Source organism: Phyllobates terribilis, unplaced genomic scaffold (assembly GCF_046119375.1).
Source record: "Phyllobates terribilis strain yellow unplaced genomic scaffold, ASM4611937v1 Scaffold_247__1_contigs__length_2908721, whole genome shotgun sequence".
NCBI lineage: Eukaryota > Metazoa > Chordata > Amphibia > Anura > Dendrobatidae > Phyllobates > Phyllobates terribilis.
This window is the reverse complement of record NW_027363007.1, coordinates 1327641-1471819: the sequence shown is the minus strand read 5'-3', so window position 1 is coordinate 1471819 and position 144179 is coordinate 1327641. Positions and strand designations below refer to the sequence as shown.

The 144179-nt window shown below is 45.5% G+C and overlaps 1 pseudogene; it reads left to right on the top strand.

Annotated features, from left to right (window-relative positions):
* The first annotated feature begins 25564 nt into the window (after nucleotides 1–25564).
* Nucleotides 25565–100584, top strand: LOC141217719 (translation factor GUF1, mitochondrial-like; annotated as a pseudogene).
* Nucleotides 100585–144179: the final 43595 nt, after the last annotated feature.

The following is a 144179-nucleotide window of genomic DNA, read 5'->3' as shown; positions in this document are numbered from 1 at the left end:
TAACCATGTCCTCAATTTCTTCTCGTGTCTTCTGAGAAAAAAATGTATGTCTCTCTGGAGACATACCTCAAAAGTACAACGTTCTGTTCAGTGCGTGAGACGTCTGAAGTAGCATCACAAATAAAAATAAATAGCTTCTTTCCTATCTGAAAATATGGCATCCAGGACATGTTTTCTATAAATATTTATAAATTTATTTTGCATTGTCCAGGATTTCCAAAGTTCCAAGAAAATTGCCGTTATGTAGATCTCAAATTCTCTGCAATATTCCCCTGAAAGCCATGTTGCATTAACCTAATTGCAGTGTCGCATCCAAAAGTCTTTCTAGAAGAGTCACGAGCTTCTCCGCTTCCTTCGCTAAACTTCATTGCATCTCAAAGTCAACAGCATGGCCATCTAGGGCATTTTGGAGTGTTCTCCAACTCCAGTAGTGCTTCCTGTTCTGTGCAATATGTTCATGCTCTGGTAACTTGAGGTACAGGCGATGCCATTTGAAAACCAAAGGATTAAAACCTTCTTTCCGATAAAGTCTGCTCCCAGTCTTGATTCTCTGATCAACAGAAAATGCCATGCACGCTACACAATACATTGCTTTCTTACTTGGGCTCCATGTTAGCCAATCCAAGAAAAAATGTTCACGCCCATTAGATGACTTGGCATATAGGAGAAAGTCACTAAAAGAACGGTCATCAACATCCTTAGGCAGAGATTGTACTATCTGCTTCAATACTTCGTTATTAGAAAGCCCTGAAAATACAATCTTCTCCCTTTCCTTGTCCATGATGACATCTGGCCACATTGCTGGGTCTTTCCAATTGATTTCTTCTCCTTGTAATGTTACATGAGTGCACTCCTCTGAAGAAAACGACTCTGTGTAGTAGAGGCAAGAGAGCCTTTAAGAGAACTCTTACATGATGCTTCAAAGATGGAGAGAGACTGCCATCTGCTGTCCAGACACAGTCAAGCGGAACCAAGATATACAAGAGAAGTTGAAGAGAGAGCAGATTTAGATGCTGGACCCGGTCAGGTGACTTCCAGGAAGGAGTTCCTGGAGATAAGAGGCCAGCGCGCCAAGCCTGAGGAGTTTTTGGCACCAAACAGCAGAGAGAAGCAGACGTGCTTCCTGCATGCTGAGAAGCCCTGCGTGGCAGGCCTAAGCCGGAGGCCTGTGAGGTGCCATAGCCGGGCAGCGGTGGATGAGCTCCGGATCCCTCACAGATGTGACCCGAGTGCTGTACCTACTGAGGAGAGTCGGAACCTGCTTGCGGTGCTGAGTGAGTTTGCGGAACCCGACGTCACCCGCCGACAGACGAGGTCTGGACCCCCCTATCCCTGGCTTGAGAGACTGCCTCCAACAGCCAGGAAGAGAGGAGTTGAGAGACTGCTGGGCCAGGAAAGTCACGCCAGTGAAAGCAGAAGAGCTGCATACGTGAACAGGGCCGTCACTTCTTCTGTTCACTCACGGTACCGGGGCCAGTTGGGTTTAGGTACTCAGGTTGGGAGGGGAACAGTTGGGGCGGAAGAAGCTAAACTTACTTTAATTGATTTTGTCCGGAAAAGACTTGCGGCCTAGGTGGAATAACCGGTGACCCCACTAGAGTCATATACAGAGATAAAGAACTGACGTGGTGACTCCCCTGACTGGGTGCACCACATTACTTTGAGAGACTTCATATTTTGCTAATATATCAAATTACTGTTCAATACCCTTGTTGTTATCCCCTTGCTCAAAATACCTGTTTTATATATACATAAACTGTTTATAATCATCTCTGACTTTCCCTGCCTTGTGTCTCTGTGCGTTGCATTCCGGCACCTGCATTACATTTGGCGTAGTCGGCAGGATGCAACATTCAGACGCAGAGATGGCAGATCAGTCTGGGGCTGGGGCTGTCCGGAACCATATACCCCTGGGGGCTATGCTCAATCATCTTCCCAAATTCACGGGAGATGGCATGTCACTGTGGGACTGGGTAGAAAGACTGAGAAGTGTGCTACGTATGTATCCCCTTGATCCCCCAGCCCAGGCGGAACTGGCCCTCCTAACCCTTGATGGGGAGGCCCGGCAAACTGCGATGTACCGCCCACCTGGGGACCATGACACCGTGGACAAAGTGATAAAAATCCTAGAGGACATGCACGGTGACACCACAAATCTGGGACACTTGCGCCTACGGTTGTTTCAGCGGGTCCAAGGGGAACATGAGACCATAAATCAATATGTTAATGCATTACAGGAAGTGACGGCCCATATCACTAAGAAGGCTCGAGATGGGAACCAAGGACTGGGACCATTGGATGAAGTGTTGCGTGACCAACTGATTTCTGGCTTGAAAGACCCTTTCCTGAGGCAGATCTTGATGGAGCGGCTGCGTTTGAGCCCTGATCTGGGCTTCCTGGAGGTAGGGGTTGAAGCTAGAGTCCTGGAGAAAGAAGTTCCTGTTCTCAAAGCCACAGTTAGAAGTCATGAAGCAATTACCCCTGGATTCACCAACAAGGAGCCTGACTGGGTACGGGAGATACGTCAGGAAATTCGAGATATTCGGGGTGAGCTGAACACTATTAGAAAGGCCCCTACTGCCTCCTTGCTGATGCATCCTACTGCCCCACATGGGTAGAGACCAGAGCAAGAAAGATGTTCCTACCAGGCCCCAACACATCATGTACCAGACCTATCGGTAGAATGAGGACCAGAGTGTTGGACCTGCAATGGTAGGGGGCATATCTCCAAAGACTGTCCAAACCGAGAAAGGAGGAGGCGGGGGCAGCCGTTAAACTAAGATGCCCCACGGTTGTGGAGCATACTGTGGGGTCTCGAGCTTCAGAAAGTGGAAGAGGGAGCTCTGAAGACATTGTCTCTGAGAGGCCCATTATCTGGGCTGAATTTAATGGGCAGCGGATCCACTGCCTAATGGACACTGGGTCTCAGGTGACCACTATGCCTGAGGCGTATTTCCAAAGCCACTTTCCTGAAGTTGCTTGTTCCTGGCAGGATCCCACTGTCAAGCTGGTGGCTGCTAATCAACTACCTATCCCAGTAGCGGGAGTAGTATGGATGTCTGTCCGAGCATGTGGAAAGGACCTCAGTCGGAAGGGGATAGTACTGACCACAGGGCCCGAAGGCGATGGGCCCATTGTAACTCTGGGCATGAATGTGCTGAAGGAGGTCGGACAGTTCCTGGCCGAGGGCTGTAACAAAAACAACTGGACCGCGCCACTCGTGACCCAGCTAACAAGAGAGTATTCCAGCATCTCGTGTGGGTCAGTCAAATTCAAAAATTGCCCGCTACCTCTCAGTACCTTGGTAAGGTATCGATACCACCTGAAGCCACAATGACACTGCCAGTGGGACAGACTGTACTCACTTTACGGGTGCTGGCACTTGTGTCCTTAGTGTGCGTGGACCTTCAAATTGAACCAGTGGAGGGAGAGGAAGCGCCCTCAGGACTCCAAGTTGCTCGGACCCTGGCCACCGTGCGGCAGGGTCGAGTGCCCGTGCGTTGCATCAATCTAAGTGGCATGAGTTTACAGTTTTTGCCCCGACAAGAGGTGGCGTGAGTCTGTATAATGCCAGAGGCCCTTACCAGAGCTGACACTATAGGGCTGGCACCTGTGGAAGGAGAGCCATGGACCCTGGAGGTGTCCCTCAACAGCCAAGAGAATGGAAGAGAACCGTTGGCTGGGCGCCACCTCTTGGAGAAAATGGAGGCTAATCTTACTGAGTTTTCTGCTGGACAAGTAAGGCAGATCGAACAACTTCTACAGAGATATGATGGAGGGTTTGCACAACATGAAGACGATTTTGGGTGCACTCGGGACATTCAACACGAAATACCCACCGGAAATACTGCTCCCATTCGAGAGAGATATTGGCAGATCCCGCCTCAAATGAACCAGGAGGTGAAAGAGCTGTTGGCCCACATGTTGCAGAACGGCGTAATCCGCGAAAGTCAGAGTCCTTGGGCGGCTCCTATCGTGCTGGTCCAGAAGAAGGATGGTACCCTGAGATTCTGTGTAGACTATCGGAAGCTGAATGCCTGTACAGTATGGGACTCCTATCGACTCCCCCGAATTGAAGAGTCTCTATCTGCGCTAGGATGCCCCAAGTTCTTCTCTTCCCTCGACCTGGCCAGTGGCTATTGGCAGGTCCCAGTAGCTGAGAAGGATCGTCCGAAGACAGCTTTTGTTCTCCCTATGGGCCTGTTTGAGTTCAATCGGATGCCGTTCTGGCTAACAAATGCACCGGGAACCTTCCAAAGACTGATGGAGAGATGCTTGGGGGACCTCAACTTTGAAGCCACTTTAATATATCTGGACGATATCATTATCTATTCCGCTACCGTTTGAAGATCATCTCTGACGACTGGAACAAGTGTTAGAACGGCTTCGGAGGCACGGCCTGAAAATTAAGCCTCGTAAGTGTCGTCTCTTCAAGCAGGAAATTGAATATCTGGGGCACACTGTGTCCAGTGAGGGAGTGCACCCCACTGCGGAGAAAGTAGCTGCCGTGCAGAAGTGGCCCACACCCGCCAATCTAAGAGAACTGAGGGCATTCCTGGGGCTCGCTGGATACTACCGCAGATTCATTAAAGACTTCGCTAAGATTGCGATCCCGCTCAATGAATTGCTGAGAGGAACGGCTGGGGGAACCAAGCGGCAGCCCATTCAGTGGGGCCCACGACAAGAAGAGGCAATCCGAGCATTGAAAATGGCGCTAACGGATGCCCCAATTCTGGCCTATGCTGACTTTTCGCAGCCTTTCGTGTTGTACACTGATGGAAGCTTGCATGGACTGGGAGCAGTGCTGGCTCAAGTGCAAGGAGGAAAAGAGCGGGTGATTGCGTGTGCCAGCAGGTCGCTCCGCGATACGGAGAAGAATCCGGACAACTACAGTTCGTTCAAGCTGGAGCTACTGACACTGGTGTGGGCCATGACCGAGAAATTTGCTGAGTACTTGTGGGGGTCAGAAGTGCAAGTGTGGACAGATAACAACTCTTTGGCCCACTTGGAGAACGCCAAGCTGGGCGCGCTAGAGTAGCGGTGGGTCGCAAGGATGTCCAAATACCAGTATAAGATCGCCTATCGGTCCAAGGCTCTGAACACTCATGCAGATGCCCTGTCCCGGGTTACTTAGACGGGCATGAAGAGGGATAGAGATTCCGGATTTCAGCCAGTTTGCTGCTGCTGTGGTCGACGCCCAGGAGACCAGAGAGGAGCCGAGGCCCACTCAAATCCTGGGCCGCTCAAGAGACGAGTGGATACATCTGCAACAATCCGACCCAGAGCTGGCAAAGCTGAGAGAATGGGTCGCCCTTGGTCAAAGACCCGACCAGGAGGCCAGGGCCGCTTCCCTACCAACTACCCTACAAATCCTAGGCCAGTGGGAGAGGCTCTTCCTGAAGGATGGCTTGCTATGCCGAAGAATCCAGCTACCTCGAGAGTTTGATGTTACCTGGCAGGTAGTAGTTCCAGAGGCGCTGGTAACACAGGTAGCCCAGAAGGCTCATAGAAGAGGTGCTCACTTCTGTGTGGAGAAGACCTTTCAGTGGTTGCAATGGCTGGTGTATTGGCCTCAACTGCAGCAAAAAGTTGAAGGGGTCAGCCGAACATGTTGCCAGTGTGAGTTGAGCAAACCCCTGGAACAAAGGGCTCCCATTCAGGCCATCCGAACTTCTGCACCCTTGGAAGTCCTGATGATTGACTATCTGATGATCGGAACTTCATACAATGGTTACGGACACTGGTAATGACTGATCACTTTACCAAGTTCGCAGTAGTGAAGCCTACCAAAGACCAGACAGCAGAAGCCGCAGCTAAGGCCATCTGTCAGGATTTCATCCGGATTTATGGGTGTACGAAGCGAATACATTCTGACCAAGGGGCCTGCTTCCAAGGACGAGTGATGGATGAACTATACCGTATCTATGGGATCGACCGATCCCGAACGTCTTACCACCCTCAAGGGAACGGCGCATGCGAGCGCTTCAACCGAACCCTGTTGCAAATGTTGCGAACGCTGGAAGCGGACAAAAAGATGAAGTGGCCCGAATTTGTGTCCGAACTGGTGTGGGTGTATAATAATCGAGTTCATGCGACTACTGGCTACACCCCTTACATGTTGCTGTTTGGAAGGAGTGGACGAGAAATTACTGAACTAGAGCTAGACTCAGAAGACTCCAGCACGGGCAGTAGCCCGAGTACCTGGATTCGAGAGCACAAGCGCCGGCTTCATACGGTGAGAAGATTGGTCTCTCAGAAGTTTCAGGAAGTAGAGGATGCAGATCGGCCCCCGACCTCAGGTGGATCACTCCAGCCAGGAGACCGTGTGCTGGTCAGGGCCAAACGATTTGGGAGTAAACTGGACCATCGTTGGGAGGCGATACCATATTGGGTGGTGAAGAAGATTCACCCCGACAACCCAGTCTACGAGGTAAGGCCCGAAGGGGATGACGCTGCGACACCCAGGGTGTTGCACCGTAATATGCTGCGACCTTGCTCTTCTGAAGCAGAGGCCTGTAACGAAGTTGGGCCTTCAAACAAATTGGCTGAGGTTTCGCATACCGGAACCTTGGGGGATGAAGAAGGATGGGCCACAATGAAGTTGGGCCTGTCAGAACCGTCGATGCAAACCCCGAGTAGGACCCTGAATGAATCAAGAAGTGACTTGCAATCCCCAGAGGTTGATTGATCGGATATCCCAGAGTCACCTCCGCAGGAGGAGCCCCGCAGAACTGAGCGGGCTAATGCCGGAATTCCTCCTAATCGGTATGCTCAAGAAGAGTTTATCTGGTCTCAGATCCAACACAAAACGCAGGAGTGTGCCCAACACAAAACGCAGGAGTGTGCCCAACTCCTGTCTGAGCTTGCATTGTCTAGAAAGAGACGTCAATCCTGCAAGAAATCCACTTGCCCGAGGACTGGCGAACAAAAAGGAGGGAGGAATGTAGTAGAGGCAAGAGAGCCTTTAAGAGAACTCTGACATGATGCTTCAAAGATGGAAAGAGACTGCCATCTGCTGGCCAGACACAGTCAAGCGGAGCCAAGATATACAAGGGAAGTAGAAGAGAGAGCAGATTTAGATGCAGGACCCGTCAAGGTGACTTCCAGGAAGGAGTTCCTGGAGATAAGAGCCAAGCGCGCCAAGCCTGAGGAGTTTTTGGCGCCAAGCAGCAGAGAGGAGCAGACGTGCTCCCTGCATGCTGAGAAGCCCCGCGTGGCAGGCCTAAGCCGGAGGCCTGCCAGGTGCCATAGCTGGACGCCGGTGGATGAGCTCCAGATCCCTCACAGATGTGACCTGAGTGCTGTACCTACTGAGGAGAGTCGGAACCTGCTTGTGGTGCTGAGTGAGTTCGCGGAACCCGACGTCGCCCGCCGACAGACAAGGTCTGGACCCCCCTATTCCCGGCTTGAGAGACTGCCTCCAACGGCCAGGAAGAGAGGAGTTGAGAGACTGCTGAGCCACGAAAGTCACGCCAGTGAAAGCAGAAGAGCTGCATACGTGAACAGGGCCGTCATTCTTCTGTTCACTCACGGTACTGGGGCCAGTTGGGTTTAGGTACTCAGGTTGGGAGGGGAATAGTTGGGGCGGAAGAAGCTAAACTTGCTTTAATTGATTTTGTCCGGAAAAGACTTGCGGCCTAGCGGGAATAACCGGTGACCCTCGCTAGAGCCATATATAGAGATAAAGAACTGACGTGGTGACTCCCCTGACTGGGTGCACCACATTACTTTGAGAGACTTCGTATTTTGCTAATATTTCAAATTACCGTTCAATACCCTTGTTGCTATCCCCTTGTTCAAAATACCTGTTTTATATATACATAAACTGTTTATAATCATCTCTGACTGTCCCTGCCTTGTGTCTCTGTGCGTTGCATTCCGGCAACTGCATTACATCTGCACTTTGGCCGCAAGATTGTCCTTCATATACATGTTCTAAAATGGAACATGAACATGAAGGCATTGGCTCTTCTTCCATCTCCATAAAAACAGTGGGAGGGAGCATTTTGTGAGAAGGACTCTTTGGTGACATGGTACTGGACCGTGTTTCCGCAGATTCTTCTGTTACTGCACCAGTTGGCATAGCTGCACCCTCTTTTTACGAGTGGGTGTGCGCGTGCACCTCATCACTTTGAGGCCTTCAACTCCTATTGTGCCGCAAGAACCAGGGTTCGCCGGCAGCTTGGGAACAAAGAGCGGGTCGGCAGTGTCTGATGTCACTGATGTCAGATGAGGCCAGCCCACTCTGCTGCGGCCATACAGTGTAAGTAGCTGCGGCTGTGAGTGACTGGGGCCCAGATCTTAATAAAGCTGACGCGGCTTCAGTCACTGCTCAGTACATAGTAATCGGCTGCTCTAACCGCGCACCGGCACTGACTGACAGTGTAAAATGTTCTGCGTATAGCTATGATTATAATGGAGTGCAGATATTGTGGTGCATATACTTACCGCCAGTTTATGAGTAGATCTGCTGACTCCTTTATCTTCGATGTCTTCCATTGGGATCCGCTGTCAACTTTATGCTCAGCTGCATAAAAAAAAATCCGGCCTCCTCCTCCCCTTAATAGCTGGCCATCGCACGCCATGTTATTTCTTGTTAGCCCAAGACAGCACCGAAAGATGGAGCTGTCATGAGCAAGAGGAAAATCCAATTACCGGTTAGTATACTTACCGCCAGCATATGAGTAGATCTGCTGGCATCTCTTTCTTTCACTGGGATCCACTGTCATCTTTATGCTCACTTGTAAAAAAAAAAAAAAAAAAAAATCCGGCCTCCTTCCTCCCCTTGATAGCCGGCCATCACACACCTTTTCCCAACACCCATGACAGCTTTTTCATGAGAGTGAGGAAATCTTACTACCGGTAATGGTAAAAATGATCATAGACATGTGCAATGATGTTTGTTTAAAAAAAAAATCCGGCCTCCTCCTCCCCTTAATAGCCGGCCATCGCACACCATGTTATTTCTTCTCAGCCCAAGACAGCACCGAAAGTTGGAGCTGTCATGAGCAAGAGGAAATCCAATTACCGGTTATTGTAAAAAGTTCTGCACATGTCAATGATTATAGTGAAGCGCAGGTGTTGTGGCGCTTATACTTACCGCCAGCATATGAGTAGATCTGCTGGCATCTCTTTCTTCCACTGGGATCCACTGTCATCTTTATGCTCACCTGTAAAAAAAAAAAAAAAAAAAAAAAAATCCGGCCTCCTTCCTCCCCTTAATAGCCGGCCATCACACACCTCTTCCCAACACCCATGACAGCTTTTTCATGAGTGTGAGGAAATCTTACTACCGGTAATGGTAAAAATGATCATAGACATGTGCAATGATGTTTGTTTAAAAAAAAAAATCCGGCCTCCTTCCTCCCCTTAATAGCCGGCCATCGCACACCATGTTATTTCTTCTTAGCCCAAGACAGCACCGAAAGATGGAGCTGTCATGAGCAAGAGGAAATCCAATTACCGGTTAGTGTAAAAAGTTCTGCACATGTCTATGATTATAGTGAAGCGCAGGTGTTGTGGCGCTTATACTTACTGCCAGCGTATGATTACAATATCTGGCTTCTCCATCTTTAGAGTCTGTTTTTGGGGTCCCTCAGTGTTGTGTCCATGGTTATCTTCATTCCAGCAGTTTTTCCAGATGATCAGTGATGTTCACTCTTCGGTTCTTCAAGGTCTTCTGGAGGCTGAGGAAGACAGCTCGCTCTGGTGACTATGGAGCTGGTGTCTTGACAAGGGTTTCCATGTTGACAAAAGAAAATCCCTTGAACATGGCCTGGTCCTTTGCTGATAGAGGTGACTTTTTGGCCTCCGCTGCTTCTAATTTCTCCAGATGGTGTGGTCGAGAACGGTGATGAGCTTTAGATGGCTATAAAACAAAAAAAGAATCATAACATTAAGAATATGACTTTTTATCACATTCCTGGTTTTAAACTGCACTAAAATGACCAAAATCTTAATCCTTCTGGAGAAGGATGATGTCCACATTAACTTGAAAGTGAAAAGTGAAATGATCTGAACCATCAGACCAGGACCTGCAGCTCTGGATGATGTTGATTTAACAATGTTAGTGTCAGCGGTAAATAATACTCAACAGAAAGTCAACACCAAAAAATGATAGAAACAACTATCAGCTTTCAATAAGTGTTCTCTACCCATCATTGTTTCCCCTATGCAGAGATGATGGTGCAATGTGATCTGGACATATACTTACTACAGGGATGTGTGGTGGAGGCACTTTCAGGGCTTCCACAGAGACCCAGTCAATACACTGGAAAAACACCTGCTCTCTGATGTTACCATGGACTCCTAAGCGTCTGGCTGGATCTTTCTGTAGGAGCTAAAAACAATAAAGTAAAACCCATGAAGGTAAGTGGTAGAGACAATAAAACATTCTCACAACTTCACCATTTAAATGAATATTGTACAACCCATAGTACTAATAACCTGGAATTATACTGACCTGTTTAATGATGTCATCAATGCCGGAGGATGCCTCATCGAGTGTCAGATGGAACGTACACTCACTGGTAACCATATCTTTTAAGATGACACCAAGAGAATACCAGTCTACTCCGGCGTTATACTCCTCGCCAGCAAAAATCTATCATGGAAGAGAGAACAAAAAGGTCAAAATGTTAACACCCCATGGACTATAATTTTTGTGAAAATGAAATAGGAAAGCACTATTGTCTGCACCTCAGGAGCCATGTAGCCCGGTGTTCCAGCGTATTCGGTGGCTGTTCGGTCTCCATGCATGTTGTCAATTGCGAGACCGAAATCTGTGATCTTAATATGGCCCGTTTCAGCCACCAGGATGTTCTCGGGCTTGAGGTCTCTGTGGATGACGCCCTTGGAGTGGAGGTACTGGATTCCACAGACCAGTTCAGCGGCATAGAATCTGACAGAAAGACATGAATGAGTGTAGCTTCCCGAGGAGAAACAAGAAACACCAAGATCCAGCCAATATTATGTACATGATCGACCAGAACAAGATGACCATATGCAGAACATACAACAAATCCTGCCAGATCCCACTGATGAATAATGGAGCCCCTCAGGTTTCTGTCGCTGCAGTCTACAATATTTTTGATATAAAAAGCACCAGAACCCAAAGGCATATAATACAGCACCAAAGTGAACAGAACCAACCCTAGACATTTATGTACAGTTATGATCAGGATTGTAGGTAATATAAAATGTACCTTGCGCTGGGGATGTCAAGCCGCCCCTTCTCCAGAAGGAAGGTGTTAAAGTCCCCGCAGCTCACGTATTCCAGACCAAGCAGCACATAGCGCTGTAGCACAGAAAAACGTATAAGTATATTTATATGCAGGTAAAGTTGCCAAAAGATTACAATATCTACACACATACTACAGAATAGGTCAGTATGACTATAGGCAACAGGATAAATGGAAGGTTGATAGTATACATTTCCCATTTAAGAGGGATTACATTTCAGATGTCCCAACATTTTTTCAATGTTCTAGCTGACGACCATATGAGGCACCTCTAATGACAAATGACACCTTAGGGATCATAATGATGCTCCTGTGGAGGGTTATTTAAATATGCGGTTATGTATAATGATTTTCTTTAGAGTGGCATACGGAGATTTAAAGGACTGCTGTACATTTTGTTCAATTAATATTCAATGTAATTTTATTTCAGACATTTACAGGGGGTGCCCTGTTATTACTGAGGCTCGGGTCAAGCATGGTGCCAGTCAGAGGTTTACTGCCTCAGAGGGGTTTTACTGCAGGGGGATATTTACTGCCTGGGGGGTGTATTTACTGCTTGTAGGGGGGGTATTTGCTGTGTGTGTGAGGGCATTTACTGTGTGTGTGAGTGCATTTACTGTGTGTGGGGTTGGTGCAGACACAGTATGGTTAGTGGGGGGATGAGTGTGGACATAGTATGAGGAGCAAGGGGAAAATTTATGCGGACACAGTATTGGGAGCGAGTGTCATGGGTGTGTCAGAGGTGACAGACAGTCGCCCTGCAGTTGGTTGCAGGAGATCTCTACATTTGGCATTACAGACATCTTGCTAGAGGCTGGCTGTCTCTAGGACCCAGCGGCTACCTCCCTCTGGCTAATTATCTCCCTCGTCTGGGTGTATAATTAACTGCTGTGTCTGAGAGGGAGGTGCCGATATTCATTACTACTTGTGAGGCTTTAGCAAGAGCAGTACTTCGTCCTCTCTGGAGCTTGAGGCCGTGTGTTCATTTGTCTGGAGTCGTCTAAAGCTAAGAATCTGGGCTCCCTTTCACTTTTCCTTTTGTGTTGCACTAGTCTTTCCCACACCTGGCACGACATTATCACCGGCCGAGCACGTTTTGAAAAGGAAAAAAAAAATCTGCCTTTTTTTTTTCTTTCTCTGTGTGTTTTTTGGCGTGGACCTTTTTTTTCCTTTCTCCCTTCGTACAGGTTCAGTTGCAGAGCTCGCAGAGCAGTTTCACAGTCTGTCACTGGAGGTGAATGACTTCCGCTGTGAGGTTTAGCAGCAGCATCAGCGGTTACAGGTCGCCAATCTGAGGGTCTCTGCAGGTAGGCAGGTCCAGCCTGAACCCAAGGTTGTCCTCCTGGACAGGTTTTCAGGAGGTAGGGATATGTTTTTTAGTATTTAAGGAGGCATGCAAATTATACTTTAAACTTCATCCTTACTCCTCTAGTAATGAGGAGCTACGGATTGGTATTGTGATCTCTCTATTACAGGGAGATCCTCAGTCATGGGCGTTTTCTTTACCGCAGGACTCTGTTTGTCTCCAGTCTGTGGAGTGTTTTTTCGAGGCTCTGGCCCTCATTTATGATGACCTTGACCGAGTCGCCTTGGCTGAGTCTAGGCTACGTCGCCTTAAGCAGGGAAATCGGTCAGTGGAAACATACAGTTCGGAATTCCGCAGATGGGCAACGGATTCCAAATGGAATGACTCAGCCCTTAGAAGTCAATTTTGTAAGGAGCTTACTGAAAGGTTGAAAGATGCCTTGGCAGTATATGAAACCCCTAAGTCCTTGGAGGCTGCCATGTCTTTGGCCATACGTCTTGATAGACGCCTTCGGGATTGACAGGTGAGACCACCTTCTCCGGGGCCTTCTTGTTGGGGTTGTGTATCTCTGCCAGGGGAGCGGTCTGGGGGTGAACCAGTATTGGGGGAGGTGGAAGAACCCATGCAGTAAGGGGGTGTATCTGCATCATACATCTCCCCGGAGATTCACAAGAAAAAAGGCATGCTTTTTTTGTGGGGAAAAAATTTCTGTGTTTGCTGACAGTGGAGCCGGAGTCATCATTTTGGATGCTGAGTTTGTGAAAACTCATGGTCTTGTTTGCTGTACTTTAGATAAACCTATTTCCATTTTCGCCATCAACTCGGCGACCCTTGCAGAGAGAGCATTTACTCAGATTGTACATAATGTAAAAGTGAGGGTGGGGTCAGTTCATTGTGAAATCATCCCTTGCTATGTTCTGGACAATCTTCCCACACTGATTGTCTTGGGTATCCCTTGGCTTGTTAAACATAATCCGTTGGTTGATTGGCAAACTGGGGAGATTATTGAATGGGGAGATTACTGCCATGAGAACTGTCTAGATATTTCCCTTGCTACTGTCTCTACGGAAATATTACCTGCTTTTCTGTCTGGTTTTGAGGATGTTTTTTCTGAGAGGGGATGTCAGGATTTGCCCACTCATCGTGCTTATGACTGTCCTATTAACCTGACCTCCGGAGCTAAACTACTGAAGTCCAGACTGTATAATCTTTCTGGCCCTGAGAGACAAGCCATGAAGGATTTCATTGCGGAAAGTCTGGAGAAGGGACATATCAGACCCTCATCTTAGCCCGTGGCTACAGGTTTCTTTGTGAAGAAAAAAGATGGCGGTCTACGTCCCTGTTTAGATTTCCAGGAATTAAATCAAATTACCATCCATGATCCATACCCTCTTCCTCTGATTCCTGATTTGTTCAGCCAGGTTGTGGGAGCTAAGGTATTCTCCAAGTTGTATTTAAGGGGAGCCTACAACCTGGTTAGAATCAGAGAAGGGGACGAATGGAAAACAACGTTCAATACCCCGGAAGGACATTTCGAGAGTCTAGTTATGCCTTTTGGTTTGGCCAATGCACCTGCGGTATTCCAGAACTTCATAAATGATATTTTCCATCAATTGATAGGGAGGTTTGTGGTGGTCTATCTGGACGATATTTTGCTTTACTCCACTGATTTTGAGACTCATCAGGGGCATGTTAAGCAGGTACTCCAGATATTAAGGGATAGCAAACTTTAAGCCGGACTAGAAAAATGTGTTTTCACTGTTCAGGAGGTGCAGTTTTTGGGGTACTTGTTGTCATCTTCGGGTTTTTGGATGGATCCGGAGAAGATCCGTGCAGTCCTTGACTGGGAATGTCCCGAGAACCTGAAGGCTCTACAACGTTTTCTGGGCTTTACTAATTTTTACCGGAAATTCATCCAGAATCACTCTGTTACTGTGAAACCCCTTACTGACATGACTAAGAAGGGGTCTGATTTTTCCAAATGGTCGGATTCTTCCATCCAGGCTTTTTCTTCCTTAAAGAATCATTTTGCCACTGCACCTATACTCAGTCAACCCGATGTTTCTCAACTCTTTATTGATGTGTCTGATGTCGGGGTTGGGGCTGTGTTGTCTCAGGATTCGTCCCCTGGTAAATGGCGTCCATGCGCCTTCTTTTCTACAAAAAAATGTCTTCGGCTGAGAGAAATTATGACGTGGGTAATAGGGAACTTTTGGTGATCAAGTTGGCATTCTAAGAATAGCGACATTGGATGGAGGGGGCTGTCCATCCTATTACTGTTATTACTGACCATAAGAACGTGTCATATATCCAGTCAGCTAAACGTCTCAACCGTAGGCAAGCCAGATGGTCCATGTTTTTTACTAGGTTCAATTTTGTTGTCACTTTTCATCCAGAGGTCAAAAATGTCAAGGCTGATGCTTTGTCCCAGAGTTTCACTGGTGGTGGTGACCATGAGAACCCTGCTGCGATATTACAGAAAGGTGAATTCATTTCGGCACTTTATCCTGAACTGGAGGGTGAGTTGCTGGAGGCACAGGGGGACGCCCCTGCCTCCTGCCCTTCAGGAAAGTTATTTGTACCATCCAATCTGCGCTGCAAAGTAATTAAGGAACATCATAACTCTGTGCTTTCTGGGCATCTAGGTGGTAAGGCAACGGTAGACCTCCTCGCTAGTCGTTTTTGATGGCCGGGGTTGCATCAGGATGTAATTGAACACGTAGCTGCTTGTAGTATTTGCACGCGTTCTAAGGTTTCGCATACCCATCCGTCTGGTACTCTTCTTCCGCTACCTATCCCTAGTAGGCCATGGACACAATTGTCCATGGATTTTATTACTGACCTACTGGTTTCTGCAGGCAAAACGGTGGATTTGGTGGTAGTAGATAGGTTCAGTAAAATGGTTTATTTTGTCGCATTGCCTGCACTTCCAAATGACAAGACACTTGTTCAGGTGTTCATAAATGAGATTGTGAAGCTTCACGGGGTTTCCTCCCATGTGGTGTCAGATCGGGGGACCCAGTTTGTTTCCATTTTCTGGAGGGCATTCTGTTCTCGACTGGTGGTGCAGCTGTCCTTTTCCTCTGCCTTCCACCCTTAGTCGAATGGACAGACCGAGCGTGTCAATCAGAATTTGGAGACCTACCTCAGGTGTTTCGTTTCTGAAAATCAGGAGGATTGGGCATCCTACCTACCGCTGGCAGAATTTTCCATTAATAATCATCGTCAAGAATCCACTGGCATGTCACTGTTCTTCGGTGCATACGGTTATCACCCACAGTTTGATACCTTTAGTGGGGTAGAAGCTTCAGGAGTTCCTGAGGAGGAACGGTTTGCTTCATCGCTCTCCTCGGTATGGCAGGGTGTGCTGAGTAATTTAAAGATCATGGGAGACAGGTATAAACGTATGGCTAACAGAAAAAGCTTGCAAGGTCCGGACCTGAATGTGAATGACTTTGTGTGGTTGCCTACCAGGAATATAAGATTGAAAGTTCCTTCTTGGAAGCTGGGACCTAGGTTTATTGGTCCCTATAAAATAACCGCCGTCATTAACCTAGCAGCATTTCGTCTTGAACTTCCTCAGGCCCTTAAAGTCCACAACGTGTTTCATAGGTCCTTACTTAAAAAACATGTGGAACTTCTTGAACCCTCGCCTCTACTACCGCCCCCAGTAATGGTTGATGTTAATCTGGAGTTCCGGATTTCGAGGATTGTAGATTCTCGTCTCCAACATCATTCTCTACAATACTTGGTGCACTGGAAAGGCTATGGTCCAGAGGAGAGGATGTGGGTTTCAGCATCAGAGGTGAACGCTCCCAGATTGGTTCGCTCATTTCACACCTCTTTTCCTGAGAAACTCGTTCCTGAGTGTCAGGAGGCCACTCGTAGAGGGGGGGGTACTGTCACGGGTGTGTCAGAGGTGACAGACAGTCACCCTGCAGTTGGTTGCAGGAGATCTCTACGTTTGGCATTACAGACATCTTGTTAGAGGCTGACTGTCTCTAGGACCCAGCGACTACCTCCCTCTGGCTAATTAGCTCCCTGGGCTGGGTGTATAAATACCTGGTGTGTCTGAGAGGGAGGTGCCAGCGATATTCATTACGACTTGTGAGGCTTTAGCAAGAGCAGTACTTCGTCCTCTCTGGAGCTTGAGGCCATGTGTGCATTTGTCTGGAGTCGTCAAAAGCTAAGCAATATCCCCCTGTTTGACTACCCTTGTTGTCTATAGAGTTTAGTGGATATCTACTAGTGCTCATCTCCTCCCGTCCCTAGCCTTAGCCATACGCCAGGGAAAGTCAGGGCGAGGCACCCGTGTAGCAATTGATGAAGAGCCAATATAGGGAGGGTAGTTGAGACAGGGTGACACTAGACGAGACTAGGAGGTCTCCCCTTCCCCCTTTTCCCTAGAGTCTGGACTCCCTTTCCCTTTTCCCTTTGTGTTGCACTAGTCTTTCCCACACCTGGCGTGACAGTGAGGGTGATGGGATGGGTTCAGACACAGTTTGGGGAGTTGAGGAGATGTGTAAGGAGGCAGTATTGTTTAGTGAGAGGGTAAATGTACGAGGAGGAAGCCGGTAATGTGTGAGGAGATATTGAGGGGAATAGTGCGAGGAGACAGTAAGGGGGGGATAAAAGTGTGAGTGGGCACAGAATAGAGACTGAGTAGTGTAGGGGGTACCATAGGGGGACAGTGTAAGAGCACAGCCAGGAGGGGACAGTATACCAAGGAGGGGATGAGCAGTGTGATGAGAAGGCACAGAATAGAGATTGAGTAGTTGGGGGTAAGCATTGGGGAACAGTGTAAGGACATAGCCAGGAAGAGATAGTAAGCCAAGGAGGGGGAGAGTATGGTGCAGGAGCATAGTATAGACACTGGGCCCTATAAGGGGGACACAGTGTGAGAGGACACTGTGAAGAAGGGACCCAGTATGGAAAGGAGAGTGCAGTGTACAGAGCATGTACCATAGGAGGGACAGTGTGGGGGTGATAATTCATGCCGGGAATATAGTGAGGGGCAATTATTTATTCAGGGGTTCAGCATAGGACACATATTTTTATTCAGGAGCATTATAATGCCATTGTTATCTTTAAGGGCATCGTGTGGGATGTGCTGCAGAAGATCAGAGAAGATAGAAGTCTGCAGAGACGAGCTTTGGATGAGAAAACTCATCATGGAGTCTGGACAAGATGAAGAAGAAAAGAAAGAGAACGACTAGAAACAACAACATCTATAAGGTACCTGGATGTAAATGTTATTTGTGATACTAACTCAGTACTGATTCTCATATTTTTATTTATGTTAGAAGCATTAAAAGGATTGTCCAAGTTTGTGGTGAGTCAGCAGTCACTCTATGTGACTGCAGGCTTCTGAATTCTAACAGTGCACTGCACACTGTCAGGATTTTCTTGTGCCGGCGATTTTCATACATGCGGTCACATGCCGACTAGACATGTGTGGCCTAACTCAATGAAAATGAATTGAGTGAGGCTGGATACGTCTAGTCAGAATGTGGCCAGAAGTATACAAATCGCATACTTGTGCAAGGGAGGCTCCTAAAAGTGTGTACTGCATGTGCTGTGACTGCAGACTTTCATCTCAAACCTGAACAAACCCTTTAATTATAAAATGAAGCCCTGTAGCATGCCAATCCAAACAGTGTGTAATATACTCACTGTCAGGATTCAGCTCTGCTTGCAGGTTCCAGCAGTCATCACACAGTCACTTCACTCATATGTGAGCAGGGGAGGGCTGGGTCAGGGGGTAGAGGGGCATATGCCCCCTGGGCCGGTCATTAAGCAGCTGATTAAGGCCACTGGTGGGTTGATGCTGTTGTATACAGTAAGTGCAGGCCGGTCGCATCACAGTGGAGCAAACACGCCCACTGAATGGTGTGTGCGTCGTCCGTCTGCTGAAGTAGAGGGAGCGTGGCTGCATCTTCTTACTGACGCAGAGGAGCATGTGGGCGGGACAGACAGGAGGCATCTGTGAGTAGGAACTTCAGCTCTCTGTGTGGTGAGGAGATGGCAGGACGCTGCTCACCTGCTGATAAATACAGGGACCTGGATTGTGTGGGGTCCTGGATTGTGTCTGTGGCCGCTCTGATGATTTCCCCTGAGATTTATTGCAGGAGTCTGAACCCTCAGAGTCGCTCTGTCAGTGCCAGCTCATCGGCTCCAGCGTCATCAGATCCACAGGAAAGTTCAGTCTGCTGCAATAAATCTCTGTCCCTATACCTCAGAGTGACCAGAGACACAATACAGAATCATGCACTGGACTGATCAACCCTGAGTATGGACACTGGACATCACATGTTATATACAGGTGCTTCTCACAAAATTAAAATATCATCAAAAATGGAATTTATTTCAGTTTTTCAATGCAAAAAGTGAAACTCGTATATTAAATAGAGTCATTACAAACAGAGTGATCTATTTCAAGTGTTTATTTCTGTTAATGTTGATGATTATGGATTACAGCCAATGAAAACACAAAAGTCATTATCTCAGTAAATTAGAATAATTAACGAAAAAACACCTGCAAAGGCTTCCTAAGCCTTTAAAATGATCCCTTAGTCTGTTTCAGTAGGCTCCACAATCATGCGGAAGACTGCAGACTTGACAGATGTCCAGAAGGCAGTCATTGACACACTCCACAAGGAGGGTAAGCCACAAAAGGTCATTGCTAAAGAAGCTGGCTGTTCACAGAGTGCTGTATCCAAGCATATTAATGGAAAGTTGAGTGGAAGGAAAAAGTGTGGTAGAAAAAGGTGCACAAACAACCGGGATAAACACAGCCTTGAAAGGATTGTTAAGAAAAGGCCATTCAAAAATTTGGGTGAGATTCACAAGGAGTGGACTGCTGGAGTCATTGCTTCAAGAGCCACCACACACAGACGTATCCAGGACATGGGCTACAAGTGTCACATTCCTTGTGTCAAGCCAATCATGACCAATAGACAACGCCAGAAGCGTCTTACCTGGGCCAAGGAAAAAAGACCTGGACTGTTGCTCAGTGGTCCAAGGTGTTGTTTTCAGATTAAAGCAAATTTTGCATTTCTTTTGGAAATCAAGGTCCCAGAGTCTGGAGGAAGAGTGGAGAGGCACATAATCCAAGCTGCTTGAGGTCTAGTGTGAAGTTTCCACAATCGGTGATGGTTTGGGGAGCCATGTCATCTTCTGGTGTAGGTCCACTGTGTTTTATCAAGACCAAAGTCAGCACAGCCGTCTACCAGGAAATTTTAGAGCACTTCATGCTTCCCTCTGCTTTTTGGAGATAGAAATGTCATTCTCCAGCAGGACTTGGCCCCTGTCCACACGGCCAAAAGTACCAATACCTGGTTTAAAAACAACAGTATCACTGTGCTTGATTGACCAGCAAACTCGCTTGACCTTAACCCCATAGAGAATCTATTATAGAGAATCTATGGGGCATTGTCAAGAGGAAGATGAGACACCAGACCCAACAATGCAGACGAGCTGAAGGCTGCTATCAGCACAACCTGGGCTTCCATAACACCTCAGCAGTGTCACAGGCTGATCGCCTCCATGCCACATTGCCGCATTGATGCAGTAATTGATGCCAAAGGAGCCTCGACCAAGTATTGAGGGCATTTACTGAACATACATTTCAGTAGACCAATATTTCGGATTTTAAAAACATTAAAAAAAATTTCAAGCTGGTGTTATATAGTATTCTAATTAACTGAGATAATGACTTTTGTGTTTTCATCGGCTGTAAGCCATAATCATCAACATTAACAGAAATAAACACTTGCAATAGATCACTCTGTTTGTAATAACTCTATATAATATAGGAGTTTCACTTTTTGTATTGAAGAGCTGAAATAAATTAAATTTTTGATGATATTCTAATTTTGTGAGAAGCACTTGTACAGTATATCCTGTGCCAGGTGCAGGAATGATCAGTCCAGTGCATAGTTCATTGTATATCTTTGCACATAGTATACCACTATAGTATAAAGAATAATACAGACATCAGCTGTTATACAGTATACACATTGTGATATATCTGTATATACATGCAGCAATGTATATACTGTATAAGTCATATATTATCCTGTGTGTTAGGACCTGTGCACACATTGCAAATTATGACAGATTTTTCTTAACATATTCGTCACAAAACTTGAAGGGCAAAATATCTGCAGCATGTAAATTTTTTAAGTATTTTTGCTGCAGATTTCACCCATACTAATGAGTGGGGAAAAATCTGCAATAAAAACGCAAGTAAAAAAAACACATCAAAAACGTGTCTACTATATGCAGCATTTTTTCTGCCAAGAGATGCAGAAAGGGTACAGAAGTTTCTGCACCAAATACTTAAAGCACCACTCCAGCATTTTTTTATTGCATTGCTGGAGTGGTGCTTTAAATGTAAGTCCCCTGCCCCCTATCTGATACCCACCTGTAGCCTTCATCAGTTTTCGACACCGCGCCCATTTGTTTCCTGTGAAAAGTGACCTGCTTGCAGCTCCTGTATTTCAAGGAGTGCGCTGGAGGTCAAAACTTAATACAAGTCTATGTGAGCCTCGTTCTGGCTCTCATAGACCTGTATTGAGAGCTTGTGACGTAACTTCTGACTTCCGGACACTCAGAAGCTGCACTCACATGATGGTGCCGCTGGACCGGAGCGGTGTTGAAAACCGGGGAAGATGCTGGAGGATGAGTATATGACCAGGGGCAGGGGGCTTACACTTAAAGCGCCACTCCAGTGCTGAGAACAAACAAATGCTGGAGTGGTGCTTAAACGTGTGCACATACCCTTACACTTTGTGTACAGACATGAGATGTTATACAGTACACACACTGTCAGATATATGAATATACATACAACAATGTGTATCCTGTATAACATCTGATGTTTGTATAACAGTACTATATGCAAGTAATATATTATTCTGTATGTGCTAGCCCTCTTTCACACGTCCTGATATTTCCAGTACTGGAAAAACCAGTACCGGAGATGTCCGTGTCTCCCTGTGTGGCATACGTGTGGCAACCATGTGCCGCCCATATGCCACAGCAGGATCACACGTACCGGCGCCTGGGAATCAGCGGTATAGTTAGCGCTGTTCCCAAGCGCTGGGTGATGGAGGCAGCTCTCATCATTGTCCCCTGCTGGCGCTGAGATCAGCGCGAGCAAGGGACAATGTTGAGAGTTGTATTCTGCCCCCGCTGTCTACAACAAGTGTAAAAATAAGAATAAAATTAAAAACACATTATAAGAATCACAGTAAACGATCTATATACACTGCTCAAAAAAAATAAAGCGAACACTCAAATAACACATCCTAGATCGGAATGATTGAAATATTCTCATTGAATACTTTTTTTCTGTACAAAGTTGAATGTGCTGACAACAAAATCACACAAAAATCATCAATGGAAATCAAATGTATTAACCAATGGAGGCCTGGATTTGGAGTCACCCCCAAAATTAAAGTGGAAAAAAACACTACAGGCTGATCCAATTTTGATGTAATGTCCTTTAAACAAGTCAAAATGAGGGTCAGTATTGTGTGTGACCTCTACTTACCTGTATGACCACCCTACAACGCCTGGGCATGCTCCTGATGAGGCTGCGGATGGTCTCCTGTGGGATCTCCTCCCAGACCTGGACTAAAGCATCCGCCTACTCCTGGACAGTGTGTGGTGCAACGTGATGTTGTTGGATGGAGCGAGACATGATGTCCCAGATGTGCTCAATCGTATTCAGGTCTCAGGAACGGGCGGGCCAGTCCATAGCTTCTATGACTTCATCGTGCAGGAACTGCTGACACACTCCAGCCACATGAGGTCTGGCATTGTCTTGCATTTGGAGGAACCCAGGGCCAACTGCACCAGCATATGGTCTCACAAGGGGTCTGAGGATCTCATCTCGGTACCTAATGGCAGTCAGGCTACCTCTGGCGAGCACATGGAGGGCTGTACGGCCCTCCAAAGAAATGCCACAGAACACCTGGATTGGCAAAGTCACCACTGGAGTCCTGTGCTCTTCACAGATGAAAGCAGGTTCACACTGAGCACATGTGACAGACGTGACAGAGTCTGGAGACGCCGTGGAGAGCGATCTGCTGCCTGCAACATCCTTCAGCATGACTGGTTTGGTAGTGGGTCAGTAATGGTGTGAGGTGGCATTTCTTTGGAGGGCCGCACAGCCTTCCATGTGCTCGCCAGAGGTAGCCTGACTGCCATTAGGTACCGAGATGAGATCCTCAGACCCCTTGTGAGACCATATGTTGGTGCAGTTGGCCCTGGGTTCCTCCAAATGCAAGACAATGCCAGACCTCATGTGGCTGGAGTATGTCAGCAGTTCCTGCACGATGAAGTCATTGAAGCTATGGACTGGCCCGCCCTTTCCCGAGACCTGAATACGATTGAGCACATCTGGGACATCATGTCTCGCTTCATTCACCAACGTCACATTGCACCACAGACTGTCCAGGAGTTGGCGGATGCTTTAGTCCAGGTCTGGGAGGTGATCCAGCAGAAGACCATCCGCAAGCTCATCAGGAGCATGCCCAGGCGTTGTAGGGGGGTCATACAGGCACGTGGAGGCCACACACAATACTGAGCCTCATTTTGACTTGTTTTAAGGACATTACATCAAAGTTGGATCAGTCTGTAGTGTGTTTTTCCACTTTAATTTTGGGGGTGACTCCAAATCCAGGCCTCCATTGGTTAATAAATTTGATTTCCATTGATGATATGTGTGTGATTTTGTTGTCAGCACATTCAACTTTGTACAGAACAAATTATTCAATGAGAATGTTTCATTCATTCAGATCTAGGATGTGTTATTTGAGTGTTCCCTTTATATTTTTGAGCAGTGTAGTTACGGTACCAACCAAACTAACAATTCACAGAGCTCGTACCTCTTCAAGACAAATTCTAAAATATAACTTTTAATATCTGTTTTAAAATATTGACAGCCATAAAATAACAAACCACAACATCAGTGCACAATAAGAGGAGGGGAGAGTGCCTCACCCTATTTAGGCCCTATCTCACCCTACCTTGCCGCGGAGGTTGGCACCCTATTTTCCTGTGCAATGGCGCCCCCGCTCAACGATGACTCTCCCTGGGATCCCTATAACACCCTATATTGATGGCCAGTGGGGTACAGGGATTCTTAGTGGAGAACACACAGTTTCTTGTGACAAATAGAAACAATGCAAAAAATACTCAAAAAGTTTTTATATATCTGTAGCCCTGATCAGTACAATTTGACCACAGATACAGAAGGGTGCATGAATATAATCAAAGCGCATAACATGGATCAATTTTTAAAATCTTTTTTGCTTGCTCGAAATCATGCCACATAGAAGGATAAATCTTAAAGTGCACTACTTAATTTCCATGACATGGACAGAGGATCCATCTACTATATAATCGGCTTATCCCGTCTGTCTGTCTGTCTGTCCAGGAAATCCCGCGTCGCTAATTGGTCCGGCCACGGCCAATCAGCGACTCGGGATTTCAGAACAAGATGGCGGCTGTTAGCGGCTCATCTGCCGCATGGAGGTCAGCGGCGATGCAGCCGGGAGATGACCGGCGGTAGCCGGTCATCTCCTGGCTGCTCGCAGCAGAAGTACCCCGACCGGTGGCCAAGGCGGCGCCGCTCCCCGGTCCTCCCTTCACACTTGCCGTCGGGAGATCAGCGGTCCTAGCCGATGATCTCCCTACGGTAGCCGCATGGAGGTCAGCGGCGATGTAGCCGGAAGTACCGGATGTAGCCGGAGGTCAGCTGCTCGCTGCGGAAGTACCCACACAGGCAGCGCCGCTCCCCGGTCCTCACTAGCACAAAATTCATTAGGTGCCCCTGGAGGATGCATTGGGGGATTAATTTAAAGTAGTGCACAACCCATTTAAACACTGCTTCGCTGATTAGTCGCGCCCGGTCGGCCGCATACATGTTCTAAAATACCCGATGCATTAGAATCGGGCCACCATCTAGTTTCAAGATAATACTCAATGCCCGATCAGTTTATATATAGCTCATGATCTCAGTTAATAAATTGTCTTGGACCAGGGATCCATTTAATACAAATAAATATTGCTTAGTAGATGTAACCACAATTAAATGCCCAAATAGCTCAAGGCAATTCATATGTAGCTCATGGCCACTGTTTAACTGTCATGAATCAAAATATATTACCAAATCTATACATATATGACTTAATGCCTGCACAACTAAGATTACATGTCATGAATGAAAATATATCGTGCATATATGACTCAATGCCTGTACAACTCAACGCGTTTCCCCTTTCTATGTGGCATGATTTCGAGCAAACAAGATTTTAAAAATTGATCCATGTTATGCGCTTTGATTATATTCATGCACCCTTCTGTATCTGTGGTCGAATTGTACTGATCAGGGCTACAGATACATAAAAACTTTTTGAGTATTTTTTGCATTGTTTCTATTTGTCACAAGAAACTGTGTGTTCTCCACTAAGAATCCCTGTACCCCACTGGCCGTCAATATAGGGTGTTATAGGGATCCCAGGGAGAGTCATCGTTGAGCGTGGGCGCCATTGCACAGGAAAATAGGGTGCCAACCTCCGCGGCAAGGTAGGGTGAAATAGGGCCTAAATAGGGTGAGGCACCCTCCCCTCCTCTTATTGTGCACTGATGTTGTGGTTTGTTATTTTATGGCTGTCAAAATTTTAATACAGATATTAAAAGTTATATTTTATAATTTGTATGGAAGAGGTACGAGCTCTAAAAACACATTATACTCACTACTCACCTGTCCGAAGTTGAAATAATCCAGTGTCCCACGCTGTAATCCATCTGACCGACATTTCTTCATCAGTGTGATCGGTAGCTTGAGGCGACCGCACGCGCGGAGGAACAGAGGAGAATGACTCTCTGCAGCGAGCGGGCCCCTGAACTGCTCTGAGCTTAGTGAGTGACAGGACACTGGTCAGTGAACTCAGCGCAGTTCAGGGGCCCGCTCGCTGCAGCGAGTCATTCTCCTCTGTTCCTCAGCATGTGTGATCGCCTTAAGCCATTGATCACGCTGATGAACAAATGTCGGTTAGATGGATTACATCGTGGAAGACTGGATTATTTCAACTTCGGACAGGTGAGTATAATGTGTTTTTTATTTTATTCTTATTTTTACACTTGTTGGAGACAGAAGGAGCAGAATACTACTCTTAACATTGTCCCCTGCTGGCTGATCTCAGCGCAAGCAGGGGACAATGATGAGAGATGCCTCCAGCATCCGGCGCTTCGTAACAGCGCTAACTGTACGCTGATTCCCAGGCGCTGGTACGTGTCATACTTATGACACACAGATGTGTGCGCGTGTGTTGGACATCTTCCGACCCATACGGTGTGCAAAAAATTGACATTTCAGCATGTTTTGCCTACGGACACATGGTCCGTGGAAACACACTGACATGTGCACAGGCACATTCATTTAATGGGTCTACATGTGTAAGTGTCTCCAGTTCGTGTGAAAACTATCACCACATGTACCGGACACACTGACGTGTGAATGAGGCCTTATACTTTGCGTACAGACATATGATGTCTGTTCACATTGTATATCACACACCAGTCACATATTCCTCTGTATACTGTATGCAACATACTAAGTGCACAGACATTAGATATTACATATAGATAATATGTGATAGTGTAATATCTGATGTCTGTTGTCATACTATAATATATACCAGACATATATTCTGTATACTGTATGTGCAATACTGATATATACTGGTATATACAGCATAATAAGTTAGTCATATATAATATACTTTTACCCGTTTCATGTTGTTGAGTTCAATTGTGACTTGCTTGAGTGTGTAGATTTGCAAAAAAAACACAAACAAAAAAAAGCGACATTTCTAGGTAACTCTGTAGTACCCCTATACTTGTGTGACCACCATTACTCCTGGCATACGTTTTTCTCAGGGGTGTAGAACAGCACAGCGTACCTTGCTTTACTGCACCTCTAAAAACGTGTGCGCTGCCTAAAGCTAGTCATACATAAGGCTAGGTAACACTGACTAGTACAGTGTATGGCTCTGCAGAGCGCTGCCTCTCAATTCCTTCTGTGGTTTTTCTAATGTGCACTCGTTTAGCTAATGCTTAGATTTTAACAAGAACAACCACCTTAAGGTATGTGCACACGTTGCCTTTGTGCTGCGGTTTCCCCACTTTTTTGCTGCAAAAAACGCAGCAAAGTGATTGAGATATCTGAAATCTCATGCACACGTTGCTTATTTCTTAATTGCAGATTTGAAGTAGTTTCATATCTGCTGCATGTCCATTCTTTCAGTGTTTTCCCCCATTCCAATGAGTGGAGAAAAACGCATAAAAAACTTCAGCAAAAACGTGTGGATTTTATGCAGCGGTTTTCCTGCCAATGGACACATTTTTGGTGCAGAAACATCTGCAGCAAATACTTAACGTGTGCATATAACCTTAAGTTCTGTGCAAACATTCAGGATTTGCAGCAGAAAATTCTGTTGCAAATCCTGATGTCTTGGCAGGGAAAATTCTTCATAAAATACACCTGTTTTTGCCTCGTTTTTTACTTGCATTTTTGTTGTGTATTTTTCCCCACTCATTAGCATGGGTGAAAAAAGCTGCAAGAATTGACATGCTTCAGATTTGAATCTGATGCAAATCTGCTAGGAAAAAAATAAGCGATGTCTGCATTCACTTTGCTGGGACAGAAAAACGTTGCATATTTTCAGTGCCAAATTTGTGCTGAAAAAAATGCATCAAACATGCAACATTTGCACATGACCTTAAACAAAATTTGCACCACATTTTTAAATGTATCTAGGTCTACTACAAAGAAAGGACATAACCAGAGGTGAGCGGATCGATATGTGGGACTCTGGTCCAGCATTCAGTTAATTGATACCTGGCTGCTGAATCTCTTATCTGACATCACTTGTGGGGGCGACACTGGTCTACTTTTTTATTTACAATGTGTAATGACAGTGCACTCTGTTACCGTCTCATTACTTCTGACCAGAGCTGGTGAGAGAGCGCATTGTCACTGTGCACTGAGAAGATGGCTGACTCTAACCGCATGCTAAGTGCATAGTGGGTGTATATAGATTGGACTAGGACTACGTTTCCTAGCATACACTGCATCCTTGAACTTCCTGTTTCCCTAGATGTGGTTTTATGTGGCTGCCGGGAAATACAGTTTCGTACTTGACAGGGAGATGTGGGAGACAGAAGTGTAATATTGTTATTACATAGGGGTGTGGTGAAGATTAGCATTGTGTACGGGGTGGAGAGCGAAGCTACAAGTCCCAGCATGCAGGCAGCTCTGTCATCATGCAAGTACAGTAGGAAGGGGTTAGTATATAGAGAGGGGCTATAATGTGCTGTTATTTACTGGGTAGGATCGGGCACTACAAGTCCCAGCAGCTCTGTCATCAGGCAAATTGAAGTAGGAAAGGGTATGGCACTACAAGTACTATTACTTTTTTGTACTTTTTGTCATCATTAGTATTAACATAGTCTTAGTGAGGAATAAGAATTACAAGTCTCAGCATTTGGGGGCTTGCACAGGGTAGGAGGTCATGTTGGGGGCTTTCAAAGGGAAGGGGGTCATGTTGAGAGACTTGCACAGGGTAGGATGTAATGTTGGGGGCTTGCACAGGAAAAGGGTCATTTGGGGGCTTGCACAGGGATTTCTCTGCCATATCTGTGTGTCACGTATCATGGTATGTGTTAAAGGAGCCCACTGAGACTCTTTGGCCCGGGACCTGCGAAAACCTGGAGCCAGCCCTGGGAATAAGAAATGGTAAATGGGTGTGGCCAGGGGCATGGCCAAATTTGCCGATCTGTACTTCTTTCTCTTCTTCCAAAGTTGGGAGGTATGCCTGTACACACCTGTTTTCTGTTTGGAAGTGACGGTCAGTCTTTTGATATTCATATTTCTATATTGTGCACTGACATTAGATCATATATGCCCTGGACTGATCCTGCACCGACTACAAGACATCACTTTGTAGAGATGGCAGTATAGATATAATCTGTGTTGTCCTGTAGTCGGTGCAGGATCAGTCTGGGGCAGGGGTCTGTATAGTAAGGTCTGCAGTGTCTCTATCTCGGGTCCGATGTGATTTGAACATTCATACAGATCGAGAGCCGATGATCTCACACTGACAGCACGACCCCAACCTGCTTGAAGGGTCCATCTGCTACAATAAATCTTTCTGATCCTCAGCAGAGCGACCATAGATAACATTCAGGATCTGGCCCTGGACTTGTCAGGAGGTGAGCAGCATCCTGCCACTTCCACACTCTACAAAAAGTATAAATCTCCTGTCCTGACCACTATCCGGAGCTCAGACTTATAAGAATCAAAGATGTCTGCTCTCCGGTACTGCTCAGCGGCTGAAGCTTCTCTCCGGCAGGCAGAAGAATGTGAGCAGTGTCTGCTGTGCTGCGCTGCAGACGCCCGGCCGGCACATGTACACATTTACATATACAGGGCCGCCCTGCGTTCTCTAAAGCAGCAGATGGCTGGGCGGCCCTCAACAGCTGCTTGGTGGCCGGCCCAGTGAGCATGTGCCCCTCTGCCCCCTGGCCCAGCCCGCCCCTGCTCAATATAATATCATTTTTTCCATTAGTTGGTTAAGTTAGAAGAAGTTTCACTCAAAGACAGTGGATTTGGTACTTTATTACAGTATATTCATACAAAAAAAAGTGACCCCAAGTACATAACATTGTCCCACCATTAATTAAAAAAACTTTATTAAGATACAGATAATACTTGTATACAAAAATAACACATTTTCAAATTGTATATAAAGTGCACAAAAGTCAATAGCCCTGACATATAGTGTACACAGGGTCCGGTCCCCCCACATGGTATACACAAAATACAATGTCATCCAGGAAATAACAAAAAATAACAAATACATTTAATCTATTCTGAAATCCCATGTCTATACAAGATAATTATATGCAAAATTATAGTGTCAAAGAAATGGCATAGAGTCCAAAAAAAACATATAAACACATTTTACTTTATACAAAAAATTTCCTTCAGAGCAATGTATAAGTCATATCAAGAAGGTGATGACGGCAGGAAGAGGTTCTGCAGCAGCAGGTTGAATATTACAAAGAATATCGAGCCTCTTTTGTAACAGCCCCGATCACAGAGTGGATATAAATGTCCATAGACTACTACATGGCATTGATGCCTACAAACGATAGAGTGCACAGCTAATACTGTAAATGATACAAATATTACCAGTCACCCAATTAGAATCATGAAATCCGGGGGAAGTGAATTTTTACAGGTCATTGACCTCTGTGATAACATCTGATATTTTCAATCATTTATAGAGCGGGGTACATTGGGCCTCATTAATAAATCTGCCTACTAGAAAACTAGTTACCCATACTAACCAATTAGAGATCAGCTAAGATTGTTTTAACTGACCTGGAAAAGTAAAAGCTGTTAATAAATGATTCCCAATGTACCGCGCCCCACAATGAATTATATTAATAACAGTAGGGGCCACAATATCCCATGTGTATAAGTGTCACATTAATCTTATATTCTGTGGTTACCTTGGGACACGCTACATTGAGATGTAAGAAGATGATATCAGTGGGGTCCATGAGGCAGAGCAGTGTGTGGTACGTGTGACATTTCCTAATATCGAGCAATCAATACTGTACCTTGGTCTGGAATGCAAAGTCTGCGTGGACAAGGAAGGGGCTCCCAGATGCCAGCTGTAAAACCCGTCGCTCCACCATCACACGCTCATCACCTTCAGCAAGCAGGGCTCTTTTGCCGATGATCTTAACAGCAAAATGTTTGCGGGTAGATGAATCTTCCGCCAGCAGGACCGTCCCAAAACTTCCCTGGCCAAGCACATGATGGAATAATAATCTCCTCTTGATGGTATCAGTATCAGAGACTGTGCTTTTGGAGCCGGTTGGCCGAACACCGCTGCTTCCTTCAGCTTCTTCAGCCTTCTGCTTTAGATCCATGGGTTTCTGTCCTGATGTAATCCTTCTTCTTTTCTTCTCCTTTTTGTCCCCCGATGAGATGAAGATGGCTCCTCTCTTCTTGGCTCCCATCATCTGACTTTCTACCTTCTCCTTTTCTTCTGCTTCCTCTTTCTTCTGGACTGGTTGTTTGACTGAAGACTTCCTCTCATCATCAGATGTGTCATGGGAAGGTCTTAGTCTCTTCGCTCCTTCTCTCCTCACCACGTTCTCCTCTACTTCTTCTTTCTTGTGGACTGGTTGTTTTGTCCTGTTGACTGAAGACTTCCTCTCATCATCAGATGTGTCATGGGAAGGTTTTCCAGTCTTCACTCCTTCTGTCCTCACCACAATCGCCTCCTCTTTTGCATCCATATTATTGCTCTGCTTTGGGTCAGACGACATCTCCTCCACTGTCGCTGGGCAATTCCAACTGTCACTTCCAACTGTCACTCAGTGCAATCCATATGGAATCATCATGCATGCACCACCGCTGGTCATGTGATCACACACTAATGATACTGATGACACACTGATCACACACTGATGGCACACTGATCACGCACTATGACACACTGATGACATTAATGGCACACTGATCACACACTATGGCACACTGATGACATTAATGGCACACTGATGGCACACTGATCACACACTATGGCACACTGATGACAGTAATGGCACACTGAAAACACACTGATAACATTAATGGCACACTGATTACACACTAATGATACTAATGACACACTGATCACACACTATGGCACACTGATGACATTAATGGCACACTGATCACACTCTAATGATACTGATGACACACTGATCACACACTATGACACACTGATGACATTAATGGCACACTGATCACACACTGATGACACACTGATGGCACACTGATCATACACTATGGCACACTGATGACAGTAATGGCAAACTGATAACACACTGATGACACACTGATGACAGTAATGGCACACTGATAACACACTGATGACACACTGATGACAGTAATGGCACACTGATCGCACACTGATGGCACACTGATGACAGTAATGGCACACTGATCGCACAGTGATGACACACTGATGACATTAATGGCACACTGATTACACACTAATGATACTGATGACACACTGATGGCACACTGATCACACACTGACCACACACTGATGACATTAATGGCACACTGATCACACACTGATCACACACTGGTCGCACACTGATCACACACTGATGACATTAATGGCACACTGATCACACACTGATGGCACACTGATCATACACTATGACACACTAATGACACTGGTGACACACTGATCGCACACTGATGGCACACTAATGACATTAATGGCACACTGATCACACACTGATGGCACACTGATCACACACCAATGACATTAATGGCACACTGATGGCACACTGATCACACTATGGCACACTGATCACACACTGATGACACACTGATCACACACTGATTGCACACTGATGTCATTAATGGCCTAAGTGCAAGAACCCCAACAAGGACCTGTGATTACTTTGATTTGGATGTCAGAATTGATAGAATCCCTTTAATTTAACTTCTAAATTCCAATAATGTTTTGCACGATAATCTCCACCAGCTTTGATCTTACTTTGCCTGTCACTTTACTTGCCAACACATTATACTGTGCCACTTACGGCTGGACTTATATTTTGTGACTTGTAAAGTGTATAATACCTCGGTGATAATTCGGGGGGCCGGCTCCATGCTGTTTTATAAGGACTGTGTGCAATCATTTAACACTATGGCATTGTTGCTATTGACCTGTTGACCCATGTGTGATCGTGACTCATTAGGAAGCATCTGACTTTAATGAACAACTATAACTAGGCATGACCTGTTACGGCCAATGTGGTTATATTGTATGGAGGACTATGTGGGGCCATTTTTCTGTATGGAGGACTATGTGGGACCCATTATTCTGTATGGAGGATTATGTGGGGCCCATTATTCTGTATGGAAAAATATGTGGGGCCAATTATTCTGTATGGAGGACTATGAGGTGGCACATTATTCAATATTGAGGACTATGTGGGGCCTATTTTATTGTAAGAAGGACAATGAGTTGGCCCATTATTCTGTATGGAGGACTATGTGGGGACAATTATACTGTATGGAGGACTATGTGGGGCCCATGATTCTGTATGAATGACTGTGTGAGGCCCATTATACTGTATGGAGGACTATGAGGTGGTACATTATATTGTATGGAGGACTATGTGGGGCCATTATTCTGTATGGAGGACTATGTGGGGCCCATTATATTGTATCGAGGACTATTTGGGGCCATTATTCTGTATGGAGGACTATGAGGGGCCCATTATTCTGGGTGGATGACTATGTGGGGCCCATTATACTGTAAGAAGGACAAAAAGTTGGCCCATTATTCTGTATGGTGGACTATGTGGTGCTCATTATTCTGAACGGAGGACTATGTGGGGCCCATTATTCTGTATGGAAGAAGATGTGGGGCCCATTATTCTGTATGGAGGACTATGTGGGCCCATTATACTGTATGGATGACTATGTGAGGCCCATTATACTGTGTGGAGGACTATGTGTGGCCCATTATACTGTATGGGTGACTATGTGAGGCCCATTATACTGTATGGAGGATTATGAGGGGCCCATTATACTGTATGGAGGATTATGAGGGGCTCATTATACTGTATGGAGCACTATGTGGGACCATTATTCAGTATGGAGGACTATGTGGGGCCTATTATTCTGTATGGAGGACTATGTGGGGCACATTATACTGTATCGAGGAAGATGTGGGACCCATTATTCTGTATGGAGGACTATGTGGGGCCCATTATTCTGTATGGAGGACTATGTGGGGCCCATTATTCTACATGGAGGACTATGTGTGGCCCATTATACTGTATGGGTGACTATGTGAGGCCCATTATACTGTATGGAGGATTATGAGGGGCCCATTATACTGTATGGAGGATTATGAGGGGCTCATTATACTGTATGGAGCACTATGTGGGACCATTATTCAGTATGGAGGACTATGTGGGGCCTATTATTCTGTATGGAGGACTATGTGGGGCACATTATACTGTATCGAGGAAGATGTGGGACCCATTATTCTGTATGGAGGACTATGTGGGGCCCATTATTCTGTATGGAGGACTATGTGGGGCCCATTATTCTACATGGAGGACTATGTGAGGCCAATTATACTGTATGGAGGACTATGAGGTGGCACATTATACTGTATCGAGGAAGATGTGGGACCCATTATTCTGTATGGAGGACTATGTGGGGCCCATTATTCTGTATGGAGGACTATGTGGGGCCCATTATTCTACATGGAGGACTATGTGAGGCCCATTATACTGTATGGAGGACTATGAGGTGGCACATTATATTGTATGGAGGACTATGTGGGGCCATTATTCTGTATGGAGGACTATGTGGGGCCCATTATATTGTATCGAGGACTATTTGGGGCCATAATTCTGTATGGAGGACTATGAGGGGCCCATTATTCTGGGTGGATGACTATGTGGGGCCCATTATACTGTAAGAAGGACAAAAAGTTGGCCCATTATTCTGTATGGTGGACTATGTGGTGCTCATTATTCTGTACGGAGGACTATGTGGGGCCCATTATTCTGTATGGAAGAAGATGTGGGGCCCATTATTCTGTATGGAGGACTATGTGGGCCCATTATACTGTATGGATGACTATGTGAGGCCCATTATACTGTGTGGAGGACTATGTGTGGCCCATTATATTGTATGGGTGACTATGTGAGGCCCATTATACTGTATGGAGGATTATGAGGGGCCCATTATACTGTATGGAGGATTATGAGGGGCTCATTATACTGTATGGAGCACTATGTGGGACCATTATTCAGTATGGAGGACTATGTGGGGCCTATTATTCTGTATGGAGGACTATGTGGGGCCTATTATTCTGTATGGAGGACTATGTGGGGCACATTATACTGTATGGAGGACTATGTGGGACCCATTATTCTGTATGGAGGACTATGTGGGGCCCATTATTCTACATGGAGGACTATGTGAGGCCCATTATACTGTATGGAGGACTATGAGGTGGCACATTATACTGTATCGAGGAAGATGTGGGACCCATTATTCTGTATGGAGGACTATGTGGGGCCCATTATTCTGTATGGAGGACTATGTGGGGCCCATTATTCTACATGGAGGACTATGTGAGGCCCATTATACTGTATGGAGGACTATGAGGTGGCACATTATATTGTATGGAGGACTATGTGGGGCCATTATTCTGTATGGAGGACTATGTGGGGCCCATTATATTGAATCGAGGACTATTTGGGGCCATTATTCTGTATGGAGGACTATGAGGGGCCCATTATTCTGGGTGGATGACTATGTGGGGCCCATTATACCGTATGAAGGACAATAAGTTGTCCCATTATTCTGTATGGTGGACTGCGTGGTGCCCATTATTCTGTACGGAGGACTATGTGAGGCCCATTATACTGTATGGAGGACTATGTGGGGCCCATTATTCTGTATGGATGACTATGTGAGGCCCATTGTACTGTATGGAGGACTATGAGGTGGCACATTATATTGTATGGAGGATTATGAGGGGCCCATTATACTGTATGGAGCACTATGTGGGCCCATTATTCAGTATGGAGGACTATATGGAGCCTATTATTCTGTATCTAGGACTATGTGGGGCCAATTTTACTGTATGGAGGACTATGAGGTGGCACATTATACTGTATGGAACACTACGTGGGCCCATTATTCCGTATGGAGGACTATGTGGTGCCCATTATTCTGTATGGAGGACTATGTGGGGCCCATTATTCTGTATGGATGACTATGAGGCCCATTGTACTGTATGGAGGACTATGAGTTGGCACATTACATTGTACGGATAACTATGTGGGGCCATTATTCTGTATGAAATACGATGTGGGGACATTATTCTGTATGGAGGACTATGTCGGACACATTATTCTGTATGGAGGAGTATGTGGGACCCATTATTCTGTATGGAGGACTATGTGGGGCCATTATTCTGTATGGAGAACTATCTAGGGCCCATTATTTTGTATGGAGGAATATGTGGGGGCCATTATTCTGTAAGGAGGACTATCTAGGGCCCATTATTTTGTATGGAGGAATATGTGGGGGCCATTATTCTGTATGGAGGACAATTAGTTGGCCTATTTTTCTGTATGGAGGACTATGTGGGGCACATTATACTGTATGGAGGACTATGTGGGCCCATTATTGAATATGGAGGACTATGTGGGGCCTATTATTCTGTATGGAGGAGTATGTGGAGCCCATTATACTGTATGGATGACTATGTGAGGCCCATTATGCTGTGTGGAGTACTATGTGGGGCCCATTATACTGTATGGGTGACTATGTGAGACCCCTTATACTGTATGGAGGATTATGAGGGGCCCATTATAAAGTATGGAGGATTATGAGGGGCTCATTATACTGTATGGATTACTATGTGGGGCCATTATTCTGTATGGAGGACTATGTGGGGCCTATTATTCTGTATGGAGGACTATGTGGGGCCCATTATACTGTATGGAGGACTATGAGGTGACACATTAAACTGTATGAAGCACTATGTGGGCCCATTATTCAGTATTGAGGACTATGTGGGACCTATTATTCTGTATGGAGGGCTATGTGAGGCCCATTATTCTGTATGGAGGACTCTATGGGGCCCATTATACTGTATGGAGAGCTTTGTGGGGATCACAGTTGCGGCATCACATTGTGTTGGGGTCACAGTAGGGTCATCATACCGTGTGTGTGGAGGGTTACCATGGAGGAAATCACTGTGATGGTATCATACTGTGTTTGGGAGGCACTTTTTTTGCTTCATACTTTATTATCTGTATTATTTATTAAGTCAAAGTTTTTTATCTTTTGTTATTACATATTTAAATTAGGCCATTGGGCCATTTGCTTTTTACTGCTCTTACATAACATTATATTATTCCAGTATGCCCTTTTTGTGATTGTCTTTTATTTTATTCTAAGATCTATTAATTAAATGTACTTTGTTCGTGGCACAACCCCTTTAAGAAAAGTTTCATCATCATATTTGATAGGGAAAAACGTCTGCAATTCTAGACATTTTTTTAAATATGAACATTAGCCTGCGACTTTGTCTAAGTTTTTAATTTTGGCCATCTGTGTATTTGAGTTTGCCATCCCTGCCATAAATCGTCTGATCGCTGTGTTGTGCGGGTCGTTATAGGTACAGGAACACATATGTCCATGGTATTTGCTGATTTGTGATGTTTATTATCTTAAAAAGCTCAATGAAAATGCCATTATTGTAATTGTTTTTCATTATTTTTTAGTAATGTTATAGGAAAAAAATCTTTTAATTTCCCTCTATAATACAGGGACAAAAAAATACACTGCTATGTATAGATGTATCTCTATGTATCAGTAGCATTTGCCTGTGGGTTCAGATTGTGCAAATATCGAAAATCCTCCGTGATATCAGCAGAGGCTGTTGCTCATAGCTTTAGTTGTTACCGGCAATGATAGCGGTTGTGGGTTTGATTCCCATGGAGACCAGAAAATGGTTTATTTCATTCATGTAAGAACAAAGCAGAGATGCAGACCCCACCCCAAGGAGCATGTGCTGACACCCATTGGACAAAAAGTGTAGTGGGTTTTATTTTAACCCCACCTAGAAGTGAGAATTTCTGATGAGCCCAAAAGGGGGCAGGGTTAGGGACAGAACATAAAAGTCCCCATAAGAAAAAGTGATCCCCAATGATAAGAAGACTGAAAAGCCCTGATCTAAGTGATCAGGAGATTGGATCTTCAAATCCCCTATAGATTAGGAAAAAAAAACATTTTTCTTCGGTCTTGGTGTTGAAGCCATAGCTGTTGCTAGAGACTATAAAGATATCTATCCTTCCCACTTAAAAAAATAAAAATACTTAAAAAATGTATCAATCATTTGTATATATTATAGGTGCTGTTTATGCTGCCAATCAATGGGATATAAAGTCCTGATCCCAGCACCTATTGGTCAAAAGACCACTCTGAAGTGCGCAGCGCCTGCATAAGCTGTGTGGGGGCTCAATGGTAAGTCCTTGTGTCCGTACACCGCTCTCAGAAAAAAATCACATCATGCAGAAATCAATGGGGTCGCTCTGCTCCCATCTGCATCAGTTATTAGACAACCCCTTTCTATTAGGACAGAGCAGATATCCATCACTGCTTACTGTTGGGAAAGAGAGCCTGATGAAGGCATTAACACTGCCCCCTGCTGGATGATGTCTGGGGCGTTTCCTAGAGCAGAGCACATCCATCATGAATAACAAGTTTTACAATAACTGTCGCACTATAAGCTGTTTGTCTGCAGCCCGGGCCTATGGCGGCAGAATGAAGACTACAATGAAGCTCTGTGTGGGCAGGGCTGCACTAACTACTGAGCTACTGTGTCAGCCAATCACTGAGCTCCATCAGTGACATATGCAAATGAGCTTCTGGGAAAAGGGACAGAGGCAACGTGTATTCAGGGTAAATCTCCTAAATTTTCGCCGTAGTTAAGCTTTCTATAGCAGGAGGGTGTTCAGCAGGGGCGGCTCATTATATTAGCAGAAAAAAAAGTTTCTCTCCCTAAAGTCAAAGTTTCTCATTTTACGGACTATAAATACAGTATAGGTCGCAGGAGTATATTGGAGGTGAGGGGTAGTCTGCACTAAAGAAAAAAAAAAAAAAAAAAAGATATACATATCGTATATAAAAAAGTGATGTGACACCTCAGTGTCTGCACTAAAGAAAAAAAAAATTAAAAAAAAAAATAAAAAAAGAGATATACATATCGTATATAAAAAAGTGATGTGACGCCTCAGTGTCTGCACTAAAGAAAAAAAAAATAAAAAAAAAAATAAAAAAAGAGATATACATATCGTATATAAAAAAGTGATGTGACGCCTCAGTGTCTGCACTAAAGAAAAAAAAAATAAAAAAAGAGATATACATATCGTATATAAAAAAGTGATGTGACGCCTCAGTGATCCACCACGTGCATCTGAATGAAGGTTAATGGACTTGTGCCAATTATCCGTCATGAATCAGATATTTTTTTAGAATTTTTAATTTTAATTTATAGAGATACTACCATTAATACTACACAATGTATCAACAGGCCATAACCGCATATCACCAGCACTACAGTACTGACTATATACTGATCATTGACAAAACTGCTGTACAAAAACCAATATTCCCACCATACGGTGAGCATAAAGTAGTAGATACCAGTCCTACAGGTGCGCTATGTAGAGCACACGTGTCACATTCTGGCCCACGGGCCAAGTCTGGCTCTCAGGGTGATTGTGTTTGACCTGCGACGCTGGGGACTATATGGGGCCACTATACTGTCTGGAGGACTATGTGGGGCCATTATACTGTCTGGAGGACTATGTGGGGCCTATTATCCTGTAAGGAGGACTATGTGAGGCCATTATACTGTATGGAGGACTATGTGGGGCCATTATACTGTATGGAGGACTATGTGAGGCCATTATACTATATGAAGGACTATGTGGGGCCAATATTATGTATGGAGGACTATGTGGGGCACATTATTCTGTATGGAGGACTATCTAGGGCCCATTATTCTGTATAGAGGAATATGTGGGGCCCATTATTCTGTATGAAGGACAATAAGATGGCCCATTATTCTGTATGGAGGACTATCTGGGGCACATTATAATGTATGGAGCCTTATGTGGGCCCATTATTCAGAATGGAGGACTATGTGGGGCCTATTATTCTGCATGGAGGAAGATATGGGGCCCAGTATACTGTATGGATGACTATGTGAGGCCCATTATACTGTGTGGAGGACTATGTGGGGCCCATTATACTGTATGGGTGACTATGTGAGGCCCATTATACTGTAAGGAGGATTATGAGGGGCCCATTATACTGTATGGAGTATTATGAGGGGCCCATTATACTGTATTAAGCACTATGTGGGACAATTATTCAGTATGGAGGACTATGTGGGGCCTATTATTCTGTATGGAGGACTATGTGGGGCCCATTATACTGTATGGAGGACTATGAGGTGGCACATTATACTGTATGGAGCACTATGTGGGCCCATTATTCAGTATAGGCGACTATGTGGGGCCTATTATTCGGTATGGAGGACTATGTTGGGCCCATTATTCTTTATGGAGGACTATGTGGGGCCCATTATTCTGTTTGTAGGACTATCTAGGGCCCATTATTCTGTATGGAGGAATATGTGGGGCCCATTATTCTTTATGGATTACAATGAGTTGGCCCATTATTCTGTATGGAGGACTATGTGGGGCACATTTTACTCTATGGTGCACTATGTGGGCCCATTATTCAGTATGGAGGACTATGTGGGGCCTATTATTCTGTATAGAGGAAGATGTGTGGCCCATTATTCTATATGGAGGACTATGTGGGGCCCATTATAATGTATGAAGGACTATGTGGGGCCCATTATTCTGTATGGATGACTATGTGAGGCCCATTATACTGTATGGAGGACTATGTGGGGCCCATTATTCTATATGGAGGACTATGTGGGGCCCATTATAATGTATGGAGGACTATGTGGGGCCTATTATTCTGTATCTAAGACTATGCTGGGCCCATTATACTGTATGGAGGACTATGTGGTGGCACATTATATTGTATGGATAACTATGTGCGGCCATTTTTCTGTATGGAGGACGATGTGGGGCCATTATTCTGTATGGAGGAATATGTGGGGCCCATTATTCTGTATGGAGGACTATCTAGGGCCCATTATTCTGTATGGAGGAATATGTGAGGGCCATTATTCTGTATGGAGGACAATGAGTTGGCCCATTATTCTGTATGGAGGACTATGTGGGGCACATTATACTGTATGGAGCAGTATGTGGGGCCCATTATTCAGTATGGAGTACTATGTGGGGCCTATTATTCTGTATGGAGGAAGATGTGGGGCCCATTATTCTGTATGGAGGACTATGTGGGGCCCATTATACTGAATGGATGATTATGTGAGGCCCATTATACTGTGTGGAGGACCATGTGGAGCCCATTATACTGTATGGGTGACTATATGAGGCCCATTATACTGTATGGAGGATTATGAGAGGCCCATTATACTGTATGGAGGATTATGAGGGGCTCATTATACTGTATGGAGCACTATGTGGGCCCACTATTCAGTATGGAGGACTATGTGGGGCCTATTATTCTGTATGGAGGAAGATGTGGGGCCTATTATTCTGTATGGACTACTATGTGGGGCCCATTATACTGTATGGATGACTATGTGAGGCCCATTATACTCTATGGAGGACTATGAGGTGGCACATTATATTGTATGGAGGACTATGTGGGGCCAATATTCTGTATGGAGGACTATGTGGGGCCCATTATATTGTATTGAGGACTATTTGGGGCCATTATTCTGTATGGAGGACTATGAGGGGCCCATTATTCTGGGTGGATGACTATGTGGGGCCCATTATAATGTATGAAGGACAAGAAGTTGGCCCATTATTCTGTATGGAGGACTATGTGGTGCCGATTAATCTGTATGGAGGACTATGTGAAGCCCATTATACTGTATGGAGGACTATGTGGGGCCCATTATTCTGTATGGATGACTATCTGAGGGCCGTTATACTGTATGGAGGACTATGAGGTGGCACATTATATTGTATGGAGGATTATGAGGGGCCCATTATACTGTATGGAGCACTATTTGGGCCCATTATTCAGTATGGAGGACTATGTGGGGCCCATTATACTGTATGGAGGACTATGAGGTGGCACGTTATTTTGTATGGAGCACTATGTGGGCCTATTATTCTGTATGCAGGAATATGTGGTGCCCATTATTCTGTATGGAGGACTATGTGGGGCCCATTATACTGTATGGATGACTGTGAGGCCAATTATACTGTATGGAGGACTATGAGGTGTCACATTATATTGTATGGAAAACTATGTGGGGCCATTATTGTGTATGGAGGACGATGTGGCACACAATATTCTGCATGGAGGACTATGTGGGGCCATTATTCTGTATGGGGGACTATGTGGGGCCATTATTCTGTATGGAGGACTATGTGAGTCCCATTATACTATGTGGAGGACTTTGTGGGGCTCATTATACTGTATGGATGACTATGTGAGGCCCGTTATACTGTATGGAGGACTATGAGGTGACACATTATTTCATATTGAGGACTATGTGGGGCCTATTTTTTGTAAGAAGGACAATGAGTTGGTCCATTATTCTGTATGGAGAACAATGTGATGCCCATTATTCTGTATGAAGGACTATGTGGGGCCCATTATACTGTAGGAGGACTATGTGGGGCCCATGATTCTGTATGAATGACTGTGTGAGGCCCATTATACTGTATGGAGGACTATGTGGGGCCTATTATCCTGTACGGAGGACTATGTAGGGCCATTATACTGTATGGAGGACTATGTGGGGCCAATATTCTGTATGGAGGACTATGCGGGGCCCATTATTCTGTATGGAGGACTATCTAGGGACTATTATTCTTTATGGAGGACTATGTTTGGCCCATTATTCTGTATGGAGGACAATGAGTTGGCCCATTATTCTGTATGGAGGACTATGTGGGGCCTATTATTCTGTATAGAGGACTATGTGGGGCCCATTATTCTGTATGGAGGACTATGTGGGGCCCATTATATTGTATGGAGCACTATGTTGGCCCATTATTCAGTATGGAGGACTATGTGGGGCTCATTATACTGAATGGGTGACTATGTGAGGCCCATTATACTGTAGGGAGGATTATGAGGGGCCCATTATATTGAATGGAGTACTATGTGGGGCCATTATTCTCTATGGAGGACTATGTGGAGCCCATTATATTTTATCGAGGACTATTTGGGGCCATTATTCTGTATGGAGGACTATGAGGGGCTCATTATTCTGGGTGGATGACTATGTGGGGCCCATTATACTGTATGAAGGACAATAAGTTGGCTTGTTATTCTGTATGGTGGACTATGTGGTGCCCATTATTCTGTACGGAGGACCATGTGGTGCCCATTATTCTGTACGGAGGACTATGTGAGGCCCATTATACTGTATGGAGGACTATATGGGGCCCATTATTCTGTATGGATGACTGTGTGAGGCCCATTATACTGCATGGAGGACTATGAGGTGGCACATTAAATTGTATGGAGGATTATGAGGGGCCCATTATACTGTATGGAGCACTATGTGGGCCCATTATTCAGTATGAAGGACTATGTGGAGACTATTATTCTGTATCTAGGACTATGTGGGGCCCATTATACTGTATGGAGGACTATGAGGTGGCATATTATACTGTATGGAACACTATGTGGGCCCATTATTCTGTATGGAGGACCATGTGGTGCCCATTATTCTGGATGGAGGACTATGTGGGGCCCATTATTCTGTATGGATGACTGTGAGGCCCATTATACTGTATGGAGGACTATGAGGTGGCACATTACTTTGTATGGATAACTATGTGGGGCCATTATTCTGTATGGAGGACGATGTGGGGCCATTATTCTGTATGGAGGACTATGTGGGGCCCATTATTCTGTATGGAGGAGTATGTGGGGCCATTATTCTGTATGGAGGACTATCTAGGGCCCATTATTCTGTATGGAGGAATATGTGGGGCCCATTATTCTGTATGGAGGACTATGTGGGGCCCATTATTCTGTATGGACGACTGTGAGGCCCATTATACTGTATGGATGACTATGAGGTGGCACATTACATTGTATGGATAACTATGTGGGGCCATTATTCTGTATGGCGGACGATGTGGGGCCATTATTCTGTATGGAGGACTATGTGAGACCCATTATTCTGTATGGAGGACTTTGTGGGGCCATTATTCTGTATGGAGGACTATCTAGGGCCCATTATTCTGTATGAAAGAATATGTGGTGCCCATTATTCTGTATGGAGGACTATCTAGGGCCCATTATTCTGTATGGAGGAATATGTGGGGGCCATTATTCTGTATGGAGGACAATGAGTTGGCTCATTATTCTGTATGGAGGGCTATGTGGGGCACATTATACTGTATGTAGCACTATGTGGGCCCATTATTCAGTATGGAGGACTATGTGGGGCCTATTATTCTGTATGGAGGAAAATGTGGGGCCCATTATTTTGTATGGAGGACTATGTGGGGCCCATTATACTGTGTGGATGACTATGTGAGGCCCATTATACTGTGTGGAGGACTATGTGGGGCCCATTATACTGTATGGGTGACTATATGAGGCCCATTATACTGTATGGAGGATTATGAGGGTCCCATTATACTGTATGGAGGATTATGAGGGGCTCATTATACTGTATGGAGCACTATGTGGGCCCATTATTCAGTATGGAGGACTATGTGGGGCCCATTATACTGTATGGAGGACTATGAGGTGGCACATTAAACTGTATGGAGCACTATGTGGGCCCATTATTCAGTATTGAGGACTATGTGAGGCCCATTATTCTGTATGGAGGACTATGAGGTGGCACATTATTCTGTATGGAGGACTCTATGGGGCCCATTATACTGTATGGAGGACTTTGTGCAAATCACAGTTGCGGCATCATATTGTGTTCGCGTCACAGTAGGGTCATCATACCGTGTGTATGGATGATACAGTGGAGGAATTCACTGTGAGGGTATCATACTGTGTTTGGGAGGCACTTTTGTTTGCATCATACTTTATTATCTGTATTATTTATTAAGTCAAAGTTTTTTATCCTTTGTTATTACATATTTAAATTAGGCCATTGGGCCATTTGCTTTTTACTGCTCTTACATAACATTATATTATTCCAGTATGCCCTATTTGTGATTGTGTTTTATTTTATTCTAAGATCTATTAATTAAAATGTACTTTGTTCGTGGCACAACCCCTTTAAGAAAAGTATCATCATTATATTTGATAAGGAAAAACGTCTGCAATTCTAGACATTTTTTTAAATATGAACATTAGCCTGCGACTTTGTCTAAGTTTTTAATTTTGGCCATCTGTGTATTTGAGTTTGACATCCCTGCCATAAATCGTCTGATCGCTGTGTTGTGCGGGTCGTTATAGGTACAGGAACACATATGTCCATGGTATTTGCTGATTTGTGATGTTTATTATCTAAAAAAGCTCAATGAAATGCCATTATTGTAATTGTTTTTCATTATTTTTTAGTAATGTTATAGGAAAAAAATCTTTTAATTTTCCTCTATAATACAGGGACAAAAAATACACTGCTATGTATAGATGTATCTCTATGTATCAGTAGCATTTGCCTGTGGGTTCAGATTGTGCAAATATCGAAAATCCTCCCAGTGATATCAGCAGAGGCTGTTGCTCATAGCTTTAGTTGTTACCGGCAATGATAGCGGTTGTGGGTTTGATTCCCATGGAGACCAGAAAATGGTTTATTTAATTCATTATAGGCATATGGAATTATACTCTATGGTTGGGGCCCAATTATACTTTATCGAGATCTATGGGTTGCATTATATTATATGTACTGTATGTTTGGCTGCATTATACTATAGGGAGGCTGCATTATACTCTATTAAGGACTGAGGAGAAAGCATTATACTATATGAAGAACTATGGGGAGTGCATTATACACTATGAAGGACTATGGAGAGTGCATTATACTATAGGGAGGGCTATGGGGAGTGCATTATACTATAGGGAGGATTATAGGGAGTACATTATACTATATGGAGGACTATGAGGTGCATTCCATTATATGGAGGACTATGGGGAGTATATTATACTATATGGAGGGCTATGGTGAGTGCATTATACTATATGGAGGACAATGAGGTGCATTATACTATATGGAGGGCAATGAGGTGCATTATACTATATGGAGGGCTATGGGGAGTGTATTATACTATATGGAGGGCTATGGGGAGTATATTATACTATATGGTGGGCTATGGGGAGTGTATTATACTATATGGAGGACTATGAGGTGCATTATACTATATGGAGGGCTATGGGGAGTGTTTTATACTATATGGAGGACTATGAGGTGCATTATACTAATATGGAGGGCTATGGGGAGTGCATTACACTATATGGAGGGCTATGAGGTGCATTATACCATATGGAGGGCTATGGGGAGTGTATTATACTATATGGAGGAATATGCGGTGCATTATACTATATGGAGGACTCTGGGTAGTATATTATACTATGTGGAGGGCTATGGGGAGTGTGTTATACTATTTGGAGGAATATGGGCCACATTATACAATATTGAGCGCAGTGGGGCACATTATACAGTATGGAGGACTATGGGGAGTACATTATATTATAGGGAGGGCTATAGGGAGTGCATTATACTATATGGAGGGCTATGGGAAGTGTATTATACTATATGGAGGACTATGGGGAATGTATTATTCTATATTGAGGAATATGGGTCACATTATACCATTTGGAGGGTTGTGGGGCACATTATACTATATGAAGGACTATTGGGAGTGCATTATACTATATGGAAGACTATGGGGAGTATATTATACTATATGGAGGACTTTGGGGAGTGCATTATACTATTTAGAGGGCTATGGGGAGTGTATTATACTATATGGAGGACTATGAAGTGCATTATACTATATGGAGGGCTATGGAGAGTGTATTATACTATATGGAGGGCTATGGGGAGTGTATTATACTATATGGAGGGCTATGGGTAGTGTACTATACTATTTGGAGGACTATGAGGTGCATTATACTATATGGAGGGCTATGGGGAGTGTATTATAGTATATGGAGGACTATGAGGTGCATTATACTAATATGGAGTGCTATGGGGAGTGCATTACACTATATGGAGGGCTATGAGGTGCATTATACTATATGGAGGACTATGGGGAGTGTATTATACTATATGGAGTAATATGAGGTGCATTATACTATATGGAGGACTATGGGTAGTATATTATACTATGTGGAGGGCTATGGGGAGTGTATTATACTATTTGGAGGAATATGGGCCACATTATACAATATTGAGCATTGTGGGGCACATTATACAATATGGAGGACTATGGGGAGTACATTATATTATAGGGAGGGCTATAGGGAGTGCATTATACTATATGGAGGGCTATGGGAAGTGTATTATACTATATGGAGGACTATGGGGAATGTATTATACTATATTGAGGAATATGGGTCACATTATACAATATGGAGGGCTGTGGGGCACATTATACTATATGGAGGGCTATGGGGAGTGCATTATACTATATGGAGGGCTATGGGGAGTGTATTATACTATGTGGAGGGCTACGGGGAGTGTATTATACTATTTGGAGGAATATGGGTCACATTATACAATATGGAGCTCTGTGGGGAACATTATACAATATTGAAGATTTTGGGGAGTGCATTATACTATAGGGAGTGTATTATACTATATGGAGGGCTATGGGGAGTGCATTATACTATATGGAGGGCTATTGGGAGTGTATTATACTATATGGAGGACTATGGGGTGCATTATACTATATGGAGGACTATGAGGAGCTTTATACTATATGGAGAACTATGAGATGCATTATACTATATAGAGAGCTATGGGGAGTGTATTATACTATTTGGAGGAATATGGGCCACATTATACAATATGGAGGGCTGTGGGGCACATTATACAATATGAAAGCCTATGGGGAGTGCATTATACTATATGAAGGACTATGGGGAGTATATTATACTATATGGAGGGCTATGAGGTGACTTATACTATATAGAGGTCTATGAGGTGCATTATACTATATGGAGAACTATGAGGTGCATTATACTATATAGAGAGCTATGGGGAGTGTATTATACTATTTGGAGGAATATGGGCCACATTATACAATATGGAGGGCTGTGGGGCACATTATACAATATGGAGGACTATGGGGAGTATATTATACTATATAGAGGGTTATGGGGAATGCATTATACTATATGGAGGGCTATGAGGTGCGTTATACTATATGGAGGACTATGAGGTGCATTATACTATATGGAGAACTATGAGGTGCATTATACTATATGGAGGGCTATGAGGTGCGTTATACTATATGGAGGACTATGAGGTGCATTATACTATATGGAGGACTATGAGGTGCATTATACTATATGGAGAACTATGAGGTGCATTATACTATATAGAGAGCTATGGGGAGTGCATTATACTATTTGGAGGAATATGGGCCACATTATACAATATGGAGGGCTGTATGGAGGACTATGGGGAGTATATTATACTATATAGAGGGTTATGGGGAGTGCATTATACTATATGGAGGGCTATCGGGAGTGTATTATACTATATGGAGGACTATGGGCCTCATTATACAATATGGGGGGCTGTGGGGCACATTATAAAATATGGAGGACTATGGCATGTATTATACTAAACAAGCAAAATGCTGCCTATTCATCGAGTAATTGGATTGTTTTTACCAGAACAAAAATCCTTGTTCTCAGCAGCACATCGGCCGGTGTAACCTGCAGATGTGCTGCTGATAACATGATGCTGTATGGGGACAGATTGATCTATTAGTGATTGTTCTGTATCCATCATTCTTCCTCAGCTGGTATAAAGAGGTCGGGAAACAAGCGTCGAACGGCTTCAGTATTGTGGATTTCGCTCGTTTAGCGGCCTGATCTCAGCGCATGTACATACAAGCTAAATGTTTGTGTGGTGCTGTATGTCAGCATTTGGGACCCCACCTTAAACTTTTCCCCAGGGCCCCACTTTATCTAAAATCGGCCCTGCACCCATTTAAATGGTTCCCGTCCGCTGCACAGACTGGGAGAGAGAGGGGAGACTATTTGGGGCTTATGTAGTGGCGCTCAGTTTTGTGGACATCGGAGGGAAAGTTTTCTTTTAATTTATGAAATTCAATTCATGTCCTAAATTTACAAAAATATTAGTAACAATTCAACTTTATTTTAATCCTTAGGTTATGGGTGAGGATCTTTTGGCAGAAAGAACAGAGGAAGGACAAATGGACACAAAAACCACTCAGACATTGGCCTCTTACATAATGCCGTCTGACGCCGAGTTCAGAGTCAAATGGTTTCAGAAAGCGACCACTTTCCTAATGAGCAGCGAGTAAAGATGATCAGCTCTCCGCCATCACTGACTGTCTGCCAACTGGAGCTTGTCCATCTCTAATCATTCCTGCTCAATGGGGGCCACAATATTTTGACTTCACAGTAATCACTGACATCTTTTCGGAGTATATTGTATACATAGTGATCTTTATACGGCTGGAGCACTTACAGTAGCCAATCAGATGGCATGCAGGTAGCGTTGTGCGAGATCCAGTATGCCGTCCTGCTTCTATCATTAGAGGGTCCTGCTAGAGAACAGCGGCCACACTATTATACTGTGTCCAGAGTTACAGGAGTCTGTCAGATGTGGACTGCTACGTTGCAAAAAATGCTTAATGAGTTATTTTTTTTCAAACTGGATTGATATGCAAAATATTTTTAATAAAATCATTTTCTTATACTTGCAGGGTTTCTGTTTATTCAGTAATGTTGTAGCTGTTTTCTCTCACGCTGTGGATGATTGTAAATGAATACAGTTTCCTACATAATCATTGCAGCGGATCAGTTAAAAACGGGTGCCGTATGTGTTGTACCCAGGGCCGGCATCACCACCCGGGCAAGTGCCTGGGCCCTGAGCGAGCAGGGGGGCCCACTCACCCTCTGGAACACCAGCGCGCTATGGGGCCCATGAGTCAGCGGGGCCTGATGCCAGCGAAAGGGCACTTGCACTGGGCCTTCCCCAGTGCTTTAAACTGTTTGCAATACTTACCTCTCCCTGTTCCTCTGCTGCTCCTCTGTCTTCTGCGTCTTCTTACTCTGTGACATCTCAGGGCAGAGGGCGCAATGACGTCACTACAGAGCACCCTCTGCTAAGCAGTCCCAGTGCAGAGAGTCGGAAGATCCTGATGAGACAGGCCTGCTTCCAGCAAGGAGCGGTGAGTATTTGATTTTTTTTTTTTAATGTAATGAGTATTATATGGGGCTCATTATCTATTGAACAATATATGGGGCCCATTATGTATGGAATATTATATAGGGCTCATTATCTATTGAACAATATATGGGGCTCATTATGTATGGAGTAATATATGGGGATCATTATCTATTGGACAATATATGGGGCTCATGTATGGAGTATTATATGGGGCTCATTATCTATGGAACATTATATGGGGCTCATTATGTATGGAGTATTATATGGGGCTCATTATCTATTGAACAATATATGGGGCCCATTATGCATGGAGTATTATATGGGGCTTATTATCTATTGAACAATATATGGGGCTCATTATGTATGGAGTATTATATGGGGCTTATTATCTATTGAACAATATATGGGGCTCATTATGTATGGAGTATTATATGGGGCTCATTATCTATTGAACAATATATGGGGCCCATTATGTATGGAGTAATATATGGGGATCATTATGTATGGAGTAATATATGGGGATCATTATCTATTGAACAATATATGGGGCTCATTATGTTTGGAGTATTATATGGGGCTTATTATCTACTGAACAATATATGGGGCTCATTATGTATGGAGTATTATATGGGGCTCATTATCTATTGAACAATATATGGGACTCATTATGTATGGAGTATTATATGGGGCTCATTATCTATTGAACAATATATGGGGCCCATTATGTATGGAGTATTATATAGGGCCCATTATCTATGGAGCATTATATGGGGCCTATTCTTTATGGAGCAATATATTGGGCCCACTATTGTGCTGCCCATAATACTGTATGGAGGACCATGTGGTGTCCATAATACTGTATGGAGGACCATGTGGTGTCCATAATACTGTATGGAGGACCATGTGGTGCCCATAATACTGTATGGAGGACCATGTGGTGTCCATAATACTGTATGGAGGACCATGTGGTGCCCATAATACTGTGTGGAGGACCATGTGGTGCCCATAATACTGTATATGGAGGACCATGTGGTGCCCATAATACTGTATATGGAGGACCACGTCGTGCCCATAATACTGTATATGGAGGACCACGTGGTGCCCATAATACTGTATATGGAGGACCACGTGGTGCCCATAATACTGTATGGAGGCCACGTGGTGCCCATAATACTGTATAGAGGACCATGTGGTGCCCATAATACTGTATGGAGGACCATGTGGTGCCCATAATACTGTATGGAGGACCATGTGGTGCCCATAATACTGTATATGGAGGACCATGTGGTGCCCATAATACTGTATATGGAGGACCACGTGGTGCCCATAATACTGTATATGGAGGACCACGTGGTGCCCATAATACTGTATATGGAGGACTATGTGGGGCCCATAATACTGTATATGGAGGACCACGTGGGGCCCATAATACTGTATATGGAGGACCACATGGGGCCCATAATACTGTATATGGAGGACCACGTGGTGCCCATAATATTGTATATGGAGGACCACGTGGGGCCCATAATACTGTATATGGAGGACTACGTGGTGCCCATAATACTGTGTGGAGGACCATGTGGTGCCCATAATACTGTATATGGAGGACCACGTGGTGCCCATAATACTGTATATGGAGGACTATGTGGGGCCCATAATACTGTATATGGAGGACCACGTGGGGCCCATAATACTGTATATGGAGGACCATGTGGTGCCCATAATACTGTATATGGAGGACCACGTGGGGCCCATAATACTGTTTATGGAGGACTACTTTGGGCCCATAATACTGTATAGAGGACTATATTGTCTGGTCTGAACTGTGCGCTGGAAGGATTCGCCGGTTTCTGAGCTGTTGTAGACTTTACAATAGATATCACTCATGTAATGTGAGAAGTAAGTGAAATCTTTAGCATTGTACTATACCTATATTTCTGTGCATCATGAATCGTGGTAGGTGTGAATGGGGCCCACTGAGACTTTTGCCCGGGGCCCATGAAATCCTGGAGCCGGCCCTGGTTGTGGCATCTATTTCTTTTTGTACTGTATGCATGAGTTTTAATGGCGAATTTCTTTCAAAAAACAGTGGGATAAACAGTCATCTGAACTTGTCCCTTAACTTACATTGGTCTGTGAGGTGATCTGAAAGCAGAAAATCCAATGCTGACTTCTAGAACATTTGGGGTAACTTTCCCGCATTGGTCTCTACATAATCTGTGAATTCAGGGAACTGCTAGATCTGCAGCAGATAAAAGAGGGATTATATCAAAATGCCATCATGCAGACCAGCAAGTGACACATCGCTGGGATAAGGTCCTCTGCCCCGACTTGTTGCTTTTAGATTACATAGCAAAAACCTGATGACAGTTTCCCTGTAATAAAATCCCAGAGCTTCTCCCATGGGAAATCCAGCGGGTGGCAGATACTGGCCTGGAATCCTGCAGATACACAGTACTGCCGTCGCCTATACACTGCATTGTGAAAGGATTTGGCCCCCTTGAACTTTTCTACCTTTCGCCACATTTCTGGCTTCAATCATAAAGATATAAAATTCTATTTTTTGGGGAAAGAATCAACAACAAGTGGGACACAATCGTGAAGTGGAATGAAATTTATTTGCTATTTTAAACTTTTTTAACAAATTAAAAACTGAAAAGTGGGGCGTGCAATATTATTCGGCCCCCTTGAGTTAATACTTTGTAGTGCCACCTTTTGCTGCGATTATAGCTGCAATCGCTTGGGGTATGTCTCTATCAGTTTTGCACATCGAGTGGCTGAAATTCTTGCCCATACTTCCTTGCAAAACAGCTCGAGCTCATTGAGGTTGGATGGAGGGCGTTTGTGAACAGCAGTTTTCAGCTCTTTCCACAGATTCTCGATTGGGTTCAGGTCTGGACTTTGACTTGGCCATTCTAACACCTGGATATGTTTATTTTTGACCCATTCCATTGTAGATTTTGCTTTATGTTTGGGATCATTGTCTTGTTGGAAGATAAATCTCCGTCCCAGTCTCAGGTCTTTTGCAGACTCCAACAAGTTTTCTTCCAGAATGGTCCTGTATTTGGCTCCATCCATCTTCCCATCAATTTTAACCATCTTCTCTGTCCCTGCTGAAGAAAAGCAGGCCCAAACCATGATGCTGCCACCACCATGTTCGACAGTGAGGATGGTGTTTTGAGGGTAATGAGCTGTGTTGCTTTTACGCCAAACATATCGTTTTGCATTGTGGCCAAAAAGTTTGATTTTGGTTTCATCTGACCAGAGCACCTTATTCCACATGTTTGGTGTGTCTCCCAGATGGCTTGTGGCAAACTTCAAACGAGACTTTTTATGGATATCTTTGAGAAATGGCTTTCTTCTTGCCATTCTTCCGTAAAACCCAGATTTGTGCAGTGTATAACTGATTGTTGTCCTATGGACAGACTAACCCACCTCAGCTCTAGATCTCGGCAGTTCATTCAGAGTGATCATGGGCCTTTTAGCTGCATCTCTGATCAGTCTTCTCCTTGTTGGAGATGAAAGTTTAGAGCAGTGTTTCCCATACTCCAGTCCTCACAGACCCCACAGTTCATGTTTTCAGGATTTACATAGTATTGCACAGGTGAGAGAATTCCTGATGCCTTGATGATACTTCCATCACCTATGCAATACTAATGAAATCCTGAAAACACGACCTGTGGGGGTCCGTGAGGACTGGAGTTTGGGAAACACTGGTTTAGAGGGACGGCCGGGTCTTGGTAGATTTGCATTGGTCTGATACTCCTTCCATTTCAATATGATCGCTTGCACAGTGCTCCTTGAGATGTTTAAAACTTGGGAAATCTTTTTGTATCCAAATTCGGCTTTGAATTTCGCCACAACAGTATCTCGGACCTGCCTGGTGTGTTCCTTGGTCTTCATGATGCTCTCTGCACTTGAAACAGAACCCTGAGACTATCACACAGCAGGTGCATTTATACAGAGACTTGATTACACACAGGTGGATTCTAGTTATCGTTACCAGTCATTTAGAACAACATTGGATCAGTGGATTCTATTTATCATTACCAGTCATTTAGGACAACATTGGATCATTCAGAGATCCTCACTGAACTTCTGGAGTGAGTTTGCTGCACTGAAAGTAAAGGGGCCGAATAATATTGCACTTTTCATTTTTTATTTTTTTTTAACAAGTTTAAAATATCCAATAAATTTCATTCCCACTTGTTGATTCTTCCCAAAAATTTGAATTTTATATCTTTATGTTTGAAGCCAGAAATGTGGCAAAAGGTGGAAAAGTTCAAGGGGGCCAAATCCTTTCACAATGCGCTGTATCTACCACTCGCCGACCTCCCTCTGTGAGAAGCTGATGGTTATTAATGATGGAATACAATGTTTTATTATAGCGGTGAGTGCTGCATTCACTTCTTACACTCATTCATGTGGATTTGTCTGATTAGTGACCTGCACCAGCTTATATCATGGGGCTGCTCAAAGTATAAAAATTTACCAAAAAGGTGTGGTCTGTTTATTTTCTTTTGGTTTCCATTTTTTTTTACTTTTTTTTTTTTCTTTACGTGGATCTTTCTGTAAAAGAGAAATAAAAAATAAAATATAGTCAACCTCTGGTATGCTCTACTACCATGAGATCCCCATAATAAAGGCAGAATTTAATAAAGGGTTACACATTTATCCAAGACATTGAAAGTTATGGTTAAAAAGGTAAAAAGACTTTTCTTTTTTTGCAGCAAAATTGGCTACAATTGCCCAGACAGGTTATATTTGCCCACAGCGTGGGACTGGGGAGACTGGGGCCCACCCTACAGCTAGATGCAGATACCTGATAGCCGTTATCCCCGTTATAGTGGGACCTCGACTGTAAAACACAGGCGGCTCCTGCACATCTACTGTGCGCACAGCACAACTGGGATGGACAATTACGGTCGTTTGCATTAAAGGGCTTCTTTGGTGAAAACAAGTTATCACCGATCCCTGGGCTCCTCAGGATTGGTGATAACTTAATGATCGTTTGGGTCCGACCATTGGAAACCGCACTGATCAGAATTGGGAAGTTTTATCCCTGACAGGACACTTTTATCCCCATTTTAAAATGCAGCGGCAGGTGGGATGTCTGACCGCAGATCCATTCATTCTCTTTGGGGCTTCCAGAAAAAAATAAGAGCAGCGCTCACAGCCATTGAGGGAATGAATGGATCAGTGGTGAAGTCGCACATGCTGCTCCAGTCTAGTGGGGATAAAAGCTCCACATTCTACCAATCGGTGCGGGTCCCAGCAGTCAGACCCCCACCAATCAATACCTTATCACTTATCCTTTGGAAAGATGATTACTTGTTTTCACAGTAGAATTCCTGTAAGTGCATCTTTTTCCAAGTATTTAATCACAAATCTAAATATAGATTATTCTCCTAATTAATATCAGAGAGAACAATTCACTGATATACACAACACAATCCACTTTTCAAGACCAATAACACCACATTCAAGGGAGAACTAAGGTGACACTGTGACCAGACCACATATTACCAGCATAAAGCGACCGAATAATCCCACGTAGAAGAGAGAAATACAGCCACACCGTGACCAGACCACATATTACCACCACATAGTGACCGAACAATACCTCAGACTGTAAAAGGGAGAAATATCGCCACACCATGACCAGACTAGATATTACCAACATATAGCGACCAAATAATTGCACATACAAGGGAGAAATACCACCACACCATGTCCACACCACATAGTGACCAAATAATAACACATACAGGGATAAATACCACACCATGCCCGGACCAGATATTACAACATAGTGACCGAATATTACAATACTGATCATTAATGAAATGTCCTCGGATGCACATTCAGTTGAAACCAGTGGGCCCCCTCTACGTCCTGCTCAGGGTCCTGCCAAGGACCCTGGCCCACCGGATAATCGTCCAGTGTCCCGGTGCTCCAGTCAGACCCTGTTTGCCCACCAAACTCATCCATTTAAATGTCTGATTTTAGAGTTTGCATTGTGTTCCTTTTCTTTGCTTATAAAAACATAATAATTATAGTCTATGAACCTTCTCTGATGCTGATGGTTCACAAAAGAAATTTGAGACATGTTTGATTGTAATCTGATTTGCAGATAAAACTGGCCATTCAAATGATTGGATTGCCAAAAAAAGATCCATTTGCATCCTTGTTCTGTATGTTTTTCACTGACTAATGTTAGAAGTTTGTAAATCTTCATCACTTTTTTTCTCTCATCAATAGGTGGCAGAAAATGTCATTTTTCAACATGAGGAGAGAAAACTTCATCCCATCACTTTACCTGATGGGCCCATGTGTCAGATCAGCACAGAAGCAAATAGGCATCAATTGCTCATTTTTAAGTCCTCTTTAGCTCATAATGTGGAGTAACATTGTGTGGATCAGACACACAAAAACTCTGTTCAAAGGTCGGCTTAGGGTTTACTTCATGTACACACAAATTGCCAAAGGAAAATAGAGATCCCTTAATAAAGACCTAAATATAAAACATAACTTTTATTTTGATTATTAGATATAATAACGGAAAAGATAACACACACTTAAAATCACACAGTACTGGATGTTTCTGATAATTCAGCGATGGGTTCTATGAGCCAGAACTATTGAAGTGCTTGTGCTTCTGTTATGGCAGTTGTGTATCGAGGGCTTATCTGTCTAATATATTATTCTTCAGAATAAATCACCACCAATAGTGAGTCCTCAATATAATCCTACTCGGTATACACTACTCACTTTATTATCAGGGCTTATTTATCAGGAAATTGGATAAAAGGGATTATGCTATACGTAGCAAGAGAGCTTATATGTACAACTAAACTGGTCATCAAGGTGTTCAGCCGTCTCTCCAGTTTCTATAGATAGAAAACTATTTGGATCACAATAGATATCTTTTCATATCCAAATGAGCCTTATTCGGCAATATTTGGTTTCATTCATTAGTGGGCAGTGAGGTAAATGCTTCTACTGCCGCCCTTGTATCTCATCTATTAGACTTAGGAGCTGTAGCACTTATTTATCATTGTAGTGCTTTTCAATTGTCATTAGTGTTGAGCATTCCGATACTGAAATATCGGGTATCGGCCGATATTCGCGGTATCGGAATTCCGATACTTAATTCCGATACTTTTGCAATATCGTATACCAGAATCGGAAGTTCCCATAATGCAATGAGCCATTTTCATTTTATTCAGCCAATGAGGATCCTAAGAAGTGTGGGCACATCCTGTTAGGCATGTAGGCATCTTAACTAATGGCAGGGCTGTGATTGGCTGCTGAAATGATGTCATGATGCACTATAAAAGCCGCCGCCGCCATTTTGGCTGCTGTGAATTCAGTTAGGGATAGGACGCTGTTGTTCTGAGGGACAGTTTTAGCTACCTATTTGGTCTATTCTGCTTTACCCAAGCTACTTTATAAATCGCTGTGCCTTGCAGTGCTAGTGCACAGTTCTCTGTGCTGTTCACCGCTTTCTGCAAGGTCTCTGTGTGTGAGTGCAGCTCACCCTGTAGTGTGTGCTTCAGCCACGTCTGGTTATAGTGCACTCAGTGTGTGTCACTGCCTCATACATTGTCCTTTTTTGCCAATTCATAATTTTTCCTGATATCTCCTATTAGTGTGGTGGTTCCATCCGTATTCAGCTAAACTGGTTCCAAACACACTATATAGGAGTAGATAGAGGAGCCTTTCTGCAGCATTGGGCCCTGCAGCCCCAGCCAGATTAGTATTAGCCTATTTTTTGTAGCCTCATCTATTGCATTGTAGGTTACCTTCCTACATTGTAATAGCTACAAAAAGTTTGTGATACTATCGTTATTACATCTTCAGGCACATCCAGTGTCTTTTTGTGACAAAAAAAACCTAAATAAAGTTCACCAAACACTCCACTTTACAGTTGTGTAGGCCACATTAGCTCATATTAAAGTCTAGTCCACACTTTATAAAATTAGTGTTTCTTATACCTGTTAGCAGCTGTTCAGGAATAAGCACACTAAGCCCTTAGTACTTTTCTGCCTATTTTTATCAGTCTACCAAGATGAAGAAGGCAGGGAGTAAGGCATGTGATCGTGGGCGTGGGCGTGGAGTTTCTGCAGGGAGAGGACGTGAGGATTCTGTGCCTGCAGGGAGAGGACGTGGGGATTCTGTGCCTGCAGCGGGCACCAGTGACTCAGCATCCCCCAGTTTTACCAGGGAACAGTCCTTTATGCGCAGCTTTGTAGGAGCTAGCCGTACCCCACTGCTGCGGGAGGACCAAATTGAAGCCGTTGTCGGATGGATGGCAGCTAATGCATCGACTTCAATTAGTTCCAGATCCTCTCAGGTCCTGAGCACTGAAGAGCACCCATCTGTCTCTTCACCACCTGCCAAATTGCCCAGGCAGTCAAAGAGCCCTGGACAGGAGCCATCTCTACTTCTGTTCTCTGAATCTCTTGGCTTGGAAAGAGGGGGCCAGCCAAGCAGAATTCGAGAATTTGAAGAAGAGGTAGTATGCAGTGATGCACAACCGTTTTGTCTCTCTGAATGTGAAGAGGCGGGTGGGCCAGTGCCTATGGTCAGCAGCACACCTCAGTACGCATCTGATGATGAGACTCTTTCTGGTGCGTACTGTGCTGTCGAGACTACCCAGGAGAAGCAGTTGTTTGAAGAGGGTGGTGTAGATGATGAGGTCCTTGACCCATCATGGCGTGAGGGACAGGAAGGTGGTGGGAGCAGCTCTGAGGAAGAGATTCCCCGAACAGCCCAAAAAGGAGGGAGAGGGAGGGGGCAGACTTGGTTGCCTGTAGCCTCCACTTCGGCACCTATTAGGAGCATGGCTCTTCCAAAATCCAAAGCGGGCGCTCCCAAGACTTGCAGTGCCTGGTCCTTTTTTGACACAGTTGCAGATGACATTTGCTTTGTCAAATGCAAGCTGTGTAATCAGAAGGTGAAAAGAGGGAAAAGTGTCAGCAACCTCAATACCACAAATATGTGGAAACATGTGCGGACCAAGCATGTGGTGGAGTTACAAAAACACACTGAAGACCTAGGCCAACCTACAGCGCCACCTACCACCTCTTCAGCTCGTGTTGTAGCCTCTTCCTCCAGCTCACACACAGCTGGTTCGGCTTCCTCACAGGATCGCCATGGAAGAATCTCTGGCACTGTTGTACAGAGACACAGTGTAATTCCACCCACAGCACCACTTTCCCAGTCATCCTCACACTCCCAGGCCAGTCTACAGCCATCGTTAGCACAGGCATGGGAGAAAAGGCGCCCATACTCGGCAAACCACCCCCGAGCACAGGCTCTGAATGCTGGCATTGCTAAACTACTGGCCCTTGAAATGCTATCATTCAGGCTGGTGGAGACTGACACATTCCGTAACTTTATGGCATTGGCAGTCCCACAATACAACGTGCCCAGCCGATTTTATTTCAGCAGGCAAGCCGTCCCTGCCCTGCAACATCATGTGGAGGGAAAAATTAAACATGCGCTACAAAACGCCGTCAGTAGCAAGGTCCACCTGACCACCGATGCGTGGACCAGTAAGCATGGACAGGGACGATACCTTTCCCTCACTGCCCATTGGGTAAATGTTGTGGAGCCGGGTACAGATCTTGAGAGTGGCACTGTACGTGTTCTGCCAACTCCAAGGATTGCAGGAATCCAGTCTGTACACATTGACTCCTCCTCATACTCCAGTTCCTCTGAATCAGCGCTGCAGGAGCCGTCACGGTCTACCTCCACATCGACCCGTGAACGGTTACCTGTTATGGTGACCAATATGAGCACAGCCGTGGCCAAACGTCAACAGGCCGTATTAAAATTAGTTTCTTTGGGAAATCGAAGCCACACAGCGCAGGAGCTCTGGAATGCCATCAAGCAGCAGAGCGACGTGTGGTTTGTGCCAGCGAATCTCCAGCCAGGCATGGTAGTGTGTGACAATGGCCGAAATCTGGTGGCAGCTCTGGGCCTAGGCAACCTCACTCACATCCCATGTCTGGCACATGTGCTCAACTTGGTCGTGCAGAGTTATTTGAGGGACTATCCGGATCTTGATGCACTGCTTCACAAGGTCCGCATAGAGTGCGCTCACTTGCGGCGTTCCAGCAATGCAAGATCACGCATTGCAGCTCTGCAGCGCCGATTACGTCTTCCGGAACATCGCATCATATGTGACCTACCCACCAGGTGGAATTCAACGTTACATATGTTGGAGAGGTTGTGTGAGCAGCAGGCAGCAGTAATGGAGTACCAGCTGCAGCAGGCGCAAACAAGTCGCAGTGACACTTCACCACCACTGAGTGGGCCTCTATGAAGGACATTTGCCACGTTTTGCGTGCCTTCGATTATTCCACGCGGATGGCGAGTGCAGATGATGCACTAGTCAGCATGACTATCCCCCTTATCTGCCTGCTTGAAAAAACACTGCAAGCACTAAGGGACGAGGTTTTGGAAGAGGTGGAGGATGAGGAGTCACAAATGCAATCTGCTTCTCTACAGTCTGCGCAACGTGGTTCCTCACAAAGGCCTAGGCAGGGGACACTTTGTGAGGAGGATGAGGAGGAGTCAATGGATGAGGAAGACATCTGTCCAGAGGAGGGAGGTACACAATGCTCTAGTAGTCAGTATCTAGAGCAGGGGTCTCAAACTCGGCTGGGTATATGGGCCGCACATGGAAAAAATTTGAATTTGAGGGGCCGCATTCTTTGTTCAATGTGACATTTTTAGTGATACCATTTTTTTTTGTATACACCTTTTGAACATTTTTTCCGTGTTTATTTTTTTATGGCTTGGGTCGTTATGGATGTGGCGATAATAAACATGCACTTTTTTGTGTTTACTTTAGTTTACATATAAAACAGCATTTTTAGTGCACAATATTTTTTCATGCTTTATTTTTATTTTTTTGATTTTTACAATTTTGTTTCCCCCAATTGGCCACATTCAGTAATATTGTCTTACAATTAGCATCATATAGTAATAATGGCAAACATCTTGTAGTAATGTTCCCCATCCAAGTCCCCATCTTGTACTAATGTGCCCCATCCAGGTCCCCATCCTGTGGCTATGTGCCCCATCCAGGTCCCCATCTTGTGGCTATGTGCCCCATCCAGGTCCCCATCTTGTGGCTATGTGCCCCATCCAGGTCCCCTCTTGTGGCTATGTGCCCCATCCAGGTCCCCATCCTGTGGCTATGTGCCCCATCCAGGTCCCCTCTTGTGGCTATGTGCCCCATCCAGGTCCCCATCCTGTGGCTATGTGCCCCATCCAGGTCCCCTCTTGTGGCTATGTGCCCCCTGTGCTGTTCTTCACACACATAAAAAAAAAAAAAAGATGATTCTCACCTGTCCTCCGTTCCCTCGGCGGCCTTCCTGCAGATGTGGCCCGCAGGCACCACAGAGTCCGACCCCTTGACGATCCCGACCTGGTCCAGGAGGAGCCGCCGACAGCAGCGCTGCATTGCCGCACAGAGACTGTCTCCCAGCACAGCATTTTCAATGTCAGCCGTCGGCCAATCAGAGGCCAGCAGCTGACATCTGCATATGGCAATGACGTCATACTCGCTGCGCCGACACGCAGATATCAGCTGCTGGCCTCTGATTGGCCGGCGGCTGGCATTGGAAATGCAGTGCTGGGAGACAGTCTCTGTGCGGCAATGCAGCGCTGCTGTCGGCGGCTCCTCCTGGACCTGGTCGGGATCATCAAGGGGTCTGTGCCTGCGGGCTGCATAAAGCAGCCTCAGGGGCCGCATGCGGCCCGCGGGCCGCGTGTTTGAGACCCCTGATCTAGAGCGAGGGTGGGGTGATGCAGAGCAGGCAGAGATCACGCCTCAAGCAGGGGACAGCGTTTCTTGGCCAGTTGCCAGTCTGCAGCACATGGTTGATTTCATGCTGCAGTGCCTGAGAAACGACCGCCGCATCGCCCACATTCTCAACACGGCTGATTATTGGGTGTCCACCCTCCTAGATCCTCGCTACCGGTACAACTTACAAAGCCTCATAACACCGTTGAACCGGGAGCGTAAAATGCTGGAGTACCAAGACGCACTGGTGCATTCCATCATGTTCTCCATTCCAACCGAGAGCAGTGCTGCTAGTGCTTTACAAAGCAGCTCAGTGCGTCGAGGCAGTGGAGGAAGCTCTGCACAAAGAGGGAGCAGAAGCAGCGCCTCAGCACAAGGCAAGACCAGTATGGCCGAAATGTGGCAAAGTTTTGTGTCCCCGCCGCCACAAATGTCTACACCATCACAGACGGCTCCAGTCAGCAGGAGGCAACGTTTCCGTCAGATGGTGACAGACTACATGTCTTGCCCTCTTAGTATACTCCCAGACGGCTCTTCTCCCTTCAAGTTTTGGGTCTGTAAGCTGGATACATGGCCAGAGCTTAGTCAGTATGCATTGGAGGTGCTAGCTTGCCCTGCTGCTAGTGTATTATCGGAACGCGTCTTTAGTGCCGCAGGTGGTGTACTAACAGACCGTCGCATGCGACTATCCTCCGATAACGTTGACCGGCTTACTTTTCTCAAAATGAACAAGGCCTGGATCTCTCATGAATTTGCCAGTCCTCTTCCAGAATAAATAATTGGTTGGCAACAGTATCCAGGTCTCCTGTTGTGTTCATGTTTCTACCACCTGAACTGTAATCCCTGAGCTCCAACACCGCCAGTTGGCGCTTGGAAGTGCCGTCTGCACAGTCAACACTTGCTGCCGTGTTATTGGGGTTCAGTAACGTCAGCTGTTCCCCTGCTGTGCGGACGGCAATTTCTCCTGCTCTGTCCACATTCTCACTACTACAGATTTTAAAGTTGCTCCAATTACACCTCTGACTCCTCTGTTTTCAGTATTATCCCTGAGCTCCAGCACCGCCAGTTGGCGCTCGGAAGTGCCGTCTGCACAGTCAACACTTGCTGCCGTGTTATTGGGGTTCAGTAACGTCAGCTGTTCCCCTGCTGTGAGGACGGCAATTTCTCCTGCTCTGTCCACATTCTCACTACTACTGATTTTAAAGTTGCTCCAATTACACCTCTGGCTCCTCTGTTTTCAGTATTATCCCTGAGCTCCAACACCGCCAGTTGGCGCTCGGAAGTGCCATCTGCACAGTCAACACTTGCTGCCGTGTTATTGGGGTTCAGTAACGTCAGCTGTTCCCCTGCTGTGCGGACGGCAATTTCTCCTGCTCTGTCCACATTCTCACTACTACAGATTTTAAAGTTGCTCCAATTACACCTCTGGCTCCTCTGTTTTCAGTATTATCCCTGAGCTCCAACACCGCCAGTTGGCGCTCGGAAGTGCCGTCTGCACAGTCAACACTTGCTGCCGTGTTATTGGGGTTCAGTAACGTCAGCTGTTCCCCTGCTGTGCGGACGGCAATTTCTCCTGCTCTGTCCAAATTCTCACTACTAGTGATTTTAAAGTTGCTCCAATTACACCTCTGGCTCCTCTGTTTTCAGTATTATCCCTGAGCTCCAACACCGCCAGTTGGCGCTCGGAAGTGCCGTCTGCACAGTCAACACTTGCTGCCGTGTTATTGGGGTTCAGTAACGTCAGCTGTTCCCCTGCTGTGCGGACGGCAATTTCTCCTGCTCTGTCCACATTCTCACTACTACAGATTTTAAAGTTGCTCCAATTACACCTCTGGCTCCTCTGTTTTCAGTATTATCCCTGAGCTCCAACACCACCAGTTGGCGCTCGGAAGTGCCGTCTGCACAGTCAACACTTGCTGCCGTGTTATTGGGGTTCAGTAACGTCAGCTGATCCCCAGCTGTGTGTCCGGCAAATTCTCCTGCTTTGTCCACATCCACTGTACTACGGATTTAAAACCTCCTCCAAATACACCTCTGGCTCCTCTGTTTTTAGTATTTACCCTGGGCTCCAATACCGCTAGTTGCTGCTCAGAAGTGCCGTCTGCACAGTCAACACTTGCTCCAGTGTTATTGGGGTTCAGTAACGTCAGCTGATCCCCAGCTGTGTGTCCGGCAAATTTTCCTGCTTTGTCCACATCCACTGTACTACGGATTTAAAACCTCCTCCAAATACACCTCTGGCTCCTCTGTTTTTAGTATTTACCCTGGGCTCCAATACCGCTAGTTGCTGCTCAGAAGTGCCATCTGCACAGTCAACGCTTGCTCCAGTGTTATTGGGGTTCAGTAACGTCAGCTGATCCCCAGCTGTGTGTCCGGCAAATTCTCCTGCTTTGTCCACATCCACTGTACTACGGATTTAAAACTTGCTCCAATTACACCTCTGGCTCCACTCTGTTTTTAGTATTTACCCTGGGTTCCAGCACCGCCAGCTGGTTCTCGGTAGTTCCATTTGCTCTTGTACCTTCTACTACCCATCCGGGTTCCAGTACCGTCAGCTGGTTCTCGGCAGTGACTTTGGCACGGGTACTACCTCCTGCCCAGCCTGGTTCCAGCACGCCAGCTGTTTCCGGGTAGTGTCAACGTCACTTTGCCTCCAATGCGTTGTCCTGTCGTGTTGCGGTCGGGTTAGCCGACTCTATGGTGCCTGCAGTTTAGGTGACTCCTATGTGGGCTGCGGGATCTGGCAATGAAGGCTGTTTCCATAGTGCCAATAGGACAAGCACCCCCTGTAGGACTGTGGGTTTTGGTAACTGCGGCCGGCTCGCGGCCTTGAACTTTTTTTTACATGGGTACCTTCTGCTACCCATCCGGGTTCCAGTACCGTCAGCTGGTTCTCGGCAGTGCCTTTGGATTAGGTGCCTCCTTCTCGGTATCCAAGTTCCACCAACGTCTGCTGGTCCTTGGTAGTGCTTTCTGGCACAGGTACCTCCTGCTTAGTAACCGAGTTCCAGTACCGTCAGCTGGTCTTCGGCAGTTCCATTGGCTCTTGTACCTTCTGCTACCCATCCGGGTTCCAGTACCGTCAGCTGGTCCTCGGTAGTTCCATTTGCTCTTGTACCTTCTACTACCCATCCGGGTTCCAGTACCGTCAGCTGGTTCTCGGCAGTGACTTTGGCACGGGTACTCCCTCCTGCCCAGCCTGGTTCCAGCACGCCAGCTGTTTCCGAGTAGTGTCAACGTCACTTTGCCTCCAATGCGTTGTCCTGTCGTGTTGCGGTCAGGTTAGCCGACTCTATGGTGCCTGCAGTTTAGGTGACTCCTTTGTGGGCTGCGGGATCTGGCAATGAAGGCTGGTTCCATAGTGCCAATAGGACAAGCACCCCCTGTAGGACTGTGGGTTTTGGTAACTGCGGCCGGCTCGCGGCCTTGAACTTTTTTTACATGGGTACCTTCTGCTACCCATCCGGGTTCCAGTACCGTCAGCTGGTTCTCGGCAGTGCCTTTGGATTAGGTGACTCCTTCTCGGTATCCAAGTTCCACCAACGTCTGCTGGTCCTTGGTAGTGCTTTCTGGCACAGGTACCTCCTGCTTAGTAACCGAGTTCCAGTACCGTCAGCTGGTCTTCGGCAGTTCCATTGGCTCTTGTACCTTCTGCTACCCATCCGGGTTCCAGTACCGTCAGCTGGTCCTCGGTAGTTCCTCAGCTTTCTTGTACCTTCTGCTACATTTCCAAGTTCAAGCTTTTTGAAATGGTTCTTGGTAATCACTCTAGATCTCCCTGACGAGGACCCTGAAGACGAGGACCCTGAAGACGAACCCTAAGAAGACGAGGACCCCGAAGACGACGACCCTGAAGATGAGGACCCTGAAGACCACCCCGAAGAAGACGAGGACCCTGAAGACCACCCCGAAGAAGACGAGGACCCCGAAGACGAGGACCCAGAAGACCAACCCGAAGAAGACGAGGACCCCGAAGACGAGGACCCCCGAAGACGACGACCCTGAAGACCACCCCGAAGAAGACCAAGAAGATGACCCTGAAGAAGTTGACCAAGAGGACAAAGAAGAGAAGACAAGCACCAAGATACAGAAGAACAAGAGACAGAAAACCAAGAAGCAGAAATACAAGAAGCTGCAGAACAAAAAGCGGAAGAACATTAAGCATAAGACTAAAAATCAGAGCAAAAGATAATATCTAAATTATAAGCAGAAGATGACTAAGCAGTGTATGGGGGTGAGTCCGTTCCTCCTCGTGGTGCCCCTGGAAAAGACCTGCTGCTGCAGGCCAAACTGAACGCGGACAAATCCTGTTGTAAATCTTTTGTGACGGGCAGAACGAAAGGTGTAATGTCCAACCTTTTATAGATAACAACTACAGGAATGCCTGCCACAAATAAGAATATGATGAAGAAGAAGAAGATGAAGAAGATGAAGAAGTAGAATATGAAGAATGTAAAAAAAAAGAATAATACGAAGAAGGTGAAGAAGAAGAAAATGAAGAAGGTGAAGAAGAAGTGGATGAAAAAGATGCTGAGGATGATGAAGGAGAAAGTGTGGGAGAAGTAAAAAAGAAGGTGAAGAGCATGGAAGTAGTGAAACATAAATATCTGACAAAATATAAAAATACTTAACATAGTCAATATTTCCGTAACTCAGAACGTCTTAAAAAAAAATATTAATTCCTGCTATTCCATTTGATTGGGCTAAACCTCTATGCCTTTATTGTCTCCCCCACCTCCCCCAATACATTCTACATTATTCTTCGTTGTTTTCCTCCATGTAGAATTAACCTACAAGGAAAGAAAGGGTTTATTTTCATTCCGATATTTCTGTCCCATTGACTTGCATTGGTTTCCGGTATCGGAATCGGCGATATCCGATACTTTTTCGGTATCGGTCCGATCCAATCCGATCCGATATTTCCCGATATCGGAAGGTATCGCTCAACACTAGCTGTGACTGATCCTCACCCATCCAGTTGTAAGAGTTACATTATTGTATTGTTAAGGAAGGGGTGGCGGTAGGGGGGCTGAGCGTCGGGGTTTCGTTGGGGGTCCCCACAGTCTAATTTATTCACCTCGTATCACATCAGGTACATGTCAGGCAGGTCTTACAGATACTCAAAGATAATACATTTCTCTGGTTTGACAAATAATTTATGTTCTCCATCAGGAGGTCCCTTTTTTGGGTTATTTCTTATCATTCACTGTTTTTGCATGGATCTGGCAAAAGTCCGGATGGTACTGGATTGGTATAATATTCAGGACTTAAAGGCGTTACAAAGTTTTTTGGGTTTTGCCAGCTGCTACTGTAAGTTCATCAAAAACTTTTTGGTAGTGGCCAAACCTCTGATGGACGATTTTGCCAAATAATAAACTCTTCATTTTTTTTTTTCTATTTTTCTTTCCATTCTTGTAGCTAAACACAATCCAGCTAAGTTTTAAAATTGAAATGAAGCCCCTGTACCCTCCTCTCTAGGTGCTTCTGTACCAACTCCTCCCTGGTCCAGGACAGTCTCTGTATCACGGCCTCCATCAATAACCTATTGACACATGATTGTGGCAGCCCTCACGTGCTGGTATATCACGCTGCCAATAGAAATGGGAAGCGGCACAGAAATCACAAAATAAAGGCAGTGTTTGTGGTAATGCAAGAATCCAACAAGCAGAGTAGTCCACACGTCGTACAACAGCCCAACATGGATGATGAAAAGCAGTGACCAGCCCAGGGGATGGGGATGACTCGGTACCCGGGCCTTTGCCTGGCCTTGGGGATGTCGCGGTGGTCGGCTCCCAGGCCCGTACCCTGGGGTCACTCTTTAAAAGGGTGGTTGTTTGTTAATTTTATGAACGTTCGTGACGCCACCTGTGGTTTCTGATGATAATCACCAGCGCTGCAGCAGTCCACTGAGGCCGGTGATAAGGTTGCTCGATGGTATAGCTCCCCACAGGCGGAGCTAGGCCTCAGGGCAGCGTATGCAAGGGGAATGCAGGACAGGCGAGACCCAGCCGGGTCAGAGCAAGAACGGGGACGGACACTGTAGTCACTTCAGTACCTTTTACTGATGGAAAGTCAGGCACATCCCGGAGCACTGTAGGGTGAAGGGTGCATATCAGGATCCTCCCCCATGAGCGGGTGTAGGGCTTCCTGTTTCTTGCCTCTGCGTAGTAAGTTTCTGACCTGCCTGGAGCTAGGCCTAACTTTGTCTCTGTCTTGCGCTGGCTGACCTTGTGGTAGGGCCTTTTCTTGGAGTACACGCTCCTCAGCTTGCGGGGCCTATGTGTCTCCCGGCTCTGTTACGTATCAGCACTCTAGCGATCCTGGGACCTGTAGTTCTCCAGGGATTCCGGTTATGCCTTACTAGGTCGTAGAGATCCCGCTAAGCTTCGGACCTGGTGTCCGGTAAATTCTTCGGGGTGAGCTAATTAAGCTCCTCTGCCCCCTATGTACTCACTCTCCACTCACCTTTGGTCCCGCTCGGGCCCTCACTAGGCAACACACACTGCAGCCGGGACACTGCTCTTCTTCGCCGCTCTCAGAGCGTCGGCACACTCCTAGCTCTCTATCCTGAGCTGAGTTCTAGTCTGGAATCACTCTACAGACTGTACTGAACTCTTTCTGCAGGAACTGCTAGGCTCTGGCTCGACTGCACTGAGTCCTTCTGTGTCTGAGCAGGAAACTGCTGAATCACTTTCTGGGCTGCCTGGCTCCACCTTCCCTTTATATATCCCTAGCGGGCTCCCTCTGGTGGTCTGAGGTGGAAGGTGGAGGTGTGTGAATGCTTATGAGGGCGTCTTGTGGAGGAATCCATCAATGCACACTTCTAGGATCTGTGATACCAAGCTCAGCTGGGCGTCACAGCAGCGAACGTCGCGTCTTCAGGCGTCTGTGTAAGAACATCACATTTTTGTTTTCCTCCCTGAATAAGCACCAAATGGAATAGCTGAATGCCAGGATACAGAGACCGGCGGGGGGCAGGGAGGCGCTGTCCGCTGGATTTTGTGCTGGTTTCACAAGCGGTCACCCTGCAGTTTTCTCTGAATTTGCTGTGGAGACTTTTCACAACACATCTAATAATTGTGAACCTTCCACCTCACATGTTTATTATCTTGTCAGCTGGGCGGAATGAAAGCCGGACAAGAATGATCCTTATTACATATAATGGCTGCACTGAGCGATGGGGAAAAGCCGCAGAGGACTGAGAACAGAAGGGCAGAGGGGTTTCCTCTTCCTCATAGGAGAAAGTCCACAGGGACCAGTACAGAAGCCGGTGAGAAAGGGAGACAAGGGCTGAGCCACTTACACAGACAGAAAGCTGAGGAGAGGAGGACATGTTATTACTCCAGGATCTGCTCCATTCCTTCCCTATGTGGCATTCAAGCCCTGAGCTCAGCTTTTCTGGAGCCCCATAGAGAATGAATGGAGCTGCAGTTGATCCCTGACTTTCCACTCCTTCCCGATCAGACAATGGTTCGCAGCGGTCAGACCCCACAATCAGTAAGTGATTACCGAGCCTGTGGATAAGTGATAACTTGTTTTCTTCAGACATCCCCTTTAAGCAATGGAGCATGCCAGCAGAGAAGGTGGGAGAAGGCGCTGGTTACAGGGGAGACTTTACCTCTGGAGGCCGCATATAGGACATGTGAGGGGCGGACACTTCCCGTATTCATCATTACTGAGCCCCCGCTCTGTACGGCTCTTATCTGAGCTGCAGGAGACGCAGCAGTTACTAATCAGCCGCTCTCCATTCACTTGCAGCCGTCCGAGCTCTGCTGTGCCTGTTAGGGGTGAAGTTCGGGTCCTAGGAGGCATCGTCTATGCAGCCTGCACAGCAGATCACAGTCCGGGCACCACATCTCCGGGTTAATCTCCACCTTTTGAGTTACTTCTTGTGCAGCAGCCCCATGCAAGTTGCTCTGCTCTCCTCGGCCAGCTCCTGCTGAAGACTGAGCTCCTCTGCCCAATCTAGGAGCTCAATAATAACCTGCTATCTTATTACGGTATTATTATTCTTTCCTATTGCTACTAATACTACCCTATACCTAGAGTGTTGATCCAAAAGAAGGCAAAAACCTCAGGACACCTTCAGCCAATTTGTGTCACAGCGGAAAAATTCCTTCTTGACCCCGAGAAAAGGCGATCAGTCCTAGAACCCTGGATCACACTGCTATTCTACCTACTACTATTACTACTGTTATTTTATTACTTTCTTACTATTATCACTAGTATTATTACTCAAATTACACTAATACTGATATACTGCCACTATATTACTACTATCCTGCTATTATTACTTTGGTGGATTTATACTTACCAGCCGGTATTGCCGTATGATGTTATCGGCAGAGAGGTCCCAGCAGGATGGTCCACATGATGTTCCTCTTTCCTCTCAAATACCGGTTGATGTAATGGCGGACTTTGTTCTGGTTCTGCTTCTTCCTTTTTGTTGTAGGATCGATTGTTGTCTTTTCTGGCCTTTGGCCATCCCTTTCCCCCTAGGGATCTTAAGGTGCAGTTCTGTCCTCTTCGGTCTCCTCTTCGGTTTCCTCTTCAGTGGGTCTCCTCTTCGGTGGTTCTCCTCTTCGGTGGGTCTCCTCTTTGGTGGGTCTCCTCTTCGGAGGGTCTCCTCTTCGGAGGGTCTCCTCTTCGGTAGGTCTCCTCTTGGGTCTCCTCTTCGGTGGGTCTCCTCTTCGGTGGGGTCTCCTCTTCGGTGGGTCTCCTCTTCGGTGGAGTCTCCTCTTCGGTGGGGTCTCCTCTTCGGTGGGGTCTCCTCTTCGGTGGGGTCTCCTCTTCGGTGGGTCTCCTCTTCGGTGGGTCTCCTCTCGCCCTGTACCTGTATGCCTGCCATGTGTGCTGCACAAAAGTATATAACAAAGTGTGTGTGTACACAGATATCTATCTCCTGAATGGAATTACTGCTAGATCTCCTGTACATAGAAATATGAGGTTCTTAGCGCACATTTTGAGCAAATTGTGCGAGCCCATCTGCCAACGTCAAGGCGACCTCTTCAGATGGGTCCCTACACTAACACTACACTAACTTAGTAACTGGGACTATTTTTTTTTATTATTACCACCATTTTTACTATTTATTATTTTTGCATTAATCCAATTAATTATAACTGTTATAAAACTAATTAAAAAAAATAAATTCTAATTTTTTTATTAATCTTGTGATTCTAATAATGGTATTACTAAAATCCCTATGCCTAAAGCTGTTGATCCAGAAGAAGGCGAAAACCCCAGGACACCTAACGCCAATTTGTGTCACGGGAAAAATTCCTTCTTGACCCCGGGAAAAGGCGATCAGTCCTAGGACCCTGGATCAAACCTAATAATGTTATTACAAGTTAAATATTACACTAATTATTGTATTACTGGAGTTATTTTAATTTGTTTGTATAAATCTAACTATTTGATATGGTTATTATTAACATTGTGCTATCTTATTACGGTATTATTCTTCTTTCCTATTGCTACTAATACTACCCTATACCTAGAGTGTTGATCCAAAAGAAGGCAAAAACCTCAGGACACCTTCAGCCAATTTGTGTCACAGCGGAAAAATTCCTTCTTGACCCCGAGAAAAGGCGATCAGTCCTAGAACCCTGGATCACACTGCTATTCTACCTACTACTATTACTACTGTTATTTTATTACTTTCTTACTATTATCACTAGTATTATTACTCAAATTACACTAATACTGACATACTGCCACTATATTCCTACAATCCTGCTATTATTACTTTGTTGGATTTATACTTACCAGCCGGTATTGCCGTATGATGTTATCGGCAGAGAGGTCCCAGCAGGATGGTCCACATGATGTTCCTCTTTCCTCTCAAATACCGGTTGATGTAATGGCGGACTTTGTTCTGGTTCTGCTTCTTCCTTTTTGTTGTAGGATCGATTGATGTCTTTTCTGGCCTTGGGCCATCCCTTTCCCCCTAGGGATCTTAAGGTGCAGGTCTGTCCTCTTCGGTCTCCTCTTAGGTTTCCTCTTCGGTGGGTCTCCCCTTCGGTCTCCTCTTCGGTGGTTCTCCTCTTCGGTGGTTCTCCTCTTCGGTGGGGCTCCTCTTCGGTGGGGCTCCTCTTGGGTTTCCTCTTCGGTGGGTCTCCTCTTCGGTGGGTCTCCTCTTCGGTAGGTCTCCTCTTCGGTGGGTCACCTCTTCGGTGGGTCTCCTCTTCGGTGGGTCTCCTCTTCGGTGGGTCTCCTCTTCGGTGGGTCTCCTCTTCGGTGGGCCTCCTCTTCGGTCTCCTTCGTGGGTCTCCTCTTCGGTGGGTCTCCTGTTCGGTGGGTCTCCTCTTCGGTGGGGTCTCCTCTTCGGTGGGGTCTCCTCTTCGGTGGGTCTCCTCTTCGGTGGGGTCTCCTCTTCGGTGGGGTCTCCCCTTCGGTGGGTCTCCTCTTGGGTCTCCTCTTCGGTGGGTCTCCTCTTCGGTGGGGTCTCCTCTTCGGTGGGTCTCCTCTTCGGTGGGGTCTCCTCTTCGGTGGGTCTCCTCTTCGGTGGGGTCTCCTCTTCGGTGGGGTCTCCTCTTCGGTGGGTCTCCTCTTGGGTCTCCTCTTCGGTGGGTCTCCTCTTTGGTGGGATCTCCTCTTCGGTGTGGTCTCCTCTTCGGTGGGTCTCCTCTTGGGTCTCCTCTTTGGTGGGTCTCCTCTTTGGTATCCTCTTTGGTGGGTCTCCTCTTGGGTCTCCTCTTCGGTGGGTCTCCTCTTGGGTTTCCTCTTCGGTGGGTCTCCTCTTCGGTGGGTCTCCTCTTCGGTGGGGTCTCCTCTTCGGTGGGTCTCCTCTTGGGTCTCCTCTTCAGTGGGTCTCCTCTTGGGTATCCTCTTTGGTGGGCCTCCTCTTGGGTCTCCACTTCGGTGGGGTCTCCTCTTCGGTGGGGTCTCCCCTTCGGTGGGTCTCCTCTTGGGTCTCCTCTTCGGTGGGGTCTCCTCTTCGGTGGGGTCTCCTCTTTGGTGGGGTCTCCTCTTCGGTGGGTCTCCTCTTCGGTGGGGTCTCCTCTTCGGTGGGTCTCCTCTTGGGTCTCCTCTTCGGTGGGGTCTCCTCTTCGGTGGGTCTCCTCTTGGGTCTCCTCTTCGGTGGGGTCTCCTCTTCGGTGGTGTCTCCTCTTCGGTGGGTCTCCTCTTCGGTGGGGTCTCCTCTTCGGTGGGGTCTCCTCTTCGTTGAGGTCTCCTCTTGGGTCTCCTCTTCGGTGGGGTCTCCTCTTCGGTGGGTCTCCTCTTGGGTCTCCTGTTCGGTGGGTCTCCTCTTCGGTGGGGTCTCCTCTTGGGTCTCCTCTTTGGTGGGGTCTCCTCTTCGGTGGGTCTCCTCTTCGGTGGGGTCTCCTCTTCGGTGGGGTCTCCTCTTGGGTCTCCTCTTCGGTGGGGCTTCCTCTTCGGTGGGTCTCCTCTTCGGTGGGGTCTCCTCTTCGGTGGGTCTCCTCTTCGGTGGGTCTCCTCTTCGGTGGGGTCTCCTTTTGGGTCTCCTCTTCGGTGGGGTCTCCTCTTGGGTCTCCTCTTCGGTGGGGTCTCCTCTTCGGTGGGGTCTCCTCTTTGGGTCTCCTCTTTGGTGGGTCTCCTCTTCGGTGGGGTCTCCTCTTGGGTCTCCTCTTCGGTGGGGTCTCCTCTTCGGTGGGGTCTCCTCTTGGGTCTCCTCTTCGGTGGGGTCTCCTCTTCGGTGGGTCTCCTCTTCGGTGGGGTCTCCTCTTGGGTCTCCTCTTCGGTGGGGTCTCCTCTTGGGTCTCCTCTTCAGTGGGGTCTCCTCTTCGGTGGGTCTCCTCTTCGGTGGGGTCTTCTCTTCGGTGGGGTCTCCTCTTCGGTGGGGTCTCCTCCTGGGTCTCCTCTTCGGTGGGGTCTCCTCTTCGGTGGGGTCTCCTCTTCGGTAGTTCTCCTCTTCGGTGGGGTCTCTTCTTCGGTGGGTCTCCCTCTTCGGTGGGGTCTCCTCTTGGGTCTCCTCTTCGGTGGGTCTCCTCTTCGGTGGGGTCTCCTCTTCGGTGGGGTCTCCTCTTCGGTGGGGTCTCCTCTTCGGTGGGTCTCCTCTTCGGTGGGGTCTCCTCCTGGGTCTCCTCTTCGGTGGGGTCTCCTCTTCGGTGGGGTCTCCTCTTCGGTGGTTCTCCTCTTCGGTGGGGTCTCCTCTTCGGTGGGGTCTCCTCTTGGGTGGGGTCTCCTCTTGGGTGGGTCTCCTCTTGGGTGGGGTCTCCTCTTGGGTGGGGTCTCCTCTTGGGTCTCCTCTTCGGTGGGTCTCCTCTTCGGTGGGGTCTCCTCTTCGGTGGGTCTCCTCTTCGGTGGGGTCTCCTCTTCGTTGAGGTCTCCTCTTGGGTCTCCTCTTCGGTGGGGTTTCCTCTTCGGTGGGTCTCCTCTTGGGTCTCCTGTTCGGTGGGTCTCCTCTTCGGTGGGGTCTCCTCATGGGTCTCCTCTTTGGTGGGGTCTCCTCTTCGGTGGGTCTCCTCTTCGGTGCGGTCTCCTCTTGGGTCTCCTCTTCGGTGGGGCTTCCTCTTCGGTGGGTCTCCTCTTCGGTGGGGTCTCCTCTTCGGTGGGTCTCCTCTTCGGTGGGTCTCCTCTTCGGTGGGGTCTCCTCTTCGGTGGGGTCTCCTCTTCGGTGGGGTCTCCTTTTGGGTCTCCTCTTCGGTGGGGTCTCCTCTTGGGTCTCCTCTTCGGTGGGGTCTCCTCTTCGGTGGGGTCTCCTCTTTGGTGGGTCTCCTCTTTGGTGGGTCTCCTCTTTGGTGGGTCTCCTCTTTGGTGGGCCTCCTCTTTGGTGGGTCTCCTCTTCGGTGGGGTCTCCTCTTGGGTCTCCTCTTCGGTGGGGTCTCCTCTTCAGTGGGGTCTCCTCTTCGGTGGGGTCTCCTCTTGGGTCTCCTCTTCGGTGGGGTCTCCTCTTCGGTGGGTCTCCTCTTCGGTGGGGTCTCCTCTTGGGTCTCCTCTTCGGTGGGGTCTCCTCTTGGGTCTCCTCTTCGGTGGGGTCTCCTCTTCGGTGGATCTCCTCTTCGGTGGGGTCTTCTCTTCGGTGGGGTCTCCTCTTCGGTGGGGTCTCCTCCTGGGTCTCCTCTTCGGTGGGGTCTCCTCTTCGGTGGGGTCTCCTCTTCGGTGGTTCTCCTCTTCGGTGGGGTCTCTTCTTCGGTGGGGTTTCCTCTTCGGTGGGGTCTCCTCTTGGGTCTCCTCTTCGGTGGGTCTCCTCTTCGGTGGGGTCTCCTCTTCGGTGGGGTCTCCTCTTCGGTGGGTCTCCTCTTCGGTGGGGTCTCCTCTTCGGTGGGGTCTCCTCTTCGGTGGGTCTCCTCTTCGGTGGGGTCTCCTCTTCGGTGGGTCTCCTCTTGGGTCTCTTCTTCGGTGGGGTCTCCTCTTCGGTGCGGTCTCCTCTTCGGTGGATCTCCTCTTCGGTGGGGTCTCCTCTTTGGTGGGGTCTCCTCTTGGGTGGGGTCTCCTCTTGGGTGGGTCTCCTCTTGGGTGGGGTCTCCTCTTGGGTGGGGTCTCCTCTTGGGTCTCCTCTTCGGTGGGTCTCCTCTTCGGTGGGTCTCCTCTTCGGTGGGGTCTCCTCTTCGGTGGGGTTTCCTCTTCGGTGGGGTCTCCTCTTCGGTGGGGTCTCCTCTTCGGTGGGTCTCCTCTTCGGTGGGGTCTCCTCTTCGGTGGGGTTTCCTCTTTGGTGGGGTCTCCTCTTCGGTGGGTGTCCTCTTCAGTGGGGTCTCCTCTTCGGTGGGGTCTCCTCTTGGGTCTCCTCTTCGGTGGGTCTCCTCTTCGGTGGGGTCTCCTCTTCGGTTTGGTCTCCTCTTCGGTGGGGTCTCCTCTTCGGTGGGGTCTCCTCTTCGGTGGGGTCTCCTCTTCAGTGGGTCTCCTCTTCGGTGGGGTCTCCTCTTCGGTGGGGTCTCCTCTTCGGTGGGTCTCCTCTTCGGTGGGGTCTCCTCTTCGGTGGGGTCTCCTCTTCGGTGGGTCTCCTCTTCGGTGGGGTCTCCTCTTCGGTGGGGTCTCCTCTTCGGTGGGGTCTCCTCTTGGGTCTCCTCTTCGGTGGGTCTCCTCTTCGGTGGGGTCTCCTCTTCGGTTGGGTCTCCTCTTCGGTGGGGTCTCCTCTTCGGTGGGGTCTCCTCTTCGGTGGGGTCTCCTCTTGGGTGGGTCTCCTCTTGGGTGGGGTCTCCTCTTCTCAGGAAACACAACCAGATATTAGGAGCAATCCTCAACTGACAGAGTGCTACTACTGACCACCGCGCTGCCCTCATCCCTCTAAGAAAGTGTTTTTTCCTGTTTTACACAGAATGCAGACTACTGTGCAGCAACCTATACTCCCGAGGGGCCGCAGGAAACTGGAGTGAATAATGTCCTCCTCTTCCTTTAAATTACGCTTATGCCATGTTCTCACTAGTGCTATCGGCTTCCATTGGCGATTTAAGCTTTTTGGTATTTTTGATGCTGTATAGTTAGTCACAAAATTACCTGAGACGTAATAAATAGCATTAAAGCTGCAGTAATTTTTTTATATACACTGCTCAAAAAAATAAAGGGAACACTTAAGCAACAGAATATAACTCCAAATAAATCAAACTTCTCTGAAATCAAACTGTCCACTTAGGAAACAACACTGATTAACAATCAATTTCACATGCTGTTGTGCAAATGGAATAGACAATAGATGGAAATTATTGGCAATTATCAAGACACCCTCAATAAAGGAGTGGTTCTGCAGGTGGGGATCACAGACCACATCTCAGTACCAGTGCTTTCTGGCTGATGTTTTGGTCACTTTTCAATGTTGGTTGTGCTTTCACACTCGTGGTAGCATGAGACGGACTCTACAACCCACAGAAGATGCTTAGGTAGTGCAGTTCATCCAGGATGGCACATCAGTGAGAGCTGTGGCAAGGAGGTTTGTTGTGTCTGTCAGTGTAGTGTCCAGAGGCTGGAGACGCTACCAGGAGACAGGCCAGTACACCAGGAGAGATGGAGTGGGCCTTAGGAGGGCAACAACCCAGCAGCAGGACCGCTACCTCCGCTTTTGTGCAAGAAGCAACAGGAGGAGCACTGCCAGAGCCCTGCAAAATGACCTCCAGCAGGCCACAAATGTGCATGTCTGCACAAACGGTTAGAACTGACTCCATGAGGGTGGTATGAGGGCCCGACGTCCACAGATGGGGGTTGTGCTCACAGCCTAACACTGTGCAGGATGCTTGGCATTTGCCACAGAACACCAGAATTGGCAAACTCGCCACTGGAAAGCAGGTTCACACTGAGCACATGTGACAGACGTGACAGTGTCTGGAGACACCGTGGAGAGCGATCTGCTGCCTGCAACATCCTTCAGCACGACCGGTTTGGCAGTGGGTCAGTAATGGTGTGGGGTGGCATTTCTTTGAAGGGCCGCACAGCCCTCCATGTGCTTGCCAGAGGTAGCCTGACTGCCATTAGGTACCGAGATAAGATGCTCAGGCCCCTTGTGAGACAATATGCTGGTGCAGTGGGCCCTGGGTTCCTCCTAATGCAGGACAATGCCAGACCTCATGTGGCTGGAGTGTGTCAGCAGTTCCTGCAAGATGAAGTCTTTGAAGCTATGGACTGGCCCGCCTGTTCCCCAGATCTGAGTCCGATTGAGCACATCTGGGACATCATGTCTCGCTCCATCCACCAACATCACATTGCACCACAGACTGTCCAGGAGTTGGCGGATGCTTTAGTCCAGGTCTGGGAGGAGATCCCACAGGACACCATCCGCAACCTCATCAGGAGCATGCCCAGGTGGTGTAGGGAGGTCATACAGGCACGTGGAGGCCACACAATACTGAGCCTCATTTTGACTTGTTTTTAGGACATTACATCAATGTTGGATCAGCCTGTAGTGTGTTTTTTCACTTTAATTTTGGGGGTGACTCCAAATCCAGGCCTCCATTGGTTAATAAATTTGATTTCCATGGATGACTTTTGTGTGATTTTGTTGTCAGCACATTCAACTTTGTACAGAACAAAGTATTCAATGAGAAAATGTAATAGTGGGGAAGGTCGTAGCCTTCCCTTGAGACTGAGAGAGTAAAAGGAAGAGTTCCTGAAGACAGACCTCCCCAACTGTGGTAGGCCAAGCTAAGGGGGTTAGCTTTAGTGGTCCAGTTGGTAGAGCAGAGGGGGAACTTAGTGCCCTTATCAAGCCTAGAGAGATATAGAGCTTGTTCCTGGTATAGTTCCTTCTGGGCTGTAGTACCTGAAAACAGCCACAAGATGCCACTGTTCGGGGTGCAGATGTCAGGTTGAGTCTGCTAGCCGAGCTATAGACAGTGATGGGTTAAGGTTCTGTGATGACAGCTCACTGAGGGTGGGCATATTAGGAAAGTCTCTGTTTTAATTTCCTGTATCAGGAAGTGATTGAGTAGTACAAGAAGGGATTGCGACCTGATGAGACAGCCTTACTATAGTGGCTGCTAGGGTAGACGGGAGCTCCGAACCCTCAGACAGTGAGATCCCAGTGCGCAGTTCTCCCCACGCATGAGCACGAGTCCTGTTCGCTCGCCGTAGAAACTCACCAAAGCGTAGTGAGGACACGGGGCACTTCTGGTCTGCAGGCAGCAGAGGAAGCTAAACAGTACTCCAAGCCAAGACGTGGGGAGAGATATCGGATCCGTTCACTGTTAATACAGAGGAGTCTCTAGGGCCAGGAATTATAGCCACAGAGATGCTCCGCCTAAAGAGGGAACCAGGGCTGAAGCAGTTAACAGCGCCTGTGAGGGAGATGATTGCCTGTCGGGCCTTATCCATTATATCTGACTGTAAATACTGTAAATATTCCTCTTCCCGAAGTAAAGTCCAAGTTCTGGTTAAGATCCTCGTGTCCTCTGAAATTATTGCTGCCCTGGTCCCAGAAGAAAATTGCCTGGAGACAGCCGCGATCGGATGGCGTGAAGTAAGTGAAGAGCACTACATACACAGCCACGCTTCAGAGAGAGGACACGTATTGTCTGTAGGGTGCCATAGCGAGAGGGGGCTACAGCTCGCCCACGACTACCTCGCTGGGGCACCTTACAAATATTTCATTCATTCAGATCTAGGATGTGTTATTTGAGTGTTCCCTTTATTTTTTTGAGCAGTGTATTTTAACCCAGCTAAAAAGTGAACTGGCCCCCTCCTGGGGGGAAACTTGAAAAAATGTCTGAAGTCAGATCAAGTCCATTCTCTTCCTTCAGCTTGGCTCCGCTGGGCGCAGTTCTTCTTTAGCAAATGTTCATACAAAATCATCAATGGAAATAAAATTTATTAACCAATGGAGGCCTGGATTTGGAGTCACCCCCAAAATTAAATTGGAAAAACACACTACAGGCTGATCCAACTTTGATGTAATGTACTTAAAACAAGTCAAAATGAGGCTGACACACTCCAGCCACATGAGGTCTGGCATTGTTCTGCATTAGGATGAACCCAGTGCCAACCGCTCCAGCATATGGTCTCACAAGGGGTCTGAGGATCTCATCTCTGTACCTAATGGCAGTCAGGCTACCTCTGGCGAGCACATGGAGGGCTTTGCAGCCCTCCAAAGAAATGCCACCCCACACTATTAGTGACCCACTGCCAAACCGGTCATGCTGAAGGATGTTGCAGGCAGCAGATCGTTCTCCACGGCGTCTCCAGACTCTGTCACGTCTGTCACATGTGCTCAGTGTGACCCTGCTTTCATCTGTGAAGAGCACAGGGAGCCAGTGGTCGACTTTGCCAATCCTGGTGTTCTGTGGCAAATGCCAAACGTCCTGCACGGTGTTGGATTGTGAGCACAACCCCCATGTGTGGACGTCGGGCCCTCATACCACCCTCATGGAGTCGGTTTCTAACCATTTGTGCAGACATATGCTCATTTGTGGCCTGCTGAAGGTCATTTTGCAGGGCTCTGGCAGTGCTCCTCCTGTTCCTCCTTGTACAAAGGCGGGGGTAGCGGTCCTGCTGCTGGGTTGTTGCCATCCTACGGCCCCCTCCACGTCTCCTGGTGTACTGGCCTGTCTCCTGGTAGCGCCTCCAGCCTCTGGACACTACGCTGACAGACACAGCAAACCTCCTTGCCACAGCTCGCATTGATGTGCCATCCTGGATGAGCTGCACTACCTGAGCAACTTCTGTGGGTTGTAGAGTCCTTCTCATGCTACCACGAGTGTGAAAGCACAACCACCATTCAAAAGTGACCAAAACATCAGCCAGAAAGCACTGGTACTGAGATGTGGTCTGTGGTCCCCACCTGCAGAACCACTCCTTTATTGAGGGTGTCTTGATAATTGCCAATAATTTCCATCTATTGTCTATTCCATTTGCACAACAGCATGTGAAATTGATTGTCAATCAGTGTTGTTTCCTAAGTGGACAGTTTGATTTCACAGAAGTTTGATTTACTTGGAGTTATATTCTGTTGTTTAAGTGTTCCCTTTAGTTTTTTGAGCAGTGTGTATTTTCTTATGTCCATGTATTTACTACTAAAAGTAATTTTTTACATTTAGATTTCATTTTTCACTGGTTATTACAGACTTATTGCTTCCCTGCACATTCAAGTTTCATGTTTTCTTTGGGCATAGATCAGTTAAAAGGCACTCAGGAAAAAAAACAGATGAAAGATCTACAAACTCTCCCTTAAGACTGCCAGAAGGAGCTCACTGATAGATTCTCAGTTAGCTAATTTTGCAGCCAGGAATAGACAGTGCAGCGCAGATGCTACAGAAGGCAACATTTTTAATGAAACTCAATAACGGAAATCAATTTTAGCCCCAAATACTTGCATTAAAGTAAAAAAAACAAATGGCCCCAAAGCAGGACAACCGCTTTAACTCCTTACCAACATCTGCCGTACGTGTCTGGTATAAGTCAGTAGCGGGTGTACAGTCATGGCCAAAAGTATTGAGAATGAGACAAATAGTAATTTTTCCAAAGTTTACTGCTTCATTTTTTGTAATGGCAATTTGCATATACTCCTGAATGTCAAGGAGTGATCAGCTTAACAGCAATTACTGTACTTGCAAAGTCAATATTTGCCCAGAAAATGAACTTTAACCCCCAAGACACATTTCAACATCATAGCAGTCCTGCCTTAAAAGGAGCAGCTAATATCGTTTTAGTGATTGATCCATTAACACAGGTGTGGGTGTTGATGAGGACAGGGCTGGCGATCAATCAGTCATGATTAAGTAAGAATGACATCACTGGACACTTTAAAAGGAGGCTGGCTCTTGGTATCATTGTTTCTCTTCAGTTAACCATGGTTATCTCTAAAGAAACACGTGCAGCCACCATTGCACTGCACAAAAATGGCCTAACAGGGAAGAGTATTGCAGCTACAAAGATTGCACCTCAGTCAACAATCTATCGCATCATCAAGAACTTCAAGGAGAGAGCTTCCATTGTTGTCAAAAAGGCTCCAGGGCGCCCAAGAAAGACAAGCAAGCGCCAGGACCAGATCTTAAAACTGTTTCAGCTGCGGGATCGGACTACCAGCAGTGCCGAGCTTGCTCAGGAATGGCAGCAGGCTGGTGTGAGTGCTTCTGCAGGCACTGTGAGGCGGAGACTCTTTGAGCAAGGGCTAGTTTCAAGGAGGGCAGCAAAGAAGCCACTTCTCTCCAGAAAAAACATCAGGGACCGACTGATATTCTGCAAAAGGTACAGGGAGTGGACTGCTGAGGACTGGGGCAAAGTCATTTTCTCTGATGAATCCCCTTTTCGATTGTTTGGGACATCTGGAAAACAGCTTATTCGGAGAAGAAGAGGTGAGCGCTACCACCAGTCTTGTCTCATGCCAACTGTAAAGCATCCTGAAACCATTCATGTGTGGGGTTGCTTCTCAGCCAAGGGAATCGGCTCACTCACAGTCTTGCCTAAAAACACTGCCATGAATAAAGAATGGTACCAGAATGTCCTCCAAGAGCAACTTCTCCCAACCGTCCAAGAGCAGTTTGGCGCCCAACAATGCCTTTTCCAGCATGATGGAGCACTTTGCCATAAAGCAAAGGTGATAACTAAATGGCTCATGGAACAAAACATAGAGATTTTGGGTCCATGGCCTGGAAACTCCCCAGATCTTAATCCCATTGAGAACTTGTGGTTAATCATCAAGAGACGGGTGGACAAACAAAAACCAACAAATTCTGGCAAAATGCAAGCATTGATTATGCAAGAATGGACTGCTATCAGTCAGGATTTGGTCCAAAAGTTGATTGAGAGCATGCCAGGGAGAATTACAGAGGTCTTGAAGAAGGGGCAACACTGCAAATATTGACTTGCTGCATTAACTCTTTCTAACTGTCAATATAACCTATTGGTACTCATAATATGATTGCAATTATATTTCTGTATGTGATATAAACATCAGACAAACACTAATAAAAACCAGAGGCCAGCAGATCATGTGAAAATATAATTTTGGTGTCATTCTCAAAACTTTTGGCCATGACTGTATGGAGCAGAGTCAGCTCGCCCCGTACATGGCAGATAATGGCTGTGACAAACAACCAGGACCTGCCTCTAAGAGCTGCGAGTGGAGCGAAGATCTGCCCACCACTGTTAACCTGTTCAGTGCTGCTGTCAATCTCTAACAGCAGCATTAACAGCGCGCCGGCATTGGGACGCATCGTTCCATGCGCCCACCGGTGCTCCTGTGACGCGATCACAGGGTGCAGATGGACTGCTATGACATCCGGGGGTCTGCTGAAGCCTCCGTGCCTGTCATCATAAAGCTTCATTTGGGCTGTAAAGAAGACCGTGATTTTGCTATATGGAGCATTACTGTGGTATCGCTGTATATAGCACAAGCAATCAGATAATGTATACAAATGCAGTGAAAATTTAAAAAAAAAAAGTGTAAAATATTAAAACCCCACAAGTTCAACTCACCTCCCACTAAAAATAAAGATAATAAAAATATACACATTTGTGGTATGGTCTCTTTCAGAGAAATACAATCTATCCAAATATAAAAAACAAACGATCAGTGAACACAGAAAAAAATTCAAAAAGCCAAAATTGCATTTTTTTCGTTCGGCACAATACTACAGAAAATCCTGTAAGAAGCGATGACCATGTCATATGTGTCCCAAAATGTTATCAATAAAGTCCTCTTGCCCTTCAAAAAATAAGCCCCACACAGCTCCATCAACCCGAAAAACGAAAATGTTACGGGTCTCAGAAAAAATGAAGTTTTTTTCTTTTGCCAAAACTCTTGGAGAAGTTTGGTCTTGCTGTGATCACACTGAGGAGTAGGATCCTATTACCAGGTCATTTTTACCACACTATGTACGCCGTTAAAACCCTTCCCAGATAAACAGGGTCAGGCTTTTTTTTTCCTCGCACTTTTACTGCACTTGGTCTTTTTTTCCCGTTTTCTAGTACTATGTGGTAAATGAATGGTGGGATTTATAAGTACCGCTCGTCCTGCAAAATAACAAGACCTCACACTATGTGGACAGACATGAAAAAGTTATAGCCCTTGGAAAAAGCCAAGGAAAAAACAGAAAAAAAACATCAATTGGTTCTGTTGGGAAGGGGTAAAGCTGAAGAAACGCATGTAACAGCAGAATATGGAGGAAGGTGAGATATCACAGGCTGGTGGATACTACCTGCTCCATCGCTGGCAGAGTAACCCATCCCCATGGTGGCCGCTGAGATCTTCTCTTGTAGAAACGGATCCAAAATCTATAAAACATGGGGAACAGTCAGCAGAGGGTTTGGTGATTGGCTCATATTGGCGATATACCCAGGGGCATTACTGGGCACAGGGAAGATTGGGAATGAATAGTATTGGCTGTTAGATATGTGATCTCTTCAATTAAAGGGGATGTCTAGTTGGAACAAGTTCTCACTGATCTCTGGATAGGTGATGACTCTTAGATCGGTGGGTTTGGCCGCTATGACCCAATCAGCAGAACAGCACTTATAGATAGAAGTGAGCGAAGTGCAAATGTTCAACCGCCGGTCCGTTCATTCTCTATGGGGGGCGCTGTACTCAGCTTTCTCCTGCATAGAGAATGAATGGAGCGGTGGTCCGGGGAGGTGCTAGCAGGGATTAGGTGGGTTCCCAGCAGATCTAGAAGTTGTCACTTATCATGTGTTGGGGAATAATGACTTCTCCTCTGATAAATGTGCTGATTCCGGTCAGTTGTGGTCGCTGAGTGCGTGTGATGGGATGTGGCTCCGTCCGTTATATTATATCACGTCTTATACCTATAATCTCGCTGATCGCAGGTGTCTGTCTTCACACTCAGATGAGATGGAACAAACTGACCATATAGGACTTTTTTTTTTTTTTTTCTTCTAATTCAAACCGAGCAATCCTATTGGCTGAGTATGAATGCAGTTACCATGGTGACAGAAGTAGCAGCAGATTTAAAGGGACAAGATACTAATATTGTACTAAAGTGTATTTTATTATATGCTTCACATAACTGACTGGGTACACCTTGGTGCTGGTGGGATGGCTTTTTTTTTTTTTAATCAAACAACATGTTTACTAAGTACCCTATATTATATATATTTCCTATTGCTTTTTACTTACTTATAGCAGGGTATATGTTCATATTGTTTCTATCCTAAGTTTGTCTATTTTCTAATAGATGGTGGCAAACTTCTTCCTGGCCTGTGAAGCACAGCTTTCAATTATTCCTATCGGAAACAAGGTAAAAAGCTTCGAGCTGAGCGCGATCAGACTCCTTCAGTCCCGCAGCAGGTAAATCTGTGAACATCGCCGGCACTCCTGCTGTTCCTAGTACCGATCCCTCTGAGCGGCTGTGCAGTAATGAAGGCTGGATTCACCCCAAACTTGCTCTTCTTTTTTTTCGATTTCCAGTTCTGGTAATTAGTGATACACATGTGTATATCCAGTGGTCAACTCAAAACCTATGTATGGAAAATCAATTGTTTGCTGTATGCATCTCATTTGTAGGATGCACACTATTCATTTCAATATGGAGCGGAGTAGGAGGAGACTTTCATTACTGTCGCCCTTTACTTCCTCCCTGCTGATAGGAAATGCCATGCTGTTTGCTTGTGTCCTGTGATTACAGCAGCCTGCAACAGTTTTCAGCGTGCACTCCCCGGCTCCGGCATCAAGCAGTAAATGATAACATTAAAACGCTGCTACCCCTTTGTTAGTCACTTTTTTATCTTCTTCCCCTTCTACGAATGCTATAGTCCGTTATTCTAGAACTGCTCTGAAAATGGTTCTCTCTGGAGTGTTGGGATTTGGGTTTAGGGTGGGTTATGGGAATTGAAGTTCAGATACTTTGTTCATATTTTTACTATGGAATTACTATGTCATGTATGTTATTTGAAAGATGGAATATTTGTAGTTGGAGTTTTTCAATAAAAATGATTTGATAAAAAAAAAAAATATGAAATTAAAATTCCTCCCGTTCTTGAGAAAGCATAGGATTTTTACTAAGAGGTAAATTGCACGTTCCTTGTTTTCCGGGCACTTTACATTTTTGCTAGTTTTGTACGATTACACAATCCCTTTTATAGGCCAGTGCCAGTTGTACATCTCTCCCTAAACTCTTGTTCACACTATATTTTAAGCCAGTTTTCTTATATGGTTTCTAGATGTTGTCCAGCTTTGATAAATAATTAGTATTTATACTTTTGCTTTTAGACTTGAAGAATGCAGATCCGGAAAGGGTGGAGAAACAAATTGAGAAGATGTTTGACGTTCCCGCTAGTGACTGTATCCGGGTACGATGCGCTCCAGATCAAAATCATTCCTGTAGGCAAATTTAACTCCGCTGTCTGTACCTTGTCTTTTTATTTTTTTCTACAAAATGTGGCTGGAAAAGGGGCAATGTAGTGAGGAATTTACATCAATTTTTGAGTTAAAAAAAAGCAAAAAACTTTTGTGACGCATCATTTTTGCGCAAAAATGTGCAGCTTCCTATTTTACAGCACTCTTACAACTTTTAGAAATTGGGCTTGGTAAGCCACACAGGTCTAAGAACGACCCATTGGGGTTTTAGGTGTTAAAAAAATGATCATATGAAAGATTTTGTGATCTGCGTTTACATGATTATAATAACAACATTAAAGCCCCATTCAGATGTACAGGTTTTATCTATGAGAAACTGAGCAGAACGATATATAGGTTTGTGGGAGAAGATTCAGTATAAATTGTAATTTATTCATTAGATTTGAGAGTCTTCAGTGGTTGATACCTTTAATGGCTAACTGAAAAGATGGTAACAAATTGCAAGCTTTCCAGACGACTCAGGCTTCTTCATCAGGCAGACCTGAGACCTGAGTAGTCTGGAAAGCCTGCAATTTGTTACCTTTTAATGGCTAACGGAAAAGATGGTATCAACCACTGAGGACTCTCAAATCTAAATACTCTTCTATCTACTGGCTAATACGGTACAAAGATAGATGTTTTTCCTGTATCAATTTATTCAGTGGAATCCTGCTGTTTGTACAGATGAGTCCAGTGGGCGGTCCTACTAGTGATTGACAGCTATCTTTGCCTGCATGGTCATACAGGGAACTGTCAATCACTTAGTAGGACCGCCCACTGGACTAGTGTACATACGGCAGGACTTTTCACTGCATAAAATGCCAGTTTTGCTGACTCTCTTCCCACAGATATGTCTATCAGTCTGATCAACTTCTCTGCTCTACAACACCCCCTACAGATCTTATACCATTTCAGCATGACAGGTTCCTTTAATCACCTGCAGATGACATAAGTAGCCATGTTCTGTGTGGCTTACGGAGGGGCTTGATTGCTTGTCAGCTTCAAACAGGTTTCATTTCTTCTGATTCGTTGTAGCCGCGTTCTAAACTGTATTAAGAAATTCATTTCTCTGTTTATTTCTATTAGATGTCGGGGAAGCTTGGAACAAATGTGGAAAGTGTTCTTCAAGAAGTTGTCAGGAGGCTTCCACCGTGAGTACGGACTAATGCGGCTCTATCCATCTTCTCTTTATTAAAGGGAACCTGTCACCTTGGAAAATGCTATGTACCTGCAGGTATAGGGTTAATCTGCAGATAAATATTGTTACAATGCTGCCCGGCCGCCTTATTGATAGTGTAGGTACCGGGAGAAAATTAACTTCTTTCCTCCCTGCAGCCGCCGGCCTTCACTCATCGTTGTGCACAGAGCGGCTACAGTCTTGGATCACAGCACCGCTCGCTATATCAGGGGCGACGGCTGTAAACCCGGCCAGGATTTTGATTGACAGCTTGCTCTGCACAGATGCGCTGCAGAACCACTTAGAATCTGAGTGAAGGAGTAGTATGTTCACAGATAGAGAATATGGCTCATCCACGTGCAGATCCGCTCCACGTCCGATTACATATTTGTGGGAGAAACCCTAGTGGCAGCCTCCTATTTTTGACAAGGATCCTCTAGCACTATTTGTGAAACTGCGGCTCCCAGCATAACTTGATGAGAGACCGTCAGTCTGCTGGGACCTGTAGTTTCACTACAGCAGGAGTGTCACAAGCTGCGGACCTCTGCTCACTCCAGCACTGGTCGGCATTTTCAGCACGTGAACGTACGCTATGCTTTCTGGAGACACAAGGGTGTAGATAATTTTATCAAACCCTTGACTGTAAGTTTGAACCCTAAGTGGATTATATTGTTCCCACAGTTTCAGTTTTGGACCATTTAAGGGGAATTTAAAGGGTTCTGGCCACTGATTTTCCTTAAAGGGGATCAGTATCCCTCTATGTCTTTGTATATACTTGATAAAGACCTATAACAGGTCGAAACGTTATGTGATGGCGGAATAAACTTTGTCTTTGGAATTCATCACTCTGGACTGAACGCTGTTTACTTACCTTTATCCCCCTTAACAGGATGTCTTATTTTTGTGTTTTAGTCCCAAGATTGAAAAGGGCAGCCCTCTTAAAGCCCTGCTGTTTGACTCCACGTTTGATCACTACAGAGGCGTCGTAGCAGCATCGCCCTGTGTGGAGGTGACGTGTGTAAAGGCAATAAAATCGTGTCTGCCCACTCTGGCAAGTGCTATGAAGTCAATGAGGTTGGCATACTGACCCCAGAGGAAGTGCCAGCCGAAAAACTAAGTTTTTTTTTAATCATTTTATTAGCCTTTCCCTCTGTCTTCACCAATCAGCCCTCTGTATTGATGATCAGATCAAAGATGTAGACAGGGATTGTCTCACGCTGCATCTCCTTCCTGATTGTATCACTGAGAAGACAGAAGCTGCCCCATCCCATTCTCCAAGAAATGCAGAACCCAATGCATCTGCTGTCCGTGATCCGCTTATTGTCAGAGGACATCATTAGGGACTGCATTTTCTCATTGCTTAAGAAATTGTTGGGGGATCCTGCTAATTGCCGGTTGCATGGATTTATATAGTGTGACCAAGTTGTCAAGCACTTTTCCATGTGATGCTAAAATCGCTTGGAAAGCGCTTGACAACCCGCATGCGAAATCACATGTGCAAAACGCGTGACAAACGCTTGTCCCTGGCTGAAAAAAACGCATGTAAAATCGGCATGCCAGGGAGATACAGAAACGTTCAGGAAAAAAACCGGAGCATTTCTGCATCGTGGGCACATAGCCTTAGGGGGCCGCTGTGCAGGCAAAGACTGCATCCCCCTCTTTCTGAGAATCAGTGGGGCTTGAAGGGGTACGGCTCCCCATCAGTTATAAAGCCATGTCATGTCATCAGTCATATGAGTGTTATGTGGCAATGGCATTGTCTTGACAGCCAAAGGATCCTACTGAAGGCCTCCATGTCTTCCATGATTGTACAACTATGAAGCCCGTCCCATAACTGGGATTAATATCAGATTGGTCATTTTACTCTACACTGTAGCGGTAAAGCGATTGGATGTTTTCGGTGACCTGAGCCTGCAAAGTTAAATTCTCCCGTTACATCATTTTTGGCTTCACCACATCTGTTCGTGTTAAAACTAAAAAAAATATCTTCTAGAAATCCTATCGAGAGGATGATGGAATGAAAAAGAAAAAAAAAGATGAAGCGGCAGAATCTCTGGAGTTTATTTTGTTCACTTTGCCTCACCAAGAAAAGTAATAAAAAGATCAGAAAATATTTATAAAAACTACAGCTCTAACTGCAAAAAAAGCCCAGATACAACGAATCTACTGGAAAAAAAGCCCAGATACAACGAATCTACTGGAAAAAAGCCCAGATACAACGAATCTACTGGGAAAAAAGCCCAGATACAACGAATCTACTGGGAAAAAAAGCCCAGATACAACGAATCTACTGGGAAAAAAGCCCAGATACAACGAATCTACTGGGAAAAAAGCCCAGATACAACGAATCTACTGGGAAAAAAAGCCCAGATACAACGAATCTACTGGAAAAAAGCCCAGATACAACGAATCTACTGGAAAAAAAGCCCAGATACAACGAATCTACTGGGAAAAAAAGCCCAGATACAACGAATCTACTGGGAAAAAAAGCCCAGATACAACGAATCTACTGGAAAAAAAGCCCAGATACAACGAATCTACTGGAAAAAAGCCCAGATACAACGAATCTACTGGAAAAAAAGCCCAGATACAACGAATCTACTGGGAAAAAAGCCCAGATACAACGAATCTACTGGAAAAAAGCCCAGATACAACGAATCTACTGGAAAAAAAGCCCAGATACAACGAATCTACTGGAAAAAAGCCCAGATACAACGAATCTACTGGGAAAAAAGCCCAGATACAACGAATCTACTGGGAAAAAAGCCCAGATACAACGAATCTACTGGAAAAAAAGCCCAGATACAACGAATCTACTGGAAAAAAAGCCCAGATACAACGAATCTACTGGAAAAAAAGCCCAGATACAACGAATCTACTGGAAAAAAAGCCCAGATACAACGAATCTACTGGAAAAAAGCCCAGATACAACGAATCTACTGGGAAAAAAGCCCAGATACAACGAATCTACTGGAAAAAAGCCCAGATACAACGAATCTACTGGAAGAAAAGCCCAGATACAACGAATCTACTGAAAAAAAGCCCAGATACAACGAATCTACTGGAAAAAAGCCCAGATACAACGAATCTACTGGAAAAAAGCCCAGATACAACGAATCTACTGGAAAAAAAGCCCAGATACAACGAATCTACTGGAAAAAAGCCCAGATACAACGAATCTACAGGAAAAAAAGCCCAGATACAACGAATCTACTGGGAAAAAAGCCCAGATACAACGAATCTACTGGGAAAAAAGCCCAGATACAACGAATCTACTGGAAAAAAAGCCCAGATACAACGAATCTACTGGGAAAAAAGCCCAGATACAACGAATCTACTGGAAAAAAAGCCCAGATACAACGAATCTACTGGGAAAAAAGCCCAGATACAACGAATCTACTGGAAAAAAAGCCCAGATACAACGAATCTACTGGAAAAAAAGCCCAGATACAACGAATCTACTGGGAAAAAAGCCCAGATACAACGAATCTACTGGAAAAAAGCCCAGATACAACGAATCTACTGGAAAAAAGCCCAGATACAACGAATCTACTGAAAAAAAAAGCCCAGATACAACGAATCTACTGAAAAAAAAAGCCCAGATACAACGAATCTACTGGAAAAAAAGCCCAGATACAATGAATCTACTGGAAAAAAGCCCAGATACAACGAATCTACTGGAAAAAAAGCCCAGATACAACGAATCTACTGGAAAAAAAGCCCAGATACAACGAATCTACTGGAAAAAAAGCCCAGATACAACGAATCTACTGGAAAAAAGCCCAGATACAACGAATCTACTGGGAAAAAAGCCCAGATACAACGAATCTACTGGGAAAAAAGCCCAGATACAACGAATCTACTGGAAAAAAGCCCAGATACAACGAATCTACTGGAAAAAAGCCCAGATACAACGAATCTACTGAAAAAAAAAGCCCAGATACAACGAATCTACTGGAAAAAAAGCCCAGATACAACGAATCTACTGGGAAAAAAGCCCAGATACAACGAATCTACTGGAAAAAAGCCCAGATACAACGAATCTACTGAAAAAAAAAGCCCAGATACAACAAATCTACTGGAAAAAAAGCCCAGATACAACGAATCTACTGGGAAAAAAGCCCAGATACAACGAATCTACTGGAAAAAAAGCCCAGATACAACGAATCTACTGGGAAAAAAGCCCAGATACAACGAATCTACTGGAAAAAAAGCCCAGATACAACGAATCTACTGGAAAAAAAGCCCAGATACAACGAATCTACTGGGAAAAAAGCCCAGATACAACGAATCTACTGGAAAAAAGCCCAGATACAACGAATCTACTGGAAAAAAGCCCAGATACAACGAATCTACTGAAAAAAAAAGCCCAGATACAACGAATCTACTGAAAAAAAAAGCCCAGATACAACGAATCTACTGGAAAAAAAGCCCAGATACAACGAATCTACTGGAAAAAAGCCCAGATACAACGAATCTACTGGAAAAAAAGCCCAGATACAACGAATCTACTGGAAAAAAAGCCCAGATACAACGAATCTACTGGAAAAAAAGCCCAGATACAACGAATCTACTGGAAAAAAGCCCAGATACAACGAATCTACTGGGAAAAAAGCCCAGATACAACGAATCTACTGGGAAAAAAGCCCAGATACAACGAATCTACTGGAAAAAAGCCCAGATACAACGAATCTACTGGAAAAAAGCCCAGATACAACGAATCTACTGAAAAAAAAAGCCCAGATACAACGAATCTACTGGAAAAAAAGCCCAGATACAACGAATCTACTGGGAAAAAAGCCCAGATACAACGAATCTACTGGAAAAAAGCCCAGATACAACGAATCTACTGGAAAAAAAGCCCAGATACAACGAATCTACTGGGAAAAAAGCCCAGATACAACGAATCTACTGGGAAAAAAAGCCCAGATACAACGAATCTACTGGAAAAAAAGCCCAGATACAACGAATCTACTGGAAAAAAAGCCCAGATACAACGAATCTACTGAAAAAAAAAGCCCAGATACAACGAATCTACTGGAAAAAAAGCCCAGATACAACGAATCTACTGGGAAAAAAGCCCAGATACAACGAATCTACTGGAAAAAAGCCCAGATACAACGAATCTACTGGGAAAAAAGCCCAGATACAACGAATCTACTGAAAAAAAAAGCCCAGATACAACAAATCTACTGGGAAAAAAGCCCAGATACAACGAATCTACTGGGAAAAAAAGCCCAGATACAACGAATCTACTGGAAAAAAAGCCCAGATACAACGAATCTACTGGAAAAAAAGCCCAGATACAACGAACCTACTGGGAAAAAAGCCCAGATACAACGAATCTACTGGGAAAAAAAGTTTTATAGCTTTTAGAAGGCAAGGATAAAAAACAATTGTAAAAGTGAAGATTATCCCACATGCACTTTGTCACCCAAGGATCTGCATAAACTGCAGCCGGCCCATCTCAGCACCACTTCTTTTGTTTGTGCTTTTTCCTTATTGCTTTCTGTGTCTTTTTAAAAGGGTTTTTCCATCATTTTTTTAAAGTAATTTTTTCCGATATCCAAAGCATTTAAAATTGTGTGCGACCCTGTGCAGGATATAATAGAGCGACATTTTATCACACTAGGAATATTCTTATAGTGCCACTAGATGGCGCTCTAATCCTGCATGCAGTACTGATGCTCCTGTCGGTGCTGCTTTCTATGAATATACATGGATGTTTGGTGCCCAGGAGAGAGCAGAGCTGAAAGGGGAATCTGTTAATAACGCAAATAAAATGCCAATATTGTGTTATGGAAAGTTCTGCAAATTAAAATACAATTTTGTGTTTTTATTGCCATTCAATACAAATCTGTTGTGGCCGTATGATGGTTCTCAGCTGGTTACAGTGCGATTAGCAGAGCTCTCTGATGTGGTATTTAGGCTCTGGGAAGTTATAACATATATGTTGATAGATCCAAAATAGTTTTACATCCAAAATTCAGTGCTGACTAATGTCACAGCATTTCTGACTTAAATGAATGTAACTAGATGAAATACTATTTTTGCTGCATGCAGCCACCACCAGGGGGAGCTGTTGACATGTGATTATGTACAGCTAGTATTGGACCCACCCGCAGCAGTAGAAGTCTGTCTCCAGTGAGCGCCCTCTAGTGCCAGCTGTATATAGCTGTAGTGAACTCATGCAGTGCTGGGTCTCAGAGCCGTTGCTACCTTCTTTTATGGCTGATTTGTACCCGATATTCAATGTAGAATTTGATGAATCTGCACTAATTGTGAATATATATTACTCTCATTGTTTCCTAGATATGCTGGGCAAGTAGGTTATCTAATGGCTGGGATGAAGGACGCACAGGAAGCACAAATAGGAGACACTCTGCATTTACTGAAGCAGCCAGTGGCTCTGCCCGGCTTTAAGCCTGCGAAACCCATGGTGTTTGCAGGTGAGTTGAACCCTAATACAAATTAAATGGTCCCTGTACTTGATCTCATTCGATAGATAATGTGCAAAATCCCTTTATAAAGTTCAATTAAGTTGGAGTTACTTTTCAGGGGTTAGATAGCCTAAAAGTGTCGGCCGGTAGGGTCTCCCTTCTGTCTAAGTGTAATTTGTCTCTAGCAGCAGAAACCCCCCTATATGGATTACCGGAAGAGGGGCTTGGCCTTTGTCTCTTTGCTCCTGCCTGTCAAACTGTATATGCAGGCATAACAGAGATGCAGCCTTTCAGTTAATTGCAGGCATCTCATTAAGCAATGGCGGAAGCAATACGTGCTGAGTAATGAGAGAAGGGATGTCCCAGGACCTATAGTGCTGACAGAATGCTGATAAAGAGGAATCGTCCACTCCAAAAGAGTGGATGGCAAGTTACAGAGCATGTGTATTGGTACTGTTCCAGGACATACTGTTTTATCTACAGTCCATTTAGAATCAACACTCTGTTCTACATAATATTGTACATGGAACAGAGTATTATGACAATGTAACTGCAACACGCATCGAAGTCAAAATCTCAGCAGAATTACACCTATAGCCCCCTCAGACTATGCAAAACACCAATTGAGCTTTAACAACTTCAGCTCAAGTGCTCAAAAACTGTGTAACGGGGTCAGAAAGCTATTGTACAGTATACAGTATATATTTTATTAGCGTAATATTAAGACCTGTATTACAAGAGCACTTAGTTCAAGATTCAGCCTCCAGATGGCGTGACATCAGAGATTAGACCCATCTGCAAGAGCGTCCTCAACAATGAATATATAGTCAATCACAGGGACTAGACGTGTAATGTATTAGTGCAACAGTATAACGAGTGTTGTGTAGAGATGAGCGAACCCGAACTGTAAAGTTTGGGGTTCATACCGGACACCTAGTGTTCAATGCTGAACTCCGAACACTGACAAGTCCGTTTAAGAGTGAGAGACCTCCTAGCCCTTACTACAACCATTTTACAGCATCAAAGTTTGTGTCTCCATTGACTTCTATGGGGTTTGGGTTCAAGTTCTGGTACCCGAACCGAAGTTTGGTCGAAACCGAACATCCACGGGGTTCGCTCATCCCTAGTGTAGTGTAAATTCTACGTATTTTGCGCCTGAGTACCAGTAATGAGGAGATCCTTACCCATTATGTGCCTGCCACTCTCCTAAACACGCGTTTCACTTTTTTAGCTTCTTCAGAGGGACACAGAGTATACCAAACACTGCCCCCCAGGCACCAGATGTACCCCACTGTATCCATTCCTTTAAGGCTAAAGTTACAGCTATAGAATAGATTGACCTTGACAATTCAAGTGCTTTCTTGTGGGAAGTATGTGCACCCCCTGATCATTTCAGTGGAGAGCGACCATTCCCAGCCACCTCTATTGAGAATCCATGACAGACACCGGCGCTGTACCCTCGCCTGTCACACTTTAGTAATCCTACTAATTCCTTGTAACAGCCAGGAACGCCTCCATGATTGGATTAGGAACGGTGATCACAGAGTAGATAAATGCCAGAGAACCTTTATTCTGCAGCCGCATTTTTCGTCCCATTAGACTCGGCCTATTCTACAGAAGCCGAGATAATTGAGGAGAGATGTAAGGAAGGAACCTCCCGATCCTCCAGGACTAGTCAGCTCAGAGCCGTGACGTGTGGACAAGGTTTTTCTACATTGTGGGGAATTTAGGGAGCGCTGCAGCAAGGGGGTTGGTAATGACACGCCACCGTGACACATAATGCATGGACTGTCTCCTCTCATTTGTTCTTTGAAGCTTGTTTTCCTCGTGAGTGATGCTCGGCGCATGAGAAAAGCCCAAACAATTAACATCAAATGGGTTTTCTGCGATTTGTAAAAAATATATAGCAGAGAGATGGGAATCTAGGAATGATTACATATGGAATAAAAAAATAAAAGAAAAGACCTTCTCAAACTCTGCCCTTTCAGAATCGCGGCTCTCACGGTCCCTGCTCACTTTTGGCAGTGACCAAATCCAGTATATCATTCATGTGGACACTTAAAGTGTATCCGTCATTTTAATTTTTATTTCATAAATCAATAGTTTACGTGAAAATAGGAAACTTTGGAATATATCTTATCAAAGAAATTTGCTTCTTTATTTACTAAAATTGATCAGTCATCATCAAGTCTCAATTCTGAGGTAAAAATTTGTATTCAGTGAAGACAGACTTTCCCATTACTGAGATAGGAGATGGCAGCTGCTACTGATAAGGGGGAGGAGCTGTCTCTAGCTCCTCCCTCTTCCTGCCCACATAGAATTGTATCCGTAGCAGCTGCCATCTCCTATCTCAGTAATGGGAAAGTGTCTTCACTGAATACAGATTTTACCTCAGAATTTCATAGTGAATGATAAATTTTGGCAGAGAATGAAGAAAATGTCTTTCATAAGATATATTACAAAGTTGTTTAATTTCATGTGTACTCTTGATTTATGAAATAACAATTAAAAGAGGGTTACTCTCTAAGATAATTGGGTGCCTTAAAGGTCATGTGCTGGAGATGTCGGCTTCACTGCTGAGGTCAGTACTAGTGTTGAGCGAGTATGTTCTATTAACCCTTTCGGCGAGTATGCTCGGGCCGAGCTCCGAGTATTTTCAGCTGCTCGGTGATATGGTTGAATCGCTCCCGTGTGCATGATTTGCAACTGTTTGACAGTTTTATTACATGAGAGGAATGTCTATTTCTTACACATTCCTCACATGTAATAAAACTGTTTCAACCATATCACCGAGCAGCTATAAATACTCGGAGCTCGGCCCGAGCATACTCGGACAGAACATACTCGCTCAACACTAGTCAGTACCTTAGTCACATGAATGATGTACGGAAAGCCTGCAGGAAGTAAGCGGAGACCAGTGCGGACTACCGGAGCAATAGTGATGGAGCCATGGGGGGAACAAAGAGTTGAGAATAGGGATTTTGAATTGAACCCATTCCCTGCTGCTTCCTGAGTTTTTGGAAAACCATTTTAAGATATGTGCACACGGCGTCTCTTAGATTTCGGTTCCGCCACTGAGATTTCCCAGACAAGGCCGCTTGAGGAAGACCGCAACGGTCGTTTTCCTGAGGTGTCTTCTCCGGCGGCTTTGCAGCGGCTTTCACTTTACGCTGGTAACTATAGAGAGCAGGCGGCTTCCTAGCGGAAGACACTCAAAGAATGAACCTGTTCCTTATTTTAACCACTTCAGTTTCCGAATCCTAAAGTGGTTAAAAGACATAAGACAGAAGATGTGCACAGCAATGTTGCTTTGACATTGCTGTGCATTATGTTCATATTATGGGGCGCTTTATCTGGCAGATTCCAGGCTGAAAAAGCAGCCTGGAAGGAATCCACTTGAAAAAGACGCCATGTGCGCACACCCTTGGGGTAAGTTCACACACAGTATTTTAATGTGGATTTTTTTATGTGCATTTATTGAGTGGCCATACCCACTCCCAGTTGAGTTCTGACCACCGTTCAAAAACTTGGCAAAGTGTTCCCAGACGGGCAAAAAAAAAAAACACAAAATTTTAAGCAATTTTACACTAGAAAACGGACGTAAACTGCTGGATGAATCGGCCCCTTCGTTTTCTGAAGCAGTCAAAAAACTCAGTGTGAACATACCCTAAATGTGGTTTTTGGAGCAGAATCCACTTCAGAATATTGTGTGAACATACCCTAATGGTTTCTTTTAACTTTCTGTTCCAGGAATGTTTCCAGTTGACCAATCCGAATACAGCAATATGAAGAGTGCGCTGGAAAAGCTGACCTTGAACGATTCAAGTGTCTGTTAGTCGGGACAGCAGTGCAGCTCTGGGTGCTGGCTGGAGGTGCGTCTTCTACTGCCATTATCTGAATTATTTTATATCACTATATATTTTATTTCAGTCATTTCCTATACTTATGATGAAAATATACCGTGCGGGCATTAATGTGTCCTACAGTGATCATAAGGGCACAGTTATCACCTACGGACCGATTAATTGAGCATTAGATAGACATTTCAATAACTTTAATTTCTGAAAAGGGGTCATTTGTGCAAGTTTAATTATTGATTTAGTGTGTAAGGCTGAAAAAAAACATCTTCAGCTCAGAAAATTCTTTTGTAACAATGATCAGGAGGAAAGCAAAAACACATTACAAGGTAAAGTCCAATTTTTGGCAGAGCAAACCACTAGGTCAACAATTCATCTTGGTAATGTGTTAACCACTTATTTATTACACTCACGAATGGTATCTAGTCCCCTAGTGAATTCAGCAGAGAGTTGCACAGTCTCACGCTCTTACAGTAAAGAATCCTGGTCTTGGCCCTTTTGTTATAGATACGGTACTGAATATATTACAGTATGTCACTCCTTAGCAATTTTTTTTAACTAATAATTTAATCATAATAACTAATAATTTTAACTAATTAATTGTATTACTCTTTCCTTGTATTGCAGTCCACCTATTCCATCTTTGCTTTAATCTCCCACCTTGAACTTGCTAGACCTCGGCTTTGCCTTTCTTGCACACTGGTGGCCAAATCTGTGCACCATGTTCCATATGGAGTCTGACTAGTGAAAATGTATTTTTCATTGTTAATTCACATTTGTCCCTTCTCGGCCCAAACCTCCAGCTTATCCAGATATGTTTGTGACATATTATCCTGCATTTCCATAGCCAGGATTGTCACCGGTACAGTATTGTGTAGATCTGAATCCTCATATCCTCATCAATACACATGTACATGTACACATGAGCCTGCTGGACTTCCCATAGAGAAGTCAGAAATGGTTTATTACCACCTCTGCCTTCCTGATTGTTTCCTAAACAAGTGCTGTGCGTATAGTTTAGGAAGCAATGGCGGTGATCATGTGAGTACCGGTTGCTGGCAGCATGTGTTGCTAGGTTAGCCCCAGATTGATTCAGCAGTTTTCAGGAAGTTGAATTTTGTCATGTTTTGTTATTACTGAATTTCCCTGTAACTGTGCCTGGCATATAAGCCCCAGTTACAGGGGAATTCAATACTGACAAAATGGAGGCAAACGTTATTTGGATGACTGAACCTGAGACATTTTTAGAGATCTTAAAATCCCATGTACGGAAAAAAAAAAAATGCCTGGTGATGATCAGAAATGATCTGGTCTTGAACTGGTTTGTAGTTCAGTCTACGACCTGCCTTGTGTATAGTAGGCAGTGCAAATAGCGTGGTGTTTCTCTATTATGATGGACACCGCGTTACTGGTACTTTCCAGACCAATTTCTATTAGAGTGGTGGATACCTATCGAGCACTAAGTAGTTGCTCATTTTATTAACACTTTCGGTATACTTGCCTCTCTATAAATTATAACTAACGTTCATGTCCTGCACAGGTTGGGCTTCCTGGGGCTTTTACACATGGAGGTGTTTAACCAAAGACTGGAGCAGGAATACAATGCATCTGTCATAATGACGTCCTCTACAGTCCCATACAAGGCTGTGCTGTCCTCTCCAAAGCTGATTAAGGTACTTTCTGTCTATGGCTTCCATGAAGCAGTAATGCCTTATATGTAACCACTCTGCGCTGTATTGTGGGCCACTCTGATTTGTTGTGCCATACCCCAAAACTAACTATCAGGGTGTTTCATTATTTCTGGGGGAAACAAAATCAGTAAAATTGGACTTTGATTTTGAGATGTTGACATTTTTTGTTCAGTATTTGCAGTTGAAGTGGTTTTCTGCTACTGTAACATTAATGACCTAATTCCAGCACTGGTCATCAATGTCAGATCGGTGGAAGTCCCAACAACTGGCATCACTAACAATGTGCTGTGTGCAGCGGTGGCCAGATGGTGTTCGGAGCGGATCCACACCACTCTAGCACGCTGGTCACTGGTCACTGCCGGGTTCTGCAGATCACCTACAATTGTATGATCCCATCTAATTTTCCACATTATTTCTTTAGGAATATGGAGAATCGGAGATTACTATTGTAAATCCATCTGAATTTCCTGACAAATCTGTAGTAAAGGAATATCTTGAACCTATTATTTTGGGCACAATTATCTCACCAGATGACTATCTTGGAAAGATCATGTCGCTGTGTCAGGTCAGTGACCATTGGATCACAAAATTTGAGGTGATGACATTGGGAAATTATATCATAAACATTAATTTTTCAAACACATTATATATGTTATCTTACACTCTCCATATGTTAAAGGGGTTGTCCAAGACTTAGATATTGATGACTTATCTTTTGGATGGGTGGAGGTCCGCAGCAGCTCCCCTGGCAGCTGGGTGTACACAGTATACGGAGATGGAAGACCTGAGCTCTGTACACTGTGTAGAGACTGTTATCAGGTTCTGCAGCTCTGCTCTTATTTACTTCAGTGGGAGCTGAGCTGTAGTACCTGAGAATGGCCACTATGTGGTGTCCTGACTCCATACACTGTTCACTTTTGGGTGCCATGTGAGCTGCAAACAGTGGATCACCGAGTGTAAGAAGCCCCCTGATCTATCAAAGTCCTAGATAACCCCGTATAATACAAGGACGGCAGATTATAGGAAATGTCACCCTATTTTGGGGTAGATGTAGCAAAACTAATGTAGGAGCCAAGTGGAGCAGAGACACGTAGCAGGCAATTTGGTTTCTGCCACCCTCCATTACATCAGGTTTCCACTCCCTTTTAATGTAGTGGTAATGTATGTAGAAATAACGAAGACCGGATATACCAATTGTAAGTCAATGGGACTCACAAGGATTCATTTTGTTTCATTAGAAGACGGATCTCTTGGTCCATGGCTCCATGAGGAATGGCAGCTGTGATGCCAATGTGAACTACGTTCCAATAAAGCCAATTGCTTATTTCCGCAGACCCGGCGAGCAGAGCAGAAGAGCTTTCTTTACATAGACGAACACCGGATCATGATGAAGTATTTGTTACCTTTGAATGAAGTTGTGGTTGATTTTTATGACAACTTAAAATCCTTATCTTCAGGATATGCAAGATGAGACCTACAAAACCATGCAAAACCTTCACCCCTTCCGCCCGGCCTTTGCTGTTCCCAAACAAGATATATCTATATAGTCAAAAGATGGTACGATTGTTCTACATTTTCTTCTTACTCAACTCCAAGAGACTGACAGTCTATTTGGTCCAGTTTGAGGCACATTATCACAAGAAGATCAGATGCCCCATAAGGGAATCTCCTAGGGCTTTCTCTAAGGGTCTCGGACTCTTCGATGAATAAGGGGCTTATGAGGTTTACCTTCTCCAGCAGCAATAAGTGAGAGTACATAAAACCGTACACCATAGTAGGGTGTACATAATCGGGAAAGGAGAGCAAGAAACCAAATCCGTTCCAAGGTCTCAATCTTGACAGCGTTTAGCAACCTAAACCTTGTGAATCTCAGTGGTGCTAGGCCAGGAGTATCGAGCCAAGAAGGCCATAGGTCTTCACGTTTTTGCAGAGAGCCTGGAAGCTTTTGTTGATACGGAGATCACATCCACTGTGTTCATCATAAAACATTAAACTTTACAATTTACAAGATTTAAAAGGAAATTGTATTTTCAACCAGCTTTACATAACTCAATAGAACAGGAGATTACTAAAAAACAAAAAAAAACACCTTGTAATATATCTGATCAGAGAAATCTGCTTACTTCTCCACTCCCCTTACCTCCTGAACTTGTCATAAAAAAAACCCCAAAACTCAAATCTAACTTGCTGGGAGAAGACGGACAGCAGGCTCACTGTGGTGTCGTGACGCTGCCCATTATAATCTATGGAGAGTGGAAGGAGTGAGACGCAGACTGAGGAAAATGAGGGCTGAGCTTCCTCTTAAGTGCTTTACCTTACATAAGAGCTGGATGCACAGCTACACAGCTCCGTACTGCTGTATAATGTTCTTCTCTCTACTTCCCCATTACCCTGTATTTTATAAGCCCTTGAGGGCAGGGTCCTCTTCTCTGTACCAGTCTATTTGTTATATGTATATAAACCTGTTCACATGTCCAGCACCCACGAATTAATGGTGCTTTAGAAATAAATAATAATAATGTCCTCCATGCTTCTGCTTTGTCATCTGTGTGCTAACTAAGGAATAAAGAGCAGGAATCCATCTGTAGCTGCCAGGATTCTCCTCCCACCAGCTCAGCATCTGTTGAAAATTAAGAAATAAAGCCTGCAGAGGGGAAAACTGGTGAAAATGCAGGAAAACAAGTCCTATAATGGCCAGAAAGTGTTATTCCTTATGCACAAACACAAGACTGGTTATTCGGAAACATTACTTGAAAGCACAACTAAAAAAAAAAACTAAAAAAAAAGTGAAGTTAAGTATTGCACCACCTGGTGTTCAAAGTGTGTATCAAATTGCATGTTCATCTAATAAGCTTAATGCTAATGGACCTATGTCCCCCCATCCTGTCCTCTGCACAGTTATCCTCTGTTCACTGTAAAGAACCAATGGGAATAGTTTCCTGTGCACGGACACAGAGATCTGGCTGTGGAGACTGAGCATGTGTGTCCTCTAGCACTTTTTTTTATACTTATGCTATAAAATCCTATTCTACTGGAAAGTGAAAGGGGTATCCCAACAAGAGACGCAGTCTATAGATTTGTCATGTATGACACTTTATGGGATATTCCTATCAAAGGAAACCTGTGATGTCTTCCAAGTCTCCCAAACTGTTATTATCCTTCATTATGATGCAGCAACCAAAAGTTGATTGCTACGTGCAGTAAAAACATTTATTACATCGCTGCTAGCAGTATGCAAATTGGCTGGAACTAGTCCAGAGGGGGGGGTCTATTGGCTGGGACTAGTCTGGAGGGGGGGGCAGCGGCATCTATTGTCTGGGACTAGTCCAGAGGGGGAAGTGGGGATGCGCAATCTATTGGCCGCAATACTAGTCCAGAGGGGGGTGGGCATCTATTGGCCGGGACTAGCCCGGTCTCATGTGCTATAATCATGCCCCCTCTTTGTGACTGAAGAAGAGTTCAATGTCCCTGTCTGTGATGGGGACAATAAAGAAACATCCAATTCTAGTCCCCTGAGCGCTGCTGCCAATCACAGGCTTTAGCAGTCTTGGGTCCTCCAAACGGAGCAGGCAGCACCGACCTCAGAGCGAACTGCGTTGGATTTATTTTTTAAATATATATTTTTTAGGAGCATCCATGCCTTACAAGAAATTCTCAAATCTGCTGAGATATTTTTCCTTTATAAACACAAATTCTGTACTGAGCTTTATTGCAGATTTTGATGGTGAATCCTCAATAATTACGCCCCATGTAAACATATTGTAGTCTTACAATAGTGAGAGCATTAAAAGTGTTGGAGCGAGTAACTGTTCTTCTTGTGCTTATTGCCCTTAAGATCATTCAATACAGAATAGAATATTAAGTCTTTACAGCAGACGGCGACTCGGGGCTCATATTTCCGGGTCATAACCTCATTCATTGGGTTACACTGTAACAGCATGCTTATTTCTGCCTGTGCTGCTATATTATACCTCTTCTTTTTCAGAATTAAAGCCTACAGAAAGAACGTCTTGGCAAAATGTGTATGTATTTTATAGCTCTTATATTTATATATGCTTTTGCTGCTTTGATTTAAAAAAAAAAAAAAAAAAGGATATTAACGCCCATTCAAAGATTATGATTTTCTCCATTTACAGCTGAGCCGGAAGATGAAGCAATGTCTCTAGGGTTATAAAGTATTGAAGCCTTGTGTGGCCGGGTTGAGCAATACATTGACTTGTCAAACACTTTCTCTATTTAAAAAAAAAAAATCCAACCTCCTCCACCCCTTAATAGCCGGCCATCACGCACCTCAGTATTTCATCATTGCCCAAGACAGCACCAAAAATTGGAGCTAAAATGAGCAGGAGGAAATCCTATTACCGGTCAGTGAAAAATATTTGGCACATGCCTATGATTGGAATAAAGCGCAGATATTAGTAACATTGTAACGTAGGTTGAAGAAAGACCTCGGTCTATCAAGTTCAACTTTCCTCCCCCAATTGTACTCCGTACACTAACACTACACTAACTTACTAACTAACTGGCACTAGGCCTCACAAATGTATTATTATTATTATTATTATTATTATTACCTTTTTTATTATTGCTGCACTATAACAATTAAGAATGTACCCGTTTATAATTTAATTTTTTAATTAGTTTTATATTTTGTATTACTCTTGTGATTCTAATAATGGTATTACCAGAATCCCTATGCCTAAATCTGTTGATCCAGAAGAAGGCAAAAACCCCAGGACACCTAACGCCAATTTGTGTCACGGGAAAAATTCCTTCTTGACCCCGAGAAAAGGCGATCAGTCCTAGAACCCTGGATCAAACCTAATTATGTTATTACTAGTTATATATTTAATATTACACTACTTATTGTACTACTGCAGTTATTAATTAATTTGTTTTTATTTTTATAAATGTGACTATTTGATATCGTTACTATTATTAACATCCTGCTATCTTATTATAGTATTATTCTAACTTTCCTATCACTACTAATACTACCCTATGCCTACATTGTTGATCCAGAAGAAGGCAAAAACCCCAGGACACCTTCAGCCAATTTGTGTCACAGGGGAAAAATTACTTCTTGACCCCGAGAAAAGGCGATCAGTCCTGGAACCCTGGATCAAACCTAATTATGATACTAATTATGTAATTACCATACTATTACCGTACTACATGTACTACTATAGTTGTAACATTTTGTCTAATTTTACTGTAACCCTCAATGTTATGTGTATCGAGGAAATCGTCCAGCCCTTTTTTGAAAGCTGTTATAGTGTCTGCCATCACTACTTCTTGTGGTAGGGAATTCCACAGTCCCACTGCTCTGACTGTAAAGACCCCTTTCCTGTTTAGGTGCCTTAAAAATGGAAATATTCAAATTACACGTTTAACCCACTTCATTATGTTGTTATTTACAGATACAACTAAAAACTCTTACATTTTTCTTATATTAAAAAGCTTTGCAGGTTTTTTTTGTTTTAACTATATAGATGTTCCATGAGAAGGCTCAATGGCTTCTGGAATGGGTACCCCTGGCATGGACTGGAATGACATTGGCATGGGTGTCTTCACAGGACTTTGATGAAATAGTCCTCCATTCTTACCCCCAGCTCATAGGTGGATCTGCCGGCTCTGCCATCCTCAGGGTCTTAACAAAATGTACTTTTTAAGACTGCGGCTCTCATTTTACACTTACATCTGGAGGATGTGCAAGTCCACTAGCTGTAAGCTCTTGTGTTCTCCATAGGCCAAATTTTCCCTATTTAGAAAAAAAAATCCGGCCTCCTGCCACCCCTTAATAGCCGGCCATCTCTCACCTTTTTCCCCACTCCTATGACAACACTGTCATAAGTATGAGGAAATCCAACTGCCGGTAATGGTAGATTTATCATAGGCAAGTGCAAGATGTTGTTAAAAAAAAAAATCCGGCCTCCTGCCACCCCTTAATAGCCGGCCATCACGCGCCTCAGTATTTCATCATTGCCCAAGACAGCACCAAAAAATGCAGCTAAAATGAGCAGGAGGAAATCCTATTACCGGTCAGTGAAAAATATTTGGCACATGCCTATGATTGGAATAAAGCGCAGATATTAGTAACATTGTAACGTAGGTTGAAGAAAGACCTCGGTCCATCAAGTTCAACTTTCCTCCCCCAATTGTACTCCGTACACTAACACTACACTAACTTACTAACTAACTGGCACTAGGCCTCACAAATGTATTATTATTATTATTATTATTACCTTTTTTATTATTGCTGCACTATAACAATTAAGAATGTACCCGTTTATAATTTAATTTTTTTAATTAATTTTATGTTTTGTATTACTCTTGTGATTCTAATAATGGTATTACCAGAATCCCTATGCCTAAATCTGTTGATCCAGAAGAAGGCAAAAACCCCAGGACACCTAACGCCAATTTTCATCACGGGGAAAAATTCCTTATTGACCCCAAGAAAAGGCGATCAGTCGTAGAACCCTGGATCAAACCTAATTATGTTATTACTAGTTATATATTTAATATTACACTACTTATTGTACTACTGCAGTTATTATTTAATTTGTTTTTATTTTTATAAATGTGACTATTTGATATCGTTACTATTATTAACATCCTGCTATCTTATTATAGTATTATTCTAACTTTCCTATCACTAATAATACTACCCTATGCCTACATTGTTGATCCAGAAGAAGGCAAAAACCCCAGGACACCTTCAGCCAATTTGTGTCACAGGGGAAAAATTCCTTCTTGACCCCGAAAATAGGCGATCAGTCCTGGAACCCTGGATCAAACCTAATTATGATACTAATTATGTAATTACTATTATGGTATTAAATGTACTTCTATAGGTGTAACATTTTGTCTAATTTTACTGTAACCCTCAATGTTATGTGTATCGAGGAAATCGTCCAGCCCTTTTTTGAAAGCTGTTATAGTGTCTGCCATCACTACTTCTTGTGGTAGGGAATTCCACAGTCCCACTGCTCTGACTGTAAAGAACCCTTTCCTGTTTAGGTGCCTTAAAAAATGGGAATATTCAAAATACACTTTTAACCCACTTCATTCTGTTGTTATTTACAGATGTAAGAAAAATGTAAGAGGTTTTAGTTGCATTAAAAAGCTTTGCAGGTTTTTTTGTTTTGTTTAACTATATAGATGTTCCATGAGAAGGCTCAATGGCTTCTGGAATGGGTACCCCTGGCATGGACTGGAATGACATTGGCATGGGTGTCTTCACAGGACTTTGATGAAATAGTCCTCCATTCTTACCCCCAGCTCATAGGTGGATCTGCCGGCTCTGCCATCCTCAGGGTCTTAATGAAATGTACTTTTTAGGACTGCGGCTCTCATTTTACACTTACATCTGGAGGATGTGCAAGTCCACTAGCTGTAAGCTCTTGTGTTCTTCATAGGCCAAATTTTCCCTATTTAAAAAAAAAAAAAAAAATCCGGCCTCCTGCCACCCCTTAATAGCCGGCCATCTCTCACCTTTTTCCCCACTCCTATGACAACACTGTCATAAGTATGAGGAAATCCAACTGCCGGTAATGGTAGATTTATCATAGGCAAGTGCAAGATGTTATTAAAAAAAAAAAATCCGGCCTCCTGCCACCCCTTAATAGCCGGCCATCTCTCACCTTTTTCCCCACTCCTATGACAACACTGTCATAAGTATGAGGAAATCCAACTGCCGGTAATGGTAGATTTATCATAGGCAAGTGCAAGATGTTGTTAAAAAAAAAAAATCCGGCCTCCTGCCGCCCCTTAATAGCCGGCCATCACGCACCTCAGTATTTCATCATTGCCCAAGACAGCACCAAAAATTGGAGCTAAAATGAGCAGGAGGAAATCCTATTACCGGTCAGTGAAAAATGTTTGGCACATGCCTATGATTGGAATAAAGCGCAGATATTATGGCGCTTATTCTTACCGCCAGCCCATAGGTGGATCTGCTGGCTCCGTCATTTTCTGTGTCTTCATTCGGGGTCCCTCGACGTCTCCATGGTCACCTTCATTCTTGCAGCGTTTGTTCCAGTGATGTCCAGTCTTCTGATTTTCAGTCTTCCGGAGGCTCAGGTGGGCCGCTCGCTCTGATGACTATAGAGCTGGGGTCTGCTCAAGGGTTTCCAAGTTGACAAATGAAAATCCCTCAAACAATGCCTGGTCCTTGGTTGATATAGGTGCTGTGGCCTCTGCTGCTTCTAGTTTCTCCAGATGGAATGGTTTATGACGACGGGGAGGCTCAGATGGCTATAAAGGAAAAAAGGAATTATAACATTAAAATTATGACTTTATATCAGAGTCTCCGTTAAAAACAAGTTGTGTTGATTGAAAACTTGTAAAAGAATAGACACAAAGATTTTAATACTAATAAACCATATCTGCTCATATACTTACTACAGGGACGTATGGTGGAGGCAGTTTCAGGGCTTCCACAGAGACCCAGTTGATACGCTGAAAAAACCTGTGCTTTCTGATGTTACCGTTGGCTCCTAAGCGACTGGCAGGATCTTTCTGAAGGAGCTAATAAAGATAAAACCAAAATCCATGAATGTAAACTGGAGAGAAAATGATGACTACTATGCAGAGATGAGCAAATCCACTTGATGCAAACTGAATTTGTGTTGACTTTTTGTGAATCTGCTGAACCCGGTGAATTTCAACAATTTGTGATTTGCTTCTTGGGAATCACCTAAAATGATTGCAGCCAATTTTCATACAGTATTACTAAAAATTACATCAGCCAGAGAAGACTTATAGGACCTCTGATGTAAGCCGTCCAGGCTTCACCATAATGCTTTAAGGTGTCACATCACATGTTATAGCACAATCAGGAGGGACTATCATAGCCTGTATGAAAGCCAAAGCAATGAATGTAGGAGTCATTTTGTGGTGAATCTGGATAGGGAGAGCACATCACAGCTTAGCAGTAGAGATTGAGAGAGAAAGACATAAAACAGTAAAAGACTGCACAGATAGTATGTGACAGCACAGCAGTAAAGAACAGTTACCACAAGTTTACCCATTTATGTTGAGTACTTGCGATTTTAACATTTTTGGGAAAAAATTGGAACAAGCTGGTTAATTTGAATTTCAAAAGGTTTGCTCATCTCTACAACTATAACATTGTATACATCATAGTACTAATGACTGTTAAGACAACTGACCTGTTTAATGATGTTCCTGATGCCGGAGGATTTATCGTTGAGTGTCTGATGGTAGGCGCACTCATCGGTAACCATTTCTTTTAAGATGACACCAAAAGAATACCAGTCTACTCCGGCGTTATACTCCTTCCCAGCCAAAATCTACATAAAGAAGAAGAAAATAGATAAAGAGTTGGTCAAAAAGTTCCATATCTTCAGTGTAACAAAGTTCTCAGTATAATAATTGTAAGACTATGTAATATAGTGAGAGTGGATGATTCCTCTGGTTGTGGCATCACTTGAATATTATGATTACTACACTAATGACTGAAAGGAGCCATGCTGCTCTTCTGAGCTCCAGAACCTTTGTTGGCTGACTTGTAGCTCTTTGGGTCTCTAATGCTGGCAAAACATATAGCATGATCATGCATTGCGGCCGGACTCACAGATTCTGGAGAGATCATCTAATGTGTATGGAGACATCCCAATTCAGCTCAAACACTGGATGCTGAATTTCAGTGCCCGATCCTTTGTGTCTGGCATGGTCATACTCCCCCCTCCCATTCAGAACGCATGTACACTCAGCTGAGCCAAGCTGCCTATCTAATGTGTATGGCATGCCAGATGTCAATGTCAGAATGTCCCATTTACTGTAATGGACATTTGTTGGATTATGTGTGTGATCCAGGCAGACATACAATTATAGTATGAAAAAAAGAGAAAATCCTTGTTCTTCTCACCTCAGGAGCCATGTAGCCTGCAGTTCCAGCGTATCCAGTGGCTGTTCGGTCTCCATGCATGTTGTCAATTGAGAGACCGAAATCTGTGATCTTAATATGGCCCGTTTCAGCCACCAAGATGTTCTCGGGCTTGAGGTCTCTGTGGATGACGCCCTTGGAGTGGAGATGTTGGATTCCACAGACGAGTTCAGCGGCATAGAATCTGACAGAGAGACAAGAAATTAGTGACTGTCTACAGAAATACAAGAAATCCTGCCCTATCCATAGTGTAACAAAGTGGCCGGTCAGGATTCTGTCCAGGTTCTGATGACTAATATATTGCTTTAGTCTAATCCATATTGCCATCAAAGAGCAATCAATACTGATGACAGAACTGCTGTTTATATATACTGTATATTTCTATTCGTGTATAATTACATAAAAATAAAACTTTACCTTGCACTGGGGATGTCAAGCTGCCCCTTCATCAGTAAGTAGCTGTAAAAGTCCCCGCAGCTCACGTATTCCAGACCAAGGAGCAAATGCAGCTGTTGTACAGAGCAGAGATATAGGTGAATTGCCAGATTATTACAGTACCTACACATCTACTACAGAATAGGACAGAATAACTATAGGCTACATGGTAAATGCCTGTCTGATTGTCCAGATACAAACATAGAGACATAACTATAGTAGGTACATGTGTTGCAGTCGCACTTAGCCCTGGAGCCTATGGGGCCAAAATATCCTTTTGGCCCATAAGAGAACACCAGTACTATTAAAGATCTGTAATGGTTGGGGTCCATGTTGGAAATTTTTCATTGGGGCTGTAATGCAGCGGCTTGCGGCATTACTGTAATGGTCCAGGGTGTGTTTTGGCCGACCATGTACCTCCCGAGGTGACTGATCACATGACTGTGACATCGCACAGGTCCTGTGCATACAGAAGGTCTGATCACATGACTGTGACATCAGCACAGGTCCTGTGTGAGCACTAGAGGATATATAAACTCTGGTAGATTTGAGACAGGTGTGAAAGGCGTGAGGCCTGTTCCCGTGTGTGGGACACCGTTAGCCTGGAGAGGCTTAGTGAGGCCTAGTGAAGCCTGAAAGGCAGAGGCTGGATCCTTACATGTAAGCGATACCAGTAGCCTTGGAGGGCCAGAGGCTTGGAAGGCAAGAGTCCTGGAAGGCAGAGGCTGGATGTTAGGTGAGAAAACATACCAGTAGCCTTTGAAGGAACGAGGGCTGGAGACCCCCATCTGGGAAGCCGTAAAGCCACAGTGGTGGCAGAACAAATCTGACTGAAGCAGCTAAAACCCGGCAAAGGTAAAGCACTGCATTATATGGACGTTGATATAAGTGACTTTGCTGATGGCTGTAACTGGAGCCAAGTGGGCCTGTCTGCCACTTGAAAGGCTCCTGGACATTATATGTGTATGTCGGCGAGCCACTGAGTTGGACTCGGTGATAAGTAGTAGTGAAGTGTAATAAACTGCTGGATTGTGAAATCCTGGAAAAAGTGGCTGGTGTGCTTTAATTGAACCGATGCAGCGAGTGTCCCCCAGCATGATGACTAGCGCTGCCTTACAGGGTCTATAAACTTCAAGCAACGCCACTATACACATATACACATACTGTATATACTCACACACATGCACATGTACTGTATGTACACACCAATGTGTAATTGTGTCTATATACAGGGTCGGACTGGGGCACCGGGACACCGGAGAATTCTCCGTTGGGCCCGGGTCCTCAGCGGGCCCCCGAGCAGGACACACGGGTGCCCCTGGTTAACATGGCCGCCGGTGCTCTGCACTGCAAGGGCCTGGAGGGTCAGGGGGGCCCTTGCAGTGCGGCTGATGAAGGCAATCTGGCCTGCTTCTCGGTCCCATGGGCAGATTGCCCTCATCCTGTGTGGCAGGCAAGGAGCGATCCCTCCAGCTCCACTGCCGACAGGAGGAAAATGGCAGCGTAGCTGCAGGGATCCGTCCTCGCCTCTGCTTTCTGCCCGGCGTTTCCTCCCTCACACAGGCTCGCGCTGCTTGATGACGTCATCATGCAGCATGGGCCTGTGTCAGGGAGAAAGATGCCGGGCAGGAAGCAGAGGACAGTGCTGCGGGGGAGCGCGCTGAGAGACAAGTTTTGGGTTTTTTTGAGGGAGAACAATGGTGATTGAGCAGGTGCGGCGAGATATGACATGGTGGGGGATATATGGCATGGCAATGGGGGAGGTGGGGGGAGATATGCATGGCATGGTGATGGAGGAGGTAGGGGGAGATATGACATGGCATTAGTGATAGAGGAGGTGGGGGAGATATGGCAATGATGGTGGAGCAGGTGGGGGGAGAAATGGCAATGATGATGGAGTAGGTGGGGGGACATATGGCAATGATGACGGAGCAGGTTGGGGGAGATATGGCAATGATGACAGAGCAGGTGGGGGAGATATGGCAATGATGACGGAGCAGGTGGGGGGAGATATGGCAATGATGATGGAGGTGGTGGGGGGAGATATGGCAATGATGGAGTAGATGGGGGAGATATGACAATGTTGGAGAAGGTGGGAGAGAGCAATGATTGGGATGGGGAAGAGCAATTATGGAGGTAGGAGAGAGAAATGATGGGAAATTATTTGGACGCTATTTGCTGTTAATATCTAGTCTGGTCATGGCATGGTGGTATTTCTCCCTTGTATGTAGTAATATTCGGTCACTATGGGGTGGTAATATCTGGTCTGGTCAAGGTGTGGTGGTATTTCTACCTTGTATGTAGTATTATTCGGTCACTATGTGGTGGTAATATGTGGTCTGGTCATGGTTTCGTGGTATTTCTCCCTTGTATGCGGTATTATTCGGTCACTATGTGGTGGTAATATGTGGTCTGGTCATGGTGTGGTGGTATTTCTCCCTTGTATGTAGTATTATTCGGTCACTATGTGGTGGTAATATGTAGTCCAGTCATGGTGTGGCAGTATTTCTCCCTTGTATGTGGTACTGTTTGTGTTGGTACAGTGGATTGTGTTGTGTATGACAGTCATCTGTTCTCTCTGATATTAATTAGGAGAAGATTCTTTGTTTCCATTAGTGATTAATTAAATACTTGGAACAAGATGCACTTACAGGGGTTCTCCGATGTATGTACATCAGCCCTAGTGTATCCTACTGTATATGATGTGTATACATCAGCCCCAGTGTATCCTATGTGATGTACATACTGTACATCAGCACCTGTATATCCTATATGATGTATATACATCAGCCCCAGTGTATTCTATACGATGTATATACTGTACATTAGCTCCAGTATCTCTTATATGATATATATACATCAGCCCTAGTGTATCCTATACGATGTATATACATCAGCCCCAGTGTATCCTATATGATGTATATACTCTACATTAGCACCCGTATATCCTTTAAGATGTACTATATATACATCAGCCCTAGTGTATCCTATATGATATATATACATCAGCATGTCACAAGGAGGTTTTCTCTAACATCATAAACTGTGATGGCGGCGTCCAAGTCTGTGGATTCCACAGATTCATATACTGCTCCTTGTAACTCCATTGATAGCTATGGTCAGTGCAGGGTGACTAGGGCATTGACTCTTAGAGCTGCAGCTCCTTGGCAGGTGAGCAAAAGTTAGTCTTTGCTGGGCTGAGGTTGTTGACTGCCTTTGATCACATGCTAGAGGAGAACCAGTTGTGTCTGCTGTTTCTCCATTTAAGCCGGCTGTGCTTTGTTGGCAATGCCAGTATAGTTTTTCTCTATCCTGTTCTGGAAAGGTGAACACGTACTGGTTTAGTGGTTATTGCTAAAGTTGTTGCAAGCGTTGTTTGGTAACCCTTTCCTTTTTCCCTAGGTGTCTTTATATTACTTTGTTGCCTCTCAGGTTTTAGACTTTATATTCCTTTGTGTATTTCCCTGAGAGCGTGTTGTGTGACTGTGCTTCAGTTCTGTCCTATCTTGTTTTGTATTCCCCCCATACACTGTACAAACTAGTGCTGCTTAGGAGCATAGTAAGGAATGAGGCTCGGGCATCTCCACATTCAGGAGTAATCCTGGGAACAGAAATAGCTAGGGACCCCGAGCCTGAGGGTCAGAATAGGAGCACACTTGCTATCCCACAGTCACACCATGACACAGCCCCAGTGTATTCTATATGATGTATATATATCGGCCCCAGCATATCCTATATGATCTATGTACATCGCTCCCAAGGTATCCTATATGATGCACATACACTGGCACAAGCGTATCCTATATGATGTATATACATAGTCTCCAGCATATCCTATGTAATGTATGTACATCATCACCAGTGTATCCTACATGACGTATATACATCAGCCCCAGTGTATCTTATATTATGTATACTGATCAGCCCCAGCATCCTATATGATGTACAGGTGCATCTCACTAAATTAGAATGTCATCAAAAAGTTAATTTATTTCAGTTCTTCAATGCAAAAAGTGAAACTCATATAGTATATAGAGTCATTACACACAGAGGGATCTATTTCAAGTGTTTATTTCTGTTAATGTTGATGATTATAGCTTACAGCCAATGAACAAAAGTCATTATCTCAGTAAATTAGAATACTTTACAGCAACAACAGCTTGAAAAATGTTTTTAAAATCCGAAATGTTGTCCGACTGAAATGTATGTTCATTAAATGCACTCAATACTTGGTCGGGGCTCCTTTTGCATCAATTACTGCATCAATGCGGCAATGTGGCATGGAGGCGATCAGCCTGTGGCCCTGCTGAGGGGTTATGGAAGCCCAGGTTGCTTTGATAGCAGCCTTCAGCTCGTCTGCATTGTTGGGTCTGGTGTCTCTCATCTTCCTCTTGACAATACCCGATAGATTCTCTGGCCAATCAAGCTCAGTGATACTGTTGTTTTTAAACCAGGTATTGGTATTTTTGGCAGTGTGGACAGGTGCCAAGTAGGGTTGAGTGAGTATGTTCTGACCGAGTATGTTAGGGCCGAGCTCCGAGTATTTACAGCTGCTCGGTGATGAGGTTAAATCGCTCCCGTGTGCATGATTTGCAACTGTTTGACTGCTTTATTACATGTGAGGAATGTGTAAGAAATAGACATTCCTCACATGTAATAAAGCTGTCAAACAGTTGCAAATCATGCACACAGGAGCGATTTAACCTTATCACCGAGCAGCTGTAAATACTCGGAGCTCGGCCCGAGCATAGTCGGCGAAAGGGTTAATAGAACATACTCGCTCAACACTAGTGTCAAGTCCTGCTGGAGAATGAAATTTCCATCTCCAAAAAGCTTGTCGGCAGAGGGAAGCATGAAGCGCTCTAAAATGTCCTGGTAGACGGCTGCGCTGACTTTGGTCTTGATAAAACACAGTGGACCTACACCAGCAGATGACATGGCTCCCCAAACCATCACCGATTGTGGAAACTTCACACTAGACCTCAAGCAGCTTGGATTGTGGCCTCTCCACTCTTCCTCGAGACTCTGGGACCTTGATTTCCAAATGAAAATAGGAACTCTGGGACCTTGTGGAGTGTGTCAATGACTGCCTTCTGGACATCTGTCATGTCAGCAGTCTTCCCTATGATTGTGGAGCCTTCTGAAACAGACTAAGGGACCTTTTAAATGCTTAGGAAGCCTTTACATGTGTTTTTTTGTTAATTATTTTAATTCACTGAGATAATGGCTTTTGTGTTTTCATTGGCTGTAAGCCATAATCATCAACATTAACAGAAATAAACACGTGAAATAGATCACTCTGTTTGTAATGAATCTATATAATATACTAGATGGTGGCCCGATTCTAACGTATCGGGTATTCTAGAATATGTCTCCCGACGGTGGCGTACTTATTTTAAATCAGCCGCCAATTGGCCGGAGACCGTGTTTAAATTTGGCGCCACAATCGCAGATTGGTCGCCGCAGGCGGCCACGAGCAATCAGCAGAGCGGTGTTTAAATTTGGCGCCGAAATAGCTGATTGGTCGTGGCCGGTGGCTGCGACCAATCAGCGAACCGTGTTAGTGAGGACCGGGGAGCATCCTCCTGCCTTATAATGCCCCATGCAGGTTGTCACTTCCCCCCCCCCATATAATGCCCCATGCAGGATGTCACATCCCCACTCCCTTATAATGCCCCATGCAGGATGTCACCCCCCTCCCTTATAATGCCCCATGCAGGATGTCACCCCCCCTCCCTTATAATGCCCCATGCAGGATGTCACTTCCCCCCCCATATAATGCCCCATGCAGGATGTCACACCCCCCCTCCTTTATAATGCCCCATGCAGGATGTCACATCCCCCCCTCCCTTATAATGCCCCAAGAAGGATGTCACATCCCCCCCCATATAATGGCCCATGCAAGATAATGCCCCATGCAGGATGTCACATCCCCCCTCCCTTATAATGCCCCATGCAGGATGTCACATCCCTCCCTGTATAATGCCCCATGCAGGATGTCACATCCCCCCCTTTCTTATAATGTCCCATGCAGGATGTGACATCCCCCCTTCCTTTATAATGCCCCATGCAGGAAGTCACATCCCTCCTATAGAATGCCCCATGCAGGAAGTGACATCCCCCCTATATAATACCCCATGCAGGAAGTGACATCCCCCTTATATAATGCCCCATGGAGGAAGTCACATCCCCTCCATAGTGCCCCATGCAGGATGTCACATCCCCCTCCCTTATAATGCCCCATGCAGGATGTCACTCCCCCCCCACCATATAAATGCCCCATGCAGGATGTCACCACCCCCCTTATAATGCCCCATGGAGGAAGTCACATCCCCCCCTCCCTTATAATGCACCATGCAGGAAGTGACATCCCCCCTATATAATGCCCCATGGAGGAAGTCACATCCCCCCATAGTGCCCCATGCAGGATATCACATCCCCCCTCCCTTATAATGCCCCATGCAGGAAATCACATCCCCACTATATAATACCCCATGCAGGATGTCACATCCCCCCCATAGTGGCCCATGCAGGATGTCACACCCCCCCCTCGCTTATAATGGCCCCTCCACGATGTCACACACCCCCACACCACCATTTAATGCCCTATGCCCCCATACAATAAAAAAAAAAAAATCCAATACTCACCTCACTTCTCAGCTGCTGCTCCGGACTCCAGCGTAGCCGGCATCTTCCCGCTGCGCGCTGTGACCGCTCAGGAGAGAGTGCAGTGTAAAGATGTCACCGAGCCCTCTGACCTGAGACGTCACAGAGCAGCAGCGGAAGACACAGGAGCTTCTGCGGAGGCACAGGGAGGGGTAAGTATGGCGCCGGGTGCTGGGGCCCTGAGCAAGCGGGGGGAGGGGAGGGGGGGAGAGGGGAGAGGAGCGGAGAGGGGAGGAGAGGAGAGGGGAGGGGGGGGTCTCACACATGCCGTCGGGAGAAAAGCGGCCGTAGCCTCCGGTCGGGGGGCTTATGCTGCAAGCAGCCCGCTGCATCGCCGCTGACCTCCGTGCGGCAGATGAGCCGCTAACGGCCGCCATCTTTTTCTGAAATGCCGCGTTGCTGATTGGCCGCGCCGGACCAATCAGCGACGCGGGATTTCCTGGACAGAAGGACAGACAGACAGACGGGATAAGACAATTATATTAATGACTCTATATAATATATGAGTTTCACTTTTTGTATTGATGAACTGAAAAAAATTAACTTCTTGATGATATTATAATTTAGTGAGATGCACCTATATATACATCGGCCCCAGTGTATCCCATGTGATGTATATACATCGTCCCCAACGTATCCTATGTGATGTATATACATTGTCCCCAACGTATCCTATATGATGTATATACACAGGGTTGGATTAAGAGTAGCCAGGGCCCCGGGCAGTTTAAAAGGTGTGGCCCCCACCCCAGGTACCGGATGTATCACGTGACTTGTCACATGATCCCCTTTGATAGATCATGTGATTGGTCATGTGATCAACACACAGATGTTCTGATCACATCTATAGACAGAGAATGAGGAAAACAAATTTCCATAACATAGCACTATATATAGTAGATCAGGGTGGCAGATTAATTTTCCCGAGGGGCCACATGAGAGATCGTGACTGTTATGGAGGCCGATCCAATAGGCTGAAATTAATTCTGCTTCATATTAATATTAACAAAATAATAAAAAAAAATTATATTAATGGTATGACTTAATATTGAGCAGAATTAAGTATGCTGACATCCCTCTAGATACAGTATGAGCCCCCGCATAGCTCCCTAGATACAGTATGAGCCCCCGCATAGCCCCTCTATATACAGTATGAGCCCCCACATAGCCTCCTATATACAGTATGAGCCCCGCATAGCTCCCTAGATACAGTATGAGCCCCTGCAGAGCCCTGTACATATAGTATGAGCCCCCACACAGCCCCCTACATACAGTATGAGCCCCCACATAGCCCTGTACATACAGTATGAGCCCCTACAGTTATTTAGATACAAAATGAGTCTGCACATAGCCCCTATATACAGTATGAGCCCGCACATAGCTCCTTATATACAATATGAGCCTGCACATAGCTCCCTATATACAGTGTGAGCCCGCACATAGCTCCCTATAAACAGTATGAGCCCGCACATAGCGGCCTAGATACAGTATGAGCCCCCGCAGAGCCCTGTACATATAGTATGAGCCCCCACACACCCCCCTACATACAGTATGAGCCCCCACATAGCCCTGTACATACAGTATGAGCCCACACACTGCCACCTACATACAGTATGAGCCCCTACAGTTATTTACATACAAAATGAGTCTGCACATAGCCCCTATATACAGTATGAGCCCGCACATAGATCCTTATATACAATATGAGCCTGCACATAGCTCCCTATATACAGTGTGAGCCCGCACATAGCTCCCTATATGCAGTATGAGCCCGCACATAGCGGTCTAGATACAGTATGAGCCCCCGCAGAGCCCTGTACATATAGTATGAGCCCCCACACACCCCCCTACATACAGTATGAGCCCCCGCATAGCCCTGTACATACAGTATGAGCCCACACACTGCCACCTACATACAGTATGAGCCCCTACATAGTTACTTAGATACAATATGAGTCTGCACATAGCCCCTATATACAGTATGAGCCCGCACATAGCTTCCTATATAAAATATGAGTCCGCACATAGCTCCCTATAAACAGTATGAGCCTGCACATAGCTCCCTATATACAGTATGAGCCCGCACATAGCTCCCTATATACAGTATGAGCCCGCACATAGCTCCCTTCTCTGATCGACTGTCAGTTCCACAGCAAGCTCAGAGAATGGTCGACTCCCACTCTGGGGGCGGCAAATTGCAGCTGCCTGGGAGACACCTCTGACCACCGCATGAGGTGGCCCAAAGGCACCCCCCTGACGGCTGTACCCAGGTCACATGCCCCTCCTCTTCCCCTAGGTACGGCCCTGTAGAGTCTATATGAGAATACATGACTATCTATAATATAATCAGGGATGTGTCCGTCTGTCCGAAGCCTCTATAGACTGTGCACGCAATGTCCCTGCACAGTCTGGCCGGAGACAGAAGAACACATCAGATGTTACAGGTGACAGGGAGGAGGACGAGGATAAAGGATTGTAATGACGGAGATCACGGGGTGCGTAAACACTGATTTCATACTGCCATCTTCGGCGCCATTAGGACACATACCTTGATGTCCGGCGAGGTTGGAGGAGTGTGGCGTTGTGGTTCATGCATGCGCAGGTGCGAACTCTGGCGCCACACTCCTCCAGCCTTGCCGGTGTTCGAGGATGCACTGAAAGCGAGAGGGGAAAAGGCGAGTAGGAGTGTTGTTTTTTTTTTTTGTATGGATGGAAGAACATCAGAGAAGGCAAGATGGGGGAACATATACCAGGATGGGGGATAAGGATGGGGAGGGAGCACATACCAGGATGGGGAGGCAGCATATACCAGGATGGGGGAGAATTTGGTTTTAGTAATGGGGTCTGGCCCGACGCCGGTTCAGTCATTACTTTGAGTATACAGAGCAACCCCTGTAATCCTGGCCCTGACTGACAGCCGGTCTCAATGTAGAGTCAGTGTCAGTCAGGGCCGGGGGCTCGGTTGCAGAGGACGCTCTGTATACTGAAAGTGGTGACCGAACCGGCACTGCCCTCATGACTGAAACCGAATGCTGGCGAGGAGAATAAAGATCATTTTCTCCCCACTGCATTCAGCTACTGGGCAGTATAAAAACGCTGTTTACCTGAACGCAGGTTAATAGCGTTATTTCCGATGAAAGGAACCCTTTAATTTTGTAGCACATTACTTCAATGAAATGGTGCCGGAGTCAGTGCATGCGCTTACCACGCTATCCAGCGCCATTTTATTGAAGATACTGTTTATGAGAATTCGCAGACACAGTGTCTTAAAAAAAAGGCGCCAAAAATGTACCACTAAAAATGCTTGTGACCCGGGTGTAAAACGGGTTCAATAGCTAGTATAATATACTGTGATACAGACATTAGATGTTATACTATACACATTGTTATATCCCATCTGATGTCTGTACCACAGTATTATATACACTAATCTGTTTACTGGATGTGACATTTTGTACAGGGATATACACTGTACTGATCACACCTGCCTACAGGACCTCACATATCATATATGGATCAGTACAGTATGTGATGTCCTGCAGGTTCAGGGTTGATCAGTCAGTGCAGGATCCTCTATGCAATGTCTGTGGTCGCTCTGCTGGGGCTCAGTGGGATTTATTACAGGACTCTGAATTTTCCTGCAGATCTGGTGATGCTGGAGCCGATGACCCAGAGTGACCTGATCTGCAGCAACGATGAAAGTCCTGCAATAACTTATACAGAGCCCTATCAGAGCGGCCGCTGAACTGACACTATGGAATCTTATGCAAACTCATCAGGAGGGGAGCAGCATCCTGCAGCCCCCTCCTCACTCCAGACATCCTCTCCAGACCTCATATTTACCGCCATTCACTGACCTGATCCACCAGCTCCTCTCCCGCAGGATAAAGAAGCTCCAGGCGCTGCTGTGTGATGTCAGTCCTGGAGACGCAGCACACAGCGCGCAGGGTGCGTGTCTGCCTCCCTGTGATGTAGCCGGCATCTAAAAGGTACAGTGCGGTCCCCCTGCCAAACCTGCCCCTGCCTCTGCACAAAACATTATAATGAGGGCAATCTGGCCATGGGTCCCCCTGAAGCCTCGGGCCCCGGGCGGTAGCCCAAATTGCCCTCATTATAATCCGTATATACATCAGCCCCAGTGTATCCCATGTGATGTATATACATCGTTCCCAGCGAATCCCATCTGATGTATATACATCGGCCCCAGAGTATCCTATGTGATCTATATAGATCGCCCCCAGCACATCCCCTCAGAAGTATATACATCGGCCCCATTGTATCCTATGTAATGTATACATATCATCCCCAGTGTATCCTATGTAATGTATATGCATCGGCCCCAGATTATACTATCTGATGTAAACAGCATAATTAAGTACTGTATATAGTGTGGACCTGTGTATATAGCATGTAGTGAGGTGCTGTGTGTAATATATAGTGTAGATGTGATGTGAATATAATATGTGTGTATAGCATATAGTGTGGGCTGCACATTTTATATAAAAGGCACATCTCTACACTATATAGTATACACACAGCTCCATACCATGTTTTATAACCCAGTATATAGTGTGGAGCTCTGTATATGGTGTGGACTTCCCACTAAAAGTTATGTACTCAGGCACAGCACCACACTAAATAACTATATACACAGCTCCATAGTTCATACTATAATATATATACTATAATATTTACTACATGTATATACAATGGTCCCAGTGTTTGTGTGGGTATATATATATATATATTGTCAGGCAAAAGGTATTTTTGCCCGAGTTTTAAAAAATGAGAGATGTTTTTAAAAAAGAAAAAAAAACCCACCCCCTATCTGTTTGTAAGTGAAGACATAGAACTCACTTTTGCTTTTCCCCAAACCAGGAATTTTTATGACCCGCCATAAAACCTCAGTCCAGGGCAAGCGCTAGTACAAACCGGAAAATCCCTCCAAAAAATCCCATTGTTTAATTGTACAAACGTTTTATGCCAATTTTAATCACGCACAGGTCTGACAGAAACATCGGAACCACGTTTTTTGAATGCTTACCTTTTTCCCATTACAATAGTATAACTTGCATAACTGAGGAATGACCGGGAACTGAGATAATGGATTCTGAGCTTCTGAGCGTCATAGAGGTTTCATATTTAATATCTATCTTCATGAATATTGGTGACGGTCAAGATGATGTCTCCCTCTTGGATGTGGGACCCCCCCACACCAAGATATGGAATCTGAAGGATCTGTTAGGTCTTCTGCAGCTGGGTGGGCTCGCAAAGCCGAGCCCCCCTTGTAAGGTAAATAAGGGGTGTTCCCCAGAGTTTTGGCTGCTTACTAAAAAGCAAATCAGCCATTTTCAGGTCATTCTTCTCAGGGACGTCGAACGCACGCACATCACGCGGCGTAAGAAGAATCACCTCTAATTTCCGGGGAGCCGTCCCTCCCACAGAATCTGAGACCATCACCTTGTGAAGCAGGTTTTGCTATTACTTATCCCTTTTATTTTAATAACTGTTTATGCATACATGTAAATTGTCTCCTTTATAATATCTTGTATATATTTTGTAAACACTGCCCACCTTTTGGGAGTAAATCATTAATTATTTACCAGTTTCTTTCTTCTTGTCCTATGTCGAGCAAACACGTTCCTCACCCGCTAATTCACGTTACCTACCAGGTACCCGATCCACCTGTTAAGCGATCGGTGGTGGCAGTATACCAGTATTTATGTGATATTGTGGTTTGAGGGTGGCTGGTCGGAGGTATATATACGTTCCTGGAAGGAACTGGTGGTATATATACGTCCTGTCACATCACGTGCCGCAATAGTCGACATAAATGAGAGCAGCTGCACCCGTGCTTATCCTCTGTCAATACCGTGTTTGACCAGCAGGATAAGGGGGCGCCAGAGAGCTGCAAGGTCTGACCCAAGAGTGGGTGTTGTTTTCGTGACAAATTGGTGGCAAGCGGTGGGATCATAGGACATTAGTGATCTGGTTTGAGCAATCATTCCTCTCACTAAAAACTTGCACAAAAGTTTTGAAGATCGAACTCCGTGTTTATTAGATCTGAGACAATACTGTATGTGTAGCAGTTACCCCTACCCTTCTTCGCTTTTTCTTTTCTATTTTTATTTTGGTGATCATGGTCGTAGTTGGGGAGTCCTGGTATCACCAGCAGAAAAAGGACACTCTTACTGGAATATGTATAATCAAAGGCATTGACCCCCTCGGCAAAAGCAAAGAACAAATGATTTCTGAACTGTTACAAGGTGCTGCAGAGCCCGTCCGACAGCAGAGCCCTGATGAGGAGGCGGCCAGCCAAGGCCCGGATGGCGCTGCTGCCGGGGTCCAACCGGTGATTGCCAGCCATACCCGCAACCAGGGTAGTGTGGACCCCCACCTGCAGATGGCCTTGGAGGAGCTCGCCACAGACAATCATGATGGACGACTGGAGCTGATCCTGAAATTCCAGGAGCGGGCTGAGCGACAAGCTGACCGAGAGGCTGCTGAGCGACAAGCTGACCGACAACACCAGCTGGAGCTAGCCCGGATTCAGAAAGAGTCGCCCTCTACGCAGACCCGTGAGTCCAACAGTGCCAGCTGCTTTAAACCTCGTCCTGAGCACTTCCCTGTGATGGAAAAGGATGGGGACTTGGACACATTTCTGCGAGGCTTTGAAAAGGCCTGCAGGCAGTATCAGCTGCCCATCGACCAATGGGCAAGATATTTGACTCCAGGGCTCAGAGGAAAAGCTTTAGAGGTGTTTGCTTCCCTCCCTCGAGAGCAGGATGGAGACTATGGGGCCGTCAAGCAGGCCCTGATAAAAAAGTACCAGCTGACTCCGGAGGTTTACCGGAAAAAATTCAGAACCCTCCAACGTGGACCACATGACACCTACAGCGATGTGTTAGACGGGCTCAGAACCAACTTTGAGCAGTGGATCCAAGGACTGTCAGCGACCACCTTTGAGCAGCTAAAGGACCTGATGGTGAAAGACCAGTTCCTGCATCTGTGTCCGACTGAGGTACGGCAGTTCGTGATGGATCGGGAGCCACCTGATGCCAATAAAGCAGCGCAGATCGCAGACACCTACGAGGCCAACCGGAGACCAGAGGTGCGGAAGTCGGTCGTCGCCAGCTGGAAAGGGGGTAAGCCATCAACCACCATCCCTGCCCCTGCCAGCCGACCTTCCGGAGGCCTTTTTCCCGTTGCCAAGGCCCTGCCTGCATCCGATGCCCGCAGGTGTTATTCCTGCAACCAGACTGGTCATCTCAGCGCCACTTGCCCAGAGAAGCAGAGGAAGAACCCCCCATCCAAGGCCCCAGGGCCTAATGCTTCAGTTCTTTTGGTGGGTGGGCCGGTTGGGAGGGCCTGTGAAAACTTTCAGTCTGTCAGGGTGGGGGACACTCTCACTGTAGGCCTCAAGGACACTGGGGCCGAACGAACCCTCATCCGACCCGAACTGGTGTCCCCTGAAGCGCTTATTCCAGGAAAGACCCTGACTGTCACTGGGATTGGGGGCGTCCGATGCCCCTTGCCCATGGCCCGGGTTTTTATTGATTGGGGTGCGGGGAGTGGGGTGAAGGAAGTGGGAGTATCCAAAAACCTACCTGCAAATGTTTTGTTGGGAACTGATTTGGGGAGGATGTTTGCTTATTATGTCCCTGACACCCCTCCCCGATCTGATACGGTTGGTAAGGTTAATGCTAATAATGTGAATGTCAATGCTTTACATGATGATGGTGATGATGATGATGATGATGTTGTTGTATTGGAAGGTGCAGGAGAACTCAGCCATGTCACTCTGCGGGGTGATGTTGCTGAGGATCCCCTAGCAGGAGCAAATGTCAGTGCCAAGGGTAATGGGGAGAGGCACGAGGACCATGAAGCAGGTGGTGCTGTGCCAGTGACCAGTGTCACAACAGAAGGTGACCTGGCTGATGGTAGCTGCCGCATACGTAGCACTGTGCCTGAGGTAATGGAGGATGATGGAGAAGTAGTTCTCATGGCCTCTCAGGCTAATGAGACGGTGTTATTCCCCGGGGAGACGGCCTATATAGCCGCTGTTACCCGCAGTCAGAGTGCCCAGAATGCAAGTAACGCCCTGCCTTCTGGACCCTCCTCGGACAGAGGAATAACAGGATCAGGTATGGACCCAGAGCCGGTCCCAGAGGGTCCCAGTGAGGACGTGGCCTTAACCTCACTTCTGGCTTCCTCCAGCCAGGAGTTTCAGGCAGCTCTGCACTCAGATGATAGCCTGGAGACGTTAAGGAGCCTCGCGGAGAAACCCACCTCCGAGTCGGATAAGGAGAGGGTATTCTGGGACCAAGGGAGGTTGTACCGGGAGACAGTTCCCTGTACACCCCAACAGGAGTGGCTGAGGGAAAGACAGCTGTTCGTCCCCTACCCATTCAGGGATGAGTTGTTGCGGATCGCCCATGAAATTCCACTCGCTGGACACTTGGGGGTTAGCAAAACCAAGGCCCGGCTGTCTCATCACTTTTATTGGCCCAAAATGAGGACAGATGTGGTGAACTACTGTCGATCCTGTACCACGTGTCAAAGAGTGGGAAAGTCAGGGCCGGCCCCCAAAGCCCCCCTGATCTCTTTGCCAGTGATAGAGGAGCCTTTCCAGAGGATTGCTGTGGACATTGTGGGACCACTGGCCATACCCAGCAGCTCTGGAAAAAGATTCATCCTTACCGTGGTAGACTATGCTACCCGGTATCCGGAGGCAGTAGCCCTGTCCTCAATTAGGGCGGATAAGGTGGCGGACACCCTCTTGGCCATCTTTTCGCGAGTAGGATTTCCCAGGGAGATGCTTACCGACCAGGGGACTCAGTTCATGTCACGCTTAATGGAGGCCCTATGTAAGAAAATGCAGGTGCAGCATCTGGTATCGAGTGCGTATCACCCACAGACCAATGGTTTGTGTGAGCGATTCAACGGTACCCTCAAACAGATGTTAAAAATGCTGGTTGAGACCCAGGGTCGCGACTGGGAGCGTTACCTCCCACACCTGCTATTTGCTTACAGAGAGGTTCCACAGGCCTCGACGGGGTTCTCCCCCTTTGAGCTCCTGTATGGCAGGCGTGTCCGAGGACCCCTTGGGTTGATAAGGGAATTCTGGGAAGAAGAGCCGAGCTCCCCAGGAGTGTCCATCGTGGAGTATGTCATGCGCTTCCGTGACAAGATGCAGACCTTGACGCAGTTGGTGCATGACAACATGGCGCAAGCCCAGGCTGACCAGAAGCATTGGTACGACCAGAACGCCCGAGAACGGACCTACCAGGTGGGTCAGAAGGTGTGGGTGCTGGTCCCCGTACCAAAGGACAAGCTTCAGGCGGCCTGGGAAGGCCCGTACGTCATTCACCAACAGCTCAACCCGGTCACCTACGTGATCACCCTTGACCACGAGCGGGGTAGGCGGAAGGCGTTTCACGTTAATATGATGAAGGCTCATCAAGAACGTGGAACCTGCGTCCTACCGGTCTGCAACCTGCCCGAGGATGGGGAGGATGACCCCCTCTTGGACATGCTCGCCCAAGCAAAGGCCAGCGGGTCCCTAGAGGATGTAGAGCTAAGCGACTTGCTATCCGCAGACCAGAGGTCTCAGATGCAAGCAGTGCTGAAACCATTCCAAGCAGTGTTCACCAACCTGCCTGGCAGGACTGAAGTGGCGGTCCATGAAGTGGACACCGGGAATCATGCCCCACTCCGGCGGACAGCCTATCGAATCTCCGACGAGGTGCAGCATGTCATGCGCCAGGAGGTCGAGGAGATGCTGCAGTTGGGGGTGATTAAGCGGTCCAAGAGCGCGTGGGCCTCACCTGTAGTCCTGGTGCCTAAGAAGGACCGGACCACCCGGTTCTGTGTGGACTACAGGGGGCTCAACGCTATCACCGCCTCTGACGCACAACCAATGCCACGCATTGAGGAGCTGCTGGAGCGGTTAGCCAGCGCGAGCTATCTCTCCATTATGGATTTGAGTCGGGGATATTGGCAGATTCCCTTGAGCCCCGGGGCTCAGGAGAAGTCCGCCTTTATCACCCCCTTCGGATTGTATGAATCCACGGTCATGCCCTTCGGCATGAAAAATGCCCCTGCCACGTTCCAGCGAATGGTCAACCACCTGCTCCAGGGACTGGAGAGGTACGCAGTAGCGTACCTGGATGACATTGCCATCTTCAGTCCCACCTGGGAGGATCACCTCGAGCATCTGCAGCAGGTGCTCGGGCGCATTCACCAGGCGGGCTTGACCATCAAGCCGGGAAAGTGCCAGATGGGCATGAACGAGGTCCACTACCTGGGGCACCGGGTAGGTGGGGGTACTCTGAAGCCAGAGCCTGGGAAGGTGGACGCTATCGTGTCCTGGCCCACCCCCAGGACCAAGAAGCAGGTGCAGTCCTTCTTGGGCACCGCAGGGTACTATAGACGCTTTGTGCAGGACTATAGTAGCCTTGCGAAGCCCTTGACAGACCTCACCAGGAAGAGCCTACCCCATTCCGTCAAATGGACGGATGAATGCGAGGTGGCCTTTAGGGCTTTGAAGACTGCCCTGAGCAGCTCTCCTGTACTAAAGGCGGTCGACGGCACACGGCCACTCTTAGTACAGACCGACGCCAGTGAATTTGGCCTCGGTGCTGTACTCAGCCAGGTCGACTCGGGGAACCAAGAACACCCCTTGTTGTACCTAAGCCGGAAACTGCTGCCGAGGGAAGTGGCCTATTCCACCATAGAGAAGGAGTGCCTGGCCATTGTATGGGCCCTCAACCGCTTACAGCCTTACTTGTACGGGCGCCCCTTCACTGTCGTGACTGACCACAACCCCCTGAGTTGGCTGCACACCATGTCAGGTGCCAACGGAAGGTTGTTACGCTGGAGCCTCACCCTCCAGCAGTACGACTTTACCGTTCAACACCGCAGGGGCAGCGAGCATGGCAATGCCGATGGGTTGTCCCGGCGAGGGGAGCCTCCAGACATACGCTTGGAGGAGTACCAGAAGGTCCTACCTCCATAGCGCAGTCAAAAAGGGGGAGGTGTCAGGCAAAAGGTATTTTTGCCCGAGTTTTAAAAAATGAGAGATGTTTTTAAAAAAGAAAAAAAAAACCACCCCCTATCTGTTTGTAAGTGAAGACATAGAACTCACTTTTGCTTTTCCCCAAACCAGGAATTTTTATGACCCGCCATAAAACCTCAGTCCAGGGCAAGCGCTAGTACAAACCGGAAAATCCCTCCAAAAAATCCCATTGTTTAATTGTACAAACGTTTTATGCCAATTTTAATCACGCACAGGTCTGACAGAAACATCGGAACCACGTTTTTTGAATGCTTACCTTTTTCCCATTACAATAGTATAACTTGCATAACTGAGGAATGACCGGGAACTGAGATAATGGATTCTGAGCTTCTGAGCGTCATAGAGGTTTCATATTTAATATCTATCTTCATGAATATTGGTGACGGTCAAGATGATGTCTCCCTCTTGGATGTGGGACCCCCCCACACCAAGATATGGAATCTGAAGGATCTGTTAGGTCTTCTGCAGCTGGGTGGGCTCGCAAAGCCGAGCCCCCCTTGTAAGGTAAATAAGGGGTGTTCCCCAGAGTTTTGGCTGCTTACTAAAAAGCAAATCGGCCATTTTCAGGTCATTCTTCTCAGGGACGTCGAACGCACGCACATCACGCGGCGTAAGAAGAATCACCTCTAATTTCCGGGGAGCCGTCCCTCCCACAGAATCTGAGACCATCACCTTGTGAAGCAGGTTTTGCTATTACTTATCCCTTTTATTTTAATAACTGTTTATGCATACATGTAAATTGTCTCCTTTATAATATCTTGTATATATTTTGTAAACACTGCCCACCTTTTGGGAGTAAATCATTAATTATTTACCAGTTTCTTTCTTCTTGTCCTATGTCGAGCAAACACGTTCCTCACCCGCTAATTCACATTACCTACCAGGTACCCGATCCACCTGTTATGCGATCGGTGGTGGCAGTATACCAGTATTTATGTGATATTGTGGTTTGAGGGTGGCTGGTCGGAGGTATATATACGTTCCTGGAAGGAACTGGTGGTATATATACGTCCTGTCACATCACGTGCCGCAATAGTCGACATAAATGAGAGCAGCTGCACCCGTGCTTATCCTCTGTCAATACCGTGTTTGACCAGCAGGATAAGGGGGCGCCAGAGAGCTGCAAGGTCTGACCCAAGAGTGGGTGTTGTTTTCGTGACATATATATATATATATTTAGATGTTTGTAGCATATATTTTGGAGCTATGTATGCTGTGTATAATTCTCCCTATGGCCACGGCCCCACTATCAGTATTTGGTCAGTATTCGGTCAGTATTTTTTCTCAGGAGTTGGAGACAAAACCAGGAGTGGGTGATAAATCCAGAATTGGTGACTTGTTTCTATTATACCTTTTCTCTGATTGTTCCTCACCTGGTTTTGGCTCCCACTCCTAAGAAAAAATACTGACCAAATACTGATAGTGGGCCCGTGGCCTTACACACAGTATATATAGGACATGAGAAGTGGTACTTTGCAGTGTACTGTATATATACAGAATAATACGGATACTGACAATTGCAATCAGCATACAGACAGAAGTGGTACTGTGCAGTGTATACTGTATATACAGAATAATACAGATACTGCGGAAATAATACTGACCAAATACTGATAGTGAGGCTGTGGCCTAAGTCTCAGTATCTGTATTATTCTGCATATTTACACTGCACAGTACCACTTCTCCTGCCCTGTATACTGGGTGTAATTCTCAGTATCTTTATTATTCTGTATATATACACTGCACAGTACCACTTCTCCTGCCCTGTATACTGATGTAAATCTCAGTATCTGTATTGTTCTGTGTATATAAATTGACTGCAATATTCTCAGTATCTGTAGTAATCTGTATATATACACTGCACAGTACTACTTCTCCCGTCTTGTATACTGGTTTTAATTCTCAGTATCTGTATTATTCTGTGTATATACTGTATATAGACTGTATATAGACTGCACAGTACCACTTCTCCTGTCCTGTATGCGGAGTGTAATTTTCAGTATTTGGATTATTCTGTATACATATAGACTGCACAGTGCCATTTCCTCTGTCCTATTCTTGGAGAGGCTGTATTACAGTTAGGTAGAGTCATTATTGGTTTATAATTTTCTACATTCCTATGGGCAAATAAAAATACATTTTGAAATCCTGTTTAAATGGGTTATCCCAAGTTTGGAAGTTATCCCCCTTCTTATGGATAGGGGATGACTTTCTGATCACTGCGGACCTAACCACTGGGACCACCATGATCCAGAGAAACGGAACTGTGAAAAGATAAATGGAGCTGTGGTTGATGATGCGCACTGCTGCGCCATTCATGTGGGGCTCTTCAAATAACTCCTTTAAGAGAGTGCTGAGGGCATGACCAAGAAAAGTAACACATAGGTGCGCTTGTACACATCTGTAGATGGACAAAGACAGCGGTGCACACAGCGCGCAGCGCAAAGTTTACCCTTATGTACAGCACCATACATAAAATGGCACTATATAAAATAGAGCAGGGGTGGGAGATTAATTTTCCCAAGGGGCCACATGAGAGACCATGATTGTTGTGGAGACCAAACCAATAGGCTGAAATTAATTCTGCTCAATGTTAATATTAACATATTAATTATAATTATTTTTTATAATATAATATTTAATAATAATAAATAATAATAACTTAATATTGAGCACAATTAAGTATGCTGACATCCCCCTATATACAGTATGAGCCCTCCCACATCACCCCCTACATACAGTATGAGCCACCACATAGCCCCCTACATACAGTAAGAGCCCCACATAGCTCCTTATATACAGTGTGAGCCCCCAGATAGCGCCTTAGATACAGTATGAGCCTCCATATAGCCTCCTATATACAGTATGAGCCTCCACATAGCCTCCCATATACAGTATGAGCCTTGCGCATAGCTCCCTAGATACAGTATGAGCCCCCATATAGCTCTCTAGATACAGTATGAACCCTCGCATAGCTCCCTAGATACAGTAGATACAGTATGAACCCTCGCATAGCTCCCTAGACACAGTAGATACAGTATGAACCCTCGCATAGCTCCCTAGACACAGTAGATACAGTATGAACCCTCGCATAGATCCCTAGACACAGTAGATACAGTATGAACCCTCGCATAGCTCCCAGGATACAGTAGATACAGTATGAACCCTCGCATAGCTCCCTAGACACAGTAGATACAGTATGAACCCTCGCATAGCTCCCAGGATACAGTAGATACAGTATGAACCCTCGCATAGCTCCCTAGACACAGTAGATACAGTATGAACCCTCGCATAGCTCCCTAGATACAGTAGATACAGTATGAGCCCCCGCATAGCTCCATAGATACAGTATGAGCCCCGTGCATAGCTCCCAAGATACATTATGAGACCCCGCATAGACTCCTAGATACAGTATGAGACCCCGCATAGCCTCCTAGATACAGTATGAGCCCCGTGCATAGCTCCCAAGATACAGTATGAGCCCCCGCATAGACTCCTAGATACAGTATGACACCCCGCATAGCCTCCTAGATACAGTATGAGACCCACATAGCCTCCTAGATACAGTATGAGACCCCACATAGCCTCCTAGATACAGTATGAGACCCCGCATAGCCTCCTAGATACAGTATGAGACCCCGCATAGCCTCCTAGATACAATATGAGACCCCACATAGCCTCCTAGATACAATATGAGACCCCACATAGCCTCCTAGATACAGTATGAGCCCCTGCATAGCCTCCTAGATACAGTATGAGCCCCCGCATAGCCTCCTAGATACAATATGAGACCCCACATAGCCTCCTAGATACAGTATGAGACCCCACATAGCCTCCTAGATACAGTATGAGACCCCGCATAGCCTCCTAGATACAATATGAGACCCCACATAGCCTCCTAGATACAGTATGAGCCCCTGCATAGCCTCCTAGATACAGTATGAGCCCCTGCATAGCTTTTTGGTAATAATCTAAATTGCATACATTTTTAATTTTTAAATGGATAAATTTGTTAGCTAGTTATTACTAATCCTCAGATATACATCAGTTTTTTGTACACTGGTCCACACGCACATGTAGACACACACACAGGCAGTCATGCACAAACACACACGCAGTCACACACATACACACACATGCAGTCACGCACATGCACATACATGCAGTCATGCACATACACACACATGCAGTCACGCACATACACACACATATGCAGTCACACACATACACACACATGCAGTCACGCACATACACACATGCAGTCACGCACATACACACACATGCAGTCACACACATACACACATGCAGTCACGCACATACACACACATGCAGTCACACACATACACACACATGCAGTCACACATACACACACATGCAGTCACACACATACACACACATGCAGTCACGCACATACACACACATGCAGTCACACACATACACACACATGCAGTCACGCACATACACACACATGCAGTCACACACATACACACGCATGCAGTCACGCACATACACATGCATGCAGTCACACACATACACACACGCAGTCACACACATACACACACATGCAGTCACACACATGCAGTCACGCACATACACACACATGCAGTCACGCACATACACACACATGCAGTCACGCACATACACACACATGCAGTCACGCACATACACACACATGCAGTCACACACATACACACACATGCAGTCACACATACACACACATGCAGTCACACACATACACACACATGCAGTCACACACACATGCAGTCACGCACATACACACACATGCAGTCACACACACATGCAGTCACACACATACACACACATGCAGTCACACACATACACACACAGGCAGTCACACACATACACACACAGGCAGTCACACACATACACACACATGCAGTCACACACATACACACACATGCAGTCACACACATACACACACATATGCAGTCACACACATACAGACACACGCAGTCACGCACATACACACACATGCAGTCACGCACATACACACACATGCAGTCACACACACACGCAGTCACACACATACACACACATGCAGTCACACACATACACACACATGCAGTCAGGCACATACACACACACGCAGTCACACACATACACACACACGCAGTCACACACATACACACACATGCAGTCACACACATACACACACATGCAGTCAGGCACATACACACATGCAGTCACACACATACACACACACGCAGTCACGCACATACACACACATGCAGTCACGCACATACACACACACATGCAGTCACGCACATACACACACATGCAGTCACACACATACACACACGCAGTCACGCACATACACACACGCGCAGTCACGCACATACACACACATGCAGTCACACACATACACACACATGCAGTCACACATACACACACATGCAGTCACACACATACACACACATGTAGTCACGCACATACACACACATGTAGTCACGCACATACACACACATGCAGTCACGCACATACACACACATGCAGTCACGCACATACACACACATGCAGTCACGCACAGACACACGCGCAGTCATGCACATACACACACATGCAGTCACACACATACACACACATGCAGTAACGCACATACACACACATGCAGTCACGCACATACACACACATGCAGTAACGCACATACACACACATGCAGTCACACACATACACACACATACGCAGTCACACACATACACACACATACGCAGTCACACACATACACACACATGCAGTCATGCACATACACACACATGCAGTCACGCACATACACACACATGCAGTCACGCACATACACACACATACGCAGTCACGCACATACACACACACGCGGTCACGCACATACACACATGCAGTCACACACAGACACACACGCGCAGTCATGCACATACACACACATGCAGTCACGCACATACACACACATACGCAGTCACGCACATACACACACATACGCAGTCACGCACATACACACACATGCAGTTACGCACATACACACATGCAGTCACACACATACACACACGCGCAGTCACACACATACACACACGCGCAGTCATGCACATACACACACATGCAGTTACGCACATACACACACATACGCAGTCACGCACATACGCATGCAGTCTTGCAAATACACAAACATGCAGTCAACACTCAGTCACGCACACACGTAGTCTTGTATACACATGCAGTCTTTTACACAAGCAGTCACACACACGCAGTCACATACACTCACGCGGTCATGCACACAGTCAGACACCAGCAGGCATGCGCACACATGGTCATACACACACGGTCATGCACATGCAGTCACGCATATACGCACACGGAGTCACGTATACACATGCAGACTTGCACATATACGGGTCGCAGAAATGTGCGCACACAAACATATACAGACATATACAAAGACACATACAGACATAAACATATTTGAAGACATACAGAAAAATACATGTAAACAGACATATCACATATTACAACTGTGCTGGTCTCAGAGATGGTCTTCAATGTCCAAGGGCTACTAAATGGATTTGATGCTTACATTCATGTGATAATTTACCCCATACTGTAAATAATACTAATATTAGTGGTTTCCCTGGGAAGAAGCTAAACCACCCTAGCCACCGGTCTGAGGGTCCTTGGGATACTACAATTTAGGGTAAGCGGTCATAGGCCCTTTGGTCCATTATTCTGATACTTATACATTTGCTGATGGTGGCCCTGGGAGTTGGTATTTTAGTGGCACACTTAGTGCTTATATTCTCACCACTTGCCCTATATAGATTACCTGGGTCAACCTGTTACCACTAGCCTAAAACACCCCGCTTTTCCCAGCCTATACCTTGCATAGAGCTATATATAATCTCTGATTGGTTTTCCCCTGGGGGGTTTCCTTACACTTACCCCTATGCACACGGTTTTTGTCTTTATTGTCTATTTGCTATTATGTATACATGTGTATTTAATAAAGATTTTGTCATATCTTTGCATAAGAAACTCCTAGTTTCTCTGTTTTTTTCCAAATGATACTAATATTAGTGGTTTCACTAGGAGCATCAGGAGCTAAGATGTTATTATACAGATGAGGGAACACTGCGAAAAATGTAATAATCTATAGTAAGGGGTATATTGGGCCTCATTTACCCCAAAAACGTCCTTGTTACCCATCCCAAGAAGTCAGAGCTCAGTGTAATGAGTACAATTCCGCACGTTACTAAATCATTGTGACGTCTATAAACATGGACCAGTGCGTCCTACTGTAAACTCTAGACATATTAGCTGTCATCCAAAGAGTACCATGACCTAAAGAATCAGGGGAATCTTGGGGTGATGGCTGATAAATCTGCTTTTTAAAAATAAAATAAAAAAAATAAAAAAATTGAGGTTTTATTACTATTGATAACAAAGCCAATTTTAATAACAGACAGTATTTCTGAATAAGGCCTAATGTTACCCCTACTATTGATAAAATATTAGCTGTCACCCCAAAGCCAAAACCAGGTGAGGAACAATCAGAAAAAGGTATAATAGAAACAAGTCACCAATTCTGCATTTATCACCCACTCCTGGTCTTGGCTCCCACTCCTGAGAAAAAATACTGACCGAATACTGACCAAATACTGATAGTGGGGCCGTGGCCTAAGAGCTAAAGTCGGTCTCGGGGGGTAGGTAAGCCTTTTTATCATGCTCTCCCACTGCTAACTTATAAAGGACGCAGAAAAGCGTTTGCCGACATATGATGTAATAGCTCCTCCAATGTCAGGTCTCTATGTATGGAGCAGGTTCAGGAGCTGAGCCCGCATCATACTGGGCAGATGCCTGTACACATAACACCGACAATGAATGGGGTATAGCTACACATTCAGGAAAAAAATACATGTGTATAATCATTAAGGTCCACTGGACCACAATTCAAGTATGAAATGACCTACAACAATCCAGTAAGGATTAAATAATACAGCAGACATAATGGAGTAAATTCTTTATTTGGATAAATCAGTGATCAGACATGAAAAATACGTTAAAAAACATGTAATTGACAACTATACATTAAAACACACGTGGGGTGTAGAGACACAGCCTATGTATTGAATAGTGGTTCTCCCTAGGATGCACATATATTGGATTTCATCCAGTAAATACATGAATACAAGTAAATTAACACCATCGATATACCGTATATTCCGGCGTATAAGACGACCTGGTGTATAAGACGACCCCCTACTTTCCTGTTAAAATATCGAGTTTAGGATATATTCACCGTATAAGACTACCCCTTTTCCAACGCATACCAAACACCGGTAAAAAAAAACAGATTTGAATTTAACATTGTCCTTTTTTTAATTTAAATTCTTATGACATGCAGGTATATAGCAGGAAAACTGTCACTCATAAACATATTAAAATAGGGGGGACCCCACGTCATTTTTTGGGGGGGTCCCCCATTCTAATAGCTAGTAAAGGCTAGGTATTCAGCTGGGGGCTGATATTAGTAGCCTGGGAAGCTCCGTGGGTATTACCCTCTTCCCAGACTTCAAACATCTGCCCCAGCCGTCTGCTTAACCTCCGCTAGAGACTATAATGATGGTGGATCCCACGCCAATTTTCTTTTTAAAAAATCCTTTATTTTAACACTAAATGACAATTGAGGGGTTAATAAAGATGCAGTCCCTAAATTATTAATTTTGTAATTAATTTTTCCCAAAAATGTTGACGTGGGGCTTCGCCATATTTTTGTGTCCAGCCAGGTACAGCAGGCAGGAACGGGCTGCGCCCAACCACCAGCTGCCTATTTGTACCTGGCCGGACACAACAATATAGGGAAGCCCTTTTTTTTTAAATTATTTCATGAAATAATTTAAAAAAAAATACGTGGGGCTTCGCCCTATTTTTGTGTCCAGCCAGGTACAACTAGGCAGCTGGGGGCTGGAATCCGCAGCGCAGGGAGGCCCAAGCTTTCTGGGCCCCCCCCGCTGCAAATTGCAGTCCGCAGCCACCCCGGAAAATGGCGCGTTCATAGAAGCGCCATCTTCTGGCGCTGTACCCAACTCATCCAGGGCCCTGGTGCGGTGGCTCACTGGGTAATAAAGGGGTTAGGGCCAGCTTGGCATTATCAGCTGGCCCTAAGCCCGAAATTCATGGGGTCACGCCAGTATTAGACATGACCGCCATGAATTTCTAGTAAAGTAATTAAAAAAAACACAACACCCAGAATAAAGTCCTTTAATTGAAATAAAGACACAATTTTTTAATGTTCTAAATTAAACCATACTTACCATCACGCCCATTCCAGCTGAAGCCAACGATCTCCTGCAATAAAAGTAAAATAATAAAGCAACCTCATCCTTACCTTTCCATGGTTCCCAGGACCGGTCCAGCTCTGCTACATTCACATGACAGGCTGCACCGCAGCAGAACGCTGCCGTTCAGCTTGCCATGCGGCAGACACTGAGAAGCGCAGGCATGCTTGTGCTCCTCAGTGTCTGACTGTGACGGCATCCAGATGAGCCGAGATCATGTCCAATGAACTCGGCTCACCTCATGCACGTCACTGACAGCGTGGGAAAATTCTCCTGCTCCCCGCATGCGCAGTAGAAGTTTCCCACGCTGTCAGTGACGGACGTCCAGGAGGTGAGCTGAGTTCATTGTCGGCTCATCTGGATGCCGTCACAGCGAGACACTGAGGAGCGCAAGCATGCCTGCGCTTCTCAGTGTCTGCGGGATGACAGGCTGGATGGCAGCGTTCTGCTGCGGTCCAGCCTGTCATCTCGATGTAGCAGAGCTGGACCCGTCCTGGGAGCCATGGAAAGGTAAGGATGAGGTTGCTTTATTATTTTACTTTTATTACAGGAGATCGTTGGCTTCAGCTGGAATGGGCGTGATGGTAAGTATGGTTTAATTTAGAACAATAAAGATTTGTGTCTTTATTTCAATTAAAGGACTTTATTCTGGGTGTTTGTGTTTTTTTTAACTTTGACTATGGGGTTAGTAATGGGGGTGTCTTATAGACGCCTCTCCATTACTAACCTGGGCTTGATGTCAGCTGGCATTATAAGCTGACATCAACCCCAACCCTATTACCCCCTGCCACCGCACCAGGGCAGCGTGGAAGAGCGAGGCTAAGTGCCAGAATTGGCGCATCCTATGAATGCGCCATTTCTGGGGCGGCTGACGGCTGGTGTTTCTAGCCTGGGAGGGGGCCAATATTCATGGCTCCCTTCCTGGGCTATTAATATCAGCCTCCAGCTGTCTGCCTAGCCTTTGCTAGCTATTAAAATAGGGGGGACCCCACGTCATTTTTTTGGGATCCCCCATTTTAATAGCTAGTAAAGGCTAGGTATTCAGCTGGGGGCTGATATTAGTAGCCTGGGAAGCTCCGTGGGTATTACCCCCTTCCCAGGCTTCAAACATCTGCCCCAGCCGTCTGCTTAACCTCCGCTAGAGACTAAAATTAAGGGGAACCCCACGCCAATTTTTTTTTAATAAATCCGTTATTTTAACACTAGATGACAAGTACAGTAACCAGCACTGTCCCTGTACTTCTTATATATGTGACTGACATGTTTCTATCTATCTAATCTATGTGTGATGCTCTATTCTTTCTATTCTAAATTGTCGGGTGCCGGCTTATGCCGCTGCTGAATTGCCGGCTTTTCATATATTGTCACAGAAGCGATGCGAACTTCCCTGCTCCGGACACAGCGCAGCGCTTCTGTGACAAGTGAAAGCTGTCGGCACAGAAGCCCTGCGCTGTGTCCGGAGCTGGGAATACGCAGCGATGTGTCAGTTTCAGCAAAGAAGCGCTGACTGTCTGGACCTACCGCCGCCGTATTTTAACTCCCTCCACCTTATATTAACTCCGACATGGCAGGGATACGGCCACGGCAGCTTATTAACACCCCCAGAGTATCCCCGCATGTCAATTTCTGAAAGTTCAAAAGCATTACCGGCGTATAAGACGACCCCAGACTAGACAGAAGATTTTTCAGTCTTCAAAAGTCGTCTTATACGCCGGAATATACGGTATTAAATACATAAAGTGCATGTGCAGATATATATATGTATATACCAGAATAACATCAAAGAGAAAAACAGTACATCTAATATAATAAATAGGAAAAATCTCATATAATTCTTGTGACACATAACTTGAATATATGGCCGTAATAATGTACATAGTGCAAAAGTCATTGGCCAACATAAGAATAAATATCAGGATATAATGAAGAAATAAAGATGGGATGAGCCAAATCCAGAGGCAGTATGGCATGAGCAGGGTAGGGCTGTGTGACCTCCACCCACAGGCGTTTTGCTCGCGGTTCTACAGGGAGATGCCTGTACACAGCCGGCATCTGTAACCGCAGCCATCAGAGATTGTTCTGATCGCTGCTGTTACACTGATCACTGGCTGCGGATGGGTTATCATGGCAGCTGACTATGAGAACTACTAGGATGAGTTTAAAATAAATGTTCCTGTGCTGAGATAATCTTATAAATGTGCCCCTGCTGTGTACTGTGTAATGGCCGTGTCTGACCGTGCTGGACAATGGTCTGATCATACCACAGCTCCTGGGCAGGAGGAAGCAAAAGAGGATACAGACAGGATCACAAATGATTATTTCTTTCAGGAAAAATATTGCTTAAAAACAGACAGCAAAATGTTTAACCTCACAAAATGAATCAGCTGTGATCTCGTGTTGTAATGTCTGTATACTCTTTTGTGTCCTCCCCTGCCCAGGAGCTGTGGTATGATCAGACCATGGCCCTGTAAGGTCAGACACATCCATTACACAGTACAAACCAGGGGCACATTTATAAGATTATCTCAGCACAGGAACATGTTTTTAACACATCCAATTGTAGAACTTATTTTTACTCCAATATCTATTAGTTAAAATGTACTTTGTTTGTGGGAAAACCCTTTAAATTCCATAAGAGGACTGAAAAAATAAAGTAAACATACATAAAAAAGTGTTAAAAATATAAACCAAATAAAAACTTATAATAATTTGAATCAACCCTTTTCCTTTATTAAGTATAAAAAAAAAATAATTATATTATTATCAAAATATTCAATTAAGTGTGTTTTTGGCCGACACACTTTCCTAACAAAAGGCAATAAAATGTGATCAAAACATCTCCCCACCTCACAAAAAAAAGAATAAAACATTTGCAGGTCTTAGAAAATGGACGCAGAAACCCAATGTTTTTTTATTTACAAATGTTCACATTTTTTTCATCACTAGTGTTGAGCATTCCGATACTGTAATATCGGGTATCAGCCGATATTCGCGGTATCGGAATTCCGATACTTAATTCTGATACTTTTACAATATCGAATACCGGAATCGGAAGTTCCCATAATGCCTGCGCTCTGCAGTGTCTCTGAAGGATGACAAGCTGGATGGCAGCGCTCAGCTGAGATCCAGCCTCTCATCAGAATGCCATCCCGGCGTGGGAGAATTCTCCTGATCGTTTAAAAGCCGGCGGGCGGTAAAAAGCCGCCGGCTTTTAAACAATCACACAGCCCCATACTGCTTCCCTGCAGCCTCCCACCCGATCCTCCGCTCCCCTCGCCACCTCCCATCCCGATCGTAAGTTAGGACCGGGCGGGGAGCGCAGCACCAAGGAGCGGGGAGCGAAGGACCCGGGCGGGGAAGTCGGCAGTGAAAAGACTTCACCGCCGGCTTTCCCGTTCTGTGCTGCGCTTTCCCGCCGGTTATTTCAAATGAACAGCTGAGGTATCAGGTGATGCTGATCAGCTGTTCATTTGAAGTAGCCGCTGCCCTCAGAGGGTTCATGTGAGTTCATGCTTGACTGCATTGCATGAACTCACATGAACTTTCCCACGGTCGCACAGGTCAGCCTCACCTCCCAGACGATCAGCCCGTCATGATTGGTGTGTGTGGGTGTCTGTGCGTGTGTCTGCGAGTGTGTGCGGGGTGTCTGTGCGATGTCTGCGGGTGTGTGCGATGTCTGCGGGTGTGTGCGGTGTCTGTGCGATGTGTGCGGGTGTGTGCGGTGTCTGTGCGATGTCTGCGGTGTCTGTGCGATGTCTGCGAGTGTGTGCGGTGTCTGTGCGATGTCTGCGAGTGTGTGCGGGGTGTCTGTGCGATGTCTGCGGGTGTGTGCGATGTCTGCGGGTGTGTGCGGTGTCTGTGCGATGTGTGCGGGTGTGTGCGGTGTCTGTGCGATGCCTTCGGTGTCTGTGCGAGGTCTGCGAGTGTGTGCGGTGTCTGTGCGATGTCTGCGAGTGTGTGCGGCGTCTGTGCGATGTCTGCGGGTGTGTGCGGTGTCTGTGCGATGTCTGCGAGTGTGTGCGGTGTCTGTGCGATGTCTGCGGGTGTGTGCGTGCAGGCAGACATAGGCCGATGTGACACTACTACTCCCATCAGCCTATGTCTGTTCCCCGTCCACTCGTGCCAGCAGGATCAGCTCGATGGGAGCAGTAGTTCCCATCAGCCTGATCCTGCTATTTAAATTGCCCTACTGTGTCCCCAATAAATGTTAAATACATGTCATTGGTGGCCAGTGGTTACCTACAATAAATTAGTTTATACATTACCTGTCCCAGCCGATCGGCACCTAAAATAAAGTAAAAAATAAAAAACTACACCTATACTCACCTAGACACCTAATTCCCCGAAGCCAGCGATCTCCTGTAATAAAATATAAAATAATAAACCACAACCTTATCCTTACCCCTCCGTAGTAGTCCACGAGTGTCCCACGAAGATCTCCAGTTTAGAGCAGCCACATAGAATGTGACCGCTCTGAACCGCTGCCGCTGCTAGAATGATGGGGCCGTAAAGCAGCCCCGTCATTGCATAAGCGGGTTCGCCGGAGTTCAGGCAGCGCTGCTCCGGTTAGCTGCTTTACGGCCCTGCTGTATCGTGAGAAATTCCCACGGTACAGCACTGCCGTAAAGGAGGTCTCCGGAGCTGCGCTGCCTGAATGCACTCCGGTGACCTCAGTCAGGGGCTCATGCTGCTGGGAGCGGACGTGTTCCCGGCAGTGTGAGCTTACAGCAGCCATGCACAGCTGTCACCATCTCCAGATGTGACAGCTGTACATGGGAGATCAGCGCAGGAACGTGGACAGGTAACTATTTTTTTTTAGTAAACTAAGAATTAAATAAAATTGTGTGTTTTATTTCAAATAAATTATTTTTTTCTGGGTGTAGTGTGTTTTTTCTTTTTAACACTTTGTAGGTTAGTAATGGGGGTGTCTTATAGACGCCCATCATTACTAACCTGGGCTTCATGGCAGCTGGCGGTGACATGAACCCCAACCCTATTACCCCCTGCCACCGCACCAGGGCAGCGTGGAAGAGCGAGGCTAAGTGCCAGAATTGGCGCATCCTATGGATGTGCCATTTCTGGGGCGGCTGACGGTTGGTGTTTCTAGCCTGGGAGGGGGCCAATATTCATGGCACCCTTCCTGGGCTATTAATATCAGCCCCCAGCTGTCTGCCTAGCCTTTGCTAGCTATTAAATAGGGGGTCCCCCATTTTAATAGCTAGTAAAGGCTAGGTATTCAGCTGGGGGCTGATATTAGTAGTCTGGGAAGCTCCGTGGGTATTACCCACTTCCCAGGCTTCAAACATCTGCCCCAGCCGTCTGCTTAACTTCCGCTAGAGCCTAAAATTATGGGGGATCCCACGCCAATTTTATTTTAAATAAATCCTTTATTTTAACACTAAATGACATTTGAGGAGTTAATAAAGATGCAGTCCCTAAGTTATTATTTATTTGCCATATTTTTGTATGCCAGCCAGGTACAGCATCCAGCTTCTATGAACGCGCCATTTTCCGGGGTGGCTGCGGACTGCAATTTGCACCAGGGGGGGGGGGGGGCATAGAAGCGCCATCTTCTGGCGCTGTACCCAACTCATCCAGGGCCCTGGTGCAGTGGCTCACTGGGTAATAAAGGGGTTAGGGCCAGCTTGGCATTATCAGCTGGCCCTAAGCCCGAAATTCATGGGGTCACGCCAATATTAGACATGACCACCATGAATTTCTAGTAAAGTATTTAAAAAAAACACAACACCCAGAAAAAAGTCCTTTAATTGAAATAAACACACAATTCTTTATTGTTCTAAATTAAACTCTACTTACCATCACACCCATTCCAGCTGAAGCCAACGATCTCCTGCAATAAAAGAAAAATAATAAAGCAACCTCATCCTTACCTTTCAATGGATCCCACGACAGCTTCAGCTCTGCTACATCGAGATGACAGGCTGGACCGCAGCAGAACGCTGCCATCCAGCCTGTCATCCCGCGGACACTGAGAAGCGCAGGCATGCTTGCGCTCCTCAGTGTCTCTCTGTGACGGCATAAAGATGAGCCGAGGTCATGTCCAATGAACTCGGCTCACCTCATGCACGTCACTGACAGCGTGGGAAAATTCTCCTGCACTCAGCGCTTCAGCGTGAGAATTTTCCCACGCTGTCAGTGACGTGAATGAGGTGAGGTCATGTCCAATGAACTCAGCTCACCTCATGCACGTCACTGACAGCGTGGGAAAATTCTCACGCTGAAGCGCTGAGTGCAGGAGAATTCTCCCACGCTGTCAGTGACGTGCATGAGGTGAGCTGAGTTCATTGGACATGACCTCGGCTCATCTGGATGCCGTCACAGAGAGACACTGAGGAGCGCAAGCATGCCTGCGCTTCTCAGTGTCCGCGGGATGACAGGCTGGATGGCAGCATTCTGCTGCGGTCCAGCCTGTCATCTCGATGTAGCAGAGCTGAAGCGGTCGTGGGAACCATGGAAAGGTAAGGATGATGTTGGTTTATTATTTTTCTTTTATTGCAGGAGATCGTTGGCTTCAGCTGGAATGGGCGTGATGGTAAGTAGAGTTTAATTTAGAACAATAAAGAATTGTGTGTTTATTTCAATTAAAGGAGTTTATTCTGGGTGTTTGTGGTTTTTTTTTTAACTTTGACTATGGGGTTAGTAATGGGGGTGTCTCCATTATAAGCTGACATCAACCCCAAACCTATTACCCCACTGCCACCGCTACAGGGCAGTGGAAAGAGCGAGGCTAAGTGCCAGAGTTGGCGCATCCTATGGATGCGCCATTTCTGGGGCGGCTGACGGCTGGTGTTTCTAGCCTGGGAGGGGGCCAATATTCATGGCACCCTTCCTGGGCTATTAATATCAGCCCCCATCTGTCTGCCTAGCCTTTGCTAGCTATTAAATTAGGGGGGACCCCACGTCATTTTTTTTGGGGGTCCCCCATTTTAATAGCTAGTAAAGGCTAGGTATTCAGCTGGGGGCTGATATTAGTAGCCTGGGAAGCTCCGTGGGTATTACCCCCTTCCCAGGCTTCAAACATCTGCCCCAGCTGTCTGCTTAACCTCCGCTAGAGACTAAAATTAAGGGGAACCCCACGCCAATTTTTTTTTAAATAAATCCTTATTTTAACACTAAATGACAAGTACAGTAATCAACACTGTCACTGTACTTCATATATATGTGACTGACATGTTTCTATCTATCTAATCTATGTGTGATGCTCTATTCTTTCTGTTGTAAATTGTCGGGTAAAGGTGTATGCCGCTGATGAATTGCCGGCTTTTCGCATAATACATTCTACATTATTCTTAGTTGTTTTACTTCATGTAGAATTAACCTACAAGGAAAGAAAAGGTTTATTTTCATTCCGATATTTGTGTCCCATTGACTTGCATTGGTTTCCGGTATCGGAATCGGCGATATCCGATACTTTTTGGGTATCGGTCCGATCCAATCCGATACGATATTTCCTGATATCGGAAGGTATCGCTCAACACTACTGATAAGTCCAAATTTGAGATCTTTCATTCCAACCACTGTGACTTTGTGCGACGCAGAAAAGGTGAACGGATGGACTCTACATGCCTGGTTCCCACCGTGAAGCATGGAGGAGGAGGTGTGATGGTGTGGGGGTGCTTTGCTGGTGACACTGTTGGGGATTTATTCAAAATTTAAGGCATACTGAACCAGCATGGCTACCACAGCATCTTGCAGCGGCATGCTATTCCATCCGGTTTGCGTTTAGTTGGACCATCATTTATTTTTCAACAGGACAATGACCCCAAACACACCTCCAGGCTGTGTAAGGGCTATTTGACCAAGAGGGAGAGTGATGGGGTGCTACGCCAGATGACCTGGCCTCCACAGTCACCAGACCTGAACCCAATCGAGATGGTTTGGGGTGAGCTGGACCGCAGAGTGAAGGCAAAAGGGCCAACAAGTGCTAAGCATCTCTGGGAACTCCTTCAAGATTGTTAGAAGACCATTTCCCGTGACTACTGTACCTCTTGAAGCTCATCAAGAGAATGCCAAGAGTGTGCAAAGCAGTCATCAAAGCAAAAGGTGGCTACTTTGAAGAACCTAGAATATAAGACATATTTTCAGTTGTTTCACACTTTTTTGTTAAGTATATAATTCCACATGTGTTAATTCATACTTTTGATGCCTTCAGTGTGAATGTACAATTTTCAGAGTCATGAAAATACAGAAAAATCTTTACATAAACTTTTGGTCTGTACTGTATATATAATATAATGCTACATGTCTCCCTCTGTCTGAAGCCTTTAAAGACTTGGCAAGTGCTACATGCCTGCGCAGTCTGGCTCTAGACAGAAGAACCCATTACGTTACAGGTAAGAGGAGTGTATGGCGCCAGAGATTGCGGTATGCGTAGACACTGAACACATACCGCGATCTCCGGCGCC